The sequence below is a fragment of the Perognathus longimembris genome, chromosome 14 (genome assembly GCF_023159225.1).
Source record: "Perognathus longimembris pacificus isolate PPM17 chromosome 14, ASM2315922v1, whole genome shotgun sequence".
Taxonomy (NCBI): Eukaryota; Metazoa; Chordata; class Mammalia; order Rodentia; family Heteromyidae; genus Perognathus; species Perognathus longimembris.
The window spans coordinates 22259312-22403490 of record NC_063174.1 but is presented as its reverse complement, the minus strand read 5'-3'; the positions used below and the strand labels follow the sequence as shown (position 1 = coordinate 22403490).

Here is a 144179-nt window from a genome sequence, read left to right as displayed (position 1 = left end):
ATGCTCACAGAATCTATGTCTACTTAAGGCATTTAAAAAATATAGTCTATTAGCCGCTGGACGTCAACGGTGCTGTTTTTGATAGCTTGGAACTTAAGAGTGGGGACGGCACACAGCAGACGTGAATGAGTATAAATAAAAACATAAGACAACATAGCAGCATCAACAAAGATTTAGGTGCTACAGGAGAGTATGGATTCGAAGTGTGAACTCCCATTAGCACGAAGCCTTCTTGAAGAGCAGTGCCTTGGCTGCAGACTAGACAAGTGATTGCATCTGTAGTCTCAGAGCACTGCACCTTGAGACTTGTTTCCATGGCAACAGGAGCTGGCTCCATCAGTGAGGACCAACTGTGCAGATTGGCCAGCTGCTTGCTCCTGTGGCATGTCATATCATTGCTTCCTCATCTGTAAAATGGATTCGAAGTTACATTCCTGCTTGGGAAATAAAATTCTGGCTTGAAATAGTGGAAGTCTTAAGGATTTTACAACCTGGATTTTGAGTGAGATTTCTGTTCATTCCAGGAACTGGATGGAAATCTTTCATTTGACATATGATTGGGCTACTTGTTTTCCATGTAAGATCCTGACAAGGGGCTGGATGGAGAAGCCTCCAGCAAGTAATGCTTTCTACATGCCGCTCCCCAACTGAGAAACATGGCTTTATTATGAGTGTGCTGGAGGAAAGGCTGTAATACTGTTATAGCAATGGAACTGGCTTCCTGTTCATGGACTTATGACAATTAACTGAAGATAGGAATAGATTTTTAATGAATTACATTTCAGTGTATAATGCTAAGAAACCTCAAAACTGCATAACATGGTAAAAGCAACTTATTTGATCCGCAGCTGAGGTTAAATCATGGGGATGGAAAATACTCAGAGAAATTTTGGATATCTGTTCTCCTATCCAGTGGTACCATTGTATATAATTGTAATGAGAAGTTTGGAAGAGGTTTAATATTTAGAGCATGGAATTCACTCCTTCCTGCTCTTCCAAGCCAGTATGGATTAACTAAGGAAGGAGGAAAATTTCCACGGGGGTTGACTGAAGGAAGAAGCACTGAAGAAGTAGAAGAGGGACAAAGAAAATCCTATTAACAATAGAGAGTGCTGTCTATTTTGAGGCAGGAGGCTGTTTTGGACAAGAAAGGCTCACAAACTTTTTGGTGTATGTTTTGGGCCTAGGCAGGTGTGTGTGTTTGCTAGGAAGGTGCTTTACTATTAGAGCCACACCTCTAGCCCTTTTTGCTTGCAGTTATTTTTCGAGTGGAGTCTCATTCGTGTGTGTGTGTGTGTGTATTTTTTTTTTTGCCCAGGCTGACTTTGACCATGATCCTCCTGTTTATGCTTCCTTAAAAGTAACCACCGGCTGGGGATATAGCCTAGTGGCAAGAGTGCCTGCCTCGGATACACGAGGCCCTAGGTTCGATTCCCCAGCACCACATATACAGAAAACGGCCAGAAGTGGCGCTGTGGCTCAAGTGGCAGAGTGCTAGCCTTGAGCGGGAAGAAGCCAGGGACAGTGCTCAGGCCCTGAGTCCAAGGCCCAGGACTGGCCAAAAAAAAAAAAAAAGTAACCACCATTGGACTGGGAATGTAGCTTAGTGGTAAAGTGCTTGCCTAGCATGCATGACGCTCTGGGTTTGATTCCTCAGCACCACATAAACAGAAAAAGCCAGAAGTGGCTCTGTGACTCAAGTGGCAGAGTGCTAGCCTTGAGCAAAAAGAAGCCAAGGACAGTGCTCAGGCCCTGAGTCCAAGGCCCAGAACTGGCAAAAAAAAAAAAGACACCCCAAAACAACAAAAACACACAAAAAAAACTCTAAAAGTAACTACCCATCTTTCTACTGATTGAGTGGTGTCTCACAAACTTTACCTGTACTTTCCTCAAACTGTAACCCTCCTGACCTCTGCCTCCAAAGTAGTTAGGATTACAGATGTGTGTCATTTTACTTGGCCAGATGTATTCTATTTTAATAGTCATTTAGGACATTAAAAATATTAAATAAAAGGTACCATTTCTTGAAATAGTTTAAATGTATAATAATCTACTAGGCTACATAAATCCTAAGCAAAGGCTATGCATTTCAGCATATATTTTAGCTTCAGAACAGACCAATGACAAAAAACTCTATAATATTGTGTGGTGTCAGATAAGACCTTACCTTTTAGCTCTTTTTTTAAAAACCAGTCCTGGGGCTTGAACTCAGGGCCTGGGCACTGTCCCTGAGCTTCTTTTTGCTCAAGGCTAGCACTCTACCACTTGAGCCACAGCGTCCTTTCCAGCTTTTTCTGTTTATGTGGTGCTGAGGAATTGAACCCAGAGCCACATTCCAAGCCCAACACCTTACCTTTTAAGCTGACTACTTTAAGGTCAAATTCACAATAAAATATTTCATGACATATGATATATATAAAGATTTTTTTCTCATGGTACTGGAGTTTGAACTTTGTGCTTTGAGCTTGCTATATAGGCACTTTGCCTTGAGTCATGTCTCCAGTCCTTTTTGTTGTAATTATTTTTTTCAAGTTCTCTCTCTCTCTCTCTCTCTCTCTCTCTCTCTCTCTCTCTCTCTCTCTCTCTCTCTCTCTCAGAGATAGCCTCAGATAATCCTCCTACCTAGGTGGGATCACAGGCATAAACCACCATAATCAGTTTATTGGCTGAGACGAGGTCTTGCTAACCCTTTTGCCCAGGCTGACCTTGAACCATGATCATCCTCATCTCCACTTCTGCAGTAGCCATGATAATAGTATGAGCCACTGCATCTGCCTGAATAATTACTCAGGAAGTTTACTTGGAAAGATTTCTGTTAGCTTTTACAAAGTGGGCTGAGTCCATAGTATTGGTTCTTAGAAAGCACATGTGTGTCACTGGGCACTGGTGGCTCACACGTGTAATCCTAATGCTCTAGAGGCTGAGATCTGAGGATCACGGTTCAAAGCCAGTCAGAGCAGACAAGTTTCTGAGACTCCAATTAACCACCAAAAAACCTAGAAGTAGAGCCGTGGCTCAAGGGGTAGAACACTAGCCTTGAGCAAAAAGAAGCTCAGGGACAGCACCCAGGTCCAGAGTTCAAGCCCCAATTGTGTTCTCCTAGCTCACTATTTCTAGCATTTTTTTTTTTTTTTAGCTTTTACATCACCTTTATTCGTAGAGCCAACATGTGTGAACCAACAACTCCCCACCTTGCCAACTGTTGTAGGAATCATATTCCTTCCTACATGTACCAAAATCTCATGTTCAACAATGAGTTCTGGGCTGCAAAAGAGGATTTACTGTTTGCACCTGTCTGTAAGGCTTTGTTACAGACTAAACAAAGACACACCAACAAGTGCTCTTCAAATATTTTTTCATCCAAGTTTTTACCATATTTTTGAAGTCTCCGGTGTTTTGTTTTGGTTCCAGCAGAGGAGGTTGGTTGCGTTGTTTAGATGTGGGATGCATGTCTCACGCTATGATAGCATGCTTTACCTCTTTCCTCGTTTTGCATTCTGAGAGAATTGTATAGCCATCATCCATATGCATGTCTTCCTGATCTCTTAGAAAATCCCTCAGCTGAAATATAACAGGTTCTGAATGCTACAACAATATAATTTTTTGCTTTTCTTGTTTGTTAGGGGCTGGTATTGGAGTTTCAATTCAGGACCTAGTAATTTGTGCTCGAGTACTTGGGCCAAGACATGAGTCCAGTATTTTGCTGGTGACTTAGAGTCTCATGTTTTGTTTTGTTTTATTGTGCCTTTGCTGGCCTTGAAACTCAATCCTCCCAAGTTCAGTCTCTTGAGAAGTTAGAATTAAAGGTGTGAGCCAGCGGGGCCCAGCTATTTTTTATTAACTTTTAATTTTTAGTTGTATAAAAATTTTTAAATTAGTTACTACTTTCATATAAAAGAAGGCAGTGGAGGAGACAAAGCCATGACTTTCCCTTACATTCCAGAACACCAGGTAAGGAAAGCTGTGGTCTCAGGCCCAAATAAATCACAAGAGCTTTCAATTAATTAATAATTGCTGGCAGGTGGCCATTTAAATACTTTTGTCTTTTTTTTTTTTTTTTTTTGGCCAGTCCTGGGCCTTGGACTCAGGGCCTAAGCACTGTCCCTGGCTTTTTCCCGCTCAAGGCTAGCACTCTGCCACTTGAACCACAGTGCCACTTCTGGCCATTTTCTGTATATGTGGTGCTGAGGAATCGAACCCAGGGCCTCATGTATACAAGGCAAGCACTCTTGCCACTAGGCCATATTCCCAGCCCACTTTTGTCTTGTTATCACTGCTTGCTTTTCAAAACCATTGGTCACTAAAGCCTGCTTTTGAGACAAAGACTATTCCCTCCCTAAAAGTCAAGGGAAATAGAAAAAAAATGAAATTAGTGATTAAGGATATAAGTTAATTAATGCAATCATTTTAGCTTAATTATTCAAAGTCCAGTTTTTTTCTCCATCAAACTTGAAAACATACTCTCCATCAGCTATAAGAATTATACTGAAATTTATCATTTTTCCTTGAACTTACGGGCCTCACACAAAGAACAAGGTAGAGAAATAGGAATAATATTAAGGATAACTTACACAACTTACATAACCGCAAACCAATTTTTGCTTCCACATATCCCTGTAGTCTCAAAAAGATATCTTTTATATTACCAATATGATTTTTCTTTCTATTCAAACAGATAGTATTGTAGAGCTGAGAAGCAGGGGATTATGTCTGTAACTCTAGCTACTCAGAAGGCTGAGTCATTGGCCTAGTGCCAGCACACACTCACACCACACACACTTTTTAAAAAGAAACCATTGCCTAATGAACAATCCTTTTCAGGCGATGTCTTGTATGTGGTTTGTGTGTGTCCCCAGGGGTCCATCTATTAGAAGTTTGATCCTAGGTATAGAGATGTTGGGAGGTCATGGAACTGTGAAGCAGAGCAACATGGTGCATACCTGTAATCCCAGCATTCAAGGGTCTGGGTAAGAGGATCTTGAGTTCAAGGACTACATAGGTCTACATAGCCTCTCTCCTTTTAATGACTTCATTTAACCATTTCATTTTATTCTCAGGATAAAACTCAAGGTCTTTGTTATGTCAGTAGGGCACAGCTATATGTGGCCAGTCTGTGGCTGCCACCCTTGTGTCACTTCTTTCTGTCCTTTGTCCCTGTCCCTGTGGTACATCAATGCTAAATGTGTGGACATTCCTCCCACAGGCTTAGAACTGCCATCTCAACGTCTGGAACCTTGCTCTCCCCTAAGTCTGGAATGTGTTCCCCAACATTCACTTGGCTCCTCTTCTCACTCCACTGAGGATTCTGCTCCTCAGCCACGCCTCTGAAAAACCCTTCTCACTACTCTGTGTAAAATCTTACCTCCCCAGTGATTTCCTTGTGGGTACCACACGACACTGCCATTTTCACAGTTCAAACAGGAGAATACTGTCAATCTCAACTGTTCAGTGAACATACGTAATACTAGTGTCCTTTACACATTTCTTAGCTTTTTTATTTTTCATTTGTCTCCTGCACTGAGGATCAACTAATTGACTAATTGAAGACAGCAACTTGGATTATTCTAGAGATACTTGGAACAAGCAGCCATTCACAGGACACCTCTCCCCGCCCCCCCCCCCATCCTGCCTCATCCATCTTCCTCCTTCTCCTCTTCTTCCTTTCCTGGTTCCAGGGCTTGAACTCAAGAGTCTGACACTCTTGCTTGGCTTGCTTCCTGAGCCTGAGCTGGCACCCTGCCTCTAGAGCCATATTTTCAGCCTTGGTTATTTTGGGAGATGGGGTTTCGTAGTCTCTCCTGCCTGGACTAGCTTTGAACCACAGATCTCAGGCTCCTTAGTAGCTAAGATTATAGAAGTGAGTCACCAGTGCCTGGTTTCACTTCTTCCCTTTTGTAAACGAGTCCTTTGATAAATCAAACTCATCAATTGCTCTCTGTGATCAGATTGGCATTAGCGGCCAGGGGGTGTTCCTTACAAAGTTCCATACCCTTGTGTCATCAGAGTTCCCGACTGAGAGCTTCCCATCCCTCCACATAGAGTGCTGAGTGTGGCTCACACCTGAACTTCCTAGGAGAACTGCATGCACATGCACAACCCATGCCTGAGACTGCCAACATGGTTTCCATCATCACATGAAAGACAAGGCCTCCTGGCTCCTGCGACACAAGGGCTTCTTTCTACCAATTCTTCCTGGAAGGTCACAATTAAACCCAGAAGAAAATTACTTCCTTTCTTTTCCTCCTTCCCTCCCTCTCTCCCTCCCTTCCTCCTCCCTCACTTTTTTCCTCCCTTCTTCTCTCTCTCTTTCTTCTTTCTTTAGTATTGGTCATGGGGCTTGAACTCAAGGTCTGGTTGCTGTTCCTGAGCTTCTTTTGCTCAAGGCTAGTGCTCTACCACTTGAGCCACAGCTCCACTTCTGGCTTTTTTGGTTGTTTATTGGAGTCTTATGAACTTTTCTGCCTGGACTGGCTTCAAATTGCAATCCTCAGATCTCAGCCTTCTGAGTAGCTAGGCATAAGCCACTGTTATCTGCTTTAAAAAAAAAATCCTTCTCTAAAATGAAATTACCTGAAATCCAAGGTCAAAAATATGTGTTCTGCTTTTTAGGGCAATGAGATTTCCAGCAGATACGTGGGTGGTTAGTAAGTTCATTGCTTCCATGACTTGTAAATGTGTCACTCAGTGGCTTTGTAGGAATACATTAATCAGGACTTCTCTTACTTAGCTGAGGCTGTCACTCACTGGTGTCATCCCTGGTACTTTCCAGACTATTTGATAATGGCTGACATTTCCAGTCACTGATGATAATTTTTAGAATTTCCCCCAAGACACACTCCTAGAGAACATGACTTGAGCTCCCAGTTCCACCTGAGGAGAAGTGGAGTTTCCAGGCTGTATGTGGGGGTATGTGGACAGCACTGAGTGGAGTTTAGGCCTGGATTTAGAGTTAGACATATGACATATTTATTACCCCTGCATGTATTTGTCAATAAGATAGAAGCCAAGCCAATAATTTTCACAGAAGCAAGTTGAATAGAAGGAATTGGTTAAATAGGGATTGTGCAAAATAAAAGAGGACACTAGGGCAAACTTTGGGAAGCAGGCATGAGCTGCTTCAGAAACATAGAGGGCACATGGTTATTACTTGTGTTCTCTCTGATTTCACGTAGTTGCTTATAAATGGCCTGTTTCGATGCACAGAATGTTCTTTTTCCTCATCATCTCTTGGGCTCAGTGTGTGGAGTTTCCCCCACCTCAAAGATACATTTGCTAGTGTCCTTATCCTTCTGATTGAAGAGACTGTATACTGGGCCTTGAGGTGTCTGAAGATTTCCCCATTAGTTGTTCTCTGTATTCTCACAGGATTGGGTGTTGGCCAGGTTGAGATGCCTTTCTCCTCCTGGCCTGAGATTAGATCTCAACTCTATTCACTTTCCAATTCAAACTCTAACCACATATTTGCAAACAGTGAGATCCGATGGAAAGTACAGCCCAGGTGGGTCTCAAATGTGTGGTCCTTCTGCCTCACTCTCTTCAACTTGCTGATTACCAGGATGCTGCATTAAGACCCCGCAGGATGCAGTTATGAGAACCTTAGGTGAAAGGGGGGCTTTCAGCTACTGAGCAGCAGACCTGTGGGAGGAGGTGTCACGTGGTGCAGGTATGGCTGAGGGGCTGTTCTGGGAGTGCAGGCAATTATTGCTGTGGTGGTGGAAAGCCCCAAGGGGATAAGACAGGTGGAAGGTAAGAGGATGTGAACAGCAAGAAAGAAGTCTCCCTCCCCATTAGCCTCACAGTCTAGCAATTCTGCTAGCCATGCTAGTGATGAGCTAGCTGGTGGAGCAGAAATGTGATTCTAGAGGCCAAGCTGCAGCAATGCAAAGAGAACACAAAAGGGTGGTTTTGAAACAGAAAGAAAAGTGTTTATGAATCAGTCCAGGGACCTTAGGTGAATGACATGACCCTAAGAGCCTCAATTTCTACATCTGTTTAATGGGGAGAAGCACTTCCTTTCAAAGTGATCACAAGAACTACAAGTGATTGCAAATACAGATAGCTCACAATGCACCGACAGTATCTGCAGGTGAGTGGATCCCACACCCATCTTCCATCTCAGCCCAGCAGCCGGAGGGGACAAGAAAGGAAGAAAGAGCCAGGCACTGGTGGCTCACACCTGTAATCCTAGCTAATCAGGAGGCTGATATCCAAGGACCATGGTTCAAAGCCAGCCTGGGCAGAGAAGTCTGTGAGACTCTTATCTCCCATTAACCACCAGAAAACTAGAAATGGAGCTGTAGGTCAAAGTGGTAAAGCACTAATCTTAAGCAAAAGAGCGCAGAGACAGCACTCAGGCCCTGAGTTCAAGCCCCAAGATCAATAAAAAAAAGGGGGGGAAGAGGTGAATGGGAGAGAAAGATGGAGACAGATGAGAAGAGAGTAAGCAAAAGGAAGAGGAAAGAACAGAGGGGGAAAGGAAATTTAACACCATCTGAGAGAAAGGCAAACCCTGATGCATTCATCCTTCCCATCTCTGAGAAGTCTTTTCCAACTTGGAGCAAATTGCATTTGCCAGGGTCTTATGCTATCTCCTGGTAGTTGTTAGGGACTTCTGCGCACTCAACAGCACTAATAAGAGTAGCCGGAGGTGTGGGATCATTTTCTAAAAAGTGAGGACTCCATAGTTTAGCAAAAAGATGATAGCAGGAGGTCCTAATGACTTAGGCTACCAATTAATCCTGCCTTGTTTCTCCTCTAACTGTTCTGGATTGTCCTCCTCCTCCCCCCACGCCCCTGTGTGTTTGGCTGACTCTGGCAGCTGTTCCAACTGTGTAATGAAGTCATTTCTCAGAGAGCCGAGCAGCTGGGTCAGAACTCCATGTTCTAGTGCTCATCGGCTACCAGGCTGAAGCTTAAATTAATATTCTGAGCAGTTATGCTTTTGCTGCCTTGTCCTCATAGAAGCCAGCAACTGGAAATATCACTGCTCTTCCACCTCCCATGGCCATCAACCAGCCCAGGGGCAGAGCAAGCCTGCTGCCCCAGCACAGTCCTCTGAGGAGCTGTCAAAGAGGCTACAAATCCGACAATGTGCTGCGTGCTGGTAGCTCACACCTGCCATCTTAGCTACTCAGGAGGCTGACATCTGAGGATAGTGCAGGCAGGGAGGTCCGTAGGACTCTTATCTACAATTAACCACCCAAAAGCCAGAAGTGGAGGCGTGGCTCAAATGGTAGAGCACCAGCCTTGATCATAAAAAGCCAAGCAAGGGCATGAAGGCCTGAATTCAAGCCCCATTACCAGAACAAAAAAGAAATCTGAAAATGTTACTATTGTTCCCTTGTGCCTGCTCCAAGTGGACAGGAAGAACCCTCCCCCACCCCATCACCATCTAGATGAGAGGTCTTTTTTTTCATCTGGGCGATTACATATAAATTCTTTTTAATACACAAGGGCCACATTCTGGAAGTGCAAATTGAAAGATGCTGGCTGTATGAACTTAAAAAATTAGTTTTTCTGGTGGAAGAAACTTTAATTAAAGGACTGCATTCAAATAAGGGAGAGCCATAAAGCATTTTTCATTTGTTTTTCTCACACCAGCCACATTCACTGTAATGATCTAATTTCTATTTCTCTTACTTAATGGATGACATTTGATTAGCTTTCCCAACACATTCATTTTCAAAAGGTTAATGAAATCCAGCTGAATACATGTAGAAGGTGATTAGAATTTTTACTTAAAGCCACCACTATCCCCTTTTGGTTTGCAGGCAGGAGATTTATCAGGACTAGTCCATTTCATGCTAATGACTGTGTCCTCTGTGCAAGCACCTGTCTGCATCTCACAATGAGCAAACTTGCCAGGACCGTGTGGATATACGTGAGAGGACTGTGTGGATATACGTGAGGTGTGTGATTTTCCTACTACAGAAAGTTGAAAGGATAGATGTGATTTATGTGAATCAAAAGTTGAGAATTTTTAAATTGAGCTATACACTAAACCAGTCTTCTCAAGGGTTTTAGCTTCTCAATTTGTATTGAAGACAGTATCTAGAGTAAAACTTGTTTATAAAAGGTAATTTATATAATATGTTAATATATATGTATATACCTATATACATATATATGGTAAAACTTCATGTTAGGGTTCTAAGAACATGGGATTTGGGGGGAAGAGGCTTTGGGTTATAAGTCTGCTATTTCCAACCAGGATGGAGCTTCAGGTTCTAGATCTAAAATATTGGAAGAGGGCTGGGAATATGGCCTAGTGGCAAGAGCGCTTGCCTCCTACACATGAAGCTCTCGGTTTGATTCCCCAGCACCACATATATGGAAAACGGCCAGAAGGGGCGCTGTGGCTCAGGTGGCAGAGTGCTAGCCTTGAGCGGGAAATAGCCAGGGACAGTGCTCAGGCTCTGAGTCCAAGGCCCAGGACTGGCCAAAAAAAAATATATATATATATTGGAAGAGGGAATTGAGCCTGAGGATGGCACTGAGCACTGTCTCCATATACTGTGTGCTCAGTATATGAAGACCTTGGGTTCCCTTCCCCAGCACCACATAAACAAAGAAGTGAAATAAGCTGGGTGCTGGTGGCTCACACCTATAATCCTACCCACTTAGGAGGCTGGGGTCTGAGAATTACAATTTGTAGTCAGCCCAGTTAGGAAACCTTGTGAAACTCTTTATCTCCAATTAACTACCAAAAAGCCAGAAGTGGAGCTGTGGCTTAAGTAAATAGAGTGCTAGCCATAAAAAGTGAAAAGGCTGAGGGACAGCACTCAGCCCTGAGTTAAAACCACAGTATTGGCATATACACATAAAAATAAAACAATAGTTTCTAAAACATGGGGTTTAGGAGACAAAGTTCTGTGACTTTTGCAAGATGACCAAAAAAATGAGGTAAACCTTGACAATCTGTATAGAGCAAATGTGACCAATATTAAGTAAAACCTCAGAGGAATCTCAGAGGTGACTTTTTTCTTTTTTCTAGAAATTGTCAAACTATTTCTAAAATTCATATAGAAATACAAAAGATCAAGGATAATGAAGACATCTTTGAAGTTGAAAGTTAAAAAGCTTATACTCCTCGATTTCAAGATGCATACATATATACCCATCAAACATAATTATGATATTGGTATAAAAGTAAACAGAGCAATGGAATGGAGTAAAATTCAAAGACACAGGATCTAGACTATATGTCTGGTCAAATGATACTCAACAAAAGTGTAAAAGAAATGGCATGGACCTGGGCACTGGTGGCCCACATCTGTAATCCTAGCTGCTCAGGAGGCTGAGATCTGAGGGTTACAGTTCAAACCCAGCCCAGGCAGGAAAGTTCAATTAATCACAGAAAAAATCAGAAGTGGCACTGTGACTCAAGTGGTAGAGCACTAGCCTTCAGCAAAAGGAGCTCAGTGACAGTGTCCAGGCCCAGAGTTCCAGCCCCAGGACTGGCCAAAAGAAAAAAGAAAGAAAGAAAAAAGAAACCACATGGAGAAAACATAATCCTTTCACTAGATGGTACTAGAAAAATTGAACAGTCATTTCTGAAATAAAATAATTTAAATACATATCTAATAAGAAAATGACTGAAACAAGCCATAGACCTAAAAGTAAATCCCGAGCCATAAGACCTCTAGAAGAACTCATAAGAGAAAATCTTGGTGGGCTTCGGTTTGGTAAAGATCTCTACGTGGTGCTAAAAACATGAACTATGAAGAGAATGTAAATAAGACTCGTCATCATTAAAGTTTAAAATATCCATTGTTCAAATGACACTAAGAAAACTGGAAAATAGCCTACAGAATGAGAAGAAATATTTGAAAAATCACATATGTTGTAAAATAATCAGGTTCAAAGTATATAAAGAACCTCATGTCTTAGCTTTCTGCCACTGTAACAAAATACTTGTGATAATGAACTTATAAAGAGAAAAGAGTTATTTTGGCCAAGGGTCCATGGTAGTAGATTGCACCATGATTCTAATCTATGATTAAGGGCCTTGTTGTTTTGAACCTGTAAGAGGCAGCACACCCCAGCTAGTACACATAGCAGGGGAAAAAACTCTCTTTTTTCATCACCCAGAAAACTAAAAGAAAAAGAAAATAGAACCAGAGTCCTATAGTTCTTCTAGGTATTCTGCCACCTCCCAAAAGAGCCTTCCTGGGGACCGGACTGTAGCACAGAGGTCTTTGGAGGGACATTCAAGACCCAAGTTATAGATTTCAATAGCTATCAAACCATCTTGTTAAAATCAGCAAACTACATACATACTTCATTAAAGAAGTTACTGAGACTCCATCTCAAAAACAAAAGGTCGGGGAGTATAGTTGAAGTAGAAGAATGCTTGCCTATCATGTGCAACGCCCTGGATCCAATCCCCAGTGCCGCAAGGAAATGACGTGGTAGCAGTGGCATGTACTAGATACCATGTTGAAGGCGAACTGTACAACTTGTAGGTGGGGGCAGGAGGGGAAAACTGGGAGAGAGTGAAGGAAGGGGTGACATTGTCCAAAAAGAAATGTCCTCTTTCCCTGGCTTATGTAATTGTAATTCCTCTGTATATGATCTTTATAGTAAAAATATAAAAAGGAAAAAAAAAGAAATGTATCTCACTGGACAAAGATGAACATTGATTTAAGGTAAAAGGTTGGAAAAAGTTATTCCAAGAAAATGGAAATGAAAACAAGCTATACTTATGAGGCAGATTTCAAACCAAAATTAATCAAGAGATAAAGAAGGGACATTCACCTGGGGGGGGAGGGAAAGGGGGGGAGGGAGGGGGGCATGAGGGACAAGGCAACAAACAGTACAAGAAATGTATCCAATGCCCAACGTATGATACTGTAACCTCTCTGTACATCAGTTTGATAATAAAAATTTGAGAAAAAAAATAAAGAAGGGACATTTCATATTGATAAAGGGAAAAATCAATGAAAAGGCTATCAGAATTGTAAATATATATGCACTAAATATTAGTGTACCCAAATTTAATAAAACAAACACTAGTGGATATAAAGGCAAAGATAGACTCCAACAGAGTAAAAATAAATAACTTCAGTAACCTATTCTCACCAATAGGTCATCCATACCAAAAATTTAACAAGAAAACTCTAGAATTCAGTGGCACTGTAGATCAAATGGACTTAATAGCCATCTAGAGAACACGTCACGCAACAGCCTCAGAACACATGTTCTCTGTATTCCACAGAACTTTCTCCAACATAGAGGATTCTTAAGACCCAAATCAACTCTTCACAAATACAAGAACAGTGAAATGGCTTCCTGTATTTCATCACAGCACAATGGGATGAAACTAAAACCAACAGCAAGAAACAATAATGAAGAGCAGGCCACTGAAGAAATAAGAAGAAAAGAAAATCCTAGAATCAAACCAAAGTGAAAATGCAATGTTGAGATAGAAGTTTTTAGCTTTGAGTACCTACATTTAAAACCCAGAAAGATAAAAACAAATAGCCTAATGATACACCTGCAGGTCTTAGAAAAACAACTCAAGATCAGTAAGTGCAAATTATAAAGCTCATGGCAGAAGCTGACAACACTGAGTCTAAAAGAACAATACAAGAAAAAAAATCAAAGAAATGGAGTTGGTTCTTTGACAAGACAAATAGTATTAACAAACAGCCAAACTAACCAAAAAAAAAAAAAAAGAGGGAGAAAATCCAAATTAATAAAATTAAAGATAAAAAGGGGCTATCACAACAGGTCCCCCAAATCACAGGATCATTGGGGCATGTTTTAAAAGCTGACATTGCAATGAGCTGGAAAACTTAGATAAAATGGATATGCATATGAGCAACCAAATTGAACCAAGGAGACAGCTTTAAGTAAAAGAGATCTAAAACAAGCAAGGAGACTGAAGTCATAATAGAAAAGCCGGAACTGAATAGATTTCATTGCTGCATCCTAGCAGACCTCTCATGAAAAACTAACAACACTCCTCAAACTATTCCATGAAATAGGAAAGGGAGGAATGCTTTTTTAAGAAAAAGAACTTGTTATATGAAATCACTATTACCCGGATAGCAAAACCAGACAGGGACATGACAAACAATGCTATTTTAAACCAATTTCCTTGTTCAATTCACACCCAAATTCTCAACCAATTAACTTGGAAACCAGATTCAACAACACAGTTTTCTTTTTTTAAAGGATCATACACAATGACCAAGTTGGCTTCCCTCTAGGATTGCCAGGAGGATATGTCCATTATCTTGATAGTGGTGATGCTCTCGGAGTTTATATAATCAAAATGTATTAAGTTGTATACTTTAAATATGTGCAGTCAATTTTACTTCAATAAAGTTGCTTGTGTGAAAGTCATAGTTCTATGCTCTCAAGAAAATGTCTTGTTCTCTCTCTCTCTCTCTCTCTCTCTCTCTCTCTCTCTCTCTCTCTCTCTCTCTCTCTCTCTGCCAGTCATGGGGCTTGAACTCAGGGCCTGAGCACTGTCTCTGAGCTCAGGGTCAGTGCTCTACTCCTTGAGCCACAGCACCTCTTCTAGCTTTTTCTAAGTAGTTTATTGGAGGTAAGAGTCTCATGGACTTTTCTGCCCTGTCTGACCTTGTACCATGATCCTCAAATCTCAGCCTCCTCAGTAGCTAGGATTACAGGCATGAGACACCGGTTCCAGCTCAAGCAAGTTTCTTGAACTCTGTGCTTGAGATCCTTTATCAGTCAAACAAGGACAATAAAACTGGCAGCTCACAAGGTTGCTTTCTCCAGTTAAGATGTTCTGGGAACCATTGGAGCACCATGCTAGCTACATCACTGGCACATAAAACACGGTTCATCTCTACAAAGGATTTAATTTTGCTATTAATCTTCCAGCAGAATGACAAGTGCTCTCTCTCTCTAGGTTGTTTCTTTTATCTCCAGAAATCAAAAGATATGATATTTTTGAAGTTAACATAGTTAGATCTCTTAAATGCTTCTATAAACAAAGTCAGATAATTAAAAAGGATTTTGTACAGGCAAGAGCATTAAGTGTCTGTGACTTTGCTGATCTCTCATGGCAACTGGACTCATTCTACCCCTGAGGGACACAAATTCAAGCCCAAGGGGCTCTGTGTGAAGGGGGTTAGCGGTCACACGGTGTGACTGACCCCCTTCACACAGAGCCCTAGAAGGTTGTTAAGAATAAAGATGAGACCTCCATCAAACCCTGCCTCAGTACTTATGGGCATCTGGACCCCTCGGGCAGCTCCTCCATCTTGCTAGGACTCAGTTTCCTCACTTGTAGGACACTACTGCTGGGAGAGCTCTGAAAAATAAACAGGCACAGGAAAGGTGCTCAACCAAAGTCTCCTAAGGAAATATACCCGATGGGGAATGGGCTGTGAAGCGGCTGGCTGCAGCTCTGCACCCTTTCTCCTATTCTCTGTTGCTCATTCACAAGCGTAGTTGGTTATCAAGGGGACAATTACATCCCAGGTGTCTTAGCTCCTAGGCTGGAGTTCTCACCACAAGGCAAGGTGGTGAATTGGTGCTCTGGGAAAAGAGAGATGAAATAGATTCCTAACAGATACTCAGACCCTGCTTTTGCTGAAAAGCATGGACTCCTCCCTTGGGCCTGCTAATGTCCAAAGGGCAACTGGAAGCAGGAAACACAGCATGGCATCCCCACCTCCATTTTGAATCTGCCTTTGTTTAGAGCCATTGTCTTTGCAGTCACTTTGGAATCTAAGAGGGTCAGGACTGATGGCAAAGCATTCTATGACAAGAGTCAAAGGCTGTGCCAGGCAACAACAAAGTGTGTGTATGTGCATGTGTGAATGTGTGCGTGTGTGTGCATGTGCGCATGCATACGTGTACATCTTGCCTCATTATTGTTTTGGAGTGGTTAACTGGAAATAGAATCTCTTGGACTTGTCTTCCCAGTCTTGCAGTCCTCAGATCTCAGCAAACTGCAATCCACAGTTCTCAGTCTCACAAGTAGCTAGAATTATTAGCTTGAGTCACTGGCACCCATCAACTACAGTCTTCTTAGTGTAACAAAGGCCCAGCTGGCCTGGCCAATCTTGAGATAATGAGCAACTAGACCACACCTCCACACCTCTGACCAAAACTACTTCATGGTTATGCATATTTCTCATTCTCTCTTCGAATTCTTCCTCTATTTAAATCTAAACCTTATGTCTATACCCTGAAGGGGGTTGAAGTGCTTATTTTGTCTCTTGCCACAGGGTACCTGTGCCACATAATAAATCTCCTTTCTCCTCCCTTCACCACTACTATCCATCTCTTTGGCACACTGAGGCAAGAGGCAGGAGTTGACATGTGGTACAGCTGGAATCAGGCCTATTGCCTTGAACTGTTGCTTAAACATTTCGCAGCTGCCTGAGAAAATCATTCAGGAAAAGGAGTTAACAGTACACGGTGAACTGTGTTCTCTACCAGTGTATTCTCCCTTCATGCATTCTCTAACCATTATTGTCCCTGGACCAGACCTTTCTAAAGCAGTGTACTGGTAACCATAGCACTGGACTGGGCAGCAGAGTACATCCACATGGTTGTGGCAGCCCTTAACCACAAGATGGCGCACAACTCTCTTCTTTTGGAAGAGAAATGCATGATTCGTAAGTGAACTTGAAGTTTGAAACCCAGTATATTTCAAATCAGAAGGAAATATATTTTAAAAAAGTTGCCTCCTTTTAAAGTGATAAGGATAAACTAAAGAGCACAAAAGGGAATTGGGATGGGAGCCAGTGGGTGGAGGGGAACAGGAGTAGATAGAGCCTGGAGAGTTGCTTAAAAGGGGTAGGACTCACTTCCTGAGTATTGCTTTTGGTCCTGAGGCTTTCCTCTGTGCTGAGATACAATTAGACCTCAAAACTTCAAAACATGTCATACTAGAGGCCTCTGTCTTTATCATGGGAATATGTAATCCCTGGATGTAATCCCCTAATCCAGTTTCTCCAAAAGGATACGGAAGTATTCCTGATCTTTCTTCCTTTAACCTCAAAGGTTCTTTTTACAGCCCCATTCTGCATCTTCTCTGCTGCTGCCTGGCCATCCACCACATTTTCATTTATTGTTGCGTTTGTTCCAGTTCATTTTCTGCTAGTCCATGGCCTGGGCTGAAGTGGTCCTGACTGGTCTCAGACTCACGACTCAATGCATCTCTGCTGATGACCTGTTTATTCCCAAGGCTATCCCTTTCACTTAGAATAGCAACAGCTAACAAAAGGCAGAATTATGGAACCCAAAGCATTTGTAATGCCTCCTCAGTTGCTCAAGAACCTCATTTTACAAGCAAGACAGTTTGGAGTGCCATTAAAAGCCCTGCACTTAAATCAAGGTGCACTATCTTTCCTAAGGAAACTCTGAAGATATGTGGTGTAGACACATGGACAAATAGTTGGACTACAAACCTGAGTTGGTGGGGAGGGTTGTTTAGAGATGATCCCTAATAGTGAGTGAGCTGAGGAGTGGGGAAAGACGCTCCCTGGAGAGCTGTGCCTGAGGAGCCGACGCAAGCAGCCACAGGTGGCTCAGTACTGCCGGAGAGGGAGTGAAAGGCAGAATGGCTAGAGGACAGGCTCTTGCCCTGGGCAGCTGCAAGGTCCCAGGGCTTCTCGTGTGCCCCACAAAAGGGTTGGGGCTGCTGGACACCAGTGGCTCACGCCTGCAATCCCAGCTACTCAGGAGGCTGAGATCTGAGGATCGCAGTTTAAAGCCAGCCTGGGCAGGAAAAGTCCATGAGACTCTTATCTCCAATTAACCACTCAAACCTGGAAGTGGTGCTGTGGCTCAAGTGGTAGAGCCCTAGCCTTGAGCTGAAGAGCTCAGGAACAACACCCAGGCCCACAGTTCAAGCCTCAGGACTGACAAAAAGAAAGGGGAGGGGTAGGGCACCCTCTGTAGGAGATGAGTGGTAAGTGAAGTATTTGATGAAGAGTTAATACTGAACTTGGATTGTCTCTTCTTCAGGTAGACGATAGTGCTAGGAAAGACATTTGTGTCCTTTAGGGAAAGTGGTTGGGATCCAATTACAGCACTTCAGGGGGGAAGCAGAGGTAGTGAAAGCTAGGATCAGGATATAGAGAAAGGTTGTAAAGTGGAGTATCTAGAATGGGGTCTCACATAAGAAGGCCCCATCCAACCACTGGATATGGGTGTTATCAGTGACTTCTGGGCTGCGGTGGAGCTCAGTGTAGAACATTTTGTCTACTTGCCCAGCATGCACAATGCACAAGAGTTTGATCCTCAGCAAACTGTACCCTCCTGCCCCCCAAGAAAAAGATTTCTAAGTTTGTAGGTTAACGGACTAAGGAGATGTTGGCCTTCCCGCCTGTGCAATAGACTCTCATAGACTCACAGGAAGTGTTGGTTTCGAAGATGGTTTGGGGCACGGTGAGCTGAAGTGCTCAGAGGACATCCAGGCAGAAACAACCAGAGGCTGCTCGAGGCGGGTGTGGGCTGGAGAGGCTCCCTGGGGACACAGCAGCAGGCAGCCACAGCTCACACGAAGGGCCCAGCTAAGGTGGTCTGGGAAGGAAGTGAAGCGGAAGTAAAACAGAGTCATGGAAGTCGTCAAGGTACAAGAAACAGAAGCGAACTGGGTGCTCGTGGCTCCGCCTGTAATCCTAGCTGCTCAGAGGATCGGATCAGTGGCTCCTCGGCGGCGCAGCTCTCTCAGGCTCAGCTACACAAGTCCGGGAAACTCTTCTCTCTAAGTCATAAAGAAAAATGCCAGAAGCGGAGCTGTGGCTCAAGTGGTAGAGGGCCAGCCTTCAGCAGAAAAGCCAAGTGAAAGCGTGAAGTCCTGAATTCAAGCCCCAGTACCTGCATGAGCCATGTATACATGTGCTCGCACACACACACACACACACGCGCGCACACACACACACAGAAGCGCACGCTGCCATGGACCCTTAGTGATTAGAATGCCATCACACGCTTCCAGGCCTTCCAACAGAGCAAAGGCCTAGCGAGGTGAAGACTGCAAGCTTGGGTGGTGTTTGAGAACCAGGCCTGCGGGGGAATAGAGTTGAGAGTAGAGCTGAGGACACGTGACCTTCTGCACTGCTCTGGATGAGAAGAGGAGAGGGCCAGGTGGGTGCTGCTGGACTGGCCTGCGGGGGGTGGGGGCAGGACACCACTCAGCCGGATAGAGGACACAGGAAGTGTTATTTTGTGGCATCTTGTGTTTGTGCACTTGTTTAGAAAAGGGAGCCTTTGAAATATTTATGTGCTGAAGGGAAGGACGTGCTGAGCTGAAGGCCAACAGGAAGCGTATGAAGGGCAGTGTGTGTCCTGAGAGGCCTAAGCGCGCTGCTGATGGCTGGGTTGTGACACAAGAATGTGTGCCGTGTCACTGGAGATTGGAAGACAGAAGGTCAGAACAGACGAGTGGGTGGAGAGAATTTTGGAAGTGCAAGGGTGACAAGTTGACTTGGAACAAGCGGGCAGCCACAGATTAGAGATGGAGGCCTTGCAGGACTCTGTGACCGGATGGATCCAAGCCTGGGCACTGGAGACAGGCCAGCCAGGATGCTAGCACCGCGTCCACCATCTACCATCCATCTATTTGACCTGAAAACAAATTGATCTGGTCTTTCTTAAGACTCAGATTCCCTTTTCCTTTTTCTGTAGAACTAGGGTTTGAATTCAGGGCTCTGTGATTGCTACCACTGGGGCCATGTCTCTAGATCTTTTTACAATTTCTTCTGTCAGTCATGGGGCTTGAACTCTGGGCCTGGGCACTGTCCCTGAGCTCTTCAGCTCAAGGATAGTGCTGTAGCACTTTGAGCCACAGCACCACTTCCTGTTTTCTAGTGGTTCCTTGGAGATAAGAGTTTCATAGACCTTCCTGGTTGGGCTGGCTTTGAACCACAATCCTCAGATCTCAGCCTCCTGAATAGCTGGGATTACAGGCGTGAGCCACCAGCACCTGGTGATCTTTTTACTTTCCTAGTTATTTTTCAGATAGGGTCTTGTATATTCATCTGGAGATGTTTTGGAACTGCAGTCGGAAGTGGGGATGACATGCATGCCTGATCACTCCTGCTTCTTCTTTGAGATAGGGACCCCTGGACTGGGCTCAAATTGTAACCTTCCTGGCTTTCACCTCTCACATGGCTGGGATTCCAGATGTGAGCCACTATACCTGGCTCTAGGACTCCATTTTCTCACTAAGTTGAGATTCACAATTCCACTTCTTCCAAGGGATTTTTTTAAAGAACCAAATAAAATTCTATGGGCTTCATGAATGACAATGGTGATCATGATGCAGCAAGTCCAAGAACTAAATTGACCAGATAATCTCATGGTGGATAATTTGCATTCTATGTCTTTCCATAGGCTGAAAATAACCTGAGGCTAGAGGCTATTCATCTCTCCCTCTCCATTTTCCTAGCATACAGTGCCAGGCTGCCTTCTAGAGGCCCCTCAGCAAAAGGTGTTCTATGATTAAGTGAATCATGCATAGCCAATTTGGCTACTCCTCCAGGATCCTGACTTCCAAGCTTTGAATTTCCCACCCTTCCTCTTAACTGTGCTGCCACTGCTACCATTCCAGACCCACCACTCACCCACCCACCCCCAGCAGGAGACTCCATCAGCTGGAGTCTGTATGTCAGCTCTAGCAATGCGAAGGCACACTGCTGTTGGCCATGGAAGTTAGCTAGCCAAGCGAATGGTTCAAAACGCTGAAGAACTTCTTTAAATTACATGTATTTATAACTATCATCACGTAAATGAAGGCACATTAGCCAGTAGAGCAGATTCAGTATCTGGATACTGGGGAGTCCACACTGAGACCTGGTGGGATAAAGAAGGATCCGTGGCATCTGTGGAGCTGCCCCCGCTCATTCCCAGTGGTTTCAGATGCCCCGACCAGGTAAGTGCCGGGCTGTGATGGTATATGAATAATGGAAGCCACTGGCATAGCTCCCACTGCTGGGTCAGGTTGTTGTTTGTCACACTTGGCCACCCTCAATAAAGAAAAAGAAAATTTAAATTATGTATTATGACAAATCCCAGCCTCTCCTTTTCCCCGTCTCCTCTTCTTGGCTCCTTGGGATGACATGCAGAAAAGCAGCGAAACTGTCACCTCCAAATATCCAGTATCTACGTGGAGGGAAGCCCATGTGCTGGGTAAGGAGAGGAAACAGAAGGACATGCTACCTCCCCCTCAATTCTTCCCAATCTGGGCAAGAGCTTCGCAATTCCAGTGGCATTTCTTAAGGACATCGTCATCCCTAGGGCTTGCACAAAGCCACGCCAGGTCTTTCAGAGCCAACACCCTCTTCTGTCCACCAGAGGTCAGGCTGCAGCTGGGAACCGATCGCCTGAAGCCTGACTCCGACCTAGTTCCTCTCAGGAACCTCAGGGCAGGTGGGGAGCCATCCACATTCCTCTAAAGCTCACCCCACGCCTGGCCAAAGCCTGAGTGATGACTTTTGCATTCGTGATAGACATGAGCAGACAGGCCAGAAGCTGCCTGCAATCGGACTTGATCCCTGGTGAATCCTTCACCTTTTTCTACCTAAGCCATTCACTTAAGAATTGGGGGGGGGGGGGGGGGGCCAGGGATGGGGGTGGGAGAATTCACCAGAATAGCAGATTCTTGGGGCATGCATCTAAAGGCCCATTCTAGAGGATCAGTCTGGTCACTGAAATCTACGTGTTGTGCACACTCTTTCTGTGGGGACTGCAGGAATGCACACAGCTGGAAGGCAAGGTGCAGTCCTTGGTTAAACAGAAGCATGGCCATGCTAGGGCTGAGGCAAGCAGAGGGGATTATAGCATGTGCCCATCTTCTCTGGCCTGTGAGCTGGCAGAGGTGTGACCACTCCGGCTCACACGTTTAAGTACCCGAGCTGTGGATGGAGGAAAAGTCTCCCTGTGCTGTGCTGTTTGGTGACTGACCTGGCCTTGCCTTTCCCAAGGCCTTCATGTTCCATGTTCCTTCTAGTCATTTCTGAGCACTGATTTCCTTATTTCCAGCCTTTGATGTGCCCCCATCCTCCTCACAGCTCAGAAAAAAGTATCCAAGACACACAGGCAGCTTAGCTTTCTGCTCAGGATAATCCTTGTTTGCCATCTTTGCTTGCTGCTTAGACACAATCTACTTACATGAGCATTTGATGTACCCACAGCTTTCCAGGGAAGACTAGGAGGAGACTGTGGCATTTAATATGAAAAAATCTATCCCAAAGTCAGCTCCATTCAATAAAAATGTGCTTTAGAATTGAGAAAAGTTGTCTGTCTTCTTTCAGAATCAAATGCTATTGTATTCACTGGGCCTGAATTCATAGAGCACCTGTTGTGTCAGAAACCTGGTTCTAGAGGCTGAGGGTGAAGCCACTGGTAAGATAGCCTTAGCTTCCTGGTGCTTGCTTGATGGTATTGGAGGCAGGTAGTCAAAGACTGAACAAGGGGGTGACCCAAACAATGGGTTAGGGAATCATTGTGATCCATGGCATTAATAGCTAACCACAGAATGGACAGGTCAACTTGAGAGTCGGTGGAAGGGAAGATGTTTTTGAGATGGAGTCATGTACCTAAAATCAGAATGCAAAAGAGAGAGTGTTGCAGGGAAAGAGACTTTGTTTTTAGGGGGTGTTTCTATCAGGCCCATCTGGTACTGTAGCCCAAGGCCGCAGACTTTTGTTCATTGCTTAATTCAGCATCATCTGGGTGCCATGCACTGTGTTAAGCCCTCAGCTAATCCAGTGATCAAGGGAAGACATAGTTTTTGCCATGGTGGATTTTGTAACCTGGTACATATTTTAAAGATAAAGCTCTAAATGTACTATGAATCTTCTTCGTTGGAGAAAATTTTAATGGGGGAGGAGTTTTTGATTGCAAATACCAAAACTCAATAAGCAAATAAGTTGCAGAAGTCCCAGGCAGCTGAATTAAGCTCAGGTTAAAAAAAACAAAACAACAAACAAACACAACCCAAATCCAGTCACTATCTTCCACACGTCTTTGGGGAGCAAAGCTCCTTGTAATGCTGTGAATTTCTCTCCTACTATTACAGTGTCATGAACAGAGCCTTTGTCTCCCATAACTGAACTCCCGTGTTCATGTCTTCATTTTGGGTACCATCTCTTGGTGCAGAGCAGATTGGTCTGCCATGAATGATCTCCACCACACCCTTTCAGACTGTGGAGTTTCTGGGAAGAGGAATAACGGTCTGCGAGTCTCTTAGTCACCCATCAGGGGTCACCAATGAAGAAGACTGCAGAGATCTCTAGGGGAGCTTTGCCCTTGTCTTGCCCAAATGTACCGGGCTCCTCTTACAGCAGAAACACATCACAGGAGCTGTCAAGCCCCTAGCACAAGGCAAATTTTTAATGATATTCTTTCAGACCCAGGGGGCTCAGGAAATTCTCCTTTGCACCTGAGCTTCAAAGGACGGTGGAAGAAGGGGAGAACTCTCCTACAGAAAGGGCTGTCTGGGGGCCCGGGCAATGGTGGGCTGCAGCCGGCCCAGCAGGCTTCCAAGGGCTGTCTGAAGAATGGGTCTGTACATCCAATTCTGCCCCTACCCCACAAAATCCTAGATTCATAGGTGTGAAGGAGCCTCCCACGCCCAATAAGTGTATACTTCCAGAAAGCTACTGTGGAGCTTCAGAGAAACGTCTTTAAGTCTGTGAACCCTTTAAAAGAGAGCTCCACAGACCGGCCATTCCCTAGTTACCCTCTCCCCACCATCCTGACATCAGCTCCCCCTCCACCTCTCCAGTCTCTCTACATACAGGGTCTCAGCTTCTGCTTTTTGTCCTCGGCCCCTAGAGGCCTGTGGCTGAAACCAGAGTCAGCCCCAGCTGCGCTGCCAGGTGGAGCAGTGGATGGGTGTCCTTTCAACAAGGGCTTTGGGTTACCAGACACCCATCTGCTGGCTGCTCCCTCTGAGGAAATGGGATCCAGAACATTCTCCTTGGGCCACGCTTACCCATGTGCACACAGGGCAGGGATCTGCCTCACCTTCTGGTACCAACAACTCCCAGGAGAGCTCCCAAAGGCCTCTTCATTATTATCTCAGCACCTCCCGGCACAGCCCACACACTGTGTGTTCAGGACAAATCCAACAGCCGCTCCTCACAACACAATGCAAATCTCACCCCCTCTCACTGCCTGCCTGCTTTCTTTTCCTTTTCTTTTTTTTTGGTTGGTTGTGGGGCTTGAACTCAGGACATGGATGCTGTCCCCTGAGCTTTTTTGCTCAAGGCTAGCACTTTACCACTTTGAAGCACAGCTCCACTTCTGGTTTTCTGGTGGTTAATTGGAGATAAGAGTCTCATGGATTTTCTGCCTGGGCTGGCTTTGTACCTGGATCCTCAGACCTCAGCCTCCTGATTAGCTAGGATTACAGGTGTGAGCCACCTGCACCCAGTGTCTTTTGCTATTTTAATGGCTTCTAGAGTTAGTTCAGTGCTCATGACTGCAATCATTTTTTATATCCTTAATTTTTAAGTGTTTTAGTCAAAGTAATACATTTACATAATTTTAAACAATTCAAGATACAAAAAAAAGCCTCTATCAAAAAAGAGCTATTTCTCTTCCTTCCTCAAACTCTAATGCATTCAACTCATGACATAGTTTCAAAAAAAAGCATTTACTTCTATATTTCAATAATACTTCTAAAATATATTCACACTGCTGCTAAGTGACTTTCCACTTTGGGATGTTACTGACTTCCTGTTATAAAAGGTAGTAGATAAGTCTTTTGAATCCACATTCACTGGCTGTTACCCAGAATTCCTCTCTGTCCAATACTTAAGCTATTTGTTTTTCTTTTCTTTGTTTTTGGTGAAACTGATATTAGACTGCTAACTATAACTCTGTTACTTGTTGAGCTATGTAGTAGACTACGCCAATATGTTTTTCTTCCACATTTTGTTTTTAAGTTAATCGTTTTCTCTTTTCAATTGCTTATTCTATGTACGTTTCACCAAAGTCTCCCATATTCTTCACAGAACTCTTAACATCTTTCCTTTCTAATTTTTTTACTTTTTTGTGCTGGTTCTGGGGCTTGAACTCGGGGCCTGGGTGCTTTCCCTGAGCTTCTTTTGCTCAAGGCTAGTGCTCTGCCACTAGGGAGCTGCAGCTCCACTTCTGTGTGTGTGTGTGTGTGTGTTTTTTCCTGCAACTAATTGGAGATAAGAGTCTCATGGACTTTCCTGCCCCTGCTGGTTTTGAACTGTGATCTTCAGATCTCAGCCTCATGAGTAGCTGAGATTACAGGCTTGAGCCATTGGCACCTGGCCCTCACATTTTTTTTTTTCTAACGACATCAATAGAAGGTTTCTGGATCTTTTTCTTCAGGGTTAAGAATCCCTCTGGTGTTTCTCCTTCAACTTGTAGGCTGTCTCCCTCTCACCTCTGTGACACAGAAGACAGTGGGAGAGGCCACAAATGGAGTGTGCTCTTCCCACAGGTAGACACTGGCTTAGAGCTGACTCATCTGGCTTGGTGTCTCCCCTTTTCTACTTTCATTATGAACATGGAGACGCAAAACCTGAGATTGAACTGTGCAGTGTGCAAAGTCTACTATCACCTTTCTATGTGAGGTGGGGTCCCTCCACTTACCTCGACTATGCCATGGGCCTCTTTTTATGACAGCTGGTTGCCAATGCACAGGGGAGACATATCCCTGGGTTAAGCAAGCTTTTGTGGCTTTGGGAAGTAGGGGATGTGTGTTCTAAATGTCAACCGACCAATTTAGCAGTAAACTTGGAGCAGCATTCCTTCCTAAGTTGGGAGCTGTCTGTTTTAATGAAATCCATCTCTTGCAGTCATGACAGTAATAAACTGAGGAGACCTCGACTGATTAATAGTTGATACCAGATGGATAAACACCCGCCCTACATAATGAGTGAGTTAATTATAGCTGTACCATGTTTATAGACTTTGATTAATCTCTTGAGAGTATATAACTTCCTCACCTGCAATGGCTCAAGTCAGCAAAGCAGAGCTTTGCAGAAGCCGGCTCCTCTCTGTGCTCCAAAGGCATGTCTTACCCAGTACATTTGGCTTACTCATTTCCATTACATGCCTATGTGGGGATCAACTTCAATGAAACATCTGACATCTACCAACGCAAAGAAAACAGTGACAGGAAAGAACACTGAACTTATGTGACTTTGCTACTACAGTCTCAACCTCCTATTATTCCAATGGTCACGTGTGTACCACCCCTGACTTACGAAGCAGAGGTGCACCCACATTTCCTGAAGCAGTAAATTCAAGGCTCTACTTCAGTGTTGGTCCACTCTCTGACAGCTGTATGGACAAAAGAGAACGACTCCATGCTCACAGAAGGCACTGGATTAGAACATACATGGGGATGGGCTGAACACTTCTGCTGCTCATGCTCAGTGATGGACCTGTGGCTTGCAGGCCCGGTGTACATCAGCATCACTTGCAGAACCACCCAACTCAGTCACTTCGAAGCTCTGGGCTGGGCCATGGGCGTTGCGCTCCCATGCTCTCTGGTTGCTCTGATGCGCAGTCAGTGCTGAGAACCATGTTATAGACTAGAGACACAGCTGCCATTGTGTCCATTTTTAATAAGTATACATGCAAAATAGGTATCAGTTTATAAGAGAAAGCAGTACTTTAGTCTTTCCAAGGACTTGGCCAAGTACAGGAAAACTCGCTATTTCTCTAGTATTTAGAGATGACAACTCTCTGCTGTGTGTGTGTGTGTGTGTGTGTGCGCGCGCGTGCACATGTGCATGCGTGATGTTTCCTTGCTGCCAGCTCCTGAATACAGACCCTCTGTGCATCTCTACCCTCTCTGCCCCTCCACCTGCTGCAAGCACAGCACTCATTGTTTCTGTCAAATCCCAAGCACATTGCCCTTTTCATGTTATAAGTCTTTTCATGTCATCATCTGGGACCCAAGACCCTTTGTGAGACTGTTTTCTCAAGCTAACAACAGGTCCCTGAATGATGGCTGTTGTCCCTAGCTTCTAATTCCGCATCTGCCCCATCTGATCTTTCTGCCTTCCACTTCCATCCTTCCAGCCTCTGTGCCAAAGCAGTGCCTGTGTGAGTCTGGCACATAGCAGGTGCTTTAACAAGTCATGAAGTCCCCAAATAAATTTCACTTTCCTATCAAAATAGTGTGTCCTCTCTGTTAGGTTCTGAGCTTTTGCTAAAGGGGCATTTGGGTAACATGGCAGGTAATTGGAAAAGTATGGAGACATACTTGGGTAAAATCACTAGCTGTAGGGCCTGTGCCTGTGCAATAAGGGTAACTGTTCTTTGAAGGGTTGTGAAGATCAGGCACAATGGGTGGAGTATCAAATACACGAGAAGTGATGTCTTCTTCCATTGACTTCAATCCACTTAACTTTACCAGACACTTTGCAAAAGGCCTAAGCAGAAGCTTTGGTTTGGCATCAGCTTCCAAATATTCAAGGAATGCTATTCCATACCAGCTCAGTATCTGGTAGCTTTGAAACCTCTCTCTCCTGCTCATCGGGGCAGATCTTACCCACTGCCTCACTAGTTCTCCAACAGCTCTCTGAATCATCTTTATTTTAGTCGGAAAAATTGAGTGAAGAGAAAGTAATGGATTTCTCTTCGGAAAAAGCTAGGGCTTTTTCGGAATCTACCTACTGACTCACAGCTCTTGGCAATTTCCTTTATGTCATGTGACTCTTGCATTCAGTTTTGTGAAAGCAACTGCTTTAAAAAATATGGAAACCAATATTCTAGGGAGAAGTACTTTAAAGGCAACAAGTTAGGAGTAATATGCATGTGTGTGTATGTGCATATACAAACTCACACATACATATGCATACATATGTACTGAAATTGGGGCTTGGACTCAGGGCCTGGGCACTGCCTTCTAGATTTTTCCAGTCAAGGCTGGCACTTTACCACTTGAGCCACAGATCCTCTTCTGGCTTTTTGCTGATTAATTACAGATAAGTCTCATGGGCTAAGTGTTTGGTGGCTCACATCTATAATTCTAGCTACTCAGGAGGTTGAGATCTGATGACTGTGACTCTAAACTAGCCCAGGCAAGAAAGTCTGTGATACTCTTATCTTCAGTAAGCTAACAAAAAAGAACCTGAAGTGGAGCCTATGATTCTGCTTCTTTTGCCTTGAGCAAAAGTAGTACCTAGGCCCTGAGTTCAAGCCAAAGGCCTGGCACATGCAATAAAGATCTCATGAATTTTCCTGCCCAGGTTGGCTTCAAACCACGATCCTCAGATCTCAGCCTCTGGAGTATCTTGGATTACAGTTATGAGCCAACAGTGCCCAAGCAAAAAGCAAATTAAAAGCAGTCCTTTTAGCCCCATATAGGAACAGAAAAGTGGCTGACGGCCACACCATATCTCAGACGTTCCCTGTGGGTTTGTCCGTCTCTAAGTTGACAGCAGCAGCATAGCATCTGCCTGTTGGGAGTGAGGATTAACAGAGGCTGTTCTAACACAGGTGACGGGGATTGGCACAGGATAGCTCTTAGTGTCATCTCTATCACCACCTGAGGCTGCTGTGCTCAGAATATATCCTTTATGTCCTTCACTGTGCTCCATTATGGGACAGGAAACACAAAAAACAACCACTTCTTCATGCTTGCTCCACAGAGAACACTAATAAAATGACATTTTTAAAGACAATGAAAGTAACTTTATTGACTACTATTCTTACCATGAAATACCTATAAGAAATAATTACAAAATAATGCAGTCTCTTTTTACATATTTTTGGTATCATCCCCATATGATGATCCTTTCACAGAAAGGATTATTTACAGTAAATGTAGATATAAAGCTCATTGTTGCAAATACAATTGTAGACGATGTGTAGAGGCAACACATACCAAATTGGTATACTAGCAATGGATATGTAACCAATGCAGAATAAATAACAGCTTCATACTTTTCTTTTCCTTTATTTTTTAAAACAATCTCCAAATACAAAAATGTAATTATTCAAAGGGGATTTTCATATATATACATATATGTCTTGCTGCAAATAGTGGATCAAAAGGTGAAAATGTTCCTTTGCATCTTTTACTTTTGAAAACCTCTAAAATTATTCACAAATCCAATTAGAAAGAGGGTGTGCAAAACCACCAACAATACTGGCAAAGCCCTGAAAACCTGGTTCTGGCTGAAGTTGAGAGAAAATGAAGTATAAAGCACTACCTGTTCAATTAAATAATGTTTTCTTTGTTCTTTATACTAAACTAAGAGCTAAGGAAATGCACTGAGTTATTTATTACCTGGGCTCTGTACAATACAAACTTCACCAGGATCTATAGGAAATGGTGGATTATTTAATGACTTAGAAGTAGAATAGCCATTAAATGATCCCTCATACTTTATTCCCTCTTACAGAGACTGAGATACTTTTATACATTCTGATATCTCAAACTTTGGTTCTTTTAAAGCATTTTACAAAAAAAAATTGCATCAACATAGAACTATACAGAACTTTGTTCTCCTTTTTAAAGTGTCAGGTTCTGTTGATTATGTAACATGCTCAGAGGCAGCATGGGGGGGGGGCACCTCTTTTTCAGTAATACTGACTCCCATCCACAGTAACACTGCCTATGTTCTGCGGTACCCTAGATCTACTTCTTTGTTATATGAAAACAGAATTTTGTACAAAAATATGACAGTTTCTTTAGAAAATAATATATAGTTCTTTTTTAATAAAACTTGGCAGATAGCAAAAATGGTATATCAAAATATGGTAAACAAATGTTGCAAAATAGTAAATCATTAAAAATATCTCATAGAAAGACACTGTGCTATGAAGTTCTCTCCTGAAATTCGAGCAACGTTTTCACTGTCCAACACAGATTGAGCCTTCATCCTCCTGACCTGATTTCATCATCGACAGCCACAGCAGCACTGTAGTAGCTGTCTAACAAATGGTCCTTTTCAATTCAGCTGCATTTTCTATATACTTGGATTTCAAAATTAACAAAACAACACCCTCTGCATCAGTGGTCTTCAGCTATGTTGCATATTAGCTCCATGGAAAAAAACTTGAAAGGAAAAAGGGCCATTTTACCTGGGTCCCACCCACAATCAGCTGATCTCATTGGTTGGGAGTGGTGCCTAGGTATTAAGTTTTTCTTTTTTTTTAAAGCTCCTCAAATAACCCTACTATGCAGTAAGAGTTGCGAATCATGGCCCAAGGCACATGAGAAAGAAATCATTCTTAACTGCACATATCAAGTGATTGTCTAGGCATTATTCACTCAGCAACACAGTCTCAAGGCCATTCAAGGACTCATGTAATGCAAGGTAGTCGTGGAAGCTGAAACGAAGAGTCAGTGAGCCTGAAACAAGCACACACAGTCCCACAGATTTACGTATGTGTGACTCATACACAGAGTATTTTGATCAAGAAGAAACTAGCATTACTATAATTTGTTCTTGATAAGTGAAAAGCAACACAAACCAAACACCATCACGCACAAACGTTTTCTAACTTTCTATCATTCTGACAAATTCCAGGTTTGTAAACCCACAAAATGCACTGCTGTGAATATAGCACATTTGTTACTTAGGTGAGGAACTCAACTGAACTCTAGATCTTTCTGGAAAGCAACAGGAGACTGTGGCACGGATGGGTGAAGAGGCGTCACAAGGCAGCACTGCAGTTTGTCTTCTGGTCATTGCTTAATCCACATCTTCTCTTGCTCTGAGCGGGGGCTTCTGTTACTTCCGCATCTTTGGCTTGCTAGAACCACGAGATCGCGACCACTTCGTCAGTGTTCACTTTGGGACAGCTTGTGAGGCAGCAACAACTCTATATTAAGCAATCATCTCTCCATTCAAAGAAGAGAAGATCTTCCCTCACTCCTCCCTCAAATAATGAGCATTTCACAAGGGAGTAGTAAAAAAACATATATACAAGAAAACAAATTAGTCTAGACATCTTTCACAAAGTTAAAAAAATGTAATTGAACTGAAAAATAACAGCTGAATAAACACCAAAGCCCCACAGCGTAAGGCTCGGTAAATCAATAAAGCACATTTTCCTCTGAAGGGTCAACACACATCTGGGCACTTGTCTTGCTGTACATTCTCGGTAGTTCCTTTACCTCTGCATAATACTTAAAGTGCAATTGTCCCAAGGCTTTTGTTTCCATCACAAATATTATAAAGAAAGAGCTATGTTTGGGGTGAAGAAAATATGGCACAAGTAATCTGTAAAGAAGCCAGGACTTCCACAGTCTGTAGCAGACAGCAAGCTAACTGTCTGCAATGATGGCTGGCAGGTGGATTTTATACAACGAACTCTGGAACTTCATCATGAGTGAGATCCAGGGAAAAGTATTTGCTGGTTCTTTTGACTGGAAAAGCATCTTGGATGTTGACACACTGCTGAGCCAAGCAGCTGTTGCAGTAGAGGCCCTCGTCATCCAGTTCATGGCCACATCCAAAAGTGTAACTCTGAGCAGTGTCCTGACACAGACCTGCAATGCGCAGGAAGTCTTTCTGGTAAAGTCTGATGTCATCAAGGCTCAAGCTATGACGATCTGTGGAAGTCTTTGGTTTTCGACATATAGTCTGCCAAAGAAGGGAAAGTAGAGAGTATTTTAAGAATAAGAATAAGGGAACCATGAATGTGTTTGCCCGGAAAAGAGATACCTTGCAGAAGCATAAAATATTATGTGTCACAAAGTGGTTTTTAACCTGTAGTTTCTGGGAAATATGTCACCACTATTGTCACTACCAACACCAATGGCAGTTACCATTTACTGAGCACTTAACTTTGTGCTGACTTAAACAGTCAGTGTATGTTTGTGATTTCAGCTTTCTTATAGTCCTACAGGGCAGGTTATTCTCTGTTCTCTCCATTTTATAGATAAATAAAACAAAGAGATACAAATCTCACAGGGGATCTATCCCCAGCATTTCAGAAATTGAGCAATTACCTTCAAATGAGGCTGGAAAGGTAAAATACTATTATTAGCTTTTTGCAGTAGGATGTGGCAACATTCTTATGCAGACGTCTGTTATTTTAATAAGAAATGAAAAATAAAACCAACTGTCACACAAGAAGCACAGTTTGAAGAAGGCTGTTTTAAAGAGCCACAGTTCTTGAGTAGTAAGTAAGGAGGTCGGGAGAGAAGCACTAGGGGAAAAGGGAGTTGCTGGGCACTCGGGGAGGCCCTGTTCTGCCCAGTGGCAGGTGGCAGACTTTCAGACCTCATTATCCCAAGCAGTGGTGCTGGTGGGAAATATAAAAAGGTTTGGGTTAAAGAAGCTCACCATTATATCTCTAGCTTTTTTTGCTTTAGACAGAAGTTGTAGAAGGATATTTTGCTACAAGTAGCACAAGTGAGTGGCAACCCTCACATAGAATGGTAGCTCTTACTGATGGAGAGTTCCCAGGCCACAACAGGCTTTCACACATTCAAAAGCCCCCAAGGCACACGCACTGATGTCCCTAGGTTAGAGGTGCAGAATCTGCCTCCAGGCGGGGCCTCAGGACAGTTCTGCTCAGCAATTAACACTGGGGGTCAAGCTGGGTGCCATCAGGGGAGCTGGTTCTGTGCTTGGGCTCTAAGAAGTCCTGCTAATGTATACACAGGCTTGCAGATTACTTGGGATTTTCATGAAAATCAATATGCTCATGTTCCTATTCTGGCTACTTGAAATAAAATGAAAGAAAGGAGAAATAGGAAAGGAAAGAAAGGAGTTAAAAAACAAGGAGCAAACAGCCAGAGACAAAAAGAATTTTTTTTTTATTTAAAAAGGAAAAAAAAAACGCCTAACACAGAGCCTAAGGAAGAGAGGCATAGGGCTGGGTGTGGTGGCTCAACTTATAACCCTAGCTATCTGGGAGGCCAAGGTCAGACCACACAGAACAGTTCACCAGACTGCATTCAATCCATGTCTGGGTATGGCAGTGCATACTTATCATCCAAAGATATGGGGATGCAAAATGCCTGGTGCAGTGGTGCCTGTTCATGTCATACCAGTGATCAAGGGAAGCACAGATAGGAGGACCACAGTCTAGGCTGGCCAAAGCATATGCCTAGACCCTACCTTGAAAATAACCAACACAAAAAGGGCTAGCACAGTGGCCTAAGTGGCAGAGTACCTGCTCAGTAAACAGAGGCTGAGTTTAATCCTCAACATCACTGAATGAATGAATGAATGCATGCATGAATGACTGAGAGGCATAGGAGGAGGGAGGATGTACTTAGAAAGCATCAATGGCTACTAGCTGTAGAGTAAATCTAAACACTGAAACCATGAGTTTCAGAGTATTTTAGCCACACTTTTTTTTGACATTTTAGTAGTTTTACCAGATCACTAATGCTCTAGTTTGCTTTACTCTGAAAACTCCACCTTAAAGAAGTGGACAGACTGTGTAAACACTTCTGCCATAACACACTTACCAATAGTCAGCCATGCCAACAGACACAGCCATGTTTCATAGTTGCACACACACAGCTAATCTACTAGAGGCTTCCACTGATAGCAAGTGTGCAATCAAGTACACAATTTATCCAAAGAAAAAACAATTCCAATATAAGTAAAACTAGCCAACCCCCCCTCCCCGGCCAAAACACCAGAAAATAACTTCAGAATAAAATGAGAATGTACGCATCTGCAAAGTATCATCTCCTTGGGCTAATATCTTGCCCATCTGCCCATTTGCATAAATACAAATGCAAGCTCTTAGTTAAAATTTTCTGTAGGTACAGTTACTACTTCACAAATTTCAGTACCTGGGGAAGAGAATCAGTACTCTGGCCACGAAGTTTGACAACTGTTTCTGAAGAGCTGGAGGTGGAAGAACCAATTTCTTTCACAATCAATCCTGAGGTAAAAGAAAGGCAAACAGTGGAGATTTCAAATTCTTCCCACTTCTTGCCACACATGCTGACACGCATGGCTCCCGGGAATGTCACAGAGCACCATTACCGCAGAGCTCGCTGTGGCTCTGGGGGGTTTGACAAGCAGGATGGCACCCACTCTCTTGCAAGAAATAGAGTCATGGGGAGTCTAGGAAGGAGTCGAGAATCTGAATTTTGTATACTACACGTCGAAACAAGTGATTTATGACAGAAGAAAAGACAAGGAGTGTAGGTGCAAAGCAGTCTCTTTACCTGGCGAGAGACCACACCCCCCCCCCCCCCCCCCCACTCCACACCTCACTAACAGGCACAACACTGATACAGCCACGGAGAGCTTTGGTTGGCTGGGGAAATGCAGTGGGTAAGAACTTAAATCTTTGTAGTCAGATAGCTAGATTTTGACCAGATAATCTTGGCCAGTTTCTTAGACTCCCGGTTTCAGTCTTCTCTCATGAAATCGGGCTGATAAAAGCAGCTACTCACTGTTGTTTTCCTGGCCATTAGACAGTGAGTGCAAGGGAAGAGTCAGGAGCATCTGCTGGGTCACACAGACACCATGGGAAGGGATCAAAATGGAGGTCACAGTGAGAATTTAGTACTGAACTCTGAGATCAACACAGCCTTAGTCACCTCAGGGCCCAGGAAAAACCTGTTACATTTTCAGAGACAGAAATCTAGGGCTGACATTTCTCTTGCAAGCCTGTGAGTGAAGTAACCCTTAAAATGTTTCAAAAGCTAAAATTATTCACTGGAAATGAGTGAGCATCACTGACCTTTTTTTGCTAGTGGATGAAGCGAAAGTAAGCAAGTCAAGTCCTACAATCACAGGGCTAAATAAATGGTTCTATAGAGAAGTACAAACAAAAAGGACCTTGGGTAATCTGACTTTTAGTCAATCACTACTAGTAGCATTTAGAAATAACTTTTTTAATTCCATTCCTTTACAGTTTAGGAAATAATGATTCATTCTAGTGTATGCCTTGCATATATTGAGGGTTCAACAATCAGTTTAATTGAAACAGGGATGTGGAAGCATGCCTGCCTTACTCGTAGATGGTTTAAATACTCTCTGGTTATGCTGCTCACACAACTGGGGTTTGGTACACACTGCATTCACAACGCTTTCTCAAGACACAAAGGCCCACATCTCTGGAAGATCCTTCAGTCTATAACCAAATCTTCATAGGAACTCAAAGACTTGGGCACTGGCTGGTATGTGGTGTGGTTTCCCTACAGATTCCCTGGCAGATACGCCCTTGGCTATGGTGTCTGCAAGTACTCTTCTCCAAACACACATCTACCACTGAAAAAGCCAGATCCAAGGCTGGTGCTCAAGGCTCTAACCATACTCCCAGTATATTTCAACAAGAAATGTGGACAAGGTAGTGTCCCTCAGCTCTACTCAATCTACTAGATTTGAAGTATTATAGTGAGTACTTCCAAAACAGTGCCTACAGACTTACATGGTCAAGAACTGGAAAACTAGGATGATGCATAGAAGAAAATAAAATCATCTATAACTCTGTCACCCAGAGAAAAGGTAACTAGTACAAGGTGACTAGTACATATTTTTATGTTATTATAAATAATACTTTTGTACTTTTGTGTTCTGTAATGTTCTCCTTATCTTTCTTACATTGCATATTCTTTAAAAAGCTTAGATATAATGGCCCTATAAACTTTCCCTTACATGATCAGATGATAACAGTCATTGTTTTCCTCTTTTGCTACTATAAATTTCAATAAACATGTTTGTGTTTGTGTATCATTTAAAAATCAGAAATCCTATTATTTCTATTTAAAATTACAGAATTAATAGTCTTAGAAACACAAACACAGAAATATAGGAAGAGCTAGGTGCTGGTGGCTCATGTTTGTAATCCTAGCTGCTCAGGGGGCTGAGATCTGAGGATTGTGGATGAAAGCCAGCTTGGGCAGGAAACTCCAAGGCTCTTATCTCCAATTAACCACCAGAAAACTAGAAGTGGTGCTGTGGTTCAAGTGATGGGGTACTAACTAGCCTTGAGCTGAATTGCTCAGGAACAGTGCCCCAGGACGAGAGTTTAAGCCCCATAACCAAAAAAAAGAGATAAATATATGGACAACAAGTCAGCTGCTCTCACATTCTCCTTCCCAGAGGTGGAGGCCTGACTTCTGTTTCTAGCACTTGTCTCTCTAATCTATAGCTTCTTCTATGGACTAAAGGGTCTCCAAGGTGCCTCCCAGATGCATTATGTGATTTCTCTTCCTTTCTTCTATTCAAGGCACCTGCCCTGCAGTTTAACACAGTGGCCTGGTGTGGTTCTTCTTTCATGCTTGCTCTGACCTACAGCTCCCATTCTTTCCTTCTATTTTTGGAGGCACCTATCACTGGGTCCAGAATAATTCACTACCTGGGGGACAGAGCTTGCTATAAGAGCTCACCAGAGTGTCCATTCAGCTTCCTGGACAGGAGCATGTCCTCTGTAATATAGATGCACATGTCAGGGCTGACTTCCAGAGACTCTTCATGCATTGGCTCCAGATCCCTGGGGTCATCCACCAGCATCTCTATTTCTGACACAGAGGAAGGAAAAGATACTTGGTGACATAAACAACAGTAAAGAACATAATCCACTGGGGGAAAAAGTCATATAAATTTTCACAGCTGAAAATAAACTTGATACTGGAGGTATGGCTCAGAAGTAGATCACCCGTCTGGCAAGCAAGAGGCCCTGAGTACCAGTACCACCAAACCCAAACCCTAGTACCACCAAAAACTGACATACATAATTAATTTTGCTAATGAAACTTCTCAATAGAAAACACCAAGGCAATTCCCAGGTTGCTAGTTGCTTTCCCTTGCACAGGACTGCTGTGCTCTCTGCATATTCTCTAATGTCATGATTTGATGATCAATTCTTTATTTTTTAATGAAGAAGAATACCTATGATGATACCATGAGGACAAAGGGCAAACTAGCCATTTGCTGAGCAAAGGCTGCTGATAGGCCAAAGGAGACATGAAGCTCACTGCCAAGCGCTGCATCCTAGGACTTGCAGATCCATATAGGTTGAATAGGAATTAAGGCAAACCAAACATGTTCTGCAATTTTCCTTAAGAGTGAATATTTGTTTTTGCCCACTTAAATATGATAGCATTTATCTGAGACACTTGAAAAAGTAACACAAATGCTAAGTTTGGCTAACCCAAGCCACAGATCCTATTCTTATCCCCTTAAGACTTGGTAAGCTCCTAGCAGCCAGGTGCTATTATTTCTTTTATATTCCTCTATAGTTCTGGCTATATGGGAGGTCCTTAAGAAATACTTTGCTAATTAACTGCATGTCTGAGAATCAAATATTTCTGGCTCACAGAAATATTTCTTTTTTTCCCCCTGGAACCTGGACTAGAACTCAAGGCATAACTTTTGTTCCTTTTTTTTTAGGTGAGGAGGCAGAAGTTCAAGATGTCTCTGCTCTCCACAATGTATGGTCCTAACTCCAGCCTTATTTAATCTGAGAATGAGAAATGTAACCTCCATTTTACTTCTTTCCTGTAATTAAGCCTATGGCTGTAAAGGACCTTGGCTAGAGGCATGCTTTGTTTACAAACACTAGCAACTCAACCAAATCACTGTGCAGACAGTAAAACACCTCTGTTCTACCAGCATGACTTAAGCTGCTCCCAGACATCAATTTCACAGAGCCAGCATGTGAAAAGACTACAGAAAGAAGGGAGCCGGTGATGGGGCGGTGCTATTACCATCATCCTGTGAGTCCTCTTCCAGCCGGTCTTTGCCGCCACTCTCCACCCCTGAGGTGTGGGAGCTGCCGTGGCTGGTCATGGAGCTGCAGGTCTTCAGCTTGCGGTGGATGGCGCTGCCTGAGTAGCTGTCCTCTGGCCCTGTGTCCCGGGGCTTGGTGTCAGCCTCAATGCCTGAGGTGTGGGAGCTGCTGTGGCTGGCGGTAGAATGACGGGACAGGCGCTTGTGCTTCACACTGCCCGCGCTGCTCCCACTGGCCCGTGACCGCTTCTCCAGCTGGTCCATGTCCAGGTCCAGGTTGTCGCTGATGTATGATTCTCGGTACTGTTTCTTCTCTGTGTGGTGAAAACACACATCATCAGATCCAACAGAGACAGGTGGAAGGGTTGGCTGGCTGAGTGAGCCCTCAGGCCAAGAGCGGGAGCAATTTCCCATGGTGAATCTAGTGACGGGGAATGGTGAGAATTCAGAGGACTTAGGAAGACTGCAACACAATGGAACCAACACAGCAGTGCAGGCCAGTAAACGGCTCAGAGTCTGAAGCCTCATATATATATATATATATATATATATATATATATATATATATATATATATATATATATATATATATATGTAGCTAGCATTACAGGCACTCCTGGGCTTCTGATATCTCTTTTTTTATATTAATTAAATTTTGTTGACGAGGTGTTGTGCAAAAGGGGTACAGTTACATAATAGGGCAGTGAGTACATATCTTGTGATAGCTTACACTCTCGTTTTTCTTTCCCTTCCCAAGATCAGGTAGGCATATATACAATACAAAGTGTACCAAAATCACATACAGTAACCACGTGGCATACACCAAAGGAAATTCACCTAGAACTTTAATGTAGCGTCAACAATAGAGTCCTCCTGTGTCCTTCTCTGAAGCCTCAAATATTGACAAGTGCTGTTCAATTTAGCCACAGGCAATTTCTTGTCTCTATATGCTATTGTTCCACAGTGAAACAAGCCTAGAATACTTGAAAACTTCTAAAACAAGGTGACAATGCCCTAATAAACACTAATGTAATTGCATATTGTGCAAAAGTATCATTCAACAACATAGATTTTTCAAAAAAATCTGATCCTTCTCGACAGGCAATTCAAAAGCACTGCCATATAAGACTGTTTCATAAATAGAATTATGCCGATTACCTTTCACTTTGTTTAGTCCATTGTTAAATTTGGTCCTACCTCTAGCTGCTCAATATAATTTAAGATAAGACTGTTCTGAGAATTTCTTTCAAGGACTCTAACATTTAGATTTTTATTGATGTTAAGAGTGCTTTCCTCCATTTAGGCTGAAGTAGTGAGCCCTTACTATTTTAAAAACAGAAATATAAAACTAGTAATTTGATCATTTCTACTCCAGTGGCCTGATTGATAAAAATTTCTTTAACAAATCTGTTCTGTTATTTATTGCAGAAAGACATGGGGAAGACAGACATGAGGAAGCCCTTCTTACCACATACTAAAGTAGCCATTGCATTAAGGTGCAAAGTTACAACTGAGCTGCAGGAACGCTACTGACATAAAAATCATTGTTTATGTGTTTCACAAAATGTATAAGCAATAGGTTACTAACTTTCCTCACCTTTTAAAACGGATGAGAAAAAAACGTATTATTTTTAAAATATTAAAAACAAAGTCCATTTGGGGCCAGTTAGGTGGATGCTATTTTAGAAATTGCTCTCAGGAGCCTGATCATGATATGCAACAGTTTTGTTTTCTTGGTGGAGTGAAATCACTTGCAGTCCTAACGTCTGAAGGTAGTATTGCAGTGTGATCACCACCGGCTCCCCAGAGAAGGAAGGAGGCCAGGATGTAGAATAGAAGCTGGCATCTTCCTAAGCAACACTGGTATCACTGTGCAGGTCATCAGCATGTCACAGGCTGTTTATTCCTGCTGTAAAAGCCCTGAGTCTTTCACACATTACTCTGAGTGGAATAAATGAATAAGCAAATGAGGCACTGAGTGTAATAAATGCGACTTCTTGACCTAGGTCCTAAGAATATGTTCTGGTTTCTGTTTACTCAGATTTTTAAGGACAGAGGCATGTTTTTCCTTCTCTTTTAAATGCTATGGAAGAATTCTGTGATCACTTACTACTATAAAATGCTCCAATAGTGCCTTAGACAAGGTGACTCTAAATGAAATTACTGAAGAAAAACAGTCTATATGAAACAAATGGCCAGAACAGGGCTTTTCTTGTTGAAATCATAGAGCACACATATAAAGCTTGTATATATAGGGAAGATAAAAGAATTCAGGCCAAATATAGCTCAGAAAAACTTTGGTCTTTAGACTGGAAATTACCTCTTCAGAGAAAAACTAGGAATATATATGAATTTACTGCAATTAAAGATTCGAGTTAGATCTTTATCATTCCTTCATTCCCCTGCTGCTATGGCTTAAACGTCCAGCCCCTCTCCAAATCCTGTTGAAATGTAATCACTTCTGTAACAGCCATGAGGCTGGGGCCCTGTGGATGGACTGGTGCAGTTATTACAGAAGTGAGTTCCTTGTGAAAGGGGAGCTTGGCTCCCTCTCCTTGCCTTTATGGATGACACAGCAGGGAGGCCTTACCAGATGCCAAAACTGAGAGAAACCAAGTACCATTATTTGTCAATTAGGCATCCTGTGCTATTTTATTACTGGAGCACAGAATGAACTCCTTCCTCACTTAGGCCCCCAATACACTTGGTATTTAGCAGCAATGGACAATGCCCTGCCCTCTAGGACTCAAATACTTTTGTGACTTTACCTTAGGGTTGGCCTGCAGGGGAAGGGCATTAATTTTTCTAGGCAATAAAGGGTTCCCCAGTGGCCATCTAAATTGCTAAATTATAAATGTACTAAATATATTCTATCAGCTCTCTCAGCTGATGAAATAAATGAATTTCTCACTTCTCACTGTGCCACTGTGGAATGAGGCAGATTTGGCAAATGATGGCTCTACACCTAATTCAGTCACCTTATTCTCACAACTCCCAGGCTGACGACTTCTTAACATTCATGTCAGCAGAGGGAGATATATTTGTTCCATGGATGAGTCAGCATGGGGAAGAGCTGGAAGTCTGACAGCAGCAGAAGCCAATCCACCTGACAGTTATAGCGAATTCTCACAAAGACAGAGGCAGTGTAGTGGCAGACAGTGAGGCATGTTCTAATCACTGCTGAGTTCTCAGGGAATCTCCAAACTAGGTCCCACTGGGATTGAGAGACAGCTTCTGACAGAAATCAATTAAACACACAAACTTCTTTCGGGTGATTTTGTTTCGGTGAGGACAAACATTCATCCAATTTCTGCAGCAAAGGCAGGAGGGTAGGTCAAAACTTGCTTCAGAGAGGACCTAAGATAGGACTCTGCATCTTGAGGTACAGGCCCGCCCCCAAGTCTAATCTAATTCAATCTAACTACAGTAAGAATTACCACATCACTTTTTAACATAAATTGAAAGCAGTGTAAATTCAATAAATATGCAAAAAGCATTTTGAGCAACTAGAAGTTGAGATGTGATAAGTGGAGGAAGTGCAGGGCCACAACACAAAATAAAGGTTGACCTTGAGAGTAATACCATAGTCAAAGTGTGATGTAATAGGCTCTAGTACCATCTTCTTCCTTATGTTAGGTTCCTTCTCAGGGCCTTGTACTCTGGGCCCCCCAACTGAAGGCTCTATTCCAACTAAATCTCAACAAAGCTCCCATAGGCCCAGTAGACAAAGTCTTCAGAAGAAAATGCCCCTCTCTTTTGTTTGTCATTCTTAAGAGGTCAGATTGGGGTCCTCTGAGCTGTCAGTTAGGGAGGCTGGGGACACTTCTGTGACCCACCTTTACTGTCACTTTAACCTAAGGAACAATTACTTTGAAGAAAATTCCAAGCTGCTTGTGAATAACAGCACTAATTGGGACAGGGCATACAAAGAGTGCTGAGATGTAGATAAAACTTGGGATAGAGATACATCCTTGCCTTGTGCTTTTTGTAAGGATTTTTTGAGTCATGAGTAGGGAGCTTTAACAAACAGGGTATGTATAGCCTCGGAGACTGTGAAGAGGTGCTATGGTTGGTAGGCTTCCAGTGCTGGATGTAAGCAGAAGGGCAACTGAGGTTCTAGAGTCCTGCTTTCCAATGCCATTCTTCAGGAGCTTAGAATGCTGGTTCATGGCAAGAGGCCTGAGATGGAACAGCAGTGGCACCGTCTGCCTCCCTGGCCCCCAGGGCCCTGTGATACCTTCATTTTCCTCCAGCTTCCGGATGTGGCGCAGGACAGGCTGCAGGTTCATGTAGAGGCGGTGGCTGTTGCTCAGAAGCTGCAGGAGGTGTCTGGAGCGCATGGGGCACCCCGTGTAGTAGATGAGCTTCCTGGCTGAGGGCAGGCCATCAGGCAAAATCTCAAACTTCTTTCCCTGTGAAGGTAAAACAGGAGTCAAGAAGCAAAATTCTGATTTTATAAAACTACAGATTCCAATATACACATAAAGCTCCCTTAAAAATTCCCTGACAATAAATTGCTTCCTCTTTTCAAAGATGCTACAGGACAGAGGACAAAAGGTTCTGGGAAGTGTCAAGCAATGGTCTTCAGGAAACAGGCCAGCTGGGGATATCTGTGGCCTCTCCATTTGGACGGATGTTGGTATAATGGAGAAGAGCCCACCAAGAAAGCAAAGCCCCTCAGATACAAGCCCAGAACCCTGATAGCACACGAGAAGACACATCCTGCAAGAGATCAATGTGTTTATTCATTAAATACTAGCTATACTGTGTCAAAGACTGTGTGGGACTCTGGAAAAATAGCTATGAATAAGATAGAGAGAGCCCCTCCTACCCTTCTGGAGTGCATTGCAGTGGGAAAGACCGTAAATAAAACATAAAGCAATTGCTGTTCATGATAAAGTCGGAGAAGAAAATAAGCAATGATAGTGAAATGATACAGGCTATTTAGGGCTTAAAAATGGAAAACTTGAGTTGAATAAAAAAAGGTAGCTGGTAGCTGGGGCAATGGATGGGAAAGAGAAAAGAACGCCATCAGTGGTGATATAAGAAAGCCCACTCTTTAGGTCTAGAACCATGAAGTTCTAGTTCTGAACAAGAATACCTCATGGTTATGGGGTATTATAAATTCCTTTTTCTTTTCCTAATAACGAGTTGAGCAACAGAGTTACAAAAGGGAATACAGATATAGCGAAGCCCAGCTAGAGGAGAGGTAAGGGAAAGGAGGGAGAGAGGTATATATATATATATATATATTTTTTGGCCAGTCCTGGGCCTTGGACTCAGGGCCTGAGCACTGTCCCTGGCTTCTTCCCGCTCAAGGCTAGCACTCTGCCACTTGAGCCACAGCGCTGCTTCTGGCCGTTTTTCTGTATATGTGGTGCTGGGGAATCGAACCTAGGGCCTCGTGTATCCGAGGCAGGCACTCTTGCCACTAGGCTATATCCCCAGCCCAGAGAGAGAGGTATATTTTAACAATACATTTCAAACTCAGTCCAAAGGAACTTGGTTGTGTGGCTCAAGAAGGGATAGATTTCTCATTCATTCTTTCATACATCTAATTTGTGCAGGTCCTGGGGCTTGAACCCAGGGCCTGGGAACTGTTCCTAAGCTTTTGTGCGCAAGGCTAGTGCTCTACTACTTGAGTCACACTTCCCTTCCAGCTTTTTCATGGTTAACTGGAGATAGTCTCTCATGGGCTTTCCTGCTGAGGCTGGCTTCAAACTGTGATGTTCAGATCTCAGTCTCCTGTGTAGTTAGGATTACAGTGCCCAGCAAGGGATTTATTTTAAAATTAAAAGAATCAACCTCTAGCTTTTCATTTTAAGGGATCTCCTGGTGGATTTCAATGCTGGGACAATAGTAACTGACATTAAGTGAGTACTAAGTATTTACTTTCATTTAATTCTCACAAGTCTGGGGGAGGACCAATTGTCACCATTTTAGGATAGAACCAAAGTACAGAGAGGTTAAGTGATGTGCTCAAAATCACAAATCGAAAGCAGGGATGAGTTGGCTGACAGAGGAATCATCTGGTAAATTTGTCACAATCGATTCCGACTCCGTCTTAGGTCCAGTGAATCAAACATCTCTTGGGGGTGAGAATAAGACCCATAAATCTGTTTTCCTTAACCAGTTCCATAGATAAGGTGAATGGCTGATACTTACAAACTACTGAGGTCAGCAACTAAAATAACTCAGCTTCATACATGCAATCTGCTACTACTGGATTTGAGCCAGAAAAGAGGTGAGTAGAGCAATGCCGTGCTCATTTTCCAACAGCTCATCTCCTTTCAGGTTGCCATTGAGGAGGGAGCAGGTCAGGTACTACTTAACATACAGAGAAAGTGAGGTCAAACGGAATGGTGGCCAAGAAACGAAGGTGAGGTGAAGGTGAAATGAAGGTCAGTACCAGGTCGTTTGACTTGAGGGCAGTATGGAGTCAGCACCATATTCCATGTGCCAGGCAGCCCTTAATTTATACAAGCCATTTTCCCTACAGGGTAGGATTACATGCTTACAATTTCATGTCCTCCCCCTTTCCTTTGTGTGTTTTCCCCAATAATCTCTGATCATAACCGTATCATGGATTTCAGTGACCACAATGGACCACAAGCTGGACACAACGCTAATTATTTGAACTCTACCAAAAAATGGATATATAGTTGACAGAGAAACAGCCGAGGAAAAATCAAGAATTTGCTCTAAAAGTATATCAGTTTCAATATTCTAAAAATAAATGTACTTTTTCCTGTTACTTATTACTTTTCTTTATAATAATGAGTTTTATATAGTGTGATATTAATAGGAACATCTTTTTATATCATTCTTTATTCTTTGCTCCAAAGAAGTAACTTCCAAATGAGCCACACAACCTCCACACTAAGAGCAATTTACCCTGTGATTATGGCTCTCTATTTTCCCATCGCTCTGCTACAGGATTTTTTTTAATGGTAATTGCACTTGATGAACTTAACTTATATGTTTTCCATTACATTTCTTCTGCTACCACCAGAATAATTCAGGGTAGTATGGCAGGGAACAGATGCACAAATTAAAATTAGTACATTCTCTTGCCTTGCTATAAGATTAAGGATTAAGTACACTATGGATAAGAACTGAAGATATTGTCTTCAGATTTAGTTATTTAAAAGAATGACAACTTTTGTTCATGACATAGTATTTTTAAAAAGATATAAAACATTTACTCTGTTCACAAAAATATCCTGTAAGACTTTCAACAAGTTATTTTAAACTTACCACAAACACCAACTTTCCAACATTTGTCCAGGGGAAATCATAAAGTAGTTGCTTCTCTTCATCTAGATTCTGCAGAATGAATTAAAACACATATGGAGTAGGAAAAATGATGCTTTAAACTAGCTCTGACTTTTCTCTTAGAAAACCAAAATTTAGCAATTAAAATCTGAAAGATCTCAACTCTCTGGAGAAGTGCAGAGAGTAATTAAAAGCCTAGTGATCAAACTCTTTAGCTTTTGGTTCCTGTGTGAACATATTAACTGGCCCTTTTAAGGCAAGCTTTTCCCTTCTGACCTATCCTTAAATTTAAATAAAAAGTACAAAAGACTCGGATATTCCTGAGATGTGATAGGGGTCTCAGACATTCATAACTGGATATTTTGCCTACAACAATGATAAAACACCCTTATATCTTTCTCTGTCTTGCAGAAGGATATTCTCTGTCCTGGTAGATGGCTGTAGGATAACCCCATCCCACCTGCAAACGCGACTGTCATGGCTTATCACAGGGGGCAAGTTTTATCAGAAATGTGAAGCGGAAATTAAAATATCTGGCTAGACTCCATATTAAAATGACAATTTTCTTTCCAGAGTTATTAAAGCTATCCAGGGGATAAAAGACATATGGATAATCAATGATACCAAAGAGATATGGCTGAATATTAATGATCTGTTAGTGATAAACCTGGGCTAATCATTGGCTTACTGTTGGACTAGACTGAGAAACTCCATTTATCCTACATCATCCACATCTGCACAAGATAAGTAGGAAATAGTAATGGGAAATAGACCACTGAGACTATACTAGCCCACATAGGCACACTTTAAATGCAAGACATGACTGATTCCGTTTGACACTTATTTCTCATTTACCAACCTGAAAAATCTGTATTCCTCGCATGGTCAATCCAAGGGTCAATGAAGCTTCAATTTCTCTTTTATCCTATGAGAATAAAATTTTATGAAGTAGCATTTTCTTCTAGAATGAAAAATTCAGCACCAAAGAAATAGAAATTTCAGAGATGTAAAGTTTTTGGCTTAAAGTAACTTTGCTCAAGGTTTTCTATATCCTTTGTTTCCTACAAAATTTAAGAAAATCTTGAGCACATATTACACATCAGTAAAGATAAATGTTGTGCTTTTAATCTTTAGATTTCAAATTTTAAGTGTTTTCACTATATTATTTATACTCACATATGACAATATTGTAAATACTTATGTTCCTGAAAACTTCAATAGACAAGAATACTTTTTGTTGTTTAACCTTTGTTGTTGTTGTTTACCTTCTATTTTATGCTTGTCTTTTCTTAGATGTTAGAATCCTAAGTCTAATGTCATAGTTATAGTCTGAGATGGATCAAGCTTAAATTTGGGAAATGTCCCAGCTCCTTGAGTCTGAAGCCAATACTACAGACCCAAGGGTATTGGGAAAACTTTGCCTCTCAAAAAAGTAAACAGTGCCCCCAAATATGTTAAAATTTATAGAAATCTGCCCCCAAGCAAAAGAGAATACATAATGTGCTTAATTTAATAAATGGAAATTTTAGATTTGTTGCAAGATGATATGGAAGTTGAGCAGTAGCAATATCGAAAAATGTGAATCAAGTGTTCATACTACAGTACTGATTGCTGCATCCTGAGAAAACAGCCTATTTTTTACAAGTTGGACAGTGCTTTTTTCCCCCACAACAAAATGAGTTATCATTTTATGTTGGGAAAGGCATATATAGTACAATGTGTAAAAGGAGAAAGCAATCCAACCATCCAAATGTTGGTGAACTATCCTTTTCAAGGTTGTACTGATTGCTTTCTGAAATAAGACTGTGTTCATGAAAATACTGGTTGTGTAGGTATAGGCAGTAAATGAGCATAAAACAGTTTTTTCAGAGTGTTCCTTGTTTTCTCTAACTTTTCTCCACTTCAATAAGCAACCCTTAAATGAAGCACATTTAGTGGCAGTCACTTAAATTCTCCAAAGAAATAACAGCTTTACATAAGGTAACAATGTCTATTCATCCACGTTAATTGTATTTTAATTATATTGTTTGTTATTATTATTATTATTATTTATTTTACCAGTCCTGGGGCTTGGACTCAGGACCTGAGCACTGTCCCTGGCTTCTTTTGGTCAAGGGTAGCACTCTGCCACTTGAGCCACAGCACCACTTCTGGCCATTTTCTGTATATATGGTGCTGGGGAATTGAACCCAGGGCTTCATGTATACAAGGCAAGCACTCTTGCCACTAGGCCATATCCCCAGCCCCAACTATCTTGTTTTAAGCAGATAAGAAAGCCATTTTCTATGTAAAATGGAAGAACCACACAGGTTCTGTTAGAGGGCTATTACACAGTTCTGAACAAACAAGTTCCAAATGTTGCTCTTCAAAGCAGAAAAGCCAACATGGGTAGGATAAATCAAACTGTTTTATAATCAACGAAAAAGTCAGATTCACAATGTACAGTTACCTCACTATTGGAAATATTAAACAAATACTCTGCCCTGATTCTAACCTAGAAGAAAAGCACCATTGCTTCCCAGACTGATCTATGCTAACCCAGGGCCAGTTTAACCAAACTCTTTTAAATGAAAATTACAATTTTCAAGAGAACTGAGATCTCGTTCAGGGAGGTGCCTCTCTGAAGCCCGGGACTTGGTGCATTTGTACCTTGTATAGTCTATAGTAATGAACGGCAACATCATCCAGTCGAACAGCCTCTTTGATGTATTTCAGATGTGCCTCAGAGGCAGTCAGGGCAAACTGATCTTTGTGCATGTTTGGAATGTGCTTCAGGATGTACTCCTTCCCCCTCTTGGAAAGAACCTGTTGGGATATGAGGGGAGTGCAATGCAATATCTGTTGGAGGGATGTGAATAATCTTACCCCCAAACAATGAAATAGTGAGCATCTAAATATCCCAAATACACAGGCTTGATTTCCTTTAAAATTTCCCCCTTTTATTCTGTTTTCTCTATCTGTTATATTACTTGCTAATACTAGAGGCTACAAAGTCCAGTTGCAGTACTGCTGTATAGCTAAACAGGAAAATCACAATGGGAAAAATAGGCTCTCTAGGTGTTATAGTAACACACACACACACACACACACACACACACACACACACACACAGAAAATCCCATGCAAACTTGCATAATTCTGTAATACATCATGGTTTATACTGGCGAAATGTCTGGTGACATGAAATACATGTACTGTCAGCACATCTGCCGGTTCTCAATACTATTTAACTCTTCTAAAAACAGAATAGGAGATTTTAAATGTTCATCCAAAGAAGGCAAGGGACTGGGGAGAATTCTCAAAAACTCCACCTAAGAGGCAATTAATACTCTATTTGAATACTTATGAAAAAACAATCTCATTCAAATAGTCACTGTGATTTGCTGTCGTTTAGATTTTCATCAGGCAGTAGTCTGAGCTTTCAAATGTCAAAAATATATAGTATCCCGCAGCTGCAGGCTAAGAGAAAGGTGTTGATTAAAGTCTTAGCTGGCTACATAAGGGTTATAGAAAGTGAAAAGAACTATGCAATGTAGGAAAAAAAGTAGTGCTTAAAACTGAAATTATCAGGATAAAAAAAGTAATGACATTTTGGCTTAAAATGGTTTTACGTACACAAACATTTTGTTCCTTCATATTGAATATTTTAGAAGGAATTATACATGGTAAATTACTGGGCATTTATCATGTTTCGGTGAGAATCTAAGCTACTGGTTTTCTTCCTAGATTCCTTTTCATGGAGATCACCTACACTACTATGCCACCTTTTTTTCAAGTCAGAAAACCCAGAAGTTACAGTGGATGTGGTTGATGACCTGGCTGACCTCGAGGATATAGGGGGAACACTGGTGCCTCGGAACTGTGAAGCTCTGATTTAAAGGGCCATGATTCCCAATCTGATGACAACTACAGGACACGAGGCACACGGCAGACAATAAAGGCTCACACACTTGTTTTTCCTTGGAGTACTGAGAGTCAATTATAAACATATTGGCACTTCACTGTGACTTAAAATTAGAAATTGAAGAGATTATGGTCATGCTTAACCCTAAGAACATATAAACAGTGAGCTAACTGGGGGTAAGAGATAAATCATTTGAAAATGGATGTATAATGCTTATGTGCAAGAACTTGGGAGTCACTGATCTGGGCACCCAATGAGAATGAATGTCCAGAGGAAAGCACTGGTTTAAAAAAAGAAAAAAGTCGGGCTGGGAATATGGCCTAGTGGCAAGAGTGCTTGATTCGTATACATGTAGCCCTGGGTTCGATTCCCCAGCACCACATATATAGAAAACGGCCAGAAGTGGCGCTGTGGCTCAAGTGGCAGAGTGCTAGCCTTGAGCAAAGAGAAGCCAGGGACAGTGCTCAGGCCCTGAGTCCAAGGCCCAGGACTGGCAAAAAAAAAAGAAAAAAGAAAAAAGTCAGCCAGGTATAAAACAGAGCAGGGTTTCATGGGCTAAAGGAATGGCAGGAAGAAAGGCCCAGATGTGTGAAACACCACAGGCAGTGTGGAGACATAGCAACTGTGAGAGAGTTCAAAGTGCAGGACTGGTAGAGAGGAAGCTAGAACGAGTGGCAAGGATCACACATTCAAGAATGTGCACAGAAGCTGAGCTTCATACTACAGATAACAGGAGAACCCCTCAGAAATGACATCACTTCACTTGCAAGCTATGGAGGTAACACTGAAACAGGAACCAGTCCAGAACTTAGGAAAACACTAGAAACTACGGTAGGAAACAGTAGGAACACTGAAGAAAGCTAACAGCAACAAGGTATAAGAGGGCACTATTTCTTAAGCAGGGTGATTGGTAATCAAGTGTTTATGGCTGAGGATGCTGCAGTTGACTGCCAGAACAGGAAGAGAACACAGAGCATCCCACATGACTCCAGGTTCTGGGCAGTGTCCCTAGCCCAAACTGGGGATTCAGAAGTAGGATCAATTCTGCAGAAGTGAGTGAGAAGATGACAAATCTTACTTAGGGCATCTGGAGTTTGAGGTACTTGTAGATAAGCAGCTACACAGAAGCAAGGGAAAGAAACAGATCTGGGAGTTACCTGAAAGAAGGAGATTGTTGGAGGCATTAATTTGGAATGAACTTCTCTTCAGATGTGAGTGGTTAAATTTCAAGGGCAGCAGTGAAAGATGTCAACTGGATTTGATAATATGAAGGTAACAGGGAACCTCAGAGACAGCACCATGAGTGGACTGCAGGGCAAGAGGCAGGTAGAAGTGATTGAGGAATACATGTGGGCAGGAAGAAGCTAGAAAAATCCCTGCTTTCCAAAGAAGGAAGGCAAGCGAGGTAGCTCATTTCTCCAAGATATGTGGGGGATACAATGTTCTATGTGTTCCAACTGAAAGACAAAGACCTGAAGTAAAAACTACTGACACAGGAGAGAGAAAAACCAAGAGGCCTGAAAGAAAGGATGGGACCCGAGAAACAGGCAGAAGCAAATAAAGTGAGTTAGTTCATGTGGAATAGCCTACATTTTCTTGTAGAAGGAGGACACTGGAGGTCAGAAGGGGAAGTTGATTTAGATTCATTTTCTCAGCCCAGGAAAGCTGTGAGTGATCTCATCTAAGGAGCAATATTTTTCTCCTCAGAGGAAGAAAATGTTGCTCCATTAGGAGTGGAGAAGACTGTCACAGCCAAGTGTGTGCCAAAACGAGGCTGGCCAAATCAAGTTCCACCATGTTGCGGATGGACAGCAATCCTCTTCCTCATTGACTGTGGGCAGAATGAGTGACAAGACATCCTGTGTCCCATGGTCTCAAGCATTACATTTATATTTGGACAGCATCTCGAGTAGTTTTCCTGACTCCCAAACACATGGGTGCCCATTTCTTGAAGGAACATGAGGAGCAGCACCGAGAGCTAGGAATATACCAGAGAAAATGCTGGTGAGAATCTGTAAACTGCCTACCCAAGAGGGGAAGTAAGCTTCAGGCTCAAAGTATTTTCCATAGTGCTTATTCCTTTTGAAGTTCCCAAGATCCGCCTGCAGGGCAAAGGCTGCCAGCAGGAAGTAGGCCTCCTCTCTGAGCACACACTGAGAATGAAGGACTTGTTTTCTCAGGTGCCAGTAATAATAGTATCTTGCTGCTCTGTCACTAGGAAAATAAAAGAAAACAGCAGTCACATTTTAGTGGAACAATACAATGGCATGTAAACAGAACCCAAATCCTGTTCTCCATCTGCTGACAGCAGCCCCATTTCTGCCTCCTCCCAAACAAAAAGAGGGAGGTCCTAGTTAGGACTTGATTGCTCCCTCAAGAGGGCTCAGGGGTCACAATTCCTATTCAGACATCCAAACAGCAAAAATAACATTTCCCAAGGCCTCTTAGCATTTGATTCACCCACAGAAGGAGAAAAGGTTTCAAAAATTCCACTCCAATATGGTAAGTAAGTCACACTGCACAGAGTTTTGACATGTTTTTGAATTTCTTGCTACAGTGATGCCACACTCTCCTTGCAAACAAGAACACATCTAGGAGCAACCCTGGTCTCAACATTTCTGTTTCTTAGCTAAGCACATCGTAAATATTCTAACGCCCCTTAGAAAATGTCTGTTTATATGCCCTTTAAGGAAACAGTTTGCTTAACCATAGTGCTTTTTTAAAAAAATCTGTGTTTCTCTAAGAATGAGTGAACTACAAGCTTTCCTAACATCTTTTTCTGAACTGGATATTCATTTATAGAACTGTTTTCATAGGCACACGCATGATAACCACACACTCCCACCAAAGGAAATACTAGTAGTGAACCCCACTGAGAATTCTTTGCAGTCCATTGAGGTCAGAAATAAATATAGTCTCCATTAAATATGTTGAGAAAGATGGGATGATAAAACAAATAAACAAAAATAAAAAATCCTAGTCAAAACCCACTCAGACAAAACTGTTAATGGGCAAACAGGATATTTGCAATCTGCAAAAAAAAACAGCGTGTGTGTGTGTGTATGTGTATTTTAATGAGCTCATTTGCCTCATTATTTTAGATTGACTATTTCCCTGAGATTCGGGGCTCAAAAGTACATGGTAACAAAAAAATATGGGTTTACATTAACCAAGACCTGTTTAAATATGAAGTGGTTAAAACTAAAAGCATTTATGTAATAATAGTTTTCAGACTGCTTGTTGTTCCAATGCTAAGCATATACTGATTGTATATAGTCCATCTCTAGGGGAAAAAGCCGTATAGGGAAGAATTAAACATTTATTAGTACACTAGAGTTAATGTTAGTTTAATTTCCTTCTTTGTGGGGCAGGCATTCATCCTTACCAGATAAAGTGTCTGAAAATTTTATATGAACAAAATGACTTGTTGAGGGGAGTCAAATGGACTCCATCTCAGATTAGTTAAAAAGAGCAGAAGCTGACTCCATCTTCACTAAGATCTTCCCCGCCCCTGAGGGCCTTCCTTGCCCATCTGCTCAGAATCCAGGGAAGGTCTCCCTTGCTGTGAACAATAGTAACCCCACCCCCATGAGTAGGTGTATCTCCCTGCACTGTGTGAGCCCACCAAATTTGGTTGCCATTTCTAACTAAAATGATAGGTTGGTTCAGTTACTATGAGGTAGACTGTCCCTCCACTGGCCACCTGCCTGTGACCTGGCATGCTCTGTAAGTGTTGTAACCTCATTGGCCACCTGTGTATGGCAGGCTTGACCATGTGGTATTTGCTTTTATAACCCCAACTTAAGCACGGCTCTTGGTCGCTGTTTCAGCTCCCAAGTCTGTGCTGCATCCCTGGACGGTCAGTTTGCTTTTTGCTTCCCCAATAAATCCATCTTTTTACTTGAGACTGTCTCTGAGTGGTGGACTCTTGAGATGTGGAATCTCCTCCCTCAAAACCCATAACAGACTAATGATCTTTCTTAGTCCTTAAAAATTTCTTCATATACTAATCGTTTTGCCTTTAGTTTGTGTCTGGCAATGATACAAAGTATCAAGTGCTAATTTTTCATGTAACTCACTAGCCAATTATATCTTGGTCACTTTCACAGAATTTCTCAGTTTGAAAATAAAGTGAATTACAAAGTCCACATTTATGTTTTCTTATCAGCCAAGAAAATTACCACTGGAATTAGTCCAGACTGAATGCTCCAATACTAAAGATTAACTGAGCCTTTAAACTGGTGAGATCTGAACTTGCATCATGATTATGGTATTGTTCATGAACTCATCTCAAGAGAAAAGAATCGAATTACTGCCCAGGTCAACCTGTACCCAGGATTCTCACAGCACAGTTTCACTGGACTTACTCTCAGTTTTAAAGTTATTGGTAGGAGCAGAAACTAGACCCTAAATGTAAGAGGAAAAGGAGGTAATATAAATGCCTGTGCCTTATAGGATAATATAAATTGCCCCTGCCCTACTCCCCAAAGCTGGAGGAGTAAAAATCCTTTAATCTCTCCTCTTCACAGAAGTGCTAGTTCCTTCTTGGGGACTGATCTGCTAGTGAAAATGTAAGCCAGTGATGATGTCAGCATTTTCAGTCATAATCTACAATTAGCATTTATTCATACAGGAAATATCATTGAGTGCCTAAAAAACCTCTGTTTTAAGATTGAGGATTAAAGCCAGAAGTGGCGCTGTGGCTCAAGTGGTAGAGTGCTAGCCTTGGGCAAAAAGAAGCCAGGGACAGTGCTCAGGCTCTGAGTTCAAGCCCCAGGACTGGCAAAAAAAAAAAAAAAAAAAGACTGAGGATTACACATACATGATGAGTAAAGAAAAAAGGTAACAAGGAAATACCTGCAGTGTTTATGAAACTTATATTCTAAGAGGTGGAGCAAACAATAAACACAAATGACTTATTTGGTACATATGTTAGAAGTGCTATGGGGAAACAAATGCTCAGAAATTTTCTTTGTTCTCATACCTTATCAGTCTGCCATTTTCCACATAGTATTGTACACGAAAGTGTATAATCATAGGAGGCCCAAACTGGTCAATACCCTGAAAAAAAAAAAGACACATGTCAAAAATAGGCTGTTTTCAGTAAATTCAAAAATGCGTTTCAAAAGAACCACAATATCATTATTTGCAAGGCTCTTCTTAAATGCTGACAAGTTTAATTGATTTGTAATGAGAGGGGCTTATAATGGATGAGTACATTTGTCCCATGTGGATACCAGGATCATGGAAAACCAGGAAGTTAACACAGCAATACAGGGCACCATCCCCCTGACTCTCATTCACAGTAATGCCAATGGCAACACAAGGGAAGATAAAAATAAATGTCATGGAAATTTCTAGCTGAGACCCAGCTCCTGGCTCAGCCCTGTCCCCTGTGGTGACCATTTGCTCCTTATTACAAATGTTCTCTTGTTCCCTTGACATTCCACATACCAAATTCTAACATGCTGTTTATTTGACATTCATGTTCCTTACTCCTTAGCTGGCTATGAAGTAGCTTTCCAGTTTATCTCAAGAATTTTTAACTACAAATTGGAGGATCTGAGATTAAGACATGTGATTTTCATTCCTGATTTACTAGACTGATCCAGGAAACTCTATGTAAATTCTCGATAAATATCTCACACATAAATGGACTTGATGTTTACTAAATAAAGTAATAAAAGATCAAATGCAAGTATAGTAAAAGCAGATCAAAACTAAAAACGTCCTAGATGTTTTGACAACATAGCTATGAGGGACAAACATATAATTTTTCCATGCTTTCACTTCAAAGCATTATCCTGATACTACTAACAAAATTATTATCAAACGTTACTGAATAGACACCAAGAGTATCATTATATGTTATTAGCTATTCAACTTGATTAATCTGATATTTTAGAACTTATAATTTATTTCCATTGTTTCTTTCTCTACTGGATAAATATTGCTTATTTTTCTAATATATATAACAGCCAAAATAAGCATCTTTTGAAAAAATCAAAATAATTTTGCTCATAAATGTAATCTCACCCAAGTGACTTCGTATTGTCGTACCTTGCTGGCCTCTTTTTTCCATTCCTTTGGACAATACTTATAAAGCTTTTGTGACAGCTCCATATATACATGTTCATTATCTGTACATCAAAAAAAGGAAACAAGATATGCTAAAGAAGGAATAGACTTTTTAAAATCATAATAAGTGAAGTAAGCCAGACCCAAAGAAACATAGAATAGACTCCACGGTTTCCCTCATTTATAATAATTAGTATATGTCTACATAGTCCTAACAGATGATCACAATAGCTCAATAGCTATGTACAAATGACTATATAAGACCATGCTAAGTGAAATGAACTCCAAGATATGGAAACAAGATATGGGTTTTCTTTGTTGGTATTGTTTTAAATGTATGATGTGAAATTATATATTTTCCTTCATTTTCCCCCCTTTGGTTTATCCCCTGTTGTCAATGCATTTGATTTTGGTACCCTGTGTATTATATATATGTTTATCTGAATTAGGGAAGGGAAGGGGACCAACACAATGGTGAGACAAAGGACAAAGGGCAAACCAATACAACAGCGATATTCATAAGACAGTAAGTTGGAAATGAACTTTATAAGGGGGGAGGGCTGGGGGAGGAAAAGTAGAAGAAAAATGCTGGAGGGTATAACAATGTTCAACAAGAAATGTATTCACTACCTTACGTATGTAACTGTAACCCCTCTGTACATCACCTTGACAATAAAATTAAATTTTTTAAAAAGGGAAAAATATTCAAAGAAGCCACTTTGAAAAATAAACCCTCAAGATCTGTAAAAGTAGTCTGATTTTTGTATACAACCAAGAAAAGTCAGTAACATACTAAAAGATAAAAGGTCCCGTGGGCTAGACATTAGTAGGATTAAAAATTATTTTCCTTCTAAAATAAAGAGCTCATACTACTAACATGTACAATGTCTGAAGAAATGTTTGTTCTACTCTTGTTTTTTTCTTAATTTCTAGGGTCACAATCTCACCCTGTGGGTGTCACGCAGGTTTACAAAAAATACATTTTTGTTTTAGCCCACAGAAAGCTGCTCTCAACGACGTAAAACAGTGACAAGGAAAAAAATACCACCTTAACTACTACACATAAGTTAGGAAACACTGATAGCAGCCCATTTCCAAGTGAGGAGCCTGACCTCACTTTGTGAAGAACAGTTTTTAAAAATGTCTGTTCTCCATGTTCCCCCACATCAAAACACAACTGCCAAAGTAATAAACATTCGGAGCACTGCCTTTGGGATTGATCTTGTGGGAAGAGAAGAATCTTATGAAAAACAAACATCAATGCCAAAACATTCCTTCAAGAGGCTGATGTTCATAAAGGGTAACAGAAATTAAGACTGCTCAAACCTATGTAAAAATGATCTAGACATCTGAAAACAAGCTAGTAAAACCACCAAATTTTTCATTTTTCCTGAGAGGATCTTTTAAAAGAGAGACACATTTCTTAAAAGAAGCAATTAATATCCATATTTTAGAGGATTTGTTTCTTTCTTTTGTGCTATTCCTGGGGCTCAGGGCCCGAGTTGTTTTTTTTTTCCCTCAAGGCAGAGCTCTACCACATGAGCCACAGCTCTACTTCTGGCTTTTAGTAGTTAATTTAGAGATCATAGTCTCAAAGACATTTCTGCCAGGGCTAGCTTCAAACCATGATTCTTAGATCCCAGTCTCTTGCATAGCTAGGAGGAGTAAAGAAGTAAGCCCCTAGTACCCGGCTAGACAGTTTTAAATAAAAAAAAATGTTTTTTTAAAAAAAGAAAACCCAAGAGTGTTTTTCCCTAACTATAACTAAGGGAGCGTACTCTTGGGATGCTTCACACACAAATATCTATGTTCACGTAGAAGTGCACCTCTGACTACACCAGGAGTAAAGATAAAGAAGCCTGAGTGTATTGCTGATTCCTGGTGAACACTGGGACTTGACAAGAAGTATATCAAAATAGGATGGCAAGAATAAAGCTACTTTTTAGCTATAAATGGCATACTTTGTCATGCGATTTGAATAAATGAGATAAAGAAGTTCCAGGACAAGAAAGGGATGTGAATTAAATCCACTATTAGGTTTGCCCTCACTTATCTCCCATCTCTCAGTTTTACTGATTAAACACAAAATGGACAGGACCAGACAACCTTCCAGTTGAATCTGATATGTTCCTATCTAAAGCAGCAGCACAATGAACAAAAGTGAGATTGCTCACCAAAATAGTGTATGTGCATGCGTGTACACGTACACACACACAGTGTGTATCATCATCATTACCACTTGATATATATGTACATAATATCAATCTCTCTATATATATGAATATGCATACATATACATATACATATATATGTATATATATATATATCACTACCACTTGGTGATTTGAGCAGTTTCTAGCTTGAAAATTCTGAAGCTTCCTGACATGTATATATATATATATATATATATATACATATATATATATTGATTTCTGGAAAATGGGATACCCTAAGGAAGAGAAAGTACTGTGCTCTTCTCCCACACCTCACTCTAGGCCCATTTCACTTGTATCCTTTTTAATATCCTTTATAAGAAACTAACTGATAAACGACTGGACAAATAAGCTGTGCTTCTCACAGTTGAAGAAAGAAATTATAAATAATGGAAAAAGGAAGGGCTACAATGAATCTCACAGGATTGAGTTAGAGTTGAAAATGTTAATACAAATTCATGCATATAAAAAAATAAATGTGGGCTGGGAATGTGACTTAGTGGTAGAGTGTTTGCCTAGCATACATGAAGCCCTGGATTTGATTCCTCAGTACCACATAAACATAAAAAAGCCAGAAGTGGTGCTGTGGATCAAGTGGTAGAGCACTAGCCTTGAGCACAGAAAGGCTCAGGGACAGTGCCAGGGCCTTGAGCTCAAGTCCCAGGACTGGCACAAAAAATGTGGAGAAATTTGTGACCAGTTAACATCACCAGTAAAAAGATGAATAGATATGTTTCCTGATACCACATACTGACAAGAGCAAAATATCATGTATCTGATATTCCTGTCTCCCAAATTGCATAACCTGAATTAATCATGAGGAAACATCAAAGAAAGCCAAATGAAAGGACATTACACAAAATAACTGACTGTACTTTTCAAGTGTCAAGGTCATAAAAGACAAAGTAGGACTAAGGAGTAGTTCTGGAATGAAGTGGACTTGAGAGACATGACAACTGAATGTAACTCAATAGTCCTAGGTTTCCTTTGTCTATGATGAATATTATTTAGGACTACTGTCAAAGAAGAAGGACCAAGTAGTATAATATCAGTGTTAATTTCATAACTATGTTATTTATACTATGACAATATATGAAAATGATGTCCTTATTTCCAGAAAATTTACATTGACGTTTGTAAGACAGGTAGATCATGGATGAAGAAGCAAACACTTGAGGAATCTGAGTGAAAGAGCCATGATAGAAAAACAGCCAGTCAGAATTTGGACATAAAAGCCAGCCTATAAGATGTTTCTGAAACTTATCTAGTTTGAACCATGCTTGAAGAAAGCAAAAAAAAACCCCATCAAGAGAATCTGTCATTCATAAAAATCCCCAGTCACCCCCAAAATGCCTGGCCCCCAGCCCTAGGGGACCAATACTGATCCCAAGTATTAGTGCAGTAGTGGTGCTATATTTCTCTGTCTAAATGCTTGCCATTTTTTCTTTAATAACATCCTAATAAACCTTTGTTTCTCCTATTCTCCTGTCTTTGTAAATTCCTTTACCAATCCATGTCTCCAAGACAAAGGGTATATGGGAAATCTTTAGTATTCTTGCAATCTTTCTATAAATCTGAAATTATTTCAAAACAAAAAGTTCAAAAACTAGAATGACATTTAGATTCTTGGTATTTAGATGGTATTAGAGAAGAGTGCTTGTTGTAATAGTTGTATTTTAAAATGTCAGTGCATGAAGTACTGCAGAAATTATATCCTTTGCAACTACTCAACTAACAATGAGAATTTTAGATACCAATCTAAAGCTGTGAGAGGTTTCAGAGCATTAAAATTATTCTATATATTATAATGTACACTGTATGCTATTATACATTTGTCCAAACGCCTTATATAAGCACAAGTATCAACACCAGAAATGGATCCAAATGCAGACTGTGGACTTTGAGTGATAATAATGTGTGGATGTAGGTTCACATGTGTACTGCTCTGGGGCAGGGTGTGCTGGTGAGAAGAGCACTGTGTGTGGGTCCAGAGAGTATATGGGACTGTCCATACTTCCTGTTCAATTTTGCTGGGAACCCAAAACCACACTAAAAACTAAAGCTTATAAAAATTATCTCAAAAACTCATGGATCCTGGAAGACTGGTGGGTAGTGGTTTCTATTTGACCTGTGAAAAAACTGACAATGAGTGAGAGAAGACAAGTATGTGTGCAAAGCCACACTGTCAGTGGTAGAACCAGAATTAGAACTGGGTCATCTGATTCCTGTTCCAATGTTCTTTCATGCAACACAATCTTTCCTTCAAACAGGACATCTTACAAACTCTCATTTTGAAATGTAAGAAAGCTATAAACTGGTTTTCTTGGACTGACTTGTTGAACAACAAAGATCAACAGCATGGGTATAGCTCTAATAAGATGAGTTATCTGTGAATATAGAATAATAAAAGTTACATAGAATCTACTGGGCATCTAATTTCTCCTAGGCCCTCCCTTGAAAGATGACTAAAGTCTGTACAAACACAAGAATGGAGCTTAGCTTTTGTGTTTTTATTGCTCTGATTACCACAGGAAGAAACTGAAGAGCAACTGGGTGGTTCATAGGTGTTCCCATGTTCTTTAAGCCTCTTCTAAATGGGCAACTGAGAACAGTTCACATTTTGGAGAAAGGGCCTGGTACCATGATTTAAATTTCAGCAATTCTAGTAACAAAAACCAATTCACACCCATGTACAAAACATAATTTAACACATTTTACAACAAATCTTCTTAATAAAAATGAACGAAAGTTTTTGAGGGATTTTTGGTATATATAAAACTAGAGAAATTTCCAAATATGATTTAAAAGGAGAAAGCTTATTAACTCTCAGGTAAGTCCTAAGTGTTTATCGTGAAGGTATTAATTATGCAAGAGTTTATGGGGTTTGCTAATTGCAAATTTCTTCATATTAAGAATACAGAAGAAAATAACTCTATGTCTAATCACATAGCTTTGACTGGAGAAAAAGAAGGGAAGAAAAACAAAATAAATTTCAATTACTAGACAACTTACACTATACTGTTAATAACAAGAGAATATCAAAAGAGGAATGTCACATTTTTTGTAATGTCCAAGTTATTGTAATTAATAAATTATAAAACATATCTAATATCCTTTCATCCTAGCTTCAACTATTTGATTAAAAAGAACACATAAAAATCTGGATTCTTAAGCATGTATCAACTACAAGTTCAAACTATAACAGATTCATGACTTAAAATCTTAAATCTTGTAAGAAATACACAGTAGCTAAACTTAAAAAAATGAACACTATACTAACAATAAAGATGAGTTTATAAACATTTTGCCAATCATACTTTTAAGCTAATCATGATTTAAGCTATAAAAATGTCATTTCCTCAGGGATAGTTGGTTAAATCCATCAGAAAAGGAATTAACATTTACTCTGTATGACGCTGAGTCCAAAGAGATGACAATCCTTTAGCCTGAGCAGATCACATACTTGGACCAGCAATTGGTGACACAGAATTTTAACCTATAGAAGAAAGAGAAGAAAAAGAAAAACAAAAGTTGAGATAAGCCTACTTGGTGACCCACAATCAGGGTTTTAATGCATTGTAAATATACAAATTGATAGGACAAGTTAACACTAGTAAAATGTCTGCTGGTTTGTGGAAATCACTTTAATCTGTGGCTGTGATTCAGTAATGATTATCACAGTATCAATTTTTACAGCATGGTAATAAAGTATCAATTCAATCTTGCACAAGACCCATAAATCTTATGACACATGGACAAATGCCTCTGACTACTGAAAGTATTAATTGGCAATATTCTTTCCTTTTTAAAATAAATTTATATACTTACTTAAATTGAAAAAATTACATATTAAAATATTAAAAAGACATTTTCATTTATGTACACAGAATGAACTAGTTAATTAACATGTATTATATATATATGTGTGTTTTTATGATGAGAACACTTAAGAATATGCTTATACTCAGTAGTTTTCCAGTATATAACATTATTAGCTACAGTCATTATTTTGTGTAAAAGATTTCTTGAACTTATTTTTCCTGTGTAACTGAAATTTGGCATACTTTGACCAAGTTCTCTCCAGTCCCTGCACAGCCTAGGCCTAGGTAACCACCATTCCACTGTGTCTGAGTTACATGTTTTTAGATGCTACCTAAATGAGATTATATGCCTGTCTCATTTCACTTAATGTGATATAATATCCTCCAGGTTTGTCCATATTGCACGTGATAGAATTCTGTTCCTTTTGTGACTGAACAGTATTCCTTTGTGTACATATCACACTTCATTCAACCACCTATGGACATAGGTTGATTCCATATCTTGACTATTGTGCTGCAATGATTTGTCAGCATGTAGATACATCTTCAACATGAGTTCAATTCCTTTAGAAATATACATAGGAGTGGAATTGTGGGATTATAAGGCAATTCTATATTTAATTTCTGAGGAGCCTCAGACTGTTTTCAATAGTGGCTATGTGAATTTTCATTCCCAGCGACATACTAAAAAGTGTTCCCCTTTCTCCACATCCTCAGCAACACATGGTAGCTTTTCTCTTTTTGAAATAGCTAGCCTAACATGTTTGAGCTGATGTTTTTTGTGGTTTTAATTTACATTCCCCTGATGCTTAGTCATTTGTCTTTTTTTTTTTTTTTTGAGAAATACCTATTCAAGGAAAGTATCCTTTCAAGAAAGTGTTCTCCATGGTCTAAGGGAAATCCTTGTACAACATAATGACAAGACTGCCTAGCTTTTACTTTTTAATCAACCATCATTATTGTTTAATATATTTTCCTTGTCTTGAGTTCTAGGACAGTTCAATCACAAACCATATTAATTTTCACCTCTGGGTATAAGTTATTCTAAGTTAAAAAGACAGTTTTGATGTTTTCTCAACTGTTAATAAAGAATTAGGTTCAGGGATGTAGTAATTATGAGTCTGCCTCAGCAAATGCACGTTCACCTCAGGTTGACAATGACGTTAAGAGATCACCTTGCTCATAAATCCATCTCAAAGTCCTGGAAAAGTCAGCAACTCACAACTCACTTGTATACTGAAATATTCATAAATACATGTATTGGAATATGTGCAACATGATAGTTTATAATTTTAGCTACACCTGTTAATTTCATGTGACATTTTTCCCTCGTATAGATATTAGCAACTTTCAATTCTTCATGGTAACAATTACATTTTAAATTATTTTAAATTCTAAATTAGGTAACTGATCAATGGGCTTTATATCATACAATGGAAATTTAGATCAGGAAATAAAAGCATGCTATATTCTCCCTTGAAAATGAAAAACCAAACATTTCAGAACTGGCAATGATTCCAGTTATAGTAAGAAAGATGGTTTTACTCTTCTTTTCCACACTGATTATTAAATGGGAACAAACTTCAAGTCCCTGGCCCCTTGGGAAGTGGTAGTAGATAATCAGTTGCTTAAAAAGCACCTGGAATTCAATGAAGCAGATAGTGTTGTACTTTCTTTAATCAGCATACATAGTAGGCACTCAGTATACATTTGAGGAAATTCTGATTCCCTGTGGTTCCCTCACACCTTTGTGTGCTCAAAGACTATAGATTTGTCCCTAGCTTATTGAGTAAAGCATTTTATAAAAATCTAGAGAAAATGCATCAATGCAAGCCCACCTACACCACTGTGAGAACACATCTGCCAGTGAGAGGTCACAAGCATCCCCTTGGTGCTGGCTTGACTGGACCCACTTGAGATTTTTGGTTTCTGTCCTATGGAAGTTCTGTGTTACTTCCAACATTCACTAAATAGGCTCTGGATTTTGATTGTCATGTTACCCTAATTTCACTCTGCAAATCAGCATAAACAGAATGATAGGGAAGAAAGTATGGATGTCATATGCAATGTTTAAATTGAACCAATCACAAATTTGAGTAGTAAAGTAGCACATGGTTTCTAAAAGCACTTTTAATGCTTAGTTTCTACTTCTTGAATTTGACCTAGTTAGTCAGGATAAAATATAAAAAATTGTTAAAATTCCAAACTACAATTGAAAAGTAACATAAACTATGTTGTAACTTTGTATGACTGTTGGCCAAATAATGCTGTACTTCCATGCATTCCATATAATTATTGTTCCGCTAGTTTAAATCAAGGACTTGGATCCTACTGATAAAAATAAGTAGAGTGTTCTTTTCTAAAAGTATAATTAAATAAGGATGTGGCTTTAAAGTCTTACCTGCTGAGAAAACAAGCCTGAGCTCTCTGTATTTGCATAGTATGAGTCTTTAAAATGACATTTTAGTTGATTGTGAAATTTCTCAACTTCTTTAATCTTCAAAAAATACTACATAGTATGCAGTATTAACAATAAGAATTAAAGCTTTATTAAAGACTTTATGTGGAACTTTTAAGTTAAAATAGCATTTGATCCAAAATGTATCAGTAGTTTGTTATTCTGCAAGGATACTGAAAATATTCTCTAGGAAAAAAAAAACTTGTCACTCTTAGTGCAGACAAGCTCTTGACAATCAATTCTACTGCCCTAAAACCTCATGGTTCTTATATTTATTTATTAATTTATTTCCAAATTTTTCTTTATTTACATATTTAATGTTTGCCTACAGATCAAAATAATTTAAAATAACCCCTATTTGTGCAACTCACAAGGAATTCAAAATGACTAAGAGTAAACTTACTCTACATCCTGAAAGGCAACGTTTTATCAGCCATACTTGTCTTGGAACAAATGTTCTTTGTTTAAAAAAAATCCAGGCTGTTGATGAAATAGGTTTTGCTGCAGTTAATTTGTTACAAACTCTGCAAACATTAAGTATTATTTTTTAAATATGTAGACAATATTTTGTAGAAAAAGAGGGACAGTTGGTGCCTTTGGAATTGTTTTCTAGCAGCAAGCAAGCCACCACATTAGTTAAGCTCATCCTTCATTGGATCCAAGTGCTTGCTGGAGAGAAGTCTGGGCATGGCAAAAGAGTCAACAGGCCCTGGAATAAGAAATATTATAGGTCGCACAGACTTTAGACTCTCTATCTTGGTCTTAGTAATAGAGTCTAGTATCCCAATGAACAAAGAGCTAAAAGACATAAGATCAAGTATTGCCCTATAAAGGACCCACTAAACAATTCAGGTACCACACTAAGCCCTTTATGAGGTGAGCATACAGTAACTTTAAATCCTCATTGTCCCCATGAAAAGTGCAAAACCATACCTACTTCATAGGAGAGAAAACAAACCAAAACACCTGTTTCAAAACAAAGAACAAAAATCCCAAGAAACATGCTCTAAATCACAACACAAATTGTAGAATGGAGACTTCAACCCAAGGCCCTGTAACTCTGAAACCTAATCATAGTTTTGATCATCTTAGAAAGATTATCAAACTTATGCTGCAAATAAAGGAGGGGGAGTATTAAAGAAATACAACATTTACTTCTGCTGAGGGATTAAAATACAAGTTGATTATCTCTTATGTGAAGTACTATGAATAGGAAGTGTATCAGATTTCAAGGTTGTTCTTTTTTAAATTTTGTTATATGTTCATAGACCTTATTGGCTGAATAGCCTTACTCCAAACGTAAGTTTTGGATTTTGCAGAGTTTTAGATTCTGAACTTTTGGATCAGGAGTGCTCAACTTGTAATAATAGCTGCTACACTCTGTGTCAGACATCATGTTATGTGTTAACTTTGAAATTTCACAACTATCTTGCTGCACAGATATTATTCTCATCTTACAGTTGATGTGTTGATGCTGAAGGAGGCTTAATTAACTTTCTAAAGGTCATTCTGTCATGGGATTTAAATTCAGGTCTGTGTATAAAGTACATCCATGTCTTTTCACAACCACACTGCTCTCCTCAATCATTCCTTGTAAAGGAAAGGCAATAGGAATTGAGTACTTAGTGCAAATGAATGTTCCAGGTATTGAGCAACTTGCCCAAAGTTCACAAAGCCAGTAAATGACAGAGTTATAACGTGGATAACCTTATAATACTTCTCAACAATGATGCTGATAATTATATTATTATTAATTACTAACAGCAAACATTTACTTTGCACTAATTGTGCATCATACAGTATTCAAAGGGCCAGCCAGCCTACTGACAAAATGCCAGCAGCACAATCCAGTAAATGAAGGACTAGAGAGTAAAAGAAACTAGGTATTAGGATACAGGCCTTTGCTAGTCTGTCTTACACAACTTCAGAGTATCCATAGTGCTTGTTTAGGAATCTTGTTAAGTACAGACTCCTATGTCCTGCTCTATACTTTCCTTGTTTCTTTTCTTTTTTGCCAGTTCTGGGGCTTGAACTCAGTCCTTGAGCATTGTCCGCATGTGTTTTTGCTCAAGGCTAGCACTCTACTACTTGAGCCGCTGCACCACTTTTGGCTTTTTCTGTTTATGTGGTACTGAGGAATTGAACCCAGGGCTTCATACATGTTAGGCAAACACACTCCACTACTGAGCCACACTCCCAGCACCTGCCCTACACTTTTTACGTCAGCATTTCCAAGGAAAGGAGCCCACCAGGCTGAATAGTTACTGTTTCCTCCAAACAACTGTGATATAGATTCAAGTCTCAAAACCACAGAACTATAGGGAAAAAATGGATTGACTATCTTCCAGTTAGTTCTCCAAAATTATTTCTCCAGTACAGATTTTAGTATAGATTGAGATTCTAGTATACTAGAATGAGATTAATTTTTTGGAAATTATATCTCTTAGTATTAATTGCTGAGTAGTCTTCAGTTAAAGTTAGTATGATTTAGTTCCACATTTTGCCTGTGTGCATATATACAGACACACACACATTTCATTGGGCAAAAGAGAGAACCAAAGTGAAACATTTGTTACTGTTTATGCTACATGCCCTAGATTATATATATTCAAAAAATTTTAAAGGATATATTTTATATAATTGTATAAAAGAACCTAAACAGCATAGGTAGAATTATATTTCCAATTTGTTTTGCTGATGCCTACAATGAAATGCAGTGACTTTACATTAAATCTTTTGTTTTTTTTGCCAGTCCTGGGACTTGAACTCAGGGCCTGAGCACTGTCCCTGGCTTCCTTTTTGCTCAAGGTTAGCACTCTGCCACTTGAGCCACAGTGCCACTTCTGGCCATTTCTATATATGTGGTGCTGGGGAATCAAACTCAGGGCTTCATGTATACCAGGCAAGCGCTCTTGCCACTAGATCATATTCCCAGCCCATATTAAATCTTTTTTTAAAAACCAAAGGCAAAAATAATTGCCTACCACTTTCACATCCAAATATAACTTTAAATATCCTGAGTAAGGAATTAGTATGCTACTAGAAATACTTCCAGTAAATGGTAAAAATCTTTCCAACAGCCCAGTCTGATGTTCACACATCCTTGTGAGTACAAATGAAGTTAAATGAGTAAATATTAATTAACATAAACTTAAAATGATTTTGGTTCTCAGTCTAACTTCGTCATAACTAAACTTTTTTTCTTTTTCTGGTCAGTCATGGGACTTAATCTCTGGGCCTGGGTGTTGTCCCTGAGCTCTTTATGTCAAGGCTAGCACTCTACTACTTGCACCACAGTGTCACTTCCAGTTTCCTAGTTGCTAATTGGAGATAAGAGTCTCGTAGACTTTCCTGCCCTGGCTGGCTTTGAACTGTCATCCTCAGATCTCAGCCTCCTGAGTAGCTAGGATTGCAGATGTGAGCCACTGGCACCCAGCATAACTAAACTTTTTAAATAAAGCTGAATCATATATATGTCATAGCATAAGAGTTAGAAATATTCTTACATACAGCTGGGCACTGGTGGCTCACACCTGCAATTCTAGCTACTCAGGAGGCTGAGATCAGAAGGCTGTAGTTCTAAGGCAGCCAAAGTCCAAGAGATTCCAATAATGCTGGGCTAGAAATATGGCTCAAGTTGTAAAGCTCCAGCCAGGAGCAAGTAAGCCAAGTGAGAGCTCAAGGCCTTAATTTCAAGCCCCATTATCAGTGGGTGTGCACGTGAAATGAACACAAAGAAATAGTCCTTTATATAACAATTAAAATATATTATCATATGGGAAAAATCAGGGCATCACACTAAGGCAATCTTTTCCCTAATTGCCTCAGAATACAATGAAGTGAAAGAAAGAATATGAACGTTTATTATAATAGGAAGAAGGGCTAGAAAATGCAAGGTATATTACTAATGACCATTAAGTGTTTTGCAATTTCTACCAAATGTGTCTGTATACACACTGGTTTACCCTGATTCATACATCCACTTGGGTACACATGCATAGACAGTAGGTTCATAGCAGTTTTATTCATTATAGCACAAATTTAAAATGACTCAATATCCATCAACAGTAGATGTGTAAATAAATCAGGCATGGTTATATGGTTGGAATATTATACAGCAACAAAAAGAATTACTGTCAGATATTTTACTTGATACGTGTCAAATACTGAGTGAAAGAAGCCAGACACATTGCACAGTTTCAGCTGCACGGAGATCAGAAGCAAGCAAAACTACTGTCTGCTGATAGAGGTCAGCACAGTGGGTAAACCTTTGAGTAAAGGTTATTGATTAGAGGACCATTAAAGGGTCTTTCTGAGGTCCTTCCTGGAAAGTTGTTTCTCAAGCTTAGTGATGGTTACAATGGTATATAGACTAGTAAGAATTTACACTTTCTATGTCTTAATATGAAAATTATAACTTAATTTTTTTAAGCTAAAGAAAATAGTGTGTTAGTTCTCAATGTTCAGGCTAACTTTGTGAATTACCTGACTTATAAATGATTCCTACCATTAGTTTTATGGTATAATCCTCTAATTTTTCTTCAGGTAAGAGGATGTTGAAGGCAGCTTCAACTAAGCCACAATGTTAAGTTTACACCTATGCAAACACCCTGATTCTACCATATTACCACTCATTTCATTCTGTAATGATTTCACTTTTATACGCTGGACACCAGTGGCTCATGCCTGTAATCATGGCTACTCAGACAGCTGAGATCAGAGGACTGTGGTTCAAAGCTAGCCCAGCATGGGTGAACCAAGCTGTAACTTGAATATGGTCAGTTGTGAGGGAAGATAATACTTAAACATTTCTAAAATGGATATACTCACATTTATGATGATGTTCAGAGATTCATCATTGGGAAGGAAAATACACACACTCCGGCGGTCTTGCATGACTCTGTTGTTATGAAAGTTCAATTTGTTCATTGTGTTGTGGGCTCTCTAGTGGTCAGGGCTGGGCTCTGTGTCCTCAGCAAGTGCTCAGGTTCCCAGCACTCCAAAGTCAAACTCTCATCTTCATCACATGCCGGACAGAAGCAGCATCATGGCTTTCTACTATGTAGCTTTCATAGCTATAAGAAAACCCAGAAGGAATCTTATGAATATAGAGCAGTGAGGGTGGCAACAGGGAGATGAGTAGTGCACAAATGCTCTTGTGGGCACAGGGACAGCAAGTTTCCAGCCAGGACTGCTTAGTTCAGTACATGGGAATGTATTCTGCAATTTGCCCACTAACATCTGTTGCTGGAACTTCATTCAGTCATGAATTACATTTAAAGCCAATAAGAATTTCTGTATTCAAGAGAGTGTTGTGTACCACAGGGCTCATGAAAATGGATCTTGCCTTTGAGAAGTTTCAAATTCATATGGGAGATTACTAAAGATTTTGAAAAGAAATGAGAATAACAGCAGCAAATCAAAAAACCAAAATTCTCTTTCTTCCATTATCACCAAACTTTCATTCATTTTTCAACCACTGTGGTCTGGCTTTCACTTCGTTTACTTCACCAGTAGATTCTGCTAAAGGAAGCCAGTAATCTCCAGAGCATCAGGAGTATTTGCTGTAATCAATTTTTCCATGATACATGCTACGGTTATTAAACCATCTTTAAAACTTTCAACTTTGTATAGGGATGCACTCTCCTGATTCTTAACCTCATAATGCAAAAGTAATTTTTCTATTGATTGTATCACCAAATAATCATCTAATTGATACAAAGAAGTAGGAAGTGTGTGTGTGTATGTAGATAAATCAAACCATGTTTACACATCTAAGAACTAAGGAATATCTCTCATACCTAGTCAGTATATATTAAACATTAATTTTGTTTCCAAATTTCAACAATCATTTTTATTTAAATTTTATTTAAATATACATTTTATTTTTTTAATTTTATTAAGTAGTTGTACAAAGAGGTTGCAATTCTGTAAGCCGGGTTATGAGTACAATGCATCTTAATTAACATCACTCACTCCTTCCGTCATTCTACCCCATGAACAATTGCCTTACATTTCTGTTTCAGGTCACATTGCACTGGTGTGACCTTTTAGGACAATTTTTAAATAGTGGCATACTGTTTTTTTTTGGCCAGTCCTGGGCCTGGGCCTTGGACTCAGGGCCTGAGCACTGTCCCTGGCTTCCTTTTGCTCAAGGCTAGCACTCTGCCACTTGAGCCACAGCGCCACTTCTGGCCGTTTTCTGTATATGTGGTGCTGGGGAATCGAACCCAGGGCCTCATGTATACGAGGCAAGCTCTCTTGCCACTAGGCCATATCCCCAGCCCCGTGGCATACTGTTTTTAAAGTATTTTCCTACTTCTTCCGGGCACCACGGAATCTGCCTTTAAACCTAGCTACTCAGAAGGCTGAGATTTGAGGATCACAGGTTGAAGCCAGTCCAGGCAGCAGTCCATGAGACTCTTATCTACAATTACAAAAAAAGCTGAAGTGGAACTGTGGCTCAATTGATAAGAGTACTAGCCTGAGCAAAAAGAGCTCAAGGACCAGCACCCTCAAGCCCAGGGGCTGGCACCAAAACCCCAAAAAACAAAAGCAAAAAAAGCCACGAATAAGATGAATGACCTATGTGCTCCTTAAACTTATATATTCATGTTTTCAGCAGAATGGAAGAAAATAAATCTTTACATATCGATGAGGTACATACAATCTAGTGTTTCCTTTTACTTTATAAAGTACCAACCAACAACAAGAGAATTACTCAAAACTAAATAAAAAGAGATGGTAATCTCACATATGATATTTCCTCATTTAAGAGGAAGGCAATCAACAGTCCAACCAAAAGTTCTGCTTTTTTAAAAGGATGAGAGCAACTGCTTCCATGGGTTACAACCAGCACAACACCCCAGGTCATCACTGAAGGGCAGTGCTAAAGTTCTCTCAAAAGTAGATGGCCAACTGTGTGTTGTAGAACCACAAGTAACTGCATCCCAAGCCTATTCCCTCATCTACAAAACACATGCTTTTACTGCTGTTTTTCTAAAGTACCAGTTGGAGCAAAGTGTTGGCTGTATCAAGAGCACTTGCGTGTTTGTCATAAATGCAGAATCCTGAGTACAGTGTATACTTACACACTGGACAGAGTACCAGATATATGTTATACCTGAACATACATGCTGTATATACTGGGAAACGATCTTAGAGATAGGAAATTGGGGATAAAAATTTGGAAATAAAGCCAGGTGCTGGTGGCCCATGCCTGCAATCCTAGCTACCTCAGGAAGCTGAGGTCTGAGGATCATGGTTCAAAAGCCAGCTCAATGAACTTCCAAAACAAAACAAAACAAAAAAGTGGGAAGTGGAGCAGTGGCTCAACTGGTAGAGCACTATCCTTGAGCAAAACATCTCAAGGACACAGGTTAGGCCCTGAGTTCAAGCCCCAGGACCTGCAGAAATAAAGAGCAAAGAGTTGAGAATAAGCAACAAAGAACTGAGAATAAGTAACTATGTAAACAATACAAATCAATGCTATAACTGAAAAAAATGTTTTCAACAATTCAAAAATAGGAGACCTAAAGAAAAGTCAAATTTGTCTACCCAACACATTTTCTTTAAAAATAAATCTGGCCCCTGCATTCTCAACTTGCTTATTAAGGTTTTTGTTCTAGATTGGAGTCCATCAAGTAAGTTACAAATGGTAGATAGGGTTTCCATCGAAGCAGAAGAAGAGAGAGAAAAGGCAAGAAACTATTAGGTATAGGGGAAAAACATGGCAGACATAGCAACTGGCAGATAACATGTGTTCCATCATGGCACTTCTTGTTTCCAAAGTGCCTCAGGCTCCTGTTCAAATGCATCTTTTTCTCATAATGCTTTAAGCTGCTATACCAAAGCTTCTTTACATAATGCCTTGAGTGCTCAATCAACCAATAACAAGACTCAGGGAGGTGTGTACCCAAATCATCAAGCAATCAGTGCAAAGCCCAATGGAGGAGATATGGGAGAAGCCTCATATTATAAAACTGCCCTCTGAGAGGACTCCATTGGATGCCTATTTGAGACCCCTCTCTGGATAGAGAGCCTGGCTATTTTCTTTCACAGTTCTCCTTTCACTTTCAAGTAAACTTCATTTACCTTTAAAAAAATGGTGGTCTAGGGATAAATAACTTTGCAAAGTATTGCTCCCTATTTGGGACCTTTTAAAAATTCAGAATGGATGGAAGGCTCTAAGAAGTCTTGTAGGCATTTTCTTAAGTTCAACTTAATATTTTTCAAACTTACTTGAACATAGAATACTTATTTTTGCCAAGGCATTTCTATTAATCTATAGAATAATATCTTAGGAATGACAAATACAGTTCTAAAAGAGTTCTTTCTTCAGTATATTCTATGGTAATAATTTCCCCTATGTATTGGTATATTCCAACACTTATAAGTCTTATTTTAAAAGATCTTTTCAAGAATAAATTGTAAGTGATGATTAAATGGAAAATATTTAAAATTGAACCCTTAACTGATATGAATCCCAGTGTACTTCTTCTTATTTAAATTTATACTTCAAATTGAGTTACTCCTATAATTTTCTATTTCTAATTAAGCCATTTAATTCTGGTTATTTCTACTGACCTACTTCGAGAATTTGAGAGATAATCTAGGAAAATTATCGTCTGGGGTTTGGGATGTTTCCTGAGCTTCATTAAAATGACCTGAAAATTTCTTTCGGGTACAACCTTTTATTTTATGGTTCAAATATGTAATAAAAAAGACTACCAGAAGATGATTTAAAACTGAATTTGGAAGAAGATGATTTAAAACTGAGTTTGGAAGAAGCAGTACTGCCTCGTGGCTGCTTTTTCTACTTTGAAAATGACAAACTAGAAAAACCTAAAAGAGAGACAGGATTTTTCACTTTACTCAGGATAGCATTAAAGCTTATTAATAGGTTCCACTGAAACAGCAAAATTACCCTGTCTCTAATATGCACCAGTATAAAATTTAATCTTAAATTGAGCAGTCCTGGGGAAAAGGCTTAGACTAAATGTATATCAATTTGAATTGTAGAACTTAGCAGTAGAGGATATTCCCTTTATACTCATGATGCTAACTAATTAAGGACTCATCACTGCCAAGAAACTTCAGTATTGTTCCTGAGTCCTAAGAGTGCACACTCTGATGGGCGATTCCATGTCAACTTCACGGGAAGCCACCGTGGATAACGTCTTAAGTATATGAATACTGTGCTATAATATTGTGATAATGATCATGGATTAAGCAATAGTCTTTAATGCACACCATCCTATCTTAAATGTAGTATCAAAGTGCCTATAGTAAAATGAGTTCCATTTTTTAAATTTATTTATCCAATAGTACAAAGTGCCTACATTAAATACCTAGTATATGTCAAGTGTTCTAAGTGCTAAATATATAGTACTACAAAATCACCCTGCTAGGATAGAAACACACAATAAACATGTAAGTAGATAGTGATGTGTACCACTGTATTTCTACTATGAAGAAAAGCAAGTTCAGACTGGATGAGTTGACAGACATAGATTTGGTAGTGGTGTGTGGATGTTCTATCATATAAGATAATGGGGAAAAGCATTTCTCATGGGTCAACCTTTGGGCAGACAACTGAATCAATTAAGGTATGTTATTTCCTTCCTTCTGTTCATTTATTCATTCATTCATTATCTATCCATCCATTTCTGGAAATAGTTTTCAAGCCAGGGAGAATGGTAATTACCAAGGTTCACTTACTGTTCAGAAAAGGTAAAAAAAAAAAAATAGTACTAATGATAGTTAGCATTCACTACACACTTGGGATGCTCGGGTACTATTAAGGACTCATGGTATGTTAAAGAAAACCACAAATTCTCTGCCATACTTCTCAATGAGAAGTGGGAACTATTTCCTCTCCCCGTAAATCTGGGATGGCCCCATGACTAGCTCATACTCAGAAGTTTTACCTCACAGATAAACTGCTTGTGCAGATACTCTTTTTGTTACTTTCAAACACTCTGCACTAATGGTTATAGCTCAGATGCTTGAAAGTGTTAGTTTTTTTTTTGCTTGTCTCCTCTACTTATATCTTAAGAGTACTCAGATCTTAAAGGCTTTGAATAGCTTATTAGCACATATTAATTGTATAAGAGGTTTCACTGTGTTTTCCATACATGCATGTAATGTATATATATGCATTTGATCAAGTTAACTTTCTATTATGCCTTATCCTCTCCTTTTTAAAATTTTTAATGGGTTTCATTATTCTATTTTCATACATGCATATAAAGTACTTCAATCACATTCACTGGTCCCAGGGCCCTCTCCTTTGATGTTTAGCCTTCTTAAAACCTAACCCAAGTGCAGTGTATTCCCAATCTTCCATTATTACTAGATACTTGTTCCTAGAAGGTCTTTTGATACTAGTACCTGAAAATATACATGATTTTCAATTTTCACTTTTTTATGCTCTGTGTGTGTGTGTGTGTGTGTGTGTGTGTGTGTGTGTATGCATGCATGCACACCAGTCCTGGAATGTGAAACTCAGGGACTGAGCACTGCTCCTAACCTTTGGTGCTCAAGGTAAGCGCTCTACCATTTGAGCCACAGCTCCACTTCTGGCTTTTGTTGGTGCTTAATTGGGTTCAAACCATAAGCCTCAGATGTCAGTCTCTTGAATAGCTAAGATTACAGGCATGAGCCACAGTGCCCAGCATGCTCTCAATTTTGTATTCCAAAGATTTCTTTTTTCAAAGAAAGGGTCATTTGCTTATAAGAGTCATTTTGGAACCATAAAATTACAGTACTTAATTTGAGGAATAAGTAACCTGAATGGTTTCTGCTTCATGATCTGTTTTTGCAATGACTCTTTTACCATAACGAGAAATGACTGACATCTATTAACCATGTGGAGCCAAATGCTCTGGAAAGAACATCAGATTCTTCTTGCTGACTTTTTCTCACTTTCCAAGTTTGTTCTAGTAGATAAATGAAACACTATGAAAAGACTAAGATCATCTTCTGTATGATTGATCCCTAACTGCTTTAAGGACAGAGTATCAATTAAAACAGACTTGTTGGCATTATCAATTCTATCAGAGTCTAGAGGTGACCTCAGGTTGGTCCAACACAGTACTTCATTTTCCAACCATAGTATTTGACCTACTAGAGCATATAACCTAAGCAAGTCCAGAATCCTCTGTGAAATGTTATACAAATGCTTTGTCTTTGGGTTACCCTTTATAAGCAAGCATACAAGCTTAGAGCTACTGGGAATCACCTTTGATACCTAGGCTTATTGCAAGAACTTTTCTAAGAAGCAAAATATCACAGAGAAAAGAAAAGTTCAGAAAGCCTGCTGATTACATCAATTGAACTGTAGGAGAGGAGAAATCATCCACAGAATTCCCATATGGTAAGACGATGAGCTGTCTTCTTTTAAAACAATTCTAGCATTTTCAATGGAGTATATCCTCTAAAATATAGTCCATATAACAAGAATCTGATCATTGCTTGATATATTCATTCAGTCACCAAAGGATACTATCATTGGCTACATACCAATGTTGGTGCTTACTTTGCTTGAAAAAAATTGCTTTGTTTTCAAATTTCTCTACACATAAATCAAAAAGACCTAAGAGGTAGGGGAAAAATGTCTGAGTAACAACTTCAGGAGAAAGCTGGTTACTAGTCAGACACTAACCATGTTTTTAAGAGTACTAACTACAATTAATTTGAGAATGCATAAACTAACTTAAGGAAAACAAGGCACACTGGACAATCATTTCATAAATAATTTTCAATGCCAAAGGAAATCTCATTTTGAATATCAATGTGTGGGTGAATAATCCTGTATTATTAAAGACCATAGTCATGCTGAATGTGCCTGTTGTATTGTCCATTTGTGATAAATTACAGTAGCTGTAAAAAGTAGTTTTTCTACAAATACAGTAACTTACACAGCATAGGTGATCCATAATTTGGAAACTGAATAGTTAACAGCATAACCATAGCAATTTGGTAAGAATAGCATTAACTTCAGGCTTCTTTTATAAATTTGGTAAGGAGAATACCATTAAGCTAATTATTAAATACAAATATAGTAGAGACTGTAATTCAATTGCAACAATATTGCACTATAAGGACCTTTGCACATTGCTTGAAGTGTTGGCTAGTTATGGACTCAATGGTTAAGTATGGAAAAACAAAATAGAGCAATAAGAAATATAATATACTACTTAACAACTAGGTTCTGGAGCTGAGCTGCTTGGATTTGAAAATCAGCTCAGACACCTGGATCTTCCCCTCCCCTGGGAAGACTTTACTTTTCCTGTCCATTTCTCTCACCTTTAACTTGAGATTGTTGTGAAGATAATAGTAGAGTGCATTACTCATCATGAAGCAATGAGCAAATACCAATGGACACATAGCACGTGCTATTTACCACCAACAGTATAACTGGCTTTATTTGATAAGAACCAAGTGGGAGCACTGCTTTGTGATAATATGCAGTGGCCATTATGGCGTCACTAATCCTATTTGAGATCTGTAAGAATTTTTTTCTTCCATTAATTAACAGATTTCACTTTTTTTTTCTTGAGAGGGTCTTGTTACATAACCCAGGCTGATGTTAAATTTATGATCCTCCTGCCCAGCTCAGATTATAGACATGCATCACCACACCTATTGATGATTTCACTTTTGTACTTAGCCAGTAAGATTTGCTACACTTTGAGAGTTAGAGATAAAAAAGAGAGCTTTCCAATTACAGTTGACTTGAACTGCTGCCAAGTAATACTTTAACGAACAAAACTGACAACAGGAAAGGGAAAATAAAGGGCAAGCCAAAGGGAGAAAAGATTAGTGAAATTGATACACTCACAGTTTGTGGTTAGTATTGTGAATTAAACCAATATGGCTTTGTGATAGTACATCCATAAAGATTTTCATACCTTTGGACTCAATAATCCCACATCTGGGGAAAGTATGGGGGAAATAATCCAGCCAAAGACCCCTATATTTTTTAACAAAAGTGCTCACTGAAACGTTAAAGTGAAAACTAGGGGGAAAAAAATCTAAAACAAAAAATCTAATGGGCTTAACAATGAGACTATATTATCCAAGTGTCATGAATTAAATATAGTGTGAAAATAACATTTACTTAACAATTTATTTACTTGCCTTCAAATCACAAATATCTTTGATAGCTAAAAATTACCTTAGAACAGAACTAGCAGTAATAAAGAAATCCCCTAAATTGATGAGTAAAAACAAAAATAAAGAGGATCTTCAATACTGTCGTTAGTCAATGAACAAGCACAAGTCAACTAGCATTTGTCTACTCAGGTTGAGTATCTTTTAAAATGCTTGGAGCCAGAAGTATTTCTGGTTTCAATGTTTCTTGGTTTTGAAAATATCTACATAGACATGGCCAGTTGAATACCTATAATCTGAAAATCCCAAAATCCAAATTCCTAAACAAAAATCTCTTGTATCATGTTGGTGTTCAAAAATTGTTTTAAATGTCAAAACAATTAGGATAATGGATTTTCAGATTAGAGCAACCTGATATACTTACTTGTTTCTAACACCATTTCTGAATTCTGGCCCTTGGAGTGTTCATAATCTCTTGGATGAATCAGAATTAACACAATAAAAAACAATAAGAAGTTATATAATTACATTCCAAAAGGTAAATGATGTAGAAGGAACAGCTTTATAATGCAGACAGGCCCTGGTAGAGAAGCAGAAAAGGGGTCTGTTATCCATCAACAGTTTCCTGGCCTTGCTCCTTTGTACAAACCTAAAGATTGGATAGGCAGGTGCTCTACCATTTGAACCATGCCTCCAGCTGCCTCCCTCCCTTCCTTTGTTTTTCCTTCCATCCATCTTCAAAGGGAGTTTCAATCTTAACACATCCCTTTAGAGTGGTCTCCTGCAATTTAAGACACTTTCTTCAGAACCTGGAGAGGCTGTTGAGGAGATTCATGAGGATATCACACAGTACTGTGCCATAACACAATGTCACATATACTTCAGAGTCTTATGCTAACTCAAACACCTTTGCTAGCTTTGGAAATGTTTTTTCCCTCTGTGCTCTCTGATTTCTGCTTTCAAGTTTTAGTCTTCATTGCTTATTTCTTGCTAGGACCACAACCATTTTATTTACATCAAGAAAATAAATAAATAAAAAGTAATAAAGTAATTATTTGTCATCAAGACAGAGGCAGAGTAGAGCAAAAGGTAAGGATACCAGTATTTGAGAAACAAAATCACTTTTCTTATACTAAATATTAAAAATATGTATTGACTGGGAGGGAGTGGGATTGTCCAGAGAGGGTAAATAAATGATAAGAGGAAAGATGGATGAATATAGTCATGACACTTAATGTATATATGTGAAAATAAAACTAACAAATACAGGCTCATGCCTGTAATCCTAACTACTCAGGAGGCTGAGATCTGAGGATCACAGTTCAAAGCCAGTCCAAGCAGGAAAGTCTGTGAGACTCTTATATCCAACTAACCACCAGAAAAAATGGAAGTGGCACTGTGGCTCAAAGTGGCAGAGTGCTACCCTTGATCAAGAGATCAGGGACAGCACCCAGGCCCCAGATTCAGGCCCTACCACAAAAAGAAATCTGGTAAGACTGGTGGGGGAAGGGATAGGTAATGGGTGGGGAATGATGGAAGGGATGACTGATCACGATGCATTGTACACATAAATAGACATGCTAGATTGAACTCCCTTTGAAGATGGAGAGAGGGAGAGAGGGAGGGAAGGAGGGAAATAATGTTCCTGCAGCCAGAAGCATGGTTCAAATGGTAGAGTGCCTGTCTAATAAGTGCTAAGCCCTAAGTTCAAATTCCAATACCGCCCAAAACAAAACATGTTTCTCCAAGTCATAATTCTGGCTGCCTCTTTAAACTGAAGAGTAATAAGCATAATTCTGTTAATCAGCTACTAGAAGGGTTTCCATCATGAAGTCCATATAATAAGCCACAGAAATCCTGCAAATTTCAAAAAGCCTAATAGAAATAATATATTTACTCAAGACATCACTCACTTAAACATCTTTAGTACTTATTTTGATAGCATATTTAATTTGGCATGCCAGAGCAAAAAAGAAAGAAAGCAAACAAATTACTTAAATTGTTTGATAGGCAATCTTTCTGAACACAAAGACTGAGGAAGCTAGGGGAAAAGGAGGATAACAAAAGTGATCTTTAATAGCTGAAAAATGTTTCAGTGTCTTAGTAAGAAAAAAATCTTACCTCTTCTTCTAGTTACTCTACCTTTCTACATATCCTGGCTGTGTTCTCACACAGTTTTGTTTTTATTTTTAAATTGTTCTGTGATTTCTCTAATTCCTTCGATCTATCCCCAATATACTAACACATTGATCCTATTAAACTGCATATCTGACCATGGGTTTCACAACTGCCACATTCTTTCATAGCCTAATATCTCTACAAAAACACCTAAATGTCAAGGCATTGTGAGCTTTCATCACCAGTCCCACATGTCCTGAATGTGACCATCTTCCAAAATTATGTTTTAAATCAGTGAAATTCATCTCTTTGTGGTTTCCACAAGTCTTAGTCCCATATTCAAGCTTTTGACCACTATCCTTCTGCCTAGAATAACCTTCCTTGCATACTGTCATATTCACCATCCACTTACAAGAGAACCAAACATCTTATTCCCTGGAAAATTAAGATGGAATCAAAATCTCCTCAGTCTGTTCATATCTTTACAACTCAAATGCCTGGTGTAATAGACTCCTCAGGCTGAATAAATTGTGTAGTCTTATTTACCAAAAGTGTGAGTAAATTCCTTAACAAGACTGAAATTGGGTTCTTTATGACATCCCCTCTACCCTCCCTCCCCCAACAATGAAAAGTCAGCTTTGATCACATCTTCCTGAATACTTTAAGTTTGCTCTAGGGGAATAGATTTTTTTTCTTCTCTCCAAACTTAGTTGACAAAGAATGAAAGAGTAGTTTGCAAAACCATCAACAAAATTATTTCTGGCTAAGTCTCCATGAGTTTTAGCTGAAGCCAACTCATATGAAAGTGGACATGTAAGAAGACCTATGAGTTGGGATATACTAAGTTGCAAGTACTATGAATATCTAACTCAAACTTGCATCTGAAGCCACATTGCCTGGCTCTCTGGCCCTTACCCAGATATTAGCAAACTTTAAACATAAGGTAAGTACTATGTAAGTGTTAACTATTAGCAGTTAAATAGCAAGGCAAGTTACACGATATAAGTTGAAATTATAAAGCTAAATTAACTTGGAGCCTAGAAGTAGGATGGCTAGGCTCTTGGGTGGCTTGATATGGCAGCTTCCAATGTCATTTGGGATTTAGCTTCTTCCTGGTACCTTGAAATCAGCTCCATTTGAAGGCCAGTCTCACTTGGAGAGGCCACACCAATCAGTATACAAGGACACTGATGCTCATTCTGAATCAATGTCTTTGGTCACATTCCTGGGCAGAAATAAGCCCAATTCTAGATCTAGAGGTGGGAAAAACTTTCCCTGAAGTGCAAGGACATCACAACAAAACCTGGGTATCCTTGGGAACTTGAGGAATGAAAAAAGATACTAGACAAGCAATACTAACAAGAGGAAAGGCAAAGGGAAAAATTTCATGAATTTTAAATTAGAGAAACTTTCTTTTCACAGCCATCTGTATTCAAAAGTCATATTAGGTTTAGCAACCAGGCACAAAAATTCCTTTCAACCAAGATGAATTTCTAGCATGACATTGCCAACAAAAAGCGCTGTTCTCAGGGAAAATCCTCTGACTTAGAAGCATCTGCTTCTAATTTTCACAATGAAATCTTTGATTCCTTCATTCATGGGACCTGCACTCAGTTCTCTGACACAGGAATCAGTTTTCAAAATAGTGATTTTGCTATGAAATTCTCATTATTTGAGAGCAGCATTATGGAATCTTAACTTTAATTCTAGTTATTTTTCCCTGAAATACTTTTTCCCAAGAGTACAGTACCTTTAAGAAACATTGAATAAATCATTTGGGAGGTTATTAGCTTTCTTAGAATACTGCATGCACTTATCTGAGTATATTGGAAACCATGTATACTGGTATTAGAACTAGGAAATTGAAAGGGAATACCAAAATTGAGAGACACAGGGTAAAAAAAGAAAAACAACTACAAAAGCAATACTTGCAAAACAGTTTGGTGTAAACCAACTGAACACCTCATGGGGGGAAAGGGAAAGGGGGAGGAGGGTGGGGGGGTACGAGGGACGAGGTAACAAACAGTACAAGTAATGTATCCAATGCCTAATGTATGAAACTGTAACCTCTCTGTACATCAGTTTGATAATAAAAATTTGAAAAAAAAAAAGTCAGGGACAGTGCTCAGGCCCTGAGTCCAAGGCCCAGAATATATCTATATATATACATATATACATATATATATTATACAATTCATTTTTTAATGAAAATTAAAAAACCTTGGAGAAAATGAAGCAAATTAAGTTGCTACTTAGTATATAATTCAAACCTTAATCTATTATAGAATGTTCAAACTTTATGCACTGGATATGCATTATTCTTATAATCCAAAAAGCATCTTTAATTAAACAATAAAGATAAATTTTGGCAAAAAAAAGAATACTGCATGCAAATTTTCTACTTCATTAAATAGCTCATAACAGAAACAATAGCATGTACAGGCTAGAAACAGAAAAATCCATTATTGAGGGGATAATTGTACATGAAAACAATTTATAAGAGAAAATTAAAGAACTACAGCTACATTAACAAGATTGAATCTTAAAAACAATGTTGAACAAAAATGCATGTGATTATATGATACATAAGTGATTTCATTTCTATAAATAGCAAGTTCAAAATAATATTTACACAGGAATGTATATATATGGTAAGACCATAAAGGAACACAAAGAACAATTAATCTCAAAATTCTAATAGTGGTGCTGGGTTAGGGGGATTCAGAAAGGGGTGAGGAGCTTCAAATCTAGAGAAACTTTTTTTTTTTTTTTTTTTGCCAGTCCTGGGGCTTGGAACTTGAGACCTAAACACTGTCCCTAACTCCTTTTTGCTCAAGGCTAGCACTCTACTTCTTGAGCCACAGGATCCCTTCCGGTTTTTTCTGTTTATGTGGTGCTGAGGAATTGAATCCAGGGCTTCACGCATGGTAGACAAGCATTTTTATCACTGAGCCACACTTAAGCTCAGTAATCAATAGACAGTACTCTGTCTTTTATCACTATTACTATTTAAAATATACACACAGTATCATAAACATACTCTATGTATATATTTGAAAATTGTAGAAAATAAAATATAGAGTAAGTAGTACTGTTGAAAACACTTCAAAAGATACATAATGCAGTATGTAAATTAGCATAAAAGTTTCATTAACACCCTATAAAATTGTCCTTGAAATGCCTGGTACACTTCATATCATTCACATCAAATCTATTGAGGATTTTTTGAGGAGTGTAACTACAATATACTAGAGCATTGTTACGGAATTCTCGCAGAAGACAATTTAATGACATTAATTTCTGAGATTCTACCTTCTACTAAGTGGAAACACTGTTAATGAAGTACAGTCAAATGAAAATTTCACCAGTTTCACAGTCCTTTATTTTATGGAACAACAAAAACAAAGAGAATGACCCGGCTATGATCATGATCTAAGTGAGTTTGGAGCCTTTTCCTTATAGAATTTTTCTTATATTAGTTCTATGTGAAAACACGAATGGGTAGGAAACCACTTGTTTAAGTATCCAGAAAGTTTATATTTAATATATTAAAGGGGAAGTTAAGAACTATACAAAAATGACTGAACTAAGTCAAGCAAACCCAAATGCTAACAAACCATATCTATTACCCTGATAGAATTATATGTGAAAAAAAAATTTAAGAACCTAGAAAAACATTTTGAGATGTCAGCAATCTACCTTTTGCCCTTATAAACGTAAGTTATGAGGCTGACACTACGCTGTTACCTGGAGACAATGAACTGCTACAGGATGGTGTCGGTCTCTTGTCTCTTTTCCTCTTCTCTCTCTCTCTCTCTCTCTCTCACACACACACACACACAGAGAGAGAGAGAGAGAGAGAGAGAGAGAGAGAGAGAGAGAGAGAATGGTGCAAAGTGAGATGCATGAGGCCAGACATGCTTTATAGTAAAAGAAGATCAAAAGCACAATCTTCAGACTTCAAAGTGAAAGATTCCTCAGAACATTCTAACAAGGTTTTATATGCTACAAAAGTCTTTATTCAACACACCCTGAGGGCTGAGGGTTTTTAACATAAGTTAGAAACAAAGTTGCCACATATGCTTACAAAGATAGAACTCTGATTTACAGCTTTAAAAGCACTAAATAGAAATGACAAAAGTACTTATTTTTATGTATAACTTCTTTATTATAGCTTCATAAAATATTAACTGCTGTCACTGTCAAGTAGCAATTCTATATCAAACATATTGTATCCATTATGTATCAAACATGTTCTCTCCTAACAAAACCTTCAATAACTGGAAATCAACAGTCCAAACTTTAAGCCACCCTTGCTTCTCCATAGTATCATCAATCATGAGCACAGAGTTCAAGCCCCACGACTGACAAAATCTGTCACTAGTGGAATTTCACTTTCAAGTAGCTCTTACCTATGGAGTAACATGTACTTCCCACATGCAATTCTCAAGCCTTGTTTCTGTTAATTCTTGTCAACTGAGGTTTTGAAATCAGTTACAGACCAGATCAATCCAATCAAATGATTCTAAAAGGAATAGAAATAAAGCCAGGAAGTGAACCTCTGGGCCTTCTGGTCCATGTGGAGCTGACAAAATTCAATGGTGAGTCATGGAATAGCTCAGTCAAATCACCTCCATTTGACCTACCTGTTCATTAGATTTTCTGGTTGTGCGATCTGCTCCCCCTCCCTCCACACTGCCAAGAGGGACATTCCTTCTTATAGCAATCATCCTCTGATGCTGAGAGGTACTTAAGGTCTAGCTTTTAAAGGGTGTGGAGGAAGGAAACAAAAATTACACCTTAGTCTACAATAACATGGTTAATCTTCCATGAAAAAAAAAAGAAACCATACACCTCAGTCTTGAAGGTTAGAGTTTAAAAAGAAAAACAAAACTCAAAACAAAACCCAGAAATCACCCTATCTCCTCTCGGCACTGTTCAGTTATTTTTTTTTTCCTGTATGGCTTTAACAACAATGAAAAAGCATCTAGTCCTGAGATGACTTGTGGACTTTCATTCTGGAAAAACAGGACAGGTAGCCAATTCCAAGGTCAGGCATCACTTGTGGCAGGACCACTGCCCAACACCGGTAGCACACTGTAACCCTATTTCTCCATTTAGGTTCTTCCAAATAAGCCTATCTTCTACCAACAATTGCCAATGATGCAGAAGAAGACCATTCTTCTTTGTGGTTTCCAGAGAGATTTAGTCATTAAAATCTATTCAATGTACCATCACCAATGGTCCTGTGTATTGTGCTGATAAATAGAACCTGAGAAGATTTAACAAGTTCATCACTTAGTAAGTCTCAATTCATTTTCATCACATGGTATTGTACAGGGTCATCTGTTGAAAAAGATTTCCTTTTTAATATACCTTCATTTAAAAGAGTCATAGTTAAAAGAGTCATACTGTGAATTCTGTATAATCTGGTAGACAGCAAGTTAGTTCCTTTGTTTTGACTTACAATCCTCAATTTCACTGCAGAATGTGTTTAGGGAAGAAGATAAACTGTGGTAAAATTCCTGCTTAACATATTAAGGCCCTGGGTTCAATTCCCAACACTAGGATAGGGAGGAGGAAGGATATAAAAAGAAGAATGTCTATTTTCCTTTCATAGCCTTCATGTTTAGAAGAATGAATTAAGAAAACATGGTGCCGGGTGCTGGTGGCTCATGCCTATACTCCTAGCTACTCAGGAGGCTGAGGATCACAGTTCAAAGCTAGCCTGGGCAGGAAATTCCGTGATACTCTTATCTCCAATTAATCACCAAAAACCAGAGTGGCACTGTGGCTCAAGGGGTAGAGCACTAGCCTTGAGTTGAAGAGCTCAGGGACAGTGCCCAGGCCCAGAATACAAGCTCCATGACAACAAAAAAAAAGAAAGAAAAAAAGAAAAGAAAGAAAACATGGTGTTAGTCTTAGAACTAGGTGGTCTACTAGGGAGACCTAAGATTACTCTTTCTCAGATACAAGATTTACAAAAACGGTATATTATCTAGTGGCTTTTAACTTTTAACACAGGTCTCAATAATCAGAGATCAAATCTTGAAATACCTTCTAAAAAGTTTATCTTACAAAAGCATCTTGTAAGTAAATGCAATCTCCCCAGAGTTGGGAAATCATTTCCCCACCCCAAAGCATAAGACAAGGCAGTTTCCTTGAGAAGACATATATAGAACCTGGAAATAATATGTAAAGTTATGTACTTCAGTGAAGCAAAAGTTACCTACTTCATTAGGAGCAAAGATTCTGGTAGCATGAAAGTACTTCACTTCAGTCTTGTCAATTGTAAATACACACACTAGATAGCCTATAAACCAACATCTATTTGTAAGGAAGTAAAGTGGACACTTGGTATGCACAGCCTATAAACCAACATCTATTTGTAAGGAAGTAAAGTGGATACTTGGTATGCACAGGTATATGGCTCCAAGGAGACTGTGGAAGAAAAACCATGAATGTAAAGTTCTATATTCAAACATTATGCCAATTTACCTAAACTGAATACATATAGTAGGTTGAAGCTTCCAAAACCACAGGGAGTCGACTATACTGTTGTCACAAAAATTACCTGTGCTGACATTAATGCTGTCCACCAAAACTCTATCTTATTTCATGCACTTTACCTCTAACACTGCAATCCAAGCTACTGGAGTCTGGCTCCAGGCAAAGTATGAATACCTTATCTGGAAAATGACTAACAAAAACTCTGGAAGTGTGATTCTATGTAGGGTACATGGTTAGCAAGCCAAGAGGCCCTGGGTTCAAACCTCAGTACCACAAAACGAAACAAACCTGATGTATCTACATTCTTTCCTAGTGTTGCTTACATGTTAAGTAATACTATACCACCTCAAATCTTTGTTTGCATATGAAGCTGGGTATAAACAAAGCCAGACAATACAAAATTATCTAAACTGGCTAAATCCATGGCTTCAGAAGGATAAATTTAACCTTGTAACTGAAATGTAGGCAGTCATGGTGATTTGGGGAAAATAACTAGTTTTCAAGGATATACCTAAAAACAATGGTTGGCCTTTTTGTGTTTACCGAAGTTAACACCTAGAATTATGGAGCAAGAGAAAAAATTTGATTAAAAAAAAACTAGTTTTAAATAGGTACTAGTTTTAAATAGGTACCATTTCACTTGCTACATTGTGTAATTGTTTATCCTTCTGTCTTCCTATATACTCTCCAGTTTCTGGATTCGCCCATGCTTTGTTCATGACTGAATTTCATCAAGTACCTGGCACATAAATGAGTCTGGAATGAAACAAGGGACTCTAGATGTTTTCATAGCAGCTTATTTGCAAAACCCATATGTGACTCAACTTAATACTTATGGTAGAAATGTTTCCACAAAACACTGGCATTACTTCACAACCTTCTTAATTTTAATTTAAAGATTACAGAGTTCTAAAGAGATCACAAAACGGGTTAGAGCATAACTAATCCATAAATGTGTAAGGTACAATCATTTCAAAACATTTTTAACTTCCCTTTTCTGATTAGTCCTAATAACAGATTTTCCAAGGTAACACAAGATAGTGCAAAACCTGACACTCAACTGACTTCTGGAAGATTAAATCAATGTTTAAAGCTGAGTGCTGGTGGCTCATGCCTGTAATCCTAGCTACTCAAGAGGCTGAGATCTGAGGATTATGGCTCAAAGCCAGCTCAGGAAGCAAAGTCCATGTTTCCAATTAACCACCAACTTGCCGAAAGCAGAGCTGTAACTCAAACTATAAAACTCTAGCCTTGATCAAAAAGGCTCAGGAACAATGCCCAGGCCCTGAGTTCATGCTCCTAAACCAACACAGACAGACAGACAGACAGGCAGGCAGGCAGACACAGACACGCAAACACAGAAACACAGACACACACGCACACGCGCGCGCACACACACATACAATCAGTTCTTTGGAATTTTGTGTCAGGTCAAATTCATTATTATGGAAAACAGGAAATGTTTGAAAAAATCTTCCTCCATAGCTCAGACAAAAATTCTGTGACAAGACCTGTGTGAGCTAAAGAACATGGGTTGATTTAGTATCTGGAAGAGACTAAAATTGACCTTAAGAGTCAATCAAGAGTTTTTAAAAAATATTTTACCATTCATTGTATTTACTTGTAGCTTTATAGGCACATTCTAATTACTAGAAATGAGGGAAGCCATTCAGCTATGTTTCTTTGTATCTGGCTTACTTTGCAAAATACAATTTTTTCCAAGGCTTCCATTCCCATATGATGATGCAATGTCACTCTTTCTGATGGAGGTGTAGAATTCCATTGTGTATATATACCACATTTTCTTTGATCCATTTGTCCATTGAGGGGCATCCAGGTTGATTCCCTATATTGGCTAGGGTAAACAATACTGCAATGAACATGGTTGTGCTGGTAGCTTTTGTGTGGCCTTGTATATGGTCTGTTGGATAAGTACCCAGGAATGGAATTGCTGGGTTTTAGGAAAGCTCTGTTTACTCTTTTGAGGAACCTCCATACTGCTTTACAAAGTGGTTGAACAAGTTTCCATTCTTGCCAACACCCTAGTAGTGTTCCCTTTGGGCCACATCCCCATGAGCATCTGTTATTGTTAGTTTTCTTGATATGGCAATTTTAACTGGGTTGAAGTAAAATCTCAATGTTGTTTTGATTCTTACTTCTTTTTTTTTTTTTTTCAGCCAGTCCTGGGCCTTGGACTCAGGGTCTGAGCACTGTCCCTGGCTTCCTTTTGCTCAAGGCTAGCACTCTGCCACTTGAGCCACAGCGCCACTTCTGGCCATTTTCTGTATATGTGGTGCTGGGGAATCAAACCCAGGGCCTCATGTATATGAGGCAAGCTCTCTTGCCACTAGGCCATATCCCCAGCCCCAGATTCTTACTTCTTTTATGACCAGAGATGTTGAATATTTCTTCATTTGTCTATTGGCCATTCTTACTTCTTCTGAGAAGTCTAAATCTTTAGCTCATCATTTATTAATTGGGTTGTTCTTTGAGGGGGTTTTTTGGGGGGGGGTAATTTTTTGAGCTCTAAGTATATCTTAGATATGAGGCCCTCATTTGAGTCATAGCAGGTAATAATCTGGACATGATGAATTAAATGAGACTCTAAACATCCACACAGTGATACCAAAGTAGGATTTTCTTAGGAGAAGGTCACAAAGGCTCACTAGCTATGTGTAGATGATCATATAAAATGATGCTTATCAAAATGAACTCTAAGAAATGCAAACAAGAGGGTTTTTTTGTTATTTTGCTTTGTTTTTTGTCTTTTTTTGTTCTCCTTTGTTGCTGTTTAATTTCTGTACCTTTTGACTTGTATGTAAGCTTATGTGTTTTGGGGAGGGTAAGGGGGAGCACAGAAATGGTGGAACAAAGGGTGAATAAATGCAGCAGTGATACTCAAAAGATGATCACTATGTTGAAAATGAACTATACAGCTTGTAGAGAAGGGGAATCAGGAGGGAGAAAACAAGGCAAGAGGTGACATTGTTCAAAAAGAAATGTACTTATTACCTGACTTATGTAACTGGAACCCCTCCATATTTACAATAAAAACAAAATTTAAAAAATAGCAAAGTTATTTTAAAAAGAGTAAAAAAAGTGGGCTGGGAATGTGGCCTAGTGGCAAGAGTGCTTACCTCGTATACATGAAGCCCTGGGTTCGATTCCCTAGCACCACATATATAGAAAACGGCCAGAAGTGGCACTGTGGCTCAAGCGGCAGAGTGCTAGCCTTGAGCAAAGAGAAGACAGGGACAGTGCTCAGGCCCTGAGTCCAAGGCCCAGGACTGGCAAAAAAAAAAAAAAAAAAGTTACACCCTATTATTTGCAAGCACTCTACAAGTGCTTTTATCAACAGGATGACAAGTGACAAGAAACAAAATGCCCAGCCCTGGAAATTAGGAGCATACACCATGATCCACTTTTGTCATGAACCACATTAGGCAAAGGTGTCAAGTCATTCAAGTCACGAAATCTCCTCATCTGTATAATGGAAGCTACCACTTCAGGAATCAAACTAAATAGACAAAAGTCCTTTAAAACTATAAAATCACATACAGACATAAATTATTATAATGCTAGAAAATCTAGTAGGATGAAATGCATATTCAACTTCCTCTAACTTTTAAGAAATTATGATTCTTAATCTTTCTTGTGTTTTAGACTACTTGGATAATCTGAAAAATACTCTGCATTCTTGCCCTCTAAATATGCATCCAAGCACAGACATACAATATTCTAAGTACAGTTTTAGGGGTTCACAGCTTTAGGCTGACACACACATGACAACAATTCTACATTCTTTTTCTACTGACAATGTCAGTAGTAAATGGACATGGGAGTGTCTACATCACACTTACAAAGCACTTTCAGATGTGATTTAAACTTAGTTGTAGTGCCTGTTCCCTAGAAACACTTCATGAACCATGGCCTCAAACATCAGAATTCAAAACGTGAGTGATTATTTTTACATAAATATATACACATATTCAAATTTTAATGAGAATTATTATTCATGTAGTTGTTTCCAACTACACTTAGAAAGGCAAACTTAAAAGTCAGATACACTTTTGAAAACTTATTTGATAGTAGAGCATCTCCAAGAATTGACACCATATTGGAAATCATTTTTCTAATAAAGAAATTTAAAATATGTGGGTTTTATGAATCTAATCAATGACATCTTGATTTGTTTCAACAAGGAAAATACTCTATTTCATAGTTACATTTTACTACTGATCTTCAAAACCCAATCTTTATATTCTTTCGAAAATTTATACAACAGCCCTGAGTTCAAGACCCATGACAACCACCAACAACAATAAAAGGTGATGTTTGTCTCTCTGAAAAAAAAAAAGAAAATTTATACAACAAAATGGACATTTTTTTCAATGCCTCTATTAGACCTAAGCGTACATATACAACATGTATATGTGTGCATAGTGTATCTATATACATTTATATAATCTAAATATTAAAATATACTCTGAAGGAGTGGTATTTTGCTCATAGTAAAGACTTGGAAGATTCACATATATTTCCTTCTCTCTCTCCCACACCAAGGATCAAATCCAGGGTCTTACACTTTCTAGGCAAGAGTTCTACCACTTCAGTCATTTCCCAAATCTCACACATTCTGTTTAGAGATTTTTATGTTCAATCTCTGACTTACTCAAGGTTTAAATTAACAAAGGTATGTTAACAAAGGTAGAACTTTCAATTAACAAAGGTATAAATTTATACTGTTAGAAAAACATACATGAGTAAAATGAATTGTATTATTTATACACTAGGATAAGAATGAATATACACCAATTTAGTTATTTTCTATTAGCTTTTGACTCAATATAGGAGACACCTCATGCAGCGATTTTTTTTTTTTTGGTTCTTCATATACTAATAGATGACACATAGGTAGTCAGTTACAGCAGAAACAGAAAAGAAGAAAGTTGAAAAAACAGAAGTCAGAGAGGTAGCTGGCACAGTGGCAGTTTTATTTAGAAATAATCCTAACCTTTTTTCTTTTGTCTCTCTAATACAAAAGAAAGGTAGACCAATATAAAACTATACATTAGAAATGATACCCATTCCCATCTAATTTCTAGGTCACAGGCCCATGTACGTCAACTCAAATGGTCACAGACTAAGGCCCGTTTTAGACCTCCTCCTCAGGAACAATCACACAGTTGGACAAGTGTGGACACTGCCAGTGACCACGCAAAGAGGGAAAACTGCATGGATGGTTCAAGGAGACTTTTCAATGGATTAAGCTTGCACTTTGGTCAACCCCTGGAATGAAGAAAAGAGTGTATGCACTTTCAACAGGCTCACAGAAACAAACTCATGCATAAGAAATCTTTCTTATTTGAAGGCCTAGAATAAACCCAAAAGTCATTACAAAACATAATGCCTTCTAATGTTGAAAAAGCACAGATCATTTCTATTTTGACATTCTACAGGTAGTTTTAAAAACTGAAGCTAGACCTAGGGTCTTGTGTCTATTGAAGGAAGAACACTTGTAATTCTTCATAGTCTTGAAAATATAAGCAACAAATGTGTATTTTTCAATGTCAATATTAGAACGGAACACATATCACACTTTACTTATTGCCCAATTTAAAGAGGTAGGAACTTGGGTTTTGATAAACACTTATGTGGACGTGTGTGTGTGTGTGTGTGTGTGTGTGTGTGTTTCTATGAATACAAGTGTGCTGTTAATGAGGCTTGAACTCAAGGATTCCAGCTCTTCTTTTCTTTCTTCCTTCCTTCCTTCCTTCCTCTCTTTCTCTTCTTTCCTTTCTGTCTTTTCTCCTTCCTTCCCTCCCTCCCTCCCTTCCTTCCTTTTTGCTGGTCCTGGGACTTGAACTCAGAGCCTGGGTACTGTCCCTGAGCTTCTTTTTGCTCAAGGCTATCACTCTACCATTTGAGCCACAGCTCCACTTCTAGCTTTTCTGAGTAGCTTATTGGAGATAAGAGTCATACAGACTTTTCTGCCCAGGCTGACTTCAAATCATGATCCTCATATCTCAGGCTTGTGAGTAGCTAGGATTATAAGTATGAGCCACCAGAGCCAGGTTCTTCCTTAGCATTTTTGCTTAGCTAGAACTTTCCCATCTGAGTCACAGCAATACTTCCAGCTCCTTGCTGGTTAGAGATAAGAATCTTGCAGACTTTTCTGCCCAGGCAGGCTTTCAACTAGGATCCTAAAATCTCATCCCACTAAGTAGAGGTAACACATTTTTGTAGTTGCTTTCTTCATGCCTGACTTGCTGAAGGTTAAATCCATTTACAGTTTTCTCACCTTACACAAATTAGAAAGTATAAAGCTGTAGCAAGCTGGGTTGGTGTCAAGAGCCAGTAGTGTTCTGGATGTCAAGAAAGAATTATAGAGAGAAAAGGAAATGCATCCTTCATCTGTCCTCAAGATACTTACTACCTCCACGACAAGCAGTGACTAACCTCGGCAACATCAAGACCAAAAATCACACACAGCAGTCACCACTGCAATACATCTGGCCAGCATCCAAGCACTGGGAAAGGTTGCCCCTGATAACTATCCTACTCAAGCCCTCAAACAAAATCCTGCCTGCCTCACCTCCAATGCAATTTAAAGTATTATTTCAAGCTCCTCAACAGAAAAATAGGTTATATGATAAAATGCCTTAATTTACATTTATGTCTATAATATACTGATTACAAATTCTTGAAAACTTTCTGGTCAGGAAAATAGGTCTAGTTCAACATAGTAGTAGGCAGCTATTAAGGAATATTTTGTTATATTTTAGATTAATTCCATTAGCTTTCTCTACTAGATTTTATTCTACAACTGAAATGCATGGAAATTTCTCCTTATGCTTCTCTAAGCACCTGTACAAAAGCAAATAATTTAGTAAGTTACAAAGCATCTGCTTAATGTCCTTTCTCATAGATTTAAAATGGATGTAGACTCAAAAATTACACTGGAGTTTCAAAGGATTCCACTTAGGAAACATTTTAATTAGAATTTACTTTAAATTCTTGATGACAGGATACTTTTTAGAAACCAGTCTCTAATCTGATTTCCTTAAATATTTTTACTATCACATTTGGAAGTCTTCAGTTTATTTGAACTAGGTCTTTCTTAAAATAGGTTCATTTTCCATCTATAATTACAAGTAACTCAAGTTCCTTAATGGAGATTTTTTTTTTTAATGGCACCACTGCAGTTCAGTTTTTTCAGCATGACATTAAGCTATGCAAGAAATTAACTTCATCACTATATTTAGATGGATTTGCTTAAGTATGGAACTCCTATTTTGGAAGAAAATACACTTCTGATGGAAGAAGTGATTGGAAGAAAATAGCACTTCTGATGGCTGTGATAAATTATATGTAATTCCACAAAATTCCAGTGTATTTTGGCTCACATGTCACTAACTTTACTACTGAGATACTTTTCATGATACTATAAACTTCATACCAACATGATTACTTTTTACTATTTTTTAGTCACAAGTTTTGAAATTATTAAGTCAATGTGCAATCCACATTTGACTCTTAGTGGAATAAGTCTATTTTTTAATCATTTTTTAAAAAGCCAGACTCTGGTGCCTCATGTCTGTAATCGTAGCTACTCAGGAAGCTGAGATCTGAGGGCTGCGATTCAAATCAAAGCCAGCCCAGGCACGAAGTCCTTGCCACTCCTATCTTCAATTAGCTTTCAAATGGCCAGGAGTGGAGCTGTGATTCAAGAGGTAGAGCATTAGCCTTGAGCAAAAAAGCTCTGGGACAGTGTTCAGGTCTTGAATTCAAGCCCTGGGACTGGCACAAAAATAAAGAAAGGAGGGGAGGAAGAGAGGGGGGGAGAGAGAGGATATTAACTATTATTTTGTTATAGAAATAGTCTCTTCATTAATTTTGCTTCAAAGGCTAAATGTCTATTGTGATTACTTCAAAAACTCTTATGGAAGAGGAGAAAGTTAAGAAACTCGGCATTCAGTGCAGTCATACTCCCCATCCTAGTCCCCAACCCCAGACCAAAGTAAGGTTTCAATAACATCCTGCTTTCTAGCAACATTTTCTGAGACTAAATCATGTAACCCATTATTTAAAATCTAACTTTCTGGATACAAGTTTCAAGAAGTACCACAGTGTCAAACAAATGGAAATAAGACAGTTACAACAATATCAAGGTTGGGTGCCAGTGGACTGTGCCTATAATAGCTATTCCAGAAGCAGACATCAGGAGAATTGCAGGTAATGTGGGCAAAAAGTTAGTGAGATCCCAATCTCAACCAACAGCTGGGCACAGTGGCCCGCTCATTCCAGCTATATGAGAGGCAGAGATCAGGAGTATTAAGCTCTGGAGCCAGGTTGGGCAAAAAGAAAAACAGATCATCTCAGTAAAAAAAAAAATATTGGACATGGTAGTACTCTAACTACAAAGGATTTTTATCCAGGTCAGCCCTGGCAAAAAGACCCTATCTCAAACATAATTAGATCAAAAAGGGATGGAGACATGGCTTAAATGGTACAGCACCTGCCTACCAAGTCAGAAGTCCTGAGCTTAAACCACTGTACCACAAAAATAAAACAAAATAAAACTCATTATTGAGCTTTAGAAAGCACATGCAAAATAATAAAATGGTGAGTAGTGAAGAGCCAGGATAATGGCAGCAAATGAAGTGTCTGGTGGATTAATTCTTAGACTATGTAATACTATTACAAAATTACTGGCATATTTTATATTAGGAGAGCAAAAGTGGAGAAAGTAGATTTTTACACAAAATCATATTTTCTGGATCATAATTACTGATTACTATCTAGTGGGAGCAAAAATCAGAATAGTTAATCTAGCAAATTATATAAAATAAACTCACTAGGTAATTAGTAAATTGTATGGTCCTTGCTCTCAAGAAACTTATGATTCAGCTGGGGAGCTAAGAATATATATGTGTGTGTGTATATATGTGTGTATATATATTTATATATGCAAATGCTTTAATATATACATATATATTATATATACAATTGTATTATCCCAGTAGACTGTTCTTAGGTTTCAACTGTGTGAAACAGGAGTATTGAGCTCAAATTCTGGAAGGAGAACCCAAATGGAGAATCACAACATACACTAAGTGAATATGTGTTACACAGGATGAAAGGAGGGCAAGTGAGCTAGACTTAAGGAACTCTGAGATGACAATGGAAAAATAAGCATCTACACCACAGAACAGCAAACCCACAGCCTACAGGAGCAGGCCACAAGGAGTGAAGATGAAAAATTCCAATAGCCATGTGGTGTGAGGTTGGGCTGAGAGCATATCCTCTGGGAACTGTGAGAACTACAAAGCACATACCCATATACAGGATCACTGCCAGGCCTTTTCAAGAGAAGGTTTAAAATTCAATTTTTAAAATGTCAAATTTCTCAGTTTTTAAATGTTGGCAGAAAAATGATTTTTACCACTGTGTTAAAAGCTAATGTGTGCCCAAGCCAATCTTGCTGGTGGGCCTCAGGCTTGCGATTCTAGTTTACTAAGCATGACAAATTCCATGCTAAGAAATCTGGACTTCATCCTACAGCCACTGATTAGAAAGATTTAACATTTATTTCAAACTTTGCTTAGTTTGAAACTTCTGCATACTCCGGTATCTATCATGTAAAAAACTCTGCTTTGCCAAATTATTTCAGATGGGTCTTACGTATTTGTTTCAAGTCATTTATACTCACTGAATTAACTACAGCATAACTTACAAGTTTCAGCTGAAAAAACATTCAAAATGATATAAATAAAACAGGAATACATATATAATCTGTGGAGCTCCACTTCTTAAGAAGTATGTGCTATAATCCACTGCAGAAAACATGGCAATTGCCCTTCCAGCACTTCATTGTAATTAGCCACTTTCTGAAGTCTAATACTATCTTTCATTACCAAACAAGATTCAAATGCATGTACCAAAGTTTTAATTCTACCAAACACTCTAAGCATTTAATTCTCCAAAAACAATACTTAGGTGTTAAAGGCCTAACTGTTGGTGTTTTAATAAGCTTAGAGAAAGAAAAGATAATTAGTACCAGAGACTTGATTTGATGATAGTATTATACAAAGTTAACATTTTAATTCAAAAGTAACTACCAGAAAACTGTTGGTGCATAATTATGACATAAAAACAGAATTGCACAAATTGTTTCCTCACAAGATATGAAGTAACAGTCATGGTGAAAGTGATCAGCAAAACTACATTTATATGTATGTATGTGCATGCGCGTGCACACCCCCACCCACCAAATGATGATATTCCTTGATGGGTTTTGGCTCTTGGGAACCCATAGCCTGAACTATAGAATCTGATGGTTCTACCTTACACCACTATTGAAATTGTAGTCATCATAAAGCACATATCTTCTTTTCATATAAAAGAATCCGTGAACTGAACTAATAAACACATCTTTACCAGAGATAAAAGAAAGTTTTAACATAAAGGTGAGTGCATTTAGGATATAGTTCTTATCCAGGGACATTCAACATGGAATTTTAAAACTGTAGAATAGTTTTCCTACCTCAAAATAAAGGGATTACAATCTGTATGCCAGCATCTTACCACCAATAACAAGGGGGAAGCCTAAAGGCTCCCTATCCCCATCAGAGCCTGTTGAAGGTCCTTGTGACCCAAACATTCCCACTTCTGAAATCCTATCCCTATCTTATCAGATGTATTAAAATGGACTCACATATTAAATATACTGTAAGAAACTTAACTGCAAATAATATGAACCTCTCCAATCAGGTCTTCGTCCCTTCCCCTGTACCAACACAGCTATTGCCACAATCTTGAATAACCTAATACCCCAATCCTCATCCCACCTCTTAGCAACATGTGACACAAATGAGTCGCAATACCTCCTAGAGGGATTTTCTTTACTTGACTTCAGGGACATTCTTCTCATGCCTCCTACCCTGTGGTTGTTCCTTCTAAACTCAACCACTAGATGAATATCTCATAATTAACCCAGTACATCACCATAGTTGGAGAAACAACTCATAGTTCATCTATGGTATAGGTCAATAATATTTTTTAAAAGATTCTAATAATGACACCATTGTTCAAGGAATGAATACATAGGTCTACTTTGTGGGAAATAAAAGCATCATGATTCCTTTGGATTAAAATGCTTTCTTGTATCATTTGTGGCATTCCATTTTGTCTCCACAACCCATTAGTACTGAGGCCCTAAGGCTTGGCTCAAGGGTCTTTCTCTGTCTACCACATTCCTGAAGTAATGCCATTCAAACTCTGCTAGCAATTTCCAAAGTTATTTCTCCAACCTGAACCTCTTTCCTAAACTCCAGATTCTACAGACAACATTTCTCCATCCTGAAGTCGAATGACATTTTCAAAATAGCTTCTGGTTATCCTCCACATCTCAGTTATAGGCAACTACATAATTAAAATGCTTTAGTGTTATCTTTGTCCTTCAATCTTTCTCATCCTGTTCAGTTGGTCAGAAGATTATATTGCCTCTACTTATATATTCTTGGCCATTTTTCACCATCTCCTCCACACTGGCATCCTCCACTACCTAGCATTTCTCAAGTAGATTATTCACAACAGCTACTAAATGGTGTCCACTATTGATTACACCTCCATTTTTATATCTTCAATTCAGCAATAAAATGTAAGTCAAGCTGGGTGCCAGTAACTCAGACTTGTAATCCTAGCTAGTTGGGAGACTAAGAATGGGAGGATTAAGGTTCAACCTAGGCAGAAAAACTCATAGGCTCCTTCTCAACTCAAAGGGGCAAACTGAAGATGGGCCCAAGCTCCCTGGGAAGCTGAGACTGAAGGGACTATTGTTCAAAGCCAGCTCAGACAACAAAGTCCATGAGACATCATCTCCACAGAGGGAAGAAGTAGGACTAAGTGGCATGCACCAGTGACTCTAGCAACCACCAGAAGCCTAAAAGAATAGATGAATCGAGGCTCAGGCACACAGCTGGGTGGGAAATTTTAGGACAGATCTTATCCTAAAAGTTACTAGTGGAAATACAAGAATGGAGGTGTGCCTCAGGGGTATCATACCAGCCTAGCAAGTGGGAGGCCCTGAATTCAAACCCTCAGTACTGCCAATGTATCTAAATATGTATGTATGTGTGCATGTGTGTGTCTATGTAAAGTGTATATATATATATAATGTGTATATACATATGTGTATATATACATATATATATATATAATTTTAATCCTCAGCTCTAAACTTCTAATGGCTATCCATTTCCCTCAGAGTAAAAATCAATGTTCCTTAAAATAATCCAAGCAGGCACTAACTGATGAGGTTCAAGTTTTCTCAATAAGGCCCATCTTGACCACAATGAAGACCAACCCCTGACTGACCATTTGACTTTATAACTTTGCCATGTACTCAGTAAATATCATGCTTTGAATTTTATCCTTACCAGGGCTACTTGGGTGCATTCTGATACTCTTCCATGGTGCTTCATCAATGGTGGCAGTGAGGCACAGGTCCCAGTTGGCCTTTTGATCACAAGAAACAACTGATACCCACGTGTGTTCTATTGCCAAGCTATGGTATTTGGTATATTAGGTGCATTGAATGAACTTTCAATCCACAATGTTTTCTTCATTTTGCAATGTGTTTATCAGGATGTCACCCCATCTAAAGTGGAGGGGTATCTGTATCCCAAAAGGCAATGTCCCTACCTCCCTTTCCAGTATTCTATTATCCCTTAGTATATTCTTTTAATAATTTCAATTTCACAGTTTTCTCTCTGTATGTGAGACTCATTCAAGACACTGAACATTTCTGCTACTCCTAGAAAAGTCCCTGAGTAGAGCCTAACTCCACTGATCAACACCAACCTACCAAGCCCAGGGAAGCTAGGGACTTGAGAGGCAGAGATGAGAGGATCTTGATTCAAAGACAGCCCAGGAAGTTTATGAGATCCCATCTCAACTAGCAAGTGGTATGTAGATGTCAGCCCAGCTGTAGAAAAAGCGTAAATAAGAGGTCTAGGCTGGTAGGGCATGTATATGCAATTCTATTAGAAAAAAAGAAAGAAAGAAAAAGAGGGCTGGGTGTGGCTTAAGTAGCAGAAACCTACCTGGCAACCACAAGGTTATGAACTCAAACCTCAGGACTACAAAAAACAAATAAATAAATAGATAAATAAATTGACTCACATGAAATTCTGCAGGATACATAAGCAGAAGACACAGGCCACGTTTATTCTTTAAGTTTAAAAGTGTCTGCCAAACACTGATCATCATCAAGAGAATTTTATTTTTTTAATCTGCAGATTTGCTTTTTGGCATTGGGAGAAAAGCAATTATCTAGCGGGCAAAAGCTGGGAGACTGAGATGACTAGGAATTAGAAGAGAATTAGGAAAACTAAATGGATCAATTAGTGGGACAGGCCAGCTGTTCCTCATGCAGTTAACATTAATTGCCTAATATTTGTAACTAAGAAATACTAGGTTTTGCTGCCTGCTTAATGCCACCAAGAAACAAGATATAATAAAATCCTACGAACTCTTGTAAAGAAAGGCTCAGAGACCACTAAGAAAACTAGAAATCTTTCTATACATAATTTAGTTTCGTTTGAAGCAATAATAGCTAATAATGCTTGCTTCTTTACTATATGTCAAAGACCAAGCCAGTTGTTTCACATGTACCATTTCATTTAATAATCCAACAATCTTATGGAGTAGTTACTACTATTATGCATCATTTTACATATGATTAAGAAGAGGTTTCACATCTGAAGTAATTTCTCCAAGGTTAAGTACTGGACAACAGCATAACTTGGATTTAGGGAACCAGTCTCAAAGATCTCATTCTTTCCCTTCACTTTCCTGTTGCTCTTATATGTTGTCATCAAAATATAACACTCCTGTCTATAGAAATTTGACTGAAAAACTTGTCAAGTGGTGGGCCTATCAATCAGCATATTTTATACATTTTTCTAAAATTATATATGCTAATTTTATGCTGTTACAAGCACTACTTCATTTGAGCAATACAGTGCGTCTATAAAATTTATGTAATTTTAACTTTTCTTCCACCTTTTTTTAAAATGAGTCTAAGCTGAGATGCTGAGCCTTTTCTGGAACTCATACTTCAGGGAAACATGAGAGAAAAATACCTGTTTCAAAAGTTACCTCTCACTAGGACTGTGTTTCATCTATTAGATCTCTCAGAGAAGTCATAATCCTTTGTTTTGCAGTGAGTGCTTTCTGGGGACTGTATAGAATTCAGCATCAAAATTTCAATGGCTATTGGTAAAGACTCAATGAGGTATTTAAGAAATGAGAGAAGAAGAGAAGAATGAGAGAAGGGAGAGAAGATGTTGACACAGAGGGGAAACTGTAGTGGGGAGAGCATAAATGCAGACAGTCTTAAAAAGGAGTCTTTCGTAGAATTTTCTTTATCATAATAAACAATTCTGAAAACTTTTAGACATTCCTTTGAAATTATGGTACATCTTAATTCATTTATGGATCAATGAATGAACAATGAATGAGCAGAGCCAAGATATCACTCATTTGGCACTCACCATCCCAAGTCTCATAAGAGAGCAGAAGAGAGGGAGAAAGGGAATAAAGAACAGCAAGGCCCCAACGGCCTGTGTGGAGGACAGAAGCAGAGAAAGCAAAGGGAAGTGAAAGTTTCCAAGTATCCACATTTTCTGGACAGATAAAGATCTATGAACAGAGCCAAAACAGCCTTAGTGTGAATCAGAAAAGGGTATCCATGCTCCAGGCCTGTGGGCCTCCCTCTGGACTCAATGCTTAGACTGCAACATAGAGGACTGGACCTCAGCCCTGTGCTCTCTACCTCACAGGGAAAAATCTGCACAACTCTGGGTAGTAGCTCTGATCTCCATGCCTCTCTCCAACAACCAAGCAGGTGAACTAGACTGGGTGAGATGAATCTTCCTTTAGTGGCACTGTTGTTAGCTGTGAGACTTGAAATGAGTCACTCAATCTCTCAAGACCTCCACCTACAAAAAATGATGGGCAAGCTGAAATGTCACCTACAGCCTTTCTATCAATGCTCAGATAATATCTGGCAATATCCAAACTATATTCTTGAAACTGTGGGCTTCTGTGGGACAAGTTTGACCATTAGTGTTTCTGTGACTTTGCTTTTTTTTAAAAACAAAACCAAACCATCTTATTCCTGAAGCTGTTTTGTTTCCTTTAACCTTAAGACTATATTCTTTTCAGCTGCAAGGTAATTAAGTTTTCTAAGTCATCAAAAGACACATGCCACATATTACCCCCGCATTACCATAATGAGTAAACTGTGTATATTTGTTAACATAAATAGAAGAAAAATAACTGTTACCTGCATCACTGATACCTATATTATTATGGACACGTTACCCAAAATAGCAACTTAAATTTGATGGTACTTAAATCAAGAACAGATTAAAGCTAACCTATGACTGAAAAGTCAGAATAGTGGCTGGGCTTGGAGCAGGGGTTATGATTGCATGAGAAAGTTTCTAGGGCTGGTGATCCTGTTTTTTTATTTAAATGCTGGTTAGCAGTATGTGATCACTTTGTGGAAATGCTTCTAATTTTTTTTTCTGATTGTATAATTCAACAGCATGTTCAAAGAAATAAAGCAAACAAAGGCCAAAACAAGATGAAAGTCATCTACTGAACCTGTAAAATACAAGTGTTGTTACCTGTGGGGTGAAAATTAGTTACATTTCATTTAATGTGACCAGGTAGAGAATTATCCAAAAAGCTCAGGGAGAAATGTCAATACATTTCCTAAAATCCTCAACCTGAATCTGATTTATTTTTATGAAGTCTTCCTTCTCTTAAATGAAACTGTGCTGAGAAATTAATATGCAGTATTGCTTTGCCTAACATATAAAAATGTTGACAAACATCTGAAAATATATCTGGACAATCTACTTGGAATGTAAGTGTTTTACATAGATATATTCGGTCAGAATGATCAACATGTTAACACAATGACTAAAACCCACTTTCCCCTCACCTGCCTCCTTGATGTATAGATTGAACTCTGCCACATCAGGCCATACATGTGGGAAAAAATATTGTGGAAAATTCTGAACAGCAGACAACTCTTAAGAAAGTTCCAGAAAAACATGGCCTTCCTTTGTGACTCTTTAGTTCCTCCATAAATCAGCTTCCATATCAATGATTTATCCCTCCTTCTCTAGAGTTCTGTAATATCTTTTTGTATGGCATACTACATGATTGCTCCACTTGATGTATATTAAAGTGACAGCACACAAACTTGCGTCAGAAAGAACACACCACTGAATCATGGAAGATAATTCAAAGCACAGATTGCTCATATTTACTCAATATTTCATAAAACTTCAGCCATTATTGCTGTGGACCTTTTTTGGTCTAAGGTACAACAGGTGGCCATTAAGTATTTGTAGAATCATTAGCATTTACATAAAATTTACTTCTAGTCTTTGAAATGAAAGGGGGAGAGGACTAATAAGCCTCCAGTCCCTTCTTATTAGTGACTATGGACCTGGTGATTCAACACTAAGACTGGCAAAGTATCTAGGACAAATATCAATTAGTAGCCCTATCCCATGTTGTATACAGATCTTATAGATCCCTCAATTCTGATCATTTAAATTCCTTTTTGTTAGCTGGAAAAGATCTTATTCTTTAATTTCCACATTCAAATTGGAAGTTCTCTCTATTTCAGCCTTGTTTTTAACTACTCATCCCTCTGTTTAAATTTTCCTCAAATCCAATGCTGTGTTGTGCTTCCTCTTTCTTCTCGTATTATCAGTTCTACTTATTTTTATAGCACTCCCCCAAGTCCCTTTCCCAGAATAATGTACATTCCAAAAAGTTCTGTCAACTATACACTACACCCTTCTTGAGTTTGAGGAGATATATTTTAACTAAAATTTACTACTCATAACATTCCTTCAAGGAATCTTCCATACTCTGACCTCAATTTTATTATAATCACTATATTATAGCAAACTTTCAAAACAAGTAATTTAAAAAAGTCATAGGAAGACTTTCTAAAAGTATATCATTATAAGTGGGCAACAAATATCCTTTATAACTCTAGTATTAAGGATACAGCTCAAAAAAATGCTGAATTTTCTTATAAGTTGTGTGTGGTGTTTCTTGTTGGGAATGAAGAGGAGGAGATGGAAGGCTGAGGACAGTCAGCAAGACCCAGGTGCTGTACCTGAAACCACAAACTTTTTGTCTGTTTAAAAAAAGAATGTTGGATGCCAGTGGCTCACATCTGTAATCCCAGGCACTCAGGAGGCTGAGATCTAAGGATCGCAGTTCAAAGCCAGCCCAGGCAGGAAAATGTATGGGACTCTTCAATTAACCACCAAAAAAACTGGAAGTGATGCTGTGGCTCAAAGTGGTAGAGCACTAGCCTTGAGTGATGATGCTCAAGGACAGAGTCCAGACCCTAAGTCCAAGCCCCAAGAGTAACCAAAAATAAATAAATAAATAAATAGATAGATAGATAGATAGATAGATAAATAAATAGATAAAAATAAATTTAAAAAAGCAGGAAAGTCAGTGAGACTCTTATCTCCAATTGACCACTAGAAAACTGTAAGTGGCACTGTGGCTCAAGTGGTAGAGTGCTAGCCTTGAGCTGAAGAGCCAGGCCCAGAGTTCAAGCCCCACGACCAACAATAACAACAACAACAAAAAAGGAAAAATCTTAGAGACAGTGCCTAGGCCCTGAGTTCAAGCCCCACAATCAACGAAAAAATAAAAAGCTCAGTACAAAGTAAACAAAGGCTCAGAATGATGAACAAAAATGTCTCCTACTTTCCCACTTAAAAGAGGCTTCATGTACCAAACTGGAGCATTTATGAAATCTGCCTTAATGAGTAATAAGAAATAAAACTACCTCTGCATAACACGTAAAGTTTTCTATCCTTTAAAGTCTAAAGAATATTAAAGTGACTTTAGTGAAAGTCCGTGAAGTTTGGTTCTCAATTCAGAAAACTACCTACAGGACAATTTTCGAATACCATCTGGGATCCAGGCAGCCTCATCAACAAAAGGGAAAACTTGAGATCATCCAAACCTAAAATTCACATACATTTTTACATCTGGACTGAATTAATCTTTTCTTGGTACTGGCTTTCATGTAATAAAATAATTGTTTGCAGGTTTTAACAACAAAAAAATCCCCACAGTTTTAGGAATCAAAATGTTCAACACTCAAGTTGAAAACTACAAAGAATCCCTTTATCAAAAAGTTACTTGAGACAAGACTCATTTATACTAAATTTGAATCCTGAGAGCTCAGTCAAAAACAATTCTGTTTGAAACTTTCATTCTAAGCATCTGCCCAATAAGCTCCAGTCTATTGTGTCATAAGTTCTAAAGCCAAAAGCTTTATAAGCATAAAGTAGAAACTAGGATAGGATAAGGTCCACAACGGCCCCTAATTCAGTTAGCCCAGCTGAATGAGTTTTGTAAAGAGCTTGTAGCTGAAAACTATTACCCAGTACTTGGGCATTTTGTTTTCAAAAGTAGGGTGTTCATCCGGGCCCCTCTTGTTTTCAGGCATTTTCCTTAAAGTTGCAAGTTCAAACTGTGTACTTGAAAAGGAAGGGTGAGAAAACAAAGAAAGACTTCCCTGTCCTTAAAAATGCTTGAGCACTGCAAGGACCGCTGATGAGTAAGTGCAGCCCATCAGTGTGGCAGATCGCAGGGATTCTTGCAGGCAACCCAAAGGGGGGGAAATTAGTTCATATTACAGCCAGTCTGCTTTCTGGAGAAGATATCCTGCAGATAACTTGATATGAGATATCCTCTGGGGGACCCTTTTCATCTCATAATCTTACCAAAAGGCCATTTTAATATGAAACAGGAATCCAATATGTTTACAAACATACTGAAAAGGCATTCAGATGGCAGCTGCCTCGCATTTGTGTTTTCATTTTTCACGTAAAACTTTCATTTCTCTGAACCACACCCAAAGAAAATGATGAGGTGCTGGAAGTTTTCTACTACAAAGGACACCAGCAAAAGCATCTGTTTTCCGGCCCCTTTCAGGTCTTCTCCCCTCCCCCACTCCCCCCTGCAGGCCATTTGTAGGGTCTTGGTTGTTCAAAAACTACTTTCTACAGTAGTCCCATAATCCTCCAGATTCTAAAAAACTTCTTGTACTTTAACATTGCTGAGGCCTAAATTTATGCACTGCTTTGAAACCCAAAAGTCACAGGCATTTTTTTAAATGACAGATGTATTACGGAAAATTTCCCTACAAAGTTTTGATGCTGTGAAATATCAACTCCCTGAAATCACAGAAAGGAAATGACTTACATTCTTGGAAAATGAAGCCACTAGCAGCTTTCTCCAACAGCATTTTCTAATCCCCAACCTACACCCTATGGCAATAGAGTGTATTTCCTGCAAAAAACTAAATTTAAGTAGATGCTTAGGAAACCGATAAACAATCCCCAGGTCCCAGAGAAGAAAGAAAAGGATCATGCATGGAAAACTCAGCATGATACCCTTTTTTCCCTCTACATTCACAAGTACAGGGAATCACAGGCTTTAAGTCAAAAGCAACCTGAGAACCCTCACTCAAGTGTTCCTCTCCGGCCCACCCCCTCACCGGCTGTGGGCTTTGCCATAGCTCCTGGGGGAAATACTAGCAAAACGGATTTCTGCTTTAAAAACAAAAACAACCAAAAAAGTAGAAATAAAAAAAATAAAAGGTGCTGGGGAGTAAACTAAAGAATTGTTTCTTTGGACACTAGCTACACAACTGTATAGCCTGGAAAATCTGCCAGCTTTCATTTCAACTTGAAAGGATGCTTATTTTTGACAGCTTTCTAGCTGTTCCTGCCTGGAAGAAAACGCCCCACCGTGGGAGCTTTGTCATCTCCGGACTTGGGGTGTTATTTTCATTCTTGTGGCCCTTCCATAGGTGGCCCCCCGCTGTCCATACCTGACAGAATCTAGCCTGCCCTCCTAGGAGCGAAGACTGACTGGTGGTCTCCTTCGCCCGGCGCCCGGCCTGCGCGCCTCAAGCTCCTCCAGAAACCCAAAATTTGCAGGCCGCTCCCCCCCCCCCCCCGCCCACCCGTGTGTCCCCAAAGCCCCGTTCAAAAGGAGCCCATGCGCCCCAGCCCGGACTCCGGATTCCTGGGCTGAGCACTTATAGACACTGCGGGGCAGACGCAGCGCTGGAGTCCCTTCCCAGCCCTCCCTTTCCCTTCCCAAAGCCGGACTGCCGGCCCCGGGGCGCACACAACAGGCGACACCGCGCAGCGCTCGAGAATGTGGGGCTCAGGTGCTGGTCCCCGCGGCAGGGTGGGACAAGCAGGCGCCTCTCACCCCACCATGGCGCCAGGGGCCATCCAGAAGCCCCCCGCAATCCCGGGAGCCCCGCGAGGTGAGGAACTCCGCACGGCGCACAAAGCCCAGCGCGGGGCGCAGCCCTCAGCCCGGACCGGCCTCCCGCCCTCGCCGCAGAGGCGGCCTCGGAGCTCCGCGCCTCCCCCGCGCCCCGACTCGGTTGCCCTGGGGCCCCATCCTCCCGCCCCGGCGTAGGCGAGCTCCGACAAGCGTTGAGGCGACCTGCCTGCCCGGTGCCCGACGCCCGACGCCCAGAACCGAAGGAGCGGGAAGAAGAAAGACGCGGAGAGGGGAGCGCTGGCTGCCTACTCCGGACTTCCAGAAAACCCTCCGCAAACCGTCCCGCGGCGGCCGCCGCCCCACCGGCAGGGGGCACAGCAGAAAGCCCAGGAGCGGGGGACGAGCGAGGAGGGCGGATGAGGAGAGCCCCGGGACGAGGCTTCGGTTCCTACCTCGAGGAAGTCCCGAGTCCCTGGCGTCCGACTCCCGTCTGCTAGCTGACTCTGCAGGCGCCCAACCTACCCGCTCTCTCAGCCCCTCCGCCTGGGCAGCCAGACGTGCGCTCCCAACCGCCCCGCCCTCCGCCCACGCCTCCAGGCACGCCCCCGGAAAGCCACGCCCCTATCCGCCTCAGAGGGCCCGCCCCCCACCAGGCTCCGCCCCTTACCCGCCCCCAGGTAGCGAGGAGGCCTCAGAGCTGCTGGTGCTCGGCGTGGTTCTGGAGGACGCACGTGGAGCGCAGTCCGCCCCGCCCCTCCCCGCCTCGGACCCAACCAAGTTCCGCGGAGGGGCGCGAGGAATCAGGGGCGGGAGCAACCCCTTCCAGGTCCTAAGGAGCATAGACACGTTCAGGTGGACTTGGTACGGTAAACCATGTCGTTTTCTACCTTTCCTCGTGCGAAGAAGTCTGAAGCGCGAGGACACCCTGCCGGCTCTCCCCCCTTTCCCCCTTAGCCAAATGGCTCTTTCCCCCGATCTGCCCCCGCTCCCGCCCCAGCAGGAGACGCGCTGGCCGGGGGCGGCTGTTTGGCCTGAGTTCGGTCTTACTAATTCAGAACAAACCGGAGAGGCCACTCCGACAGGGGGCGGTCCCCCGCGAGGGGTGTAGGGGGAGGCTGCGTGACTCCTCGTTTCCCTCGGTCCTCAGGCCCCGTGCCCACCTGCCCGCCCGCCCCCGGGGAGGCCGTGCATTCACTAGTCTTATACAGGAAGGAGGAGGCGCCGCCGAAGAGCCGAGCCTCCACGGAAGATGCTGCCTCTTCTGTTCTCGAGGCGGACGCGGCGTGACCTCTCCAGAAAGAGGCCGGCGAGGGGGCGGGCGAGGCGGAGTGCTGGGATCCGTGGATCATCCAGGATCCGTGGCCACCTGTAGTTGTTGGGTCCCGGGAGGGTGTGAGCTGCACTTTCTAATCTACGCCCACCAGGACCACCTGCTAGGGGGCCGGAAGCACGGGGAGGGGTAGGCCGCCACCTGGACCCCAGGCTTGGGACCACAGAGCTCCACCTTCCAGGGCATCTGCCCTTCTCGGTCTCTATTGACCCATCGAGTGGCTTTCACAAGTAGTTGGGGAGACCGGGAAGCCGAGGAAGACCCGAAGAAGAACACTAGCCAACATCAGATGCCAACTTTTAAATTGCCCTTCCCTGCTGCCAACGTAAATCCCTAAGGCTACCTGTTACTGGTTGAACGTGCCTGGTCTGCCTAGCAGAAGTTCAGTTTTGTCTTCATTAAGAACTGAAGCTCACCTGGGATTGTGGCCGACACCACAGTTTTTACATGGGGGGCAAGGAGGTATCCTGAAACTAGAACTGAATGTGTTAGGCACTGTGATCATTTGCTTTTTACCATCGGCAATCTCCCAAGCTTGTTTCTTGTGAAAATGGACAGTTTCTAGGAATATCGCGCTAAATTTAAGTTAAGGAAAGCAGAACGATTGTTACAATGACTGCTTTTAAGTTAGTGCTAATGTAAAATTAAATGACTGCTCATGACTTAGTTGTACAAATTTAACATTTATCGTTAATTCAGTTAGTATACCAAAATAAAATACTAGTTAAAAATAATCGATCACAATATAGGTATTTCAATGTGGAAGATCATACTTTTCTCCCATTTTTATTTTTATGTGCATTCAGAATAAAGACACTGAATACTAATTAGTAAGGTCTTGATTTGGTATTTAATGAGTTAACTCACAGTCCATGTGTAATGTAAATGAGAAGTATATTACTATCTTGGAAAACAGATAAATCTGACTTCAAGTTTCATGCATCACGATCTAGTAGATGAAAAGCAGTATATTGTGAAACATTGCTACAAATATAAAATACTTAGGCAGTCGAAAAGAGTACAGTACTTTAAATTGCTTTTTAAAATTGTGCTTACATCTGGCATACCAGCACATATCTGTAAATCCCCCGCACTTGGAACACTGAGGCAGGAGGATCTCAAGTTCCAAATCAGCCTAAGTTCATAGTGAGTCCCTGTCTCAAAAAAAGAAAAAACCAAGTGTGAAAGACTGAATTGTTGTCTAGAATGAAATTATAGCAAAATTTATGTGTTTTAAAATCTGAACTATCAACAGTAGGAATACCCAATTAAGACATACATCACATATTTTGTAAGCTAAGTACACATCTTAAATCCATTTTATGAACCCTTGTAATATAAAATTCTTGAAAAAGGAAAGGATTGATTTGGAAACAAGACAATCTTGTGTCCAATTTTCTATCTTGTCCTGAGATAGGAAAAAGACTGAGAAAGAACATTTTGTTTGAGATGTTTCTTATCACTGGAAGTGGTTTCTGAGCTTGTGACAGTGAAGGATATCACTTTGTAGAAAATTTTAGATTATATTTTACTATTCTGTTTTGATGTAGGCATATAATGTTATTTTCACTGGTATGATGAGGTGCCTTCCTAAATACAGAACATTGCAAGCAGCGAAATATCATCCCAAACACCGTAAACTATTACATTTTCCAATGTATTTAGATATCAACAGAACTCTATTTTTTTTTAGGAAAAAAGTTACTCATTCCATGAATATATTGAATATTCCCATGAAACTGGCACAGGATTAAACCATGAGATCTAAAGATGAAAATACTCCTGCATTTTATGGTAGCTAAGTTCAGGGAATAAGCAGACCAATAAACATTTACAATATGTTTTGATTCCTGGTAGGGTACAGTTATGCAAAAGGAGTTGTGCAGAGGTATAGGACTACAGGAGAGTAGGAGACATGCCATTGTGACCTGAGATGGGAAGGATCAACAGAAGTTTGCCTGGGAGAAAAAAGTGTGGTGGTTCTCAAACTTGTCAGCATATTTGAATCACTGGGGGCTTGGAAAAATGATCAAGGTTTGTGATTTAATTGGCCTGCAAAAGGACCTGGACTCTAGGATGCTTTCAATATCCTCACATTAAGTGTAGACATATTGGAGATCGAGGCTGAAGTATCCCAGGTGGAAGGCATGCTTTTTTTTTTTTTTTTTTTTTTTTTTTTTTGGCCAGTCCTGGGCCTTGGACTCAGGGCCTGAGCACTGTCCCTGGCTTCTTCCCGCTCAAGGCTAGCACTCTGCCACTTGAGCCACAGAGCCGCTTCTGGCCATTTTCTGTATATGTGGTGCTGGGGAATCGAACCTAGGGCCTCGTGTATCCGAGGCAGGCACTCTTGCCACTAGGCTATATCCCCAGCCCCTGGAAGGCATGCTTTTAAAGCATGATGACTGTAATTAATTAAAGCACGATGCTACAATAAATCACAAGCTGACTCTTGTAATTAAAGAAACTTAAATTTTGGTGAGTGATACATGTTTCGATGTAAGGAACACAAATATATAGGCAAGAGATAATGAACAAATATGAAGAATTTAGTTCATTATATTAAAAGAAAAGTTATTTCTTATCTCTTATGATTCAAGATTTTGAAGATTCAGAGTATTTTTTTCATGGTGAAATACAAGTTTAGTCTAAAATGATGAACCAGTAATATGACATACTTCCTTTAAAGAATATTTTTGCAAAATTAAATACTATTCATCATTCCTGCTGGAGGTCATAATAAATAAATTATGTTCATTCTCTTTTAGTAATTAGTGAGATTCATTTTAAAAGCAAAATACATTAAACAGAAAAATTTTAAGTCCTAAGATTTTAAATATTGCCATACAAAACAATTGTATGTAGAAACTCAAATAATACAATGCCACAGTCCTGGTTTTCTCTGCTGAACATATAAAATGTACTTATTATTCTTCACTGGTATATTGCTATATTATATAAAATAAAAACATCAAAAGATTCTAGTGCTTAAGTCAGGAAAATTGATTAGCAGGCATTTAATCCAACAGTCTAGTTGCTATATACCAAGAGACCTAACCAAGAATAAATACAGATTGTTTCAGTTTATGATGATGTGACTGAATAGTTTTTTTGTGATGTTGTAGAAATGATCCACTTTCCGTGTAAGCCACATTTCATCTGGATTTTGCATTTTGGCCTCCTGGGCTGGTGATATGCAGTAGTTGTATTCTGGGCAGCAGCAGCAAATGCAGTGCCTATCAGCCACATGATCACGCATGTGCTCTCCCAGGTGTTAGATTCAGTGGGTTACAAGGACTGTTCAACACCTGGTTATAAAATAGCCTTTGTTAGACGAGTCAGCATAACTATATAGGCTTATATAAGTGTTCTGAGAATATTTAAGGTAGATTAGATTTATTAAATGTGTTTTCAACTTAGGTATTTTCTGTGTACAATGGATAGTAAAGCTCATAAAAGCATTTGAAATTACTTTACAAAGATAGCACAGCACAGGGTTAATATTATAGACCAAGCTGGTTGAAAAAGATTTCCTTGCTTTGAAGATGAGTGTTGAAAAGAAAAGATTTCACTCAATTCCTGCTTTCTTGTTCACCAACTTTTGAGAAAATATTTAAAAGTAGGATAACTTGACTATGCAAGGACAGTGTTTGGTTTTTACAAGTAAAAGCTTACAGGAGACACATTTGAAGAGCTACTTTGATTCTATTTCTTTATGGTTTAGTTTCATCCTAAGCATCTCATTTCAGCTCCTGAAGAACTTGAATACTTGAATAGTACAGAGTGAAGAAGAAAGCTTGAAAAGATTGAGATGACAGAGTGCACCTCTTCATTCCTGCAAAGGTGTTGTTGGCTGCATAAGGTAGGATAACCCAGCATAAAGACCTGCACTGAGTTTTCCCCAGCTGAGCGGCATAATGGCAGAGGCAGGACTAGCTAAAAGGACTCTGCTACTAAACTATAGTTGGGGAAAATAGGACTGTTACTTTACTACTGGGGCTTCACCTTATACAAAAGAAGTCTTCAGGCAGAAGAAAAGAGTACTACAGAAATATGCCCACTATAAGGGTAAGACATTACGTGTGTTGATTGTTTATTCATACAGGAGCCTGTAAGGTCCCTGAGATTTTTAGCTCGGATTCATGAATTATTCTCTGACAACTCCATCCAGAGATAGATGAGAAAGGGAATATACTGATTCCTCTGTGCCATGCCTCAGGCACACTCTGTGTTTAGGAGGAGTCACTTTCAGACACAGATGATAACATGAATGTCATGAGCCAATGAAATTTTCTTCAGTGTTTTATGGCATCCTATCAATTTGTGCCTGAGAAATACTGAGCTAGAACAGCGGGAGATGGAGACATTCATCTCAGAACAGCTAATACTGGCTTTCTAGAGACTACAACAGCTCCATCTGTGCAAACACATTATGAAATCTGTCCACTCTTTTTTTTTTTTTTTTTTTTTTTGGCCAGTCCTGGGCCTTGGACTCAGGGCCCGAGCACTGTCCCTGGCTTCTTCCCGCTCAAGGCTAGCACTCTGCCACTTGAGCCACAGCGCCGCTTCTGGCCGTTTTCTGTATATGTGGTGCTGGGGAATCGAACCTAGGGCCTCGTGTATCCGAGGCAGGCACTCTTGCCACTAGGCTATATCCCCAGCCCCTGTCCACTCTTTTTTAACTTAGCCACTTTGAGTAGACTGTAAACATAGCAAACTGCCCTTAAACTTATTCTCAATGCTTAAAAAAAGTAGAATGGTGAATAAAAGTGCAAATAAGCCAGGTGCCAGTGGCTTCACCTGTAATCCTAACTATGCAGGAGGCAGACAAATCTAAGATAATCCATTTTCAAAAATAACCAGCAAAAAGCCAGGCTAGAGACATAGCTTAAGAGATAAAGCACAATCTAAGAAAGCATGAGAACCTGAGTTAAAACTCTGGCACTGAAAGAAAAGAAAAAAAAGGCAAATAAGATATCATAGGAAGTTTACTGAGGCCAAAGAACTCTGTTAGTAGAACCTTCAAGAAACATACTACCATGTGAAATTTTGGATATAAAGCAAGACCTTGGAATGATAGTTGTAATACCTAGTTGGATAGATGTAAGAAAAGGGCTTTAAAACACATACATTAGATCCCTATATTTCTTTACTTGAAAGAAAATCTGTATTCATTCTGGAGAAATTTGGCCATCAAACCAAATGCCATCAAAATCTGAATGTTTTGTACAGGCAAAGGACTGGTTAGATATTCTTTTTCAAGGATATCCTATACTGCTTGCTTTTTAGCTTATACTGTTTGCTTATACTCTGATTCTTCAAGGGAAGAATACTGGTAATTAGGTCATGGAGTGTGAGTTTAAACTAATGGATTGGGAGACTCTTCTCAAAAATTCTCAGATCCAGATGTTTATTTCTTATAGGCATGTAGAAAAAGATAGTACTGAGCAAGAATAATACTAAACTAGCATTAGCTCTGAAGATAAGATTCTTGGGAGGTAGGTACTGCCTAAACATGCACTGTTTTTAAACTTTTAAAAATGTATTTGTGATTCATAGGTAATTAAAGCCAAACAGTGTATGTGGTTTCCTAAGTAGAAAAACAGAATCAACAAATTAGTGATTTTCTTTTCTGCCAATAATCTACTTGAGTAATAATTTTTATCACTTGTATTCCAATTTCTTAATGATTATTGAAATGTATACCTAATCTATGATCATTTTACATATACATAACAAGACTATATAGGAATTACTCTATTATTATAGAAATCAGTCATATTATTACATGCACTATGTTTACATAGCACTTTGCCATGGGAAATTATTTATGGATGCATTCACCTTATTCATCAATTCTCTTTCCCTTCAGAATTTAAGCTTCATGTGAACACAGGCCTAATCTATAACTGCTATGGCCCTTGCTTCTAGAAAAGTGCCTGGAATATATTTGTAGCATGAATGAATCCCACAAAGCATGTGAAAGCACGTGGGGGAGAGGAGAGCATTCATGCATAGATAGATAGATAGATAGATAGATAGATAGATAGATGATAGATAGATAGCATATGCATTTGTGTGTTGAGAATGTGGTGAAGAGGAGAGATTGGCACTGAGCTAAGACTAGGAAAGAACTGACTTTTTAGATGATTATTGGGCAGATATCCCATAGACTGATGAGAAAAGATTTATCCTGAGAGATCAAGATCTATCTTGATTTATCAATCAAATGAATGGGATGCCTTATGCCAGCTATTTCACTTTAATTTTTATTTTCTTTAATCTATATGTAGAAAATAACGATCAGTTATTCCATATCAATTGAGGTTCCTTATAGCAGATTTGATTTCTCCCTTTAACCTTCCATCTACTTATAACTACTCATCCTTCTGCCCTTCCAGAGATTCAGAAGTTTATTAAAGGGATTTTACTAGAGCACTTACTAATAATGAATTCTTGCCAACAAAACATTTTGATGAGACACCTTGGGGACAGAATGGCTGGAGTTCTGCAAAGGGAACTGAGTAGCCGTGCTTCCACTTGCTCAGTGTCTCCCATGTCAGTGTGAAGCTTAATGGGATTCTGTTAGCAAGAACATCCACCTCCAAACCTTTGCTGGAAATTTCTCTGTCCCCCACATTCTGCCCTTTCCTGCTCTCCCTAGACCTGTTAGTGCCCTCACCCCTCCTCATTCTTTCAGTTTATTAGCTGCTTTGGGGATTCTCTTCTTTCCTCTTGAGTTTAATCCCGTGGGTAGTCTTGTGTCTGAAGCTTCTTGACCTTCTAATCCAGCTTTCTTAACAAACTCAAAGTTTATGTCAAATTCAATCATCACTTTTGCATTTTGCCTTAAAGTCATTAAGGAAGCCTAACAAAAATTGAACATATGAACCAATTAGTCCATCACCAAGACAACAGTTCCATCAACATTCTCATTGATGCTTGGTCAACTTTATATTCATCCCTGCTTGGCTTCTTTCTTGTAGCCACAATGACTGTTCAGATGTTTATGACATTCCCCCCCCCCCCCCCAGTGCTAGGGCTCAAATATTCCAGGTTCTCTTGGGTGCTAGCAAGAGCTCTACTGCTGACCTACATCCCAGCCCGGTTCATAATTCTCTTCAGTTCCCCTATCCCACTCTGAAATCCCGGGACGCTCAAGCGTCAACCTAGCCTTTGTCTTCGATGGTCTCTCATCTGCATTGTAAGTGTGGGTATGTGTAATCTTCACACAGATCTTTGAGGGAGATAATATCATTCTTTGTTTACAGATACCCAAGATTTTATAGAATGTCAGTAGTGGTGCCTGGGTCTGAACCCAGGAAATTTAACTCATGCTCTTTGTCCTAAAAGTCTCTTCTGATACAGTGTTGGTCAAGCATTTCTTACCAAGGCTTTCATTCTCTCCACCTCCATACTTCTCTGTATCTTTTTGACTCAGTCTCCTACAACAAATCTCTGAAATCCAGCCTCCTCTATCTCTTCTAGGACCACCTGCACCATATGTTTATTGACTTCTTTTGTAGATATGTATTAAGTACCATGGTATACTAGGTGTCAGGAACACAGAGGTTAACAAAGCCCAATTTGCTATCTTGGTGCTTTATGTTCAAATTATTTCTCTTAAATATTAAATATCTTAGCATCTCCTATATCTTCCTTTTGTTCACCTACAAAGATCCTGAAGCCTAGGTGTAGTTTATGCCCATCTAGCACCTTACCTGACACAGCATGGGGTTGACAGATGGAGTCATTCAGGGTTTGGAAGGTGGTTTCTTTTTTCATATCTTAATAAAAAGTTGAGCACTTCAATTGAGCTCTTGCTATCTTCACTTCTGAGCAGATTTCAAAAAGGTTTTGAAAACCTACCCTGTAGCACTATGCACTGAGAGGTTGCCTTATTAAAGGAATTTAAGGGAGCTATTTGTGAAGCAGAGAAATATTCACACTTACAGAGAGGATGATTTTGCCCCTAGAAAACATCTGGAAGTATTTTTGATTGTCACAACTATATTTGGTAAGGGAGGAGAAGGGCAGTGCTCCAGGAATCTAGCAATAGAATAAAGGGATACTGTTAAACATTGACCAATGCTAGGGGCAGTCCCACCAACAGAGAATCATTGCCACTGCTGGAGAGGCACCGACCTCAAAGGTAAACTTGGTAGGAATATTTAGGTGTCTCCTGAGTTAGGATGGTAGGATCCATCTGTAGATGCCGGCTGAACCTGCCAAGGGTCTGGTGCAGAGTCACTAAAGATAAAGGATTATGACTTTGAGGCCTACAGAGTGAGGTATTTAGAGTCAGTTTCTTCCGTTATCCACGCCCTAACTTTAGTTGCATCTTTTCTTAGTTCCAAGACAATACACGTTTTATGTGTTTTTACATTGTCTTCTTTCTCAGGATCTGGCAATATTGACGGGAAAAGACAAAATAGGCTAATTCTTTTATTTGGCAAAACAGTGTTTTTTACATTGGTATGATTTCTACTTCAGAGTGTGAAACTTTTAATGTGACAGAACCCGTTGTCAACAGAGGAAAGATAAGATTATTAAAATCTAAAATGATAATTAAGTCACAGAAAATAGTTTTAGATATAAAAAATGTCACCTAAGTGAGTAGCAGTGAAGTAATAACTTCTTGAACTAAAATTAGCCTTAAAGGAAAGGATTTGTGTTAAAAAATGAAAAGCTGTAAAAAATAATCAGGCATAATGGAGATCAGCTCTTATAATGGATTGTAATTACAATTACTGAAATAATTTGCTAAATTTTATTCTCAAGTGGATAGATGTACTTTGTAGATTAAACCATAGGTTTTAAACAAATAGGCCCTAACAGATATGTAAGATTAAGTGATCATTGAAATGATCACTGTGGTCATCAAAAATTATCTACCTAAATCATTTTATCTCTATTTTCATTGTTCATTATATCACTAGAATTTATAATAAAGAATATAAATGTATGTATTGAACTTCTCATAAAAGCAAAACCAAAGAATAGCTATGTAAAGTGATCATTAATTATCCTTTTCAAATATTTCCTGATCCTTACTTAGACTTATTAGCTAGTTTCTTTTAGAGGTTTCCAGATCTGGCAATGTATCAGGGCCGTTTAAGTACTAGTTGATAGGATTGAGAATCTCAAAATAACAGCAACTCCAAATGATTCTGACACTCACTCCTGACCAAATGGGTAGGTGTCCCGTTGAGGCTGTTCTTAACGCAAGAGCCTTCTTAAATGAAGAGCCCAGGTTTTGAAGTGTTTAATTAGAAGCCCCCAAAAGCTTTAGATTTCATAACTCTACCACCCTCTTCCAATGAATAAAAACTTGTAGAAGAGTAGGGCTGTGGTAAGACATGATTAGTAATCATTTTATCATAAGAGATTGACATCAGTACGTTCAATTCCATTGGAAAAGAGTTGTCTGTTTTTAATTTCCTATGGTAGGAATAGAATAACTAAAATCGATTATTAATGTGGTCAATAAGAAGCCATTCAACTAAAGATAAATTAGTCTTAGTGAATAACACAATTAGTCCCAGGAAACTGCCTCATCAATCTAATTATGTATAAATGAATCATAGTCTTAATTAACATTTTCATAATTATGTTGAAGGACAACTCTAAGAAAATGGAATGTAGACTGAACTAAATATCTAAGTATACCAATTTCTACTTCTCACCCCATAACTTCATTCTTTTGAGATATATTTATATAGATAGATAGATAGAGAGAGAGAGAGAGAGAGAGAGAGAGAGAGGGAGAGAGAGAGAGGATAGATATAGTCCATCCATACTGTGCTGACCCATTCAAGATTTGGGAAAGGTTCGTCGATAAACAGATGATAGAAGGGATAGAAACTGCTTTTTTTAATGAATGGAAAGTTTATGTGATGTGTTTTAAATAGTGATTTAAGCTAACTGTTTATAGTCTTTACTCTGTGTTAGATACTGTGCCAAATTTAAATTTATTACTTAATCATAGCAACAGTCTTACGAGATAGGTATCATTCTTAACTCCTGTTTTATAATTAAAGAAACCAGGACATAGACAAGGTATCAAAAGTTAAACAACTCATTAGTAGCTGAGTTTCTAAATAAGGAAAAAAGTTCTATTGAAAAAGCAGAAACTCGTAGTTTTATTTTAAAGGTTTAATACTGGAGTATACATTGACTTTTCTGAATGAGCAAACTGTCCCAGAATTCTGGGAGATGTACTCATTCAAAGTGATTAAAGCCCAGATATGTATATGAAATGGGAAGGGCTGGGAACAAAATTCTCAGTCCACTTCCAGTGGATAGAAGCATTTTATTATAAAGAATTATGTGAAGCCACTTGGCAAGAAAGAGACTACATAAGGCAGTGCTTGTTGACACAGCTTCCTCTCCAACAACTTAAACCTGTCTGTGTCTTAAATCACTTAGACTAAAGAGGAAGGGCCAAAGCTCACAGGTAAGTTGCTACACCCCACGGCATTCAATTTGCAACTCAGCTTTTGTTCTTTCAAGTTTCCAAATATTTCATTTGAGCTATACACATTGTATAAAGGAGAAAGTTTGACAATTCAGGTTATGAGTGGAAAATGGGCAGTCACTGGAATTGTCTTTCCTTTAGTCACCACAGCTTTGTGTGTCATTGCTGGAGACAGTTTGTAAAATCTAGCATATGACAGGAGCCTCCTATGTCAGCTGTGCTCTCAGAGAAATGGCCCAGCTTTGAGAGTCTGCAAGAAGAATGTGAACAATGCAGAACCACCCTTTTCTGGCCAGCCCCAGCCTGAAAACAGTGTGAGGGATGAGTGGCTCTTGCCCTGGCTTTCAGGACTGGGCACTATTATACCCTGTGCTTTGTACTCACTACTGATGGAAAAAAATCTGACAAGCTTTCTTAAAGATTGTCCTACTACTCTTAGCATCTTGAGGAACTCATAAATAGATGCCCTTGAATTAAAAAAAAGACAATTATTAAACATCTGGAAATTTGGGGAAAGAGAAGTTAAATTGAAATGGATCTGGAAAAACAAACTTAGTTGGATTTGTGGATTCTATTCATGAAAATGTGAGGACATTAACTTGTCAATTTAATAATCAGTCTTACTATGTGTAATGCCTTCAATAGACACTACATCTACATCAATGCTCTTGGGACTTGTCATGCTAATTAATGGGGAAGAGAGATCCCTTGTTTTCTATTCCTTTTATTTCCTTTAAATACTCTTCATTGAAAGTCTGTGTGGCAGCAAAATGTTGCTAATTTTTCTGTGCCAGAAACATGCCATTTGCTTTAGCTCAATCACTATTTCTAGCCACTAGTATCATTCTTGTTGCTTTAAATACACACACACACACACACACACACACACACACACAGAAACTGTGTGGGATGACACACTATATATACTTGATATCATTCATTTGCATATTAAATAAGAGTAAAAGAAATAAAATATTTCAATAACATGCTTATTCTTTCCCTTAAATAGGAGATATACAATTAGAATTTCTGATTTTAATAAAAATGATAATTATTTATTTTTTAAACAGTGCTAGGGGTTGAACTCAGGGCCTTGTGTTTGTTAAGCAGGTGTTTGACCACATCACATACTTTGCCCAGTCCCTTTTTATCTTGATTATTTTCAAGATAAAGTCTCATTTTATGTCCAGACTGGACTGGACTGTGATTCTCCTATTTGTGCTTCCTTTTGTGGCTCAGATAAGCAGGCACATGCCATAGGTCCCAATTATTGGTTGGCATGAAGTCTTAGGAATTTCTATGCTCCAGCTAGGTTGAAGCATAAACTCAAATCTTTGTTTCCCAAATAGCAGGGATTAAAGGCTTGAACCACCATGCCTACTGATAATAAACCTTTTAAATGTGAAGTACACTTACTCTTACAATGTTTATGGCTTATGAGCATATGGTTCAGAAGGAACTTGGTCTTTTCTTCCCTATAGTCACTTCAGTCCTACATTTCTTTCTTAGCCCTGTTGGTGAAGAGGATCTCTACTGACTCCCCTCAGGGTATCCCCCTCAAGATGTATGACAGGGACTGCCGGCAGGAAATGAACACTTCACCTGTAACACAGAGAACTTGGAAAAGTCACATCCCACATTCCAGCTTTTCCTTCTGGATGTTGTCCTTAAATTGGACCTTATATGTAGGAAGTAGCATTTCATAGTTTTTAAGCCACAGGCATTATCCCATATGGCACACTAAAACAGGAAGAGAATGCTAGACAGTGCAATAGCTTCCTGAAATACCTTCATGTAAGTTAGCATTTCACATGGTTACTTCCATGTAGCTGCCCAGAGTAGGCAATAGTGCCTAGCCATTAAAGGGAAACAGTCAACCTTAAGCAGGGTTGATTGGTTGCCCAAAATTGTTCAGTTAATAGCTGATCAGAAGAGAACTCCAGGGAGAAGGGAAGGAGGAATCAGGTAAGGAGCTCTAACAGCCTTCCTTCCATACTGGGTAAATAGGAATGCAAATAGGTTAGTAGAAACCATGGTACACTGCAAAGGAAGTGCTTTTATTGTGATTGTGTCAGGATAAGAAGATGTTTCAAGATAAAGATATATGGAAAAGATCAATTACAGTTGCTTTTCTGAGTAATTACTACCTCAGACACTCAAATACTTTGTAAATATTTTGTCACTTAATTGTTAAGTCTCCAAACATTGTCATGAAGCAAAAAAAAAAACCCTTTTAAAAACTTAATAATCACTTTATAAAATAAAGAGGAAGATAATAAGTCATAAACAAAACCCTGCCCAAAGTTCTAAGGCCAAATTCACACTCAGTTTGATTGCAGAGAATGTATTCTCAAAAGTTAAAATAGGCTGCCTGCCTCATGGTAAACTTACTTAAAATGTTAAGTAAAAACTTTTGCTTTTTTTTTTTTTAACTGAATCTACTTTGAAAAAAAATTAGACAGTCAAGAGCCTTTATTGATCTGCCAAGGCTCTTGTTTGCCAGTACCCAGAATTACATTATTCACAATGGCATTAAGTTTAATACTAAGGCTCAGCAAGACTCTGCCTGCTCAGTTCTGGTAAGATGACACTTAATACCAAGTCCTGGTTGGGCTCCTCCAGAAGAAAAATTAGAAAAGAGACTATTTTAGAGTTGGAAGGGACAATGAAGACAATCCAACATTTTCATTTTATAGATGAAAGAGCTGAAACTAGTAGTGAAGTCAGAATCAAGAGTTTTCTATCCTGCTTTTTCTACTGATTTAAAAAAAAAAAGTCAAGGGCTGGGAATATGGCCTAGTGGCAAGAGTGCTTGCCTCCTACACATGAAGCTCTCGGTTTGATTCCCCAGCACCACATATATGGAAAATGGCTAGAAGGGGCGCTGTTGCTCAGGTGGCAGAGTGCTAGCCTTGAGCAGGAAGAAGCCAGGGACAGTGCTCAGGCCCTGAGTCCAAGGCCCAGGACTGGTCAAAAAAAAAAAAAAAAAAAGTCAAAAGCAAATATTCATGTATACTAGTAAATTCATCTTTAATTTCTTGCCCTTTTCTTAGGTATTGGTAAATGAAAGTGTGTTTAGATTTGCCAAGAGCATTTGAATTTCATGAGCTTTACCTTTCCTAAAAAAAAAGAAGAAGAAGAAGCCCAATTCCAGTAATTTAATTTTCTTGGGCTAAGAGCTTTGATTAAAGCTTTCACCATAACAAATCATAGGTTTGGGGAATAAGGAATAGAGATAATTCAGAGATATGATAAGCATCACTTATTTATTCAAACAGATATGTACTGCATGCCTAATATGTTTGAGAGTGTGCTAGGTAGAGGTCAGGCAAACACTATTACAGCACAATTCTTTCATTTGAGGAATCATTTTTCCTTTCTTCCTTATTAGCAAAGAATCTGATACATTAGTCTTGCTGCTCTTAAATTAGTCTGATGTTTCCTAAGGCATTGTTGGAAGACTGCAGTATGCCACAGAATTTTAGGTAGTAAAAAACACTTTAAAGAAATAATTATATATTACTTTTTGTATGAAAACATAGTTGTGTATTCAACATTATTATGCATTCATTTCAATATTTCAACATATTCCAAACAGCTCATGAATGTATATTTAATGGCTGCTATGGCTTAGGTCATGGCTGATTCTGTTGATCCATGTTATGCAGCCATGTTCTCATTAGCCTGCTGCTATAACATTTCAGAAGCATGATGAGGTGGATCTCTGTGTTTGTGGCTCACATTTGTAATCTATCTACTTGGGAGGCTGCGAATGAGAGGATCATGGCTTGTGTCCAACCTGGGCAAACAGTTTGTAAGACCCATATCTATAAATAGGTGTTGTGGTACAGTGCACACCTGTCATCCCAGCTATGATGGGAAAGCTAAAATAGGCAGATCATGGTCCAAGCATGTGCCCAGGCAGGAAGTGAGACCTTATCTCAAAAATAATCAGTACAAGAAGGGATGGAAGTATGACTTAGTGGAAGAATGGCTGCCTAGCAATCATAAGGCCCTGAGTTCAAACCCTAGTACTGATGATGTGAATTTTTGTAAGTACAGATGACATGGACTAATAGGATGGATTCTGCAAGTACTAAATTTCTATGTCCCTCACTACATTCAACCAAATAAAATGACAATTTCAAAGATAGATCCAAGTGTCACTTCTGAAGATTCATAGTCATTAAGCATAATATATAACTTGGTTTGTTAATCCTAAGTAGTTCCATTCTAAGGAACTTACTTTTAGAAATACATGTTAAAATGGATTAGAGTTACCATTTGTATTGTTTACTTTAATTTTTTTATTTGTGAAACATAACATTCCTTTTTATTATAATTTTATGATTACCTTCTAATTCTGGCAAGTAATTATTCATTGCACATTTTTAATTCAAAGATGTGCAGCTGTGTTTGTATTGCAAACAGCAAAGACATCAGAACTAATCACAGTAACAAGCCATGTTAAGCTTCCTTGTTTAATGAGATGGTTGGTCTTTGAGCTAGTATCTGCAGCCTCACTCTGCACATCTGGGCAATAAACAGGCTTTGTGTTATAACTAGCTTACACACCTACATCACAATTTTGTGGGCTCTTGAAAACCAAGCACAGAGCTGTAATGACTGGCATAATATAAAGAGTATAACAGGCCAGAACCACGTACTATTTCAATTTTTAACTAAAAATCCCCACTATGTTGAGAGAGGGTGTGTGGTGGCGAGGTCGGGGGGAGGGGGATAACACAAGAGCTGACTTACAATCTCCAATTATTTTGATTTGGTAGATTTGGGGCTAATAAGTCTACATTTAAATATTTTTATTATGGGGCAGGAAGTGTGACTTAAGTGTCAGAGCACTTCTCTAACATGCACATGGCCCTGGTCCCACAAAAAAAAAAAGATTGAAAAAATTAAAACATGGACTGGGAATATGGCCTAGTGGCAAGAGTGCTTGTCTTGTATACATGAAGCCCTAGGTTTGATGCCTTAGCATCACATATATAGAAAAGGCCAGAAGTGGTGCTGTGGCTCAAGTTGGTAGAATGCTAGCCTTGAGCAAAAAGAAGCCAGGGACAGTGCTCAGGCCCTGAGTTCAAGCCCCAGGACTGGCAAATAAAATTAAAACATATAGAAAATACTATTAAAATTCCATACATACTATGAATATATCATTATCCTATTTATATTACTTTATACATAATTTATATAACATATTATATATAATAAATATTTATATTAATTACATAATATACTATTATTTATATTGTTTGCATCATATAATTTGTGAGATCTTTTTAAAACAAATTCTACACATCATGTTATTTCACATTAAATACTTGCATTTCTTTTTTATAAACTTTTTTCATTGTCAAAGTAATGTACAGAGGGGTTATAGTTACATACGTAAGGCAGTGAGTACATTTCTTATCAAACTTGTTACCTCTTCCTTCACTTTTCACATTAAATACTTGCATTTCTTAAAAAGCAACTTTTTGTTATATAACTAGATACCATTATCTGACCATTAATAATAAACTTTCTAATACCTTTCTCTAAGAATCTAGGTCCAAACAAGTTCTAGTCACATTTAGTTATCATGTAAGTGAGTGTCATTTTTTAATGAAGAATTCTCCTTCTACCTGATGTCATTGCTATCCAGTATCTCTATAAGCCAATTCAGAGGTAGAAAGAGCCATGACTCTCATTCCTTAGTCAATGTATTCCATGGTCTGTGTATTTGTCAGACTGGATTTTCTTGGAGGCTACTGGAAATCATGATGCAAGTGAGAAGTACTCAGACATGATAATTTTTTTTTGGGGGGGGGGGCCAGTCCTGGGCCTTGGACTCAGGGCCTGAGCACTGTCCCTGGCTTCTTCCCTCTCAAGGCTAGCACTCTGCCACTTGAGCCACAGCGCCGCTTCTGGCCGTTTTCTCCACATGTGGTGCTGGGGAATCGAACCTAGGGCCTCGTGTATCCGAGGCAGGCACTCTTGCCACTAGGCTATATCCCCAGCCCCAGACATGATAATTTTTTAAAAGATAAGCAACTACACTCCTCTACTCCTAGGCTATCTTCCTTCAAAATATCTTCTAAAATGTTTCTGAGATTTTCCTTTTCAATCAGCTCCAGAATTATGCCATATAGAACTCTGTTTGGGGGAGACTCATAGTGTACATTCAGTACATTAAAGATTCCTTTTTGTTCAACAAAGAAATTCACTCAATGTCTCCCAAACTTAATTATGAAGTCGGGTCCCCACCCTGCCCCAGCAAATCACTAATATCTTTTGGAGCAGAGTTTTGGATATTCATTGCTCTATGCTGTGTTATTACTGCTTTTTATTAAGTATGCCAATAAGAATTTGATCTGGCAAAAAACATTTCACAGTCATTTTTGCTATTTTTTTTCCTTTCACTTTTAGACCATGTTAACTGGCAGTTTCATTCCCATTAGAAGATAAGTACTATTAAGTGCGTAAGAAGAGCCAAGTAACAAGCCGCTGCCAGAGTTAGGATTTAAAGTCTCAATATGTGAAAAGTTAATTGATAAAAATCCAAATAATCCCCAATTAGCAGAGTCTGTGTTGACAACAGTAAAGAGAGAAAATAACTTCATGGTCTATTACTCATATTCCCATCTCCTGGCTACTGTCTCTCTCCCCAGATTCCCACCCGAAACATGAACAGGCCCTACCTGGCTTCAGTAAGGAATAGAGGACAACCTAAAGATAATGTATCAGTTTCCTCACATGATGACTAGGTAAGCATCTATGGGGAAAACAATGGAGTAAGAGATACAGAAATGGAGTGTTTCTAAAAACAGAAATTAAAGAGGCACCCATTGTGGAATCTGCTAAGATACTTCTTCATGACATTTCTTCCCAGCACTCTGCAACAACTTTGTTTTGTTTTGCTTTGTTTTTCCTTGGAGGTACTGGGCTTTGAACTCAGGATCTTGCATTTCTTCTTTTTGTTTCACTGGTACTCTACCACTTGGGCTATGCTTTCAGTCAGGCTTTGAAATATAGGTAGGATTACAGGCATGAGCCACAAGCAGCCTTCTACAACTTATTTTAAATGCACCATTTATTTTCTATGTACAGCTCTAAAGCAACCATGCGGAGATGCCAGGTGGTGGTGGGTGGCAGTGACATCAGAAAAGATTCCTTTTATCCTAGGAAAGCAGAACTATTACTAAAAAATGTACCAGTTTAATTCTGGAGCTTCTCAGTTTCTCACCTTGGGCGGTAAAAATGTCTTGTGGATTTTCTCTGCATTAAGCAGGCAAGTACTGAGAATGAACAACCTTTTCTTAACTGAAGGAAATGAAAATCCCTTTGCCTTTTCAATGAGCAAGAATCCCCCTCCTCCACATTCCTGCTGTAGTGGCCTGGTTCACTCTTAGTCGCTAGGGTTTGAACTTTGAGTGCACATATGGTATAACGTAGAAATCAACACAAGTTTTGTACTACAGTGTAATTGTTGGCTGTGTTCTATAGGAATAATCATTGTAAAGTCTCATGGTTTCTCATTAGTGGACATTTACTTTCATTAAAATTCCCTTGATCAGTACAATTTTCATGCTTTATTAGCATAGCAAAATAACTCCAGCTTGGAGCTAGGTGACATGGGTTTGAATCCCAGCTCTATTCACACTCTGTATGACTGTCTGTAATTTACCTAATCTCTTTAACCTGAGAAATGGTGCTTATAAAACTATATCAAGGGCCATAAAACATGGAAATATATATGCGTGTGCACACACACACATATATATACATATATATATGTGCTCATTTCATAAGCAACATTTGAGTAGTTTTTTTTTAAATACACGAGGTTCTAATGGGCACTGCTACTTTATGCGTGTAATCCTAGCTACTAAGGAGGCTGAGATCTAAGGATCATGGTTTGAAGCCAGCCTAGGCAGAAAAATCTGTGAGACTCTTATCTCTAACTACCAAAAAGCTGGAAGTGGCTCAAGTGTTAGAGTACTAGCCTTGAGCACAAAAACTCAGGGACAGAGCCCAGGCTCTGAGTTCAAACCCCAGGACTGATACTAAAAAAGAAAGAAAGGAAAAAGCCATGAGGTTCTTCGCTGTTGTTTTTCTGCTAGTATAACTTACCCCCATCATTTTGAAAAGAAAGCTCAGAGTAAGCAACTTCTTTGATTTTATTTTCCTTGAAATAATAACATGGAGTATGAGAGAGACTTGTCCTAAGGATCTATATCAACTTGCTAGAGCTAGGATTAGGAATTGCATAGAAGATTGGCTGGAGGGAGAAGACTGATACTCAATATACATCTGCCCACATCATGTACTAGTTTTTTTTCCTTATTCTAATTATTGCAGTGAAGTAGAATGTCTGCTTATATAGACATCAAAGGGCCTGTTTCAAGGTAGTGAATAGACCCTTGTCACTGTAGAATGCTAATGACATCAGTGAATGAGTATACTTTAAAAGACAGACAATAAGAAGTATTGGCAAGGATGAAGAGCAATTGGAACTCATACATGGCTAGTGGGGACAGAAAATATTTTTCACTCTGGAAAACAACTTGGCAATTTCCTAAAAAGTTTAACCTATGATATCACCCAGGAATTTTGCTGTTAGGAATTACCCAAAAGAAATGAAAACATATACCCACACAAACGTGTGTGTGTGTGTATTCATCTGTACGTATGAACACAGAACTCTGTTCAGAGTAACAGGGAGTAAAATACTGATGGACGCTACATCATTGACAAACTTTATGAGAATACTAATTAGAAAAAAAGCAGGTATATATTTTGGGGATGTTGGAGATGTTCTTAAACTGACATGTGGTGATGAGTATTCAGTTCTAAAAATTGACTTGAAAGTCATTAAATTACCATTAAAACTAGTCGAAAAATTTAGCATGTCAATATACCTTAAGTTGTTCCAAATAGTTTGCTATTATGACATTAATACAAGATTTTCTCTATATCAAAAGTGACACTTTGAGGTAATGAATGGTGACTATCATAAACAGCTGTGTTTTTGGAAGTGGGTATCCATCTGTCTTTCAGCTCTCCTACTACTTTGTGACTGGAGATAATAGCTTGACTGCTCCAGCATTTAAACTGGGCAAGACACACAGCTGTTAGCAAAGTGGAGAAGCAAATTAGGTGAAAGCAGAGTCAAGTAAAACAGGGCACAGGGAGAAGGTGAGCAGGCCAGGTGCTGCTCCTATTCTCCAAAATAGTGATGAAAGTAGCAAGTTTCCCAGATGGCCTGGTGCTTGAGAATCAGCACCCAACATGACCATCTGTCACTTCCGGTATTGGCCTAGCAGTCTCTAGTCTACCCTTTCCTGCTTCTAATTGGTCTGGCTTTCTGATATCCTCTGGTCTGTGTTTCTCTATGTGAAGGTCCCTCAGTCACCTGTGCATCAAGATGATGTCACTGGCTAGACTTTGCAATGTGACTTAATCAGTAGATGGCACATTTTGAACCAAGGAAACTTCCAACTATCTTTCGATTTATTTAGTTGAGTATGAGATGTTTTTCTACGTCTTATATGTAAGAAGCCAAGATGATTTACTTCTGATTTATATTATAGAAGAAAATAAATGTGACTGAGAAACCCAAAGAATAGTGACATCTGGCTAGCTCAGGGTTTGATAATTATGGCAATATTTTCTTCAACCTCATGAAGTCCCTGAATTTCCAACTAAGATTATCAAGAGGGAAGGAGCATTGTGTCATGTAATTAAAGATGATGTAATATTAATGGTTGCAATGCTTTAAAGACATGTGAAAAATAATCAGAGTTTGTGTGTATCAACTAAATTTTAGCTCATTTGGCACACAACTTATTTAGTCTTAAGCTGACTTAAAACATACTTACAGTTAAAAAGCCCTAATAAACCTATCTGCTAGCTGACTAATTTTCAAATATATGTGTGCATGTGCGTGCGTGTGCGCATGTGCATATATATATATATTTCCTCTAAGAATCTTAAAGAACTTTAAAGTTATATTATTCTACTCTAATAATTATTGAGCAGTTGTGATATTCTAGGCATCTTATTTATTATCACAATGACCTTAAGAAGTAGGTAGCGTAATTACCCACACTTTATAGATGAGAAATATAAGACATAAAGAGGATTTCTGGCCCAAGGTGACTGGTGATAAGTAGCACATCCAGAATTTAAGCCCAGAGCTGGGAATGTGGCTTAGTGGCAGAGTGCTTGCCTAGCATGCATGAAGCCCTGGGTTTGATTCCTCAATACCACATAAACAGAAAAAGTCGGAAGTAGTGCTGTGGCTCAAGTGGTAGAGTGCTAGCCTTGAGCAAAAAGAAGCCAGGGACAGTGCTCAGGCCCTGAGTTCAAGCCTCAGGACTGGCAAAAAAGAATCACAGAATTTAAGCCCAGGTCTTTCTGACTCCCAAGTCAGTGTCCTTAAGCACTGTATCACTGTACACCTAAATAGACTTCATAATAATAAATAGTTTGCAAAAATTCCCACCCTCAAGCTGAGAGGGGAGGTAAATGACTATAATCCCAGATACTTGAGTGTTGGAGGTAGGAAGATCCTGTTTGAGGTAAGCTCAGAAAAAATTAGCAAAACCCTATCTCAAAGGCAAACTAGACATGGTAGTAAGCACCTGAAATTCCAACTACGTATGAAACAGAGGTAGGTATAGCATGGTTCAAGGCCAGTCTGGGCATTGGTACAGTGAGACCTCACCTTGTAAGAAAAAAGGCTAAAAGGGATGGAGGGGTAGTTCAAGGGGTAGAGCTCCTGCCTGGTGAACATGAGACCATATATTTACTATTATACCACAAATAAAGAAAGAGATAAGGGAAGAAAGAGAGAGAGCAAAAAAGAAGAAGGAGGAAAGGGGGAAGGGAAGGAGGGAGGAAGGGAAGAAAGAAGGGAAGGCAAAGGCATATATGACTCTATTACAGAGTAAGAAAGAAGGTGGTTCTTCGTAGACTTCTGCCCTTGAGTCCCATTGGATTTGTTTCCAGTGTTTCATTAAATTTCTCACCTGGTTATAAGACTTTCTTGAACGGGACCCTCTTCCTCTGTGGGGTACTCACCTATATTTTACTTATAGATGCTCCAAGTGGCTAGAACATTTCAGACTCTTCATTCGCTGAAAATCACCAGAGCAACTGAAAATTAAAAAAAAAAAACATTTGAATTTAGGTTACTAGATAATTAGAGGTGATTAAGAAGCAGTTTTGTTCAGTGAACATTTAACAACGATAGTGTTATAAATCTCACCAAAGAAAAGACTGTAGATCAAAAACATTATAGCAGAGCACATTATGCATATATCCTGAGAGCAGAATAAGTGAAACTTAAAAAAAACATTTCACTATGAAGCTACAGCCACTTCTGTACTTACTGTGCAGAAAATTCTAGTTCTGTTATTGATATAGAGGAGAGAAAGTGGCTTAGGAAATTCTGCAACATGCTGCACCCTTTCCCATTTTCCTTTCACAGTCCTCTCACCATGAGCTCAAAGAATGCTACTCAATATTTCCTATGCTTCCTTCAAAGACTTGCATCTGGCAAATAAATATGAGGACAGGTAATTATTTTTCAGGTCTTGGTATACAAACAACAATGATGATTGATTTGAGAGTCTCTATACAGAAGCACTATTACCTATCATTTCCCATCATGATTGCTAGTCCTGATATATTGGCAAAGTAGGTATTCTTATTTCTATTTGTAGGGAAAAAGGGAACAAAACAACAACAAAAATGGAGGCCAAGTAGTTCAAAAATTATATCTGACCCAAAATTCCTTTGTTTTCTTTCCATCCTTCTGTCTTGCTCTTCATCAGACCTTGGAGTACCACCAAGGACTGGATACAGTGTGGCTGCTTGAACAAATATTTACCTTGCCTATTTAATGCCAAGCATGAGCCTAGGATATGAAAATTAAAAAAAAATAAGATGTGGACCTTGTTCTTCAGGATCTCAATTCACCAAAGAGGAAAGGAGAATAAAATTAAGTTCTATAATGAGTGATTCAGTCAGGAAATTCTAGGGAAATTTAAAGAAGGGCATCATTAACACAAATAGAAGAGAATGGAGGCATTTCCCCAAGTGATCTCAATCACCTAATAGATATGCGTAAGCAGAGGCAAGTGGAAAGAATATTCTACAAAGAACTGAAGGTAGATATTGTGTTGAAGATCCATGAGGACAACCACCTGCTTAGAGTGATGGGATTTGTGCTTGGGAGATATGAAGGTAATAGCAATTATTTTTATAGCTCATTGTTGCACTAAATAAATTCAGTTCATATCAGACTCCAGGGATGAGATATCCAGGTACTGTTTCCTGCCATAAGTATATTTTACATTTTATTCACAATTTTTAAAAAAAGATAAGGAAAACCCAGAAGGACCATAGGATAAATATTTAGAAATTTTAGAATTTCCAGGGTTTCAAGTTTAGTTTCATTTATCACTGAATCTGCAAGTAGAAATGATGAAATCTATTGTGAATAGTTTCTCTGTGAGAAAAACATATAACTATCCCTCATCTACACACACACACACACACACACACACACACACACACACACTCATCTCTTTCTAAATATGCAGATTACTGGTAGTAAGATTCCCAGTGTTCAAACTACTATTTTCTCATGAAGTTCTTGTTTCACTGCCTGCCAGCTTATACAAAAGACAAAATAGGTTTTAAAATTATAAAATGTTATCTCTGTTAGTATAATAATAGAGATAATGTTAACTATGCTTTTCAAGATATAAAATGCCTATGTTTATTATCATTAAATTTTTTTCTGCTACATAGACAATTTGAAATTTTTCTAATGGTTTTATTACACAGTTTTAAATTTTTACAAGACTGTAATGAATCGTGATTTAAGCAAGTTTTAAGAAGATAAATTCCAGACAAATGTGCAAACCTCCCTTAGCTCCAATTTGGACTTTAAAAGATTCATTTTACTAATTTGTGGAGCATAAAGGATTTAATGCTGATGTTTAGCTATCTCAGCAGTGCAGTTTATAAGAGCATGAGAGAAATGTCCTATGAGCTCCTGGGGTTGAACTGAAGTAGCTCCAGTTGGTGCTCTGGTCCAAAGGCTAAGCAGAGCCTCGTGAAGAGTCCATCCATTCTTGTAAACACACACACACACACACACACACACACACACACACACACACACTTCGCAAACAAGATGACACATCTGCATATATTCACTCCACTGATTCATCTTGCTTTTAGTAAGGCAGCAATATTAAAAGCCAAGAATGAAGAGAGAAAGTTCAGAAACTGGAGAGTCCAATTTTCCTTTTTATGTGTCATTCAGAGTCTCCCAGACTAGGGATTTTCCACGTGGTGTTCTCAGTAAATACTGCCATTTCAAAGCTGGGAAACAGCAGAATAAGGCTGCTAGGAACTTCTTTAACCCCGTTTCTGAGCCACCAGATCACAGTTCTTGCCTTGTAGGTTTGTACATTGTCTCCTTGTTTTCATTTACTTGTTCATAAATCCAACAGTTTTTCAATGTCCACTACAATCATAACAGATTTATCTTTGCACTAAGATTGTTCATAGCTTAGTAAAAACAACAACAACAACAAAAAAAACAACAAAAGACTACCTAACAGCAAAGTGCTGCAGTGTGGCTGGGAATGAGGTGATGGGAGGGGACAACAGTGGTCAGAGGGTCTTCCACGTCACGATGACATCTGGGGAAATAAAAGGCTGACAAGGAGTCATCCATTGAGAACATAGAAAGAGGCTTTCTGATGGGAAGACAGAATTTGCTGACATGAGGAAGGGTGAGAAAATGAATATGAACTTTGCAGAAATACTAAAGGTGACAGAGCTGGAGGAGGATGAGTGGTCCACAATGCTCTAGCATCAGACTGACCAACCAGGGGTCCCGGATCCACAATCTCATACGTATGTGTGTTTGGAGTGGTAGAATCCAGGAGCAGGTTTTAAAGGCCATTTCTTTAATGGGTGGACAGGATAAAGAAGTAGAGTATTTCAGTGTGACAATCTTCTTTTTGTTTTAATTTTAGATAAGGAAAATAAACCGTTATATAAAAAGGGATCCAAGTACCCTGACTACCACGAAGGGAAAGTTAATTAGGTCAAATGTTGATGGGATCTCTATGCCTTGCCCTGTTAAGATTTAGCCTTATGATAATCTGCACTGTAGGTTTTAAATTTAATTTTAAACAGCAAAAGGAAACAAAATAATGCCATTTTCTTCAGATAATTTCATATAATAAGCTAAGTGCCTTTAGAAGTTTTTCAATCACTATCCATGAACTAGAACCAAGATATTAAGAAATAAAATATGAATGGTGGCTAATGGTCACCATTTCTTTGAAATTTTGATATTTATTTAATCAGTTTCATCTGCTATATAGACATATGATTACAGAAAAGTGAGTTGTTCATCTGCACTGTATGTAGTATTTACTAATGGCATTAGCATATTTATAATTAAGCATTAAGTTAGCTTCCAGATTGCATTATTTTGTGTACAGTTTAAAGTATCTCAAGTGTTGAGCACCAGTGGTTCACACCTGTAATCCTATCTACTCAGAGGCTCAGATATGAGGATCCTGGTTTGAAGCCAGCAAGGGCAGGAAAGTCTGTGAGTCTCTTATCTCCAATTAATCACCAAAAAGCTAGAAGTAGAGTTGTGGTTCAAGTGATAGGGCACTAGCAAAAAAGCTTAGGGACAGCACTCTGAGTTCACAGACAAGTCCTGAGTTCAAGCCCCAGGACCGGGATGGAACAAACAAACAGATAAACAAACAACAACAAAAATTGGGGTCAGAGTAGTTTAAGATGATATTGAGATTCATTCTATGTTAATCAAGGATTTGCATCTCATGTATCAAATCAGCTGGAAAGTGTCTACAGGAGGGTTTTCACTGACCCTTTTTGGGAATTTGCCCCCTAACTCTCATCCTATCTGCCCACTTAGAGCCTTCTACCCACTCTGCCCTGGGGATTCTTAACAGTATGTCAACTCGACCCTGTAATTTCTGTCATCTTCAGTTATTAAAGCTTCTGGTCTACTGAACAATCAATATTATATTTAATTAAAACTTCCTGCTTTCTTCTAGAGCAGATGAGATAGTTGAGAAAGTTGAAAAGGAGCAATGAGGTGCTATCTGCTTATTTGCTTCCTTTATCATTTTTAGGCTTGCTCTTTGGTTGTTGCAGTAAGAAGGGAGAAGTTGAAAATACAAGAAGTTATTTTCTGCAGGGGACTAGAGGTGTCTATAATCATAGCTACTTGAGAGGCTGTGATTGTTGTGATCTCAGTTCAAGGCCAACCTGGTGAGAAGCTGTGAGATCTCTTTTCAATACATAACTGGATATAGTGGTGTGTGACTGTTAGCCTGGTTACTGGGAAGCCTGGTATATGTAGATTGTGCCCAGGCACATGTCTGGGCAGGAAGTGAGACTCTATCTCAAAAATTAGCACCAGACTGGTAATTGCAGTCTCATGCCTGTAATCTTAGCCACTCAGGAGGCTGAGATCTGAGGATTGCAGTTTAAAGTGAGCACAGGCTGCAAAGTCTATGAAACTCTTATCTCCAGTTAACCACCTAAAAACCCAAAGTGGAGCTGTGGTTCAAAGTGGCAGAGTGCTAGCATGAGCAAAAAAACTCAGGGACAGTGTGCAGGTCCTCAGTTCAAGCTCCACAATCAGCTACAACAACAACAAAATCACCAGCAGTAAATAGGGCCAGAAGCAGTGCTAAATGGTTAGAGCTATGTGCAAGTAATTTCCTTTCCTGATTTTCCAGGGCAAGTTTGTTGGTTAGAATAGTTTATCTTCTTATGCAAACAGGATATTCTAGTAGTTTTCATTGCTATTGAGTTCCTTAATTGGAGACCTAGACTTGTGGAGACACTAGTAGTGTCCAATCACAAGGAACTCAATCCAGAGAAGTTTCCATGGGCCTTAGTAATCTTTTTGATGATTCTCCTGCATCTTCCAATTGGTGCTCATCCCCCCTCCACCGGTACCTCATTGTGTCTCCTTGGCATGCACATGTGTGGTTGTAAAGGCAGTGTGAAAATCTTCTAAAAATGACTAGGAGTTCCACCAAGATTATTCTTTATATTGTTTGCTTTGTTTAAGCAACCATCTATTCCTTTCCCACATTCTATGTACTTACGGCATTGCTTTATTATGTGTGTTTTAAAAATTGGATCTCCCACATTTTGAGAAGCAGAAAAAAATACTATTTTCATTAAATTATTTTCAATGAAAATTTTTATTTTAATTGCACATTCAAGGAAATGGAGGATCTTAGGAGAAAGGACAAGGCCCAGAATGAGCCAGTATGGAGAAAGAATTTGACTGGTTTGGACTGAGTCTTTGGAATAAACTTATGGACTCTAAACAGAGTTTGTGTCCTATGTGTGTGTTAGTGTGTGGCTGGAGCTTGACTCAAAGCTGCAGAGCAGGAAGTCATGCTAGCAGGGATGTTATAACAGGGCTTGAAGGTGACACATAGCCAGTAAAAATTTTTCAGCCATCTTTCTTCCTATGATCAAACATCAGGAGACAAGACTGTTGTTATCCCTTTTCCTTCCTTCATAACCATCAGCTCCAGGTTAGACATTCATTTCATTCTTTATAGCAGCCTTTAGTAATAATTTTAACTAGTTCCAGTAGGCAAAATGTGAAAGAATAAGAAATCACCTATTTTCAACTTATTGGAATGATGCTAATTCCTGTTTGTCCCTATGTACCACCACATGAAGTAGGTGCCTTTCAACTGATGTAGAGCCTGAGGTTTATACGATTGAGTGGAAGTGAAGTTGGGATAGGGCAGCAGTCTTTAAGCAAAAGAATAAAAATATGGACATAAAATTAAGTACGAAAATGAATAACAGAAGCCAGGCACTGGTGGCTCATGCCTGTGATTAGGTGTGAGATCTGAGGATTGTGATTTCAAGCTAGTCCAGGCAAGAAAGTCCATGAGACTTATATTTCCAATTAACCACCAAAAAAGCCAGAAGTGGAAATATGGCTCAAGTGGTAGAGCACCAGCCTTGAGCGAAAAACCTAAGGGAGAGCACCCAGGTGCTGTGTTCAGTACTGGCACACACACACACACAGAAATAATCATTTAGAAAAGTGAAGAAATCACAACCGGGTAGTGAAGGCTTGGTGCTTTGGGTCTATACCTAAAATCTCTAGATGAATTACCAGACATACTTCCTCAGGAACACTTCCTGATTGCAGTCTTTGTTCACCTAGTGCCCCTCCACAAGTCCCACTAATCCCAGAGCACCATAAAAACCAGAAGCATCTAGTGCTTGAGTTTGCAGTCCATCCAGATGTTGTATGCTGATGACGGAGAATTACCTAGCTATAAGTCGTGTTTTGCAATAATAGTTGCAGGTTATGCCTATTATTCTTGATTAATGATTCCTTTTGCATGATATGGAATATGGTCATCCTATTTGTGTTGGTCCCCTTTGGAACCACGTAAGTGTGACCCAAAGAAGAAGCTTTCAATGACTTTTTGGCCCAGCTGTTCCTTGCAAAGTCTGTTTCCTAACTTTAAAATAGGATTCATCACATTGACCTACTTACAGTGGTTGTAAGGAACACTCTGTTGAATGTCTTTCTTAAAAGGCCTTGTTTCTCTCAGAATATATTCAAATATGTTGTTTCTTTATATCTCTATTTATCTATCTATTCTTATGCATAGCTATATGTTTGTTTTTTAAATCGGCCATTTGGGTATATGGCTCTTTTCATCTAAAGATCTTAGAATCTGTAGGTAATACCATTTAATCCAGTAGCATGAGCACTCTCTGTTCCCTTTTCATGAAGATCCACCCATCTTCCTGAACAAGCTCCAGGATGGTACAGCAAGACATTCAGGTCTGGCTAAAAAGCTCCCCTAGGTCCTCCCCTTCAGGTGAAACGTGCCATCTGGATGTGCTTGTGGACTTAAGGAAGTAAATCTGGCCAGTCATTTGGCCTCAGTGGGTTACTCTATGATAGCTCATCATAATTAGAGAAAGGCAGTCAGGATAGCAAGGCAGAAAACATCTGTCTCCAGGCAAAGCTGGACCAGTGAGAACATCAGGACAGCTTCTTATGGCAGTCTACAGAATCCAATTTCACATTCAGAGTCTTTGAGTCATCCTGTCAAGCACAAATAACCAGGTTTATTTCCCCCCATCAAAGTCACGTGCACTGTCGATGTCACATCAAAAAGTTAAGGCTCAAAAGCCAGTTTCCTCTGAGTGCTGATTTGGGCACATAAACAGTGGTGTGGCTAAATGCCACTCTGTGTTTAAAGTAATTATACTGCAGCCTGGAATGTGGGAATGTGGGGATGTGAAAGCCCTATTGCAGCAACCAAAGTTGATGCTATCAGCAAATGCTGGCGAGTCAGCTGGCCTGGATGGACGCTGTGGTTACTCTTTGCTACTTGGGAACTCTTTATGAGAACATCAGAACATGATGACCAGTGCAGGTACACTGCAGCTCTGTCAGGCTGGGGCCAGCTTGCCACCGGTAGTACATCTGCCACATGGCTTGAGGACCTGTGTAGAATCCTTGGAAAACAGATGAGGCCCATAGGAATAGAAGGAACCTGGTCCATTGTCTTGGCAGGTCTTAAGAGGGCTCAGCAAGCCAATGAAATCCATGCCTCTGCTGGTGGAATGGGCAGGGCTTCACAAGAAGGGTGATATCCTTCAGAGTCAAACAATGCTCAGAAGCTCAGGCTTGGAGGGAGCCAAGCAAATGTCTGTCTAGTGTAGTCTAACTGTTCTTAATAGAAGGACATAAGGAACACTTACTCATTGCCATTGGGAAGCTTACCTTCCTAAGTTATCACCCCTCTGTCCTTACTACGATGCCCAACCCCCAACCCTGTGCCAAATCAGTAGACCTTGTGGTCTAGGGAGAATCATTTCCCTTTATCCTTCCAGAACTTCCTTCATATGTTACTGCTGGCAGCAATATTCGTGCTAATTAGCTGCCCTTGAAGGATTTATTTCATCCAGTTGTAAATTTCAGAGAAGTTCCCAGGCCAATTTAAAAGTAGAAATCCATAGACTAAGCTGAGTGGAAATCAGGTTTGGATGACCTCCACAGAGGAAGGTAAGCCAATTCCCATGGTTTTTGAACAGTGTTCCCAGGGAGAGGAGTCAAAGTCATGGAAGGATAGACCTGGAAGACAGACCATTTAGCTCAGGCGCTCCAATTTACAAATGAGGGATTTGGGGCTCATAAAGGTGAATTACTTATTTTATCACACAGCTCTTTGCTGCTCACCTCTAAAAGTGAAAAGGGTACACACAGGTTACATATTGACTACAGGGCAAATATCTGTTTGTCACTTGGACACACTTGTTATAAACAAAAAAGGCCTTGGCAAGTACTCTCAAGTTCATCTTTCTTTCCATTTTCTATCCCCCACCCCCACAGAATACCATTAAACTCCTAACGAAAACACATGGCATCCAGCTGTTGAGTTGGATATTCCAAAAGACGTACAAAGTATTTTGGTAGGCACAGTGGGCCTGCTATGAGGAATACAAAGCTACCAGAACATCTGATCTGTGTCCTGCGTTCCAGTCATACACTATTTATTTGCTACAAACCTTTATGGAGAATGTGATAAGTCTCTGAGACTGTCTTTCACATTTTAAATGTAATATGCAATAGTTTTGAAAGGTAGCGAAGGTAGAAAAGTTTGTTTTATGGATATTGGGAAGATATTTCTTGTCATAATTATGACAACTCTTCTACATTGGATTTTTTTTAATGCATTGGCTACAGATTTATTAGTGGGAAAGCCACTAATCATTTCTTCTCTTTCCCTTTCCCTCTCTAATCCCTAGAAACTCTCCTCTCCTCCTCTTCTTCTGTTTTCCTTTCTTCCTTTCTCCCTCCCTCCTTCTTTTCCCACCCTTCCCTTATTTTTATGCTGGTTCTGGGGCTTGAGTTCAGGGCCTGGGTACTTACTTTCCTGAGTTGATTTTGCTCAAGGCTAGTATTCTACCATTTGAGTCATAGCTCCACTTCAGCTTTATTTTGAGAGGGAGGGGCAGTAGTTTATTGGAGATAAGAGTCTCACAAACTTTCCTGCCTGGGCTGGCTTTAAACAGTGATCCTCAGATCTCAGCCTCCTGAGTAGCTAGGATTACAAGCACTGAGTCACAAGTGCCAGTTCCTTCCCCTATTCTTATCTATGCTATCCTCTTCTTGATTTCTTTCTTCTCCTCTGAAACCTCAAAGTCCCATTATGTTATTTAATAAACAGTCCTCGATAGTAAATGTTTCTGTAATAGATACTATGTTTACTGTTCATTTGTTGAGCCATGGCTTTTTATTGAAAATAAGTGTTTCTCTTGCATTTCACAGCTTCTTGATAGATATGCATTTATGTCTTAATGCAAATCTAAAAAGACTGTTCATTCCACTGAATCAAGACTAGGAAGTCTTAGTATGAAATTCTGTCATGAGAAATTTGTGTTGTGTGCAAAATGGTAAGTTCAAATAATGACAAAGTAAATCAAGAGAATTCCAAACCACCTGATAGAGATTATATTTTTGTTTCATTGCCTAAACATAATACCTAACATCTCCCATACCTTGTAGGTTCCACAAGGGCAGATATTCTGGCTCCACACATTCTTATGCATAAAGAAATTATCATAAATTTGCATACAAATTTGTATGGTATGTGTTTTATCTTAAAGGGCATGGTTTCCTAATACTTGTAAATTTATCTGCCTATCAACAAGATGATGTTATCCTCCTTTTACAGATTAAACAGATATATGGAAGAAAAATAATGATAGCAATGATTCATATTGATTGTTCTTAGTTTTCATTGATCTGTTTTGATTGGCATATAGTAATTATGCATATTTATGGAGTATAGTGTGATATTTGAAGACAGCATGCAATATGTAGTGATCAGACCAGGTTAACTGAGATTTTTGTTACATCAGACATATTTTATTTCTTCCAGTTGTGGCCATGGAAGGGCATGTGTACCAAGATGGTTCCAATTATATTAATTCATGCAATCCCTTCAACATTGTATGTAGTAGGTGACATTACAATCTTCTTTCTTTGCAAAGAGGGAGGTTGGAAGTAAAAAGAGGTTAGATAACTAGCTCAAGGCACCAAATATAGTAGTGTATCATATAAGGTATATTACACATTACAAGTGCATTTTCATTTGGTTATCTTCCTGAAATGTAGTTGTAACATACTGAGACTTACTCAGCCAGGTTTTATATATTGAGCAGTACTTTAGGTGGAAGAATGACCTCTGGTTCCTCTTCATCATGGCTCCCATCCATCTCTATCTCCCACCCTACCCTTTCTCTTCCCTTTTTCTTCTAGCTCCCCATCCACTTGTTGTTCAGTAGTAAAATCGCTCCACTTTTCTGCCAGGCTATCATATATAAGGTCAGTGTTCCCACATTCCAAAGGTTGATCAAAATGTTTGTGGAGAGCAGGGAATTCTGCCAGCACACTGAGTCACTGTGTACATGCAAAGCAGTTCAGTTGTAGGCCACTGTCTTATCGAGAGCAGAGCTGACTGTCACTGAGGAAAATGGAGGGGGGGGGGGGCTACACAGCACCCTTAAGATTTTAACAAATGGGAATGCCATAGACATCATCAACATATACTGGTTTTTTAGCTTATGAACATAAAACATGATTGCCACAAAAGGGATGGAATGAAATGCAGCCTGTGACATTATAATGGTGCATATATTTAAGAGTAAGCATGGATAGTCACGTCCAGGTTATTTAGCAGGTATTGATGCAGATAGTTGAGTAAGTGGTTTCTTTGCTGCTTCTCCTAGTGTTTTCTTTGTTTGGTTTTTAGCCCATATTCTTGTTTCTTAGAACTTAGCAGCAATATAAGATTATGATAGAACTGTCCTGGGTTTCTTCCTGCTTCACTCTCTGCGTGACCCAGCCTAGACTCCAGGAGTGACCTGAGCCCTCCCTCATGCTTTGGTTCTCTTGAACTGTGCTCTTTACCGCCATCACCTCAGTCACCAGCAAAACCCCCCTTGACATCAGCCCCACAATCAGCCTCCTTTGCTGCTGCAATACTGAAGAATATATCAACTCTTACAGATTGGGACTCTTATAAGTTATGATCTCAAGACTTACTGGTCTGAGAGTATCTCCCAGTTATGTTCCTTAGTCTCAGTTTCCTTTCTTATTCCCTTGAGTAGAGGACCCACCCTTTTAGTGCAATCTCAACCCCTTTAGTCTCAACTGTGGTAACCCATGAAAATCACCTCAGGACTTTTAAAAAACAACAACAACAAAACACAAAACTTAAAAAACCCTCAGTTCCCAAGCTGAATCCCAGAGCAATTAGGTTGAATTCACTGGCACTACATCCAAACATGAGCATTTTTTAAAGCTCCAGTTTATAGTCAAGGATTAGAACCATAGCTTTAAGCAATGTGTCACCTTCTACTTCCTCAGAAAATGTGAGGCTAAAGCAGAGACATCTCAATTTCCCATCCTTTCCTAAACATTCCCCACCACTGCACGTGACCTGCTGCCTTTCTCTTCATCTCCGAGGTTAAAGCATTCTTATTTGAAACTATGTCCTTTTTACCCAATCCTCTCTGTGACTAATCTCTACCTCTCCTGGATCTTTTCTCTTCATATTATAGATAAGCTCATATTATAAATTACCTCTATTTTTCAAAGGTTCTTCCCAGAGCATGTCATCTCTGCATATGTCTCTATCCATACCCATCTGTCTTCTGATAATCTTCTTGGGATACTAGATTTTCATACCTAGACTACCTCCTACTAATCTTTTTTTTTTCTTCCATCTATGTATATATTTATTTATTATTTTTTTTGCCAGTCCTGGGCCTTGGACTCAGGCCTGAGCACTGTCCCTGGCTTCCTTTTGCTCAACTTGAGCCACAGCGCCACTTCTGGCCATTTTCTGGATAGGTGGTGCTGGGGAATTGAACCCAGGGCTTCATGTATATGAGGCAAGTACTCTTGCTACTAGGCCATATCCCCAGACCCCCGCCCCCTACTAATCTTTTATAACTTGGCTTGTCTAACTATTTCCTCCATGATATATTTCCAGATTCACTGGCTGCCTCAAGACTCTGTTATTATCCTGGGCTCTTTCCATTGGGATTCTCTACTTGCTTTTCCTTCCTTCCCTTTCAGATGTAAGCTACTTGAAGGCAGGAACCACGCTATGTTATCTCTGCTAACTTTAGTACCTGGTTCTTTGTAGGCATTCAATCTATGCTTACAGAATAGAATTGCAAAACAATTTTCTACCCCCAGCTTCCTGGGCAGGATGACACGGTCTCCGTAGTTATCACTGAATTTCATTTCTTCAGGACCTGTGTTCTTTATAAAAATGAAGGTATTCATATAATTAGAAATTACCTGGGGGTAATTATTGGGACAGTTTTGGGGGGTCTCATATAAGAAGTCACATTTATTTGCTTGAGATAAATTTTATAAACAAATCCCATATCAGGTCCCTTTCATCAGCATTTTTGTTCTCACCAAGGTCATTGGCCCAACAATGATTAGTAGTCATCAGAAAAAAAGTAAGGACCAATAATGTGGCTGGCTGGCTTCCTCTCTCTCTCTCTCTCTCTCTCTCTCTCTCTCTCTCTCATGCTTGTACTGGGATTTGAACTTTGGGTCTGGGTGCTATCTCTTAACTTTTTCATTCAAGGTAAGTACTGTACACTTGAGCCACAGCTCCATTTCCCATTTTTTGGTGATTAATTGGAGATTAATTGGAGATAAATGTATCATAGACTTTCTTTCCCAGGCTAACTTTGAACCACAATCCTCAGACCTCAGCCTCCTGGGCAGCTAGGATTATAGGCATGAGCCATTGGCACCTGGCTGGCTTGTGTTTCAAAATAGGGATTTAAAAATTAAAATTCATGCCTCGACACACTCAGCTTTCTTGTAGAATTCAACATCATTTCTCAGAGCTGACTTAGCTCAGCATAATAGCCAGGGCAGGTTAAGCCATTACATTGAACTTCTAGTGGAAGTAGCTTACTGAAAATTTTCCATTTCTTTTTGTTTTCCTCTTAAAGTCCCCTTCAAAGATACAGGCTTCTCCTCAGCCCTACTCTAAATGCTTAGTTCCCTCAACAGGGCAGTCAAATCCCTATTCTGCCTGATTAATCAGCTGAAGGAAATCTAAGGAACTCCTCAGCCTTATGGTCCTTCTTCCTGTCAAGTGAAACCTATAGTCTGTATATATTCGTAAGTGCAAGAAAACACCTGTGAGCAATTAACCACACAGCCTTGATTTAGAGACCTTGGACTTATGTTGTTGGCCTTCAGACTGCTGTCACAGTCTATAATTATGTGCGACCACAACTACCCCATCCCAGCAGGCCAATTACAGGAAGGGTCATTGTTTCAAATACAATATGATGCTGCCTCTAAAAATAATTTTGTTCAAGACCCAGAAAGAATTCTTTAGGAGGATGCTATGTGAAAAGCCACATGTAGGAACTTGGGAAGGGAGTGGAGCTTAAGGACATTTTTCTGAAATTTGTACAGAACCAATGCATAGGAAAAGGAAACTACTAAAACCAACTAAAAGGACTCATCAAATTTAAAAATACTATTTAAAATTATCTACCCAGAAAATGTTGTATATAATTGTTTCTGTCCAACTTGGAAATAATAGTCACTGAGTTATTAAACCAACATGTCCTAGAAAATGTCAAAAGCCATCTTTTAGAGTAGATGTCAGATTGCAAAACACAAAGATTTGCTTAATCTTTTCTTTTCTGTGGGAAAATGAGATCTTATCATTATACAGGGTACAATTCTTTATATTCTATATAAGTGAAATATTAACACTTATAGCATTGAAGGAAGTCATCTAGTTCTAGAATCAGGTTAAAAATAAAAGCAAAAACCAAATGAACAAGCAACCAAATAAAACGGCAGACCAAACCCCCAGAAAATCAAGAATCCCACAAATTAAAGTTGTTAACCAAATACAGCTGTGCTTCATGCATGATGGGAGCTTCATAATGCTAGGAAAGGTTTGTGTGTGTGCATAATTTTCAAGGCAGAAGCTGCTCTGTGTAGTACAGTAGTCATTGCTGCCTGTGTATTGAGCACTTGATAGTCTATAGCTTCAACTGTAAGACTGAAATTCACTCATGAGTGGTTAGAAGAATGTAAAGTCACTCCTTAAAAATTATCTACTAGCTGGCCACTGGTGACTCACATCTGTAATCCTAGCTACTCAGGGAGCTATGGTCCAAGGATCATGGCTTGAAGCAAGCCCAAGTAAGAAAGTCAATGAGACACTCATTCCCCAAGAGCCCGAAGTAGAGCATGGGCTCAAGTGGTAGAGTGCTAGTCTTGAGCAAAAAAGGTTCTGAAACAGTGCCCAGGCCCCAAGTTCAAAGCTGATTCTACTTATTCATGATGAAATTATAATATTTTGCACAGATCAGGGCAACATTATTATCAACATTAATTCCATCTGTGTTTTACTCTTGAAAACTTGGTTATTAGAAAATCTAGAGTTACATAGATGGTACTATATTCCTATTGGATTGTATTGAGTCTACAGCTTTCAACAACTTTTCAAATCGTGCTTTTTCTTAGACATTCACATATTAGCAAGATGCTATTTGCTCTATGCCTCAGCCAAGAGATACTGCCTCAGGGATCTCTGATAGAACCCAGTACTAGGGGATTTGATGCAGACAAGACTAACCTAGGGCCACATTTGGAAACCTCTAGCTAGTATCATTGATATTTAACAGATACAGGTGGATATGCCCATCACCTCATTGTTTGCACACAGGCTTTGTAATCTTTCTCCTTCCATCTTTAGAAATACACATACTACAAATCTATTCATCCTAGCTTCCCAGTTTCTCAACTTGCAGCCTTACTATTATCAGGATTGCCTTGATCCTGCTCTTCTTGTATTTCCTATCTGGGTCATGCCCATCTGTGAATTCCTTCTCTCCTCATTCCCTGCCCACGCCCATACATGCAAACTCTGCATAAGACCTATCCATCTCTCCATATAACCTTTTGGATTCCATTATCACCACTCCCTTGATTATTGTTATAACCTCTCAACTCACCTCTTCCTTCATATGGTCTTCCTCATTGCTGTTATATTGAAAATGTCAGTCACAACCTGATTTTTATTATTCCCTGGCTCAATGATTGTATCATAAATGCCTCATAGTAGTCCAAAATCTTTCTCCATAAATGGCCTCAATCCAGGTTCTGTATCTATTCTGTTTCCCACATGGACTGCGGCCATGCCTCCCAGCCCTTACACATACCTTTCCTAAAAGGTAATGCCAGAATGTCTTTCCTTCCTCTTCCCCTTTGAAAGTCACTTTATCTACATCCCTACTCCAGCTATGTCTAGATGAGAGTCCAGACTTTTTGTACTTTATACTTTGTATACTTTTTTATTAGGGTGCATCTCATATTTCACTGATTTTATTTGATGGTGATTTGTGTGGTGCTAAGAACTGGTGGGAACTTATTTGGTTACCAGAGAAAGGCAAAGTAATTATGTTTACCCAAATCTTCCCAAATCACAGTTCTTCAACCTCACGCATTAGAGTTTGCAGGAACACTGGAAGTCTTATAGCTCTTCTATTTTGCCTCTTATTTCTTGATGAGAAAAGCAAGGCCTATACAGGTACAGCCATCATGTAGTCAGCACTTGCTATCTCATTTCATCTTCATAATGGCCTTTGGTGTAGACATTTCTATTCATACTCATTTTATAAAAGTAGAAAGCGAGGCCTAAGTGAATTTAAGTACTATCCTCAGAGTCCTATACCATAGGTATACCTGGCAAGATAAAAA

At 39.5% G+C, this 144179-nt stretch overlaps 1 protein-coding gene and 1 non-coding gene across 3 annotated transcripts; both read right to left on the bottom strand.

The window, feature by feature from the left end:
* Positions 1-3212: 3212 nt before the first annotated feature.
* On the bottom strand, positions 3213-3342 carry LOC125363703. Its single transcript, XR_007213296.1, has one exon. It is a non-coding gene; the product is annotated as a small nucleolar RNA SNORA40 (small nucleolar RNA).
* A 25264-nt stretch (positions 3343-28606) lies between these two features.
* Frmd6 (FERM domain containing 6) lies at positions 28607-106023 on the bottom strand. 2 transcript variants are annotated; one of them, XM_048361818.1, is made up of 14 exons: positions 105920-106023; positions 68181-68425; positions 60477-60567; positions 54817-54920; positions 53765-53841; positions 50808-50994; positions 47526-47681; positions 45736-45801; positions 44859-44927; positions 41839-42013; positions 37580-37915; positions 36260-36391; positions 33707-33798; positions 28607-31532 (listed from the first exon to the last, which is right to left on the bottom strand). In XM_048361818.1, exons 2-14 carry the CDS (start codon positions 68277-68279, stop codon positions 31248-31250), a joined length of 1869 nt encoding a protein of 622 aa, XP_048217775.1. In that variant the 5' UTR covers positions 68280-68425; positions 105920-106023; the 3' UTR covers positions 28607-31247. The 2 variants fall into 2 exon arrangements, with proteins under 2 accessions (XP_048217775.1, XP_048217776.1); XM_048361819.1 differs by having other exon boundaries at positions 54841-54920.
* Between the last annotated feature and the right edge of the window lie 38156 nt (positions 106024-144179).

Excerpts from the sequence above, each read along its gene's own strand:
- Frmd6 (XM_048361818.1), bottom strand. The coding sequence starts at position 68,279 with ATGAACAAATTGAACTTTCATAACAACAGAGTCATGCAAGACCGCCGG. Across the intron at positions 53,842-54,816 it reads GACAATACGAAGTCACTTGG|GGTATTGACCAGTTTGGGCC; the intron begins GTGAGATTACAT and ends TTTTTTTTTCAG. Across the intron at positions 44,928-45,735 it reads GAGGAATACAGATTTTTCAG|AATCTAGATGAAGAGAAGCA; the intron begins GTTGGTAAATGA and ends TTCATTCTGCAG.